General features: G+C 28.2%; 4 protein-coding genes across 7 annotated transcripts; 3 read left to right on the top strand and 1 right to left on the bottom strand.

The window, feature by feature from the left end:
* Positions 1-29500: 29500 nt before the first annotated feature.
* On the top strand, positions 29501-30727 carry LOC129975341 (zinc finger protein OZF-like). The gene has a single exon (XM_056088404.1). The coding sequence runs from the start codon at positions 29501-29503 to the stop codon at positions 30725-30727; it is 1227 nt and encodes a 408-aa protein (XP_055944379.1).
* Positions 30728-47300: 16573 nt separating this feature from the next.
* LOC129975980 (multidrug resistance-associated protein 1-like) lies at positions 47301-111180 on the top strand. Of its 3 annotated transcripts, none has more exons than XM_056089295.1 (31): positions 47301-47434; positions 55406-55585; positions 57260-57385; positions 57491-57628; positions 58681-58797; positions 61608-61669; positions 62758-62874; positions 66104-66235; positions 69031-69205; positions 74439-74693; positions 77068-77133; positions 77217-77354; positions 79384-79530; positions 79632-79716; positions 81000-81193; positions 82333-82509; positions 84695-84862; positions 87378-87568; positions 87743-87902; positions 89649-89744; positions 91209-91326; positions 93947-94091; positions 96814-96979; positions 99781-99980; positions 102152-102278; positions 103754-103855; positions 105133-105279; positions 107926-108084; positions 108328-108494; positions 109859-110053; positions 110985-111180. In XM_056089295.1, the coding sequence occupies exons 1-31, from the start codon at positions 47405-47407 to the stop codon at positions 111094-111096; spliced, it is 4392 nt and encodes a 1463-aa protein (XP_055945270.1). In that variant the 5' UTR covers positions 47301-47404; the 3' UTR covers positions 111097-111180. The 3 variants fall into 3 exon arrangements, with proteins under 3 accessions (XP_055945270.1, XP_055945271.1, XP_055945272.1); XM_056089296.1 differs by lacking the exon at positions 47301-47434 and adding an exon at positions 53869-53942; XM_056089297.1 differs by lacking the exons at positions 47301-47434; positions 55406-55585; positions 57260-57385; ... (2 more) ...; positions 61608-61669; positions 62758-62874 and having other exon boundaries at positions 66189-66235; positions 69162-69205; positions 110985-111178.
* Positions 111181-111684: 504 nt separating this feature from the next.
* Positions 111685-129516, bottom strand: LOC129975955 (ras association domain-containing protein 1-like). 2 transcript variants are annotated; one of them, XM_056089262.1, is made up of 9 exons: positions 129344-129516; positions 128250-128538; positions 126436-126646; positions 126137-126267; positions 123844-123945; positions 120212-120399; positions 116717-116829; positions 116437-116546; positions 111685-115683 (listed from the first exon to the last, which is right to left on the bottom strand). In XM_056089262.1, the coding sequence occupies exons 2-9, from the start codon at positions 128433-128435 to the stop codon at positions 115519-115521; spliced, it is 1206 nt and encodes a 401-aa protein (XP_055945237.1). In that variant the 5' UTR covers positions 128436-128538; positions 129344-129516; the 3' UTR covers positions 111685-115518. The 2 variants fall into 2 exon arrangements, with proteins under 2 accessions (XP_055945237.1, XP_055945236.1); XM_056089261.1 differs by having other exon boundaries at positions 111686-115683; positions 120212-120402.
* A 421-nt stretch (positions 129517-129937) lies between these two features.
* On the top strand, positions 129938-137228 carry LOC129976678 (mitochondrial ribonuclease P protein 1 homolog). Its single transcript, XM_056090375.1, has 3 exons — positions 129938-130984; positions 134018-134117; positions 137039-137228. The coding sequence occupies exons 1-3, from the start codon at positions 130006-130008 to the stop codon at positions 137187-137189; spliced, it is 1230 nt and encodes a 409-aa protein (XP_055946350.1). The 5' UTR covers positions 129938-130005; the 3' UTR covers positions 137190-137228.
* Positions 137229-144179: the final 6951 nt, after the last annotated feature.

Raw genomic sequence — 144179 nt, 5'->3', positions numbered from 1 at the left:
AGTTGTGTCATGTGCAATGTATATCTAAAATACATTACAACAAACACTTAAAAAAACATTCCAACGAAAGACGTTATAAATGCAGTTTTTGCACTTCGTCCCATAAATTTAAACGTAATCTTCAGACCCACATGAAGATGCATAAAGATCAGAATCCGTTCCTGTGTAAATTGTGCAAAAGGAGTTGTGCTATTAAACAAGCACTAGAACGTCACATGCCCACTCATTCGAATGAAAAATATTACAAGTGCTCTATATGTTCTATGATGTATAAAAATGAAACTAGCCTTACTGCGCATATGAACGTCCATAAAGAGCAGAATCCTTATCGATGTAATGAGTGCGACTGCAGTTCTAAACACAATCTCAAAATTCACATTGCGTCAGATTCCAGAAGCAAGGCCTTACAAGCGTCATATTTGCTCATTGATCAATAATTTTTTAATAAACAGAATTAACTCTTTCGTCACATGAAAATCAAACATCCGCAATATAATTTGAAATGAAATGAGAAACGCAGAAAATATTCCTGAGCTTACAAAAGCAGTAATCAGATTAATTATTAAGTAACAGAATACTCTGCAATAGAACTGTTGATAAAATTTCAAAGTTGTTTTTGGCAAATTATGAAATGTGCATTTTTGATAATTGTGATAATGCTTCCTCAAGTCAGTTCATTCTTCAAGACACTTCTAAAAATAAGTACTTTTTTATTTACATATACAGGATTACAATATACATACAATTATATGACTCATGTTCATCCGAATTATTTACCTTACCGGTGTCACTTTAATTCAGGCCTTACAAGTATCATATTTGCTCCTCGTCCTACAAAGCAAGATTTAAATTCACTGTTGACATAAAGAAGAAATATCAAGAGGATAATTATAATTGAAAAGAGAAAATCAGCAAAAACTTATTTTTTTTCAATGATTAGGGTTCAGTTTTAGTATCAAGTAAAAACACTCCTTGCAAGAGATTTTTAGCAGAAGAGCGAGTTTCATTTGACAAGTTGACATACGTCGTGAGTTTTTTGACGGAAGTGATGAACTTTCCTGAAATCGGCTCAATCATCAAAGAGACTTCTATAAATTTCTGTGTTCATTATATATTCGTGTATGAAGCTATAACACGTGCATATAGTTATAAAATATAATCAGCAGCATCAATGAGATAATAGATCTGGATTTGTGGAAAATATTCAGCACGAAATAAAAATGATATAAAAAAAGAAATAAAACTTTTTTTTTTTTTTTTTTTTTTGCAGATTTGGACAGATATTCTTACTCCTCTGAGAATAAAAAAAGCATAATTAACAAATTTACTTTTAATCATCATGTTACAGGTACTTTCCTACCATAATATTCTAATAATATAAAACAAATAATCAAAGAGATATCTGTATAATAAGAATTTTGAGCAAGTACAATTGTGTAATTTGTGCAGTATGACAGTCATTTATGAAATATATAATTTTCGTGGAAATTGAGGTTTGACATGTAAATATAAAATTATTTTAAATTTTTAATTTTGATATGTGGGTAATATGAAAGTTTTAAATTTATTTCCACTTCATAAAATGTTTTGCTTAGTTTTCTATTTTTTAAATTTTATAAAACCATATTTTTGTTTTTTAATTCTTTTTCCTAAAAGAAAGGTTTTGAATTACTTTCAATGAATTCTAATCAGCCAAATTTTTTAATTAATAAATCTTTGAAATGTTTCTTGAAATAAATTCCATTAATGCATACCTATTTTTGATTAATTACAAAATATCTGTTGCTGTTTTGTACAATTGAAAAAATAAAACTTTTAATTATTTTGCAAATATTAAACTTAAATCTCTTTCCCACATTCGACTCACGTTATTTTCTGTGGTCCCAAAAGGATGAATTAAAACGTTACGCTGATGTGTTTATGCAATTTAAATCGTTTATTTTATATATCGGTAAAATATAAACTTCCCTCCGTTAAAATAGTAATAAATGAAAATACAGCATATAATAAGATAAAAGCAAATACGTTATATATAATATTATCTTTATATATCATATTTATTATTTCTTTATTCTCTAAACAGAATCAGTTTAATGAAAGCAATCGTAAACTTTGTGAATGAATATAAACTTGATTGAAATCATACACATTTATATCTTTCATTCATTATTGAAACAGGAAAGATAATATAAAATGATACAACAAAATGCACAACACTTTGCCAATCTATGTTTCGGTTTTCATGTTTCTTGAATATTTTATCCAATATTTAATATTTTTTTCCATGTATTAATATACCATAAATTCTCGTAAGAATAAAATAGATAAGTTCTCGGTTGGCAAAGAAAATATTTAAAAATGAGAATTGGAAATTTTTTTTAAAGGTAACTGTTTTCTGAAGAAAGTCTTATAATTGTACCATTTCAAATTTTAATCTAAACAATGCATTTATGAAACTTTAATTCAATCGAACTGGATCTACAGCATAATTATCTTCATCGAATTTACTGGGATAACAGGACTTCATGAAATCACGAAAAATAAGTTATTTGTTAATCTACTGAGCACAACTTCAGATCCTTGTCTGTTTAAATACGTACAATTGGAAGACTGCATTCATTATTTAAAGTAAATCGCTCAAATCAAAACAGTAACAACTGGGGAAAATTTAATTAAGAAAAGTTTATGCATCGCAATAGTTCGAATGTTTAATATTGTTTATTATTCTATAACTCGTCGACATCACTCGAACCCGGTTGTGAACTAAAATAGATACAATCAAGCTATGAGCGAGATATATATATGTATATAATACTTTTTAGTGCTTAAAATATGAAAATTGAAGACACTTTTAAGACGAGAAAAAGATGCATTCAACTCTTATTCAATTATATTTTTGGTTTACATGAAGAAGCAAATATAAAAAAGAAACATCCATTCTCATAAAATTCTTTCAACACGTTCCATTTTCAATCGTTTTTCCTTATTTTGCAATTTTCGAATAAGATAAAATGAAATACATATATTAATAAATCAAGAAAATATAGAATGACAATTTGAATAAACCAAACATCTAAAAAAAAAAAATCAATCAATCAATTAATCAGTATTGAAAAGTCAAGTCTGTGTCATATATGTAGCAACCAACATTTAAATTGACTTGCTTTTTAAATGTTTTTACGGGTACACATTGAAGCACAGATAACTGAATGTTGCATTTATAATTTTTGAATCGTGTATATCTAATATACATAACTAAATTTTAAGCAATAGAAAAAAACAACAACAGGTGACCCTCAATGTTTCTGTGTTTGTTGTAGATTAAAAGAATTATAGTTTTCAAACATTATAAGTTGCAGCATTCTTTTGAGTATCATAACTTTTGTTTCATCATATAACATTTTAAAAGTTAATTGTACAAGAAGATATTCATATATTTTCTTTAAAAATGTGATGAAAAATTTTGATTGGATATAAACTTCCGACTCCTGAAGTTCGCATTATTCTATAATATTTACGATGCCACTGATATTGTTGATTCTTAAATTTGTCGCTATTTAAACATAACAGTTATGCAAAATACTGCATATGATTATTAAGTGGAATCGGTGTCATGACTGTGTAAGCTAAATTTAGTTATAAAAGACAGTATTTTTTTTTTTTCATCTAAAATATCGCAAACTGATTTTTTTTTTTTTTTTAGAGAATTAATAGACCTCTTTGTCACGTAAAAGAAGTGAAAGTTTTAAAGTTTTCTGATTTAGTACTAATCAAAATATGGTCCTAATCATTATTACTTTTAAAGTCACAGTTTTCTGAAAAAATTCATGTTTTATTGAACGAGAAAAATATTTCATTTAAAAGGGATCGGAATTTTTTCAAACATATTTCGACAAGCTACATAAATGAACAAGAAAACTGTAGAAAGGACTAAGAAGTTTAAAACCAGCGAAATAATGCGTTTGTTGAATCTTATTCATAAATAATTAAATTGTGCATGAAATCAGATCTTGTCCAGTCTTGTACAGTTTTTAACCTTCAGTTTACAATGAGGTTGCTCCATTAAGAATTAAAATGCGACATTGCAAAAATCTCGAAAAGGGTTTTAATTAGAAAATTCGTTGAGGTCTAGTTTATTTCAATTTCGATGTTAAGGGCAATCATTTCTGCAATCAATTCAAAGCAGCAATCATAAACTGCAACATGACAGGGAGTGAATATTTTGATGAATTACAAAATTGGACCAACGATTCAGTTAGATATAGGTTTTGAAAAGCTTATGTGTTTAATTTGTGCATGCGACAATTAAGAAATTTTTAAAGGAAAAGAAAAAGGGATATCCTTATTTTTTTCAATTAAAAAAAATATTGGTGTCTACGGCTATTGTGCGAGTTAGAACTTCGAATGCTTTAGTATTGTCATTTTTTTAAAATCAGAAAAGAAATGAAAGCCAACCACAACCCCTGCAAACATGTTGATTGCAGTCAATAGGCTAGCTTAATACAGCAATAACGAGTTTAAATATTGGATGTGCCCTTTCTTGTGTCAGTGAGAATAAATGCTTCTTGTAGCCCTCCTTTCAATGAAAAATAAACTGATAAACTGCGTCTGATTTAATTTCTTTTCCACAAAAATAGCATAGTAAAACTCTTGATGGACTAATGGTAATGGTTTGAAATCCTGATTTACTTACTGGAAAACATTTTGTTTCTCCTGCTACGAAAAGATTGAGAGAATTCCTAAAAAGAATTCACTGATTAAATCGTTTTAAATCATTTAATAATTTTATTGAATTTTAGATGCAGACATATGTTTGTACATGATTTCAGAATCAATGGAACTTACTCTTTCTGTATAAAATTGTCTTTATATTCATCTTTTCTACTTTTATAGGATTCTAAATACATTTAAATTTTCCGCAGGAGAAAAAAAGCAAAATCTCATTTTTCATTTATAGCAAACTGCTAACATTTTACTAGTCATCGCTATAATCTATTCTCATAAAATTAAATGTATGTGTATGTATGTATATTACATTTGCTCGCCAAGCAATATCTTTATCAAAAAAATTAAAAATAAAAAAACCGTGTAAAATATTTTTTTTTTTTTTTTTTTTTTTTTTTGCTTGTTAACGATTAATAAAATTTAATAGCTTTATTTTATTTATTTATTTTCTGGTTCTGATTTTGCTAATATTTATCAAGTTACGAGCAACTACGTAACAAGTACTGCTAATTATATTAGTGGTTTGGGAGCAAAGTAATGTTTTTTTTAAAATCTATATTAGCATTTCTGTAGCAATATATTTTACTATTGATCTTTCCTCCTATTCATGAATCTACATTGCTTATCTTTGGATCATGAGAAAATAATTGTTTCATGGAACAAGGAAATGCCTTTAATGTAATAAATTATTGGATGTATAAGAATCAATGTTAGTGAAATTAATTATATTAGATGAGAATATAATCTGTAATGCGCATAAACAATGCTGAATGAGAACGTTTTTGTATTAGTTGAAGTTTAAACACTTTCGTTTTTCAAGTTCCTATTTTAGTTGAGATTATTGAAAATTAGAAAGATGCCTTGCACAAAATGTGGAACAGTATAAGTTTTTTAAACTAGTAGTAAATGTTGCATGTCTATCAAATTTGAAGCTAAATATTCTCTTGTGAGTAAGCGATCAAGAAAAAGCTAAGTTAATTTTAGCAATCAGAAATCTGGATTATAAAAATTATCTAAAACTAAAAGCCAAAATGAATTTTTAGATTGAAACATTCCAGAATTATGAGACGAAATCCTGTCTAAGCGGATGAATGGTGATATTGGCAAAATCCAATAAATAAATAAAACAAAAGAAAAGAAAAAAATCATTCAATTAATTGTTTAAAAATTTCGAAAACCAGGAGACACTTAATTTAATATATGCATTTTAAAATTTATTATTTATTTCTTCCAATTTATTCACATTATCATATTAAGTTGGTTATATTCCTCTTTTAGAAAAGCTAATTAATAGAATTTATCCTAACATTATTTTTAAAATAACGATATTTATTTTTTCTTTTTAATATGGTACAAATGAGTCATTTAATTAAAATTTAGGATATTCTCTTTTTTGCTAAAATCAGGCAGAAATTAGGAACATCTCAGCTACGCAGAAAAACCAGGTCATATCAAATATGTCTCATGAGTTGAAAAATTCACCTTAATTTTGTTCGTTTCCTTTCTCATTTAATCTTATTTAAAAAATTTTTAAATAAATAATTTATTTATAAGAAAAAATTTTAAAGAAAATTTAGAGACATTTTATTAAAATTCCCTGTAAGTACTGAAACTATTGAGAGAAAGGATTGAACCCATTCTTTGGGGATAAGTTTGAGGTCTTACATTTTCATAGGCACATAGATTTTGCCCGATACTCCTGGATTGAAAAATTAATTAACGTAATTATTGCTAAAAATGTAGTCGGGTCAAACGAAATACTATAAATATTAAATTATTCGATTACTCCTTTTAAATTTCAGGATTCTCTAATATTAATTAACAGAATTATGAAAAGTTATTAATTGTCCCAAAATCGAAGTACTTCAATAATTAATCAGTGCTGAGTTCTGTGTTCCAAGAGTCCTTCTAACATTCTCGCTGCCCTCGGTCACAACCCCTGATAGACCCAATCTATCGGGGGTTGTGCCTCGATACGATTTTCTGTGCAAGCAGAGAAAATCTAAAACATCCAACTCAAAGAGTAACTTTTCCAAACAAGTTTGGGTGGCTTATTAACCCCACCAAACCCCTTTCGTGATATACAAAGACCGTGTCGGTTTTCGAAAAAGAGTAAGCGAAAGTTTTATTGGGGCCAGTTCGGTGGGTCGGTTGACCTTCTGAATGTCACACTCTTCACACAGCAATATCTCCTGAGGACTAGGAATTCTTTTTTTGTTGGGTGTTATTCGGCTTGTCAATCAAACCTTTTAAGCCTCTTCCGTCATTACTTTGATCACCGCCTTATCCCCCCTATCGATAGGTGGCGCTTTCGTCGACATCGGGTTTCTTTATCTGTATATGGCACTCTTAAATCAACTATTGGAATTGTAATGATAGTAGAAACTGATGCAACAAAATGCGGAATACTTCGACTATTTCTTTGATGATTTTTACTTTCGTTAATTTTATCCAACCATGCATATTATTTTCCAGATATAATAATATTCTAAAGAATTTCAAATCTTTTAAAATAATTATTCATATTCTTAAAGCAAATGGAATTATTAGATATGAGTATTTTTTTTTTTTATTTTATTTCCGTCTATTAATCCCAATAATGACCTTCGAGTGCATCTTTTAAAAGAATGATCTATACGAATTATTTTAAACTTTATAGAGTTTTATTCGACGAAATTTATGTTTGCGTTGATGATATTAGACTTTCTATCTCGAATTAAAATTTTGTCTTATAGAAAAATGGAATTATTTCATTGGAATTTGAAATACGCCTGGTTATGTCGTAGGAGAACTGATTTTCTGAAACGTGGTTCCAATCTGTCATTTCGATGACAAAATTCCATGTCAAATTCCATTCGCCCAATCTCATCTTGACCTCTCGTTTTTCGCATTCTTTAAGCGGGCAGTTTTCATACACTTCGTAAAGATACTTGACATCAAGACTTCATATTATTCCAAGCTGATACGGAGTAATTTTTTCCTTCCAAATTGGCTTCCTGCATAGCTCAGCAACTAGTGAAAAAACAAACCGAATGCATAAGTAATATGGTGATTTAATCTTGGCTATTAATTTTCCAGAAATTACAAATTATTCAATTCCTACTGCTAGTTCACACTCTCCCTATATCCCTATGTATATTTAAATAGTTCAAATATTCAATTGTTGATAAAATACTTTTTATTCATCCACTCAAGTTCAAATACATTTTTTAAAACTTGTAGTGGATGATACTTGATGTTAATATAGTTTTTTCAAATATTAATTCATTAATTAAATTTAATTAATTTTTAATTCTTTAAATAGAGTTTTAGCAGTTTGTAATGAGAATTGAATTCAACAAGTAGTAGCTCAATCGGTAAAATGCAAGGATTTCAGAATTTTTCACGTGAAGGGGAAGAATGCGAGTTCAATTCTTCCGAAAATCTATAATTTTTTGATACTTAATAATTTTTTTGACAATTATTTAATAAAAAGTTACTAAAATAAAAAAAAATTGTTGACTTAAGTAGGAATCGAATTAATTTTTTTGTATTACTTTTTCTTAAACATGATCACATAGAAAAATTAACGTGTTTGAACTTATGATAACAACCGTGACTAAGATGAAATATATCTCCATTTATGTGATACTGATTTTTTTTAAAGATATTTCCACATCTGTTGATGTCCTCTTCATCTGAACAATGTTTCGGAAGAACGTCTCCAAATGATTGTTCTTCTTCAAAAAATGACGCAAATACATTAGTACACTTCAGTATTAGTATTATTACACTTCGGTATTAGTATTATTCTTTCACACTTTTGTGGGATCAAAGACATATTGATTTAAATCGAGAGTCATGGTCATCACTTTCGAGAGATACAATGAGCGTCAAAGGAAAGTGAACACCCACGATTGATATAGAAAATGTTTTATTTCAAATATATTATTTATTTATAATATAAAGTAGATATATACAATTTTTAACTTATTCATCTAGGACATAGGTTCCCAAAGTGGTCCAGGTGGACCCCCAGGGGTCCATAGGAGACCACACGGGGGTCCATGTAGACGTGAAAAGAAAACAGGGGTTCACAAGTTGTAAGTGGGGGTCCATGAAAAATTTTCTGGTTTTCATAATAAAGAACAAAAATTTTGGCTTGGATTTACCTATCAACGCTTATCGAGATTTTACTCACTTTTCGAATCAGTGATAGAGTGTCTGGAAACTAAAGCACCAGATTTAAAAGAAAATCCGATCAAATATAAAGCGGACATTGCGTGCTTAACAGATTTGTTCATAAAATTCAATGACGTTAACTTGCAGTTAGAAGGGGACAGCCTTAATTTAATAAAAACAAAGGGTGTAATTTCGGCTTTTCTTCGTAAATTGAAATTAATGAAGCAAAATATTAGTCGGCGTGAATTCTCCCAGTTTCCGCACTTGTCACAGATAGAATGTCTTGATGAGTATATTCAGACATACGCTCGACATTTAAATGCCCTGCATGATGACTTCAAAAATAGATTTGAAGATATTCTGACGATGGAAATACCACTATGGATCATAACCCCATTTGATGAAACGGAAGACGCGAATGTGGTATTACAAGAGGAGGTACTTGAGCTCAGCACCAACGAGGAACTGAAGGTGAAATTTAAAAAAGGCTATCAAACATTTTGGCTACAGGCAGAAATCCCCGAAAAATATCCTGGGCTGTGGAAAATTGCGAGAAAATTTTTGATAGCGTTTCCCTCCTCATATCTTGTCGAAAGAAGTTTTGGTGCCGTTACCAACCTGTTAGAGAAAAAAAAAAAAAAAAAAAAAAAAAAAAAAGAGCAGATTGAACATTACAGAACGGGTAGATTTGAAATTACTTCATACAAAACTGAATCCAAATATTGGTAATTTGCTGTCAATTCATCAAGTACATCCGTCTCATTAAAAGTATGACTATTTTCTATTGTTGATTTACATTTCAGAGTTCATTGTTGATTTTCTGTCAATTGTTGATTGTTTGTAATAATAAATATTTATAATTTTGTATAACCACAAGTATTATTTTAATAAATAGGGCACGAGAAAATGTGCTACTTTTTTTTTTTCTTCTTAACACCCCCAATTTAGGGTGATGTTTTTTAGGAGTTTTTGAGAATACAGTAGAAATGTAGCAGCAAGGGGTCTACCGAAAATAGTAAAACTTTGAAAGTGGTCTACGAGAAAAAAAAAAGTTTGGGAACCTCTGATCTAGGATAAAACATCTTGTAAGTGTTTAATTAAATGAAAATACAAAAAGAAATAATTCAATTAAAACAGAAAACCATCAAATTTCATACGTCAGTAAAAAGTAAACAGAGAACATTGATACAAAAAATTGATAAAAAAAACATTGAAAGCTGATATATTAATATTTTGCCTGCATTCCTTCAGATTTTATCATTGCTAAGTATAGATTTGACCAGTTTTTTTTGTTAGTTGGAAAGGGATTTTTTGCCATTGTACTGTGACAATGGCAAAAAATTCATTCGACTCTCCGAATATTAAAAATGGTTCTTTGGAAGGCATTTTTATACCCATACAAATACATTTTCAAATGGGTTTACATCTAGTGACTGTGGAGGACGGTCCAAATTATTCGTAACACGATAGAGTAACCATTCTTTCCCAATGTTTGATGTGTGTTTGGGATCGTTATCATGTTGGACGATACAACATAGAGACAACCCCAAATTCGCTACACTAGGATCAACATTATCTTTTAAATAATTAGATTGTCCATTTTCTTTCATTACAGATATGACATATACCAAATTTCCGACTTCTGCTGCTGCCGAATAATCCCAGATCATAGCAGATCCACCGCCATGTTTAATTGTCTTAACTGAATACTTATTACTGGATTCTTCAATCTTTGGTCTCCATATTTTTGCGAACTTCTGTGCTCCAAACAATTCAATTTCTTTCTCATCACTGAATAAAATATTATTCAAAAAAAAAAAAAAACTTAAACCTTATTAAGGTATTTTTTGGCAAACAGCAGACGCTTTTTCTGGTTCGATTTCGCGAGAAATTGTTTCTTACTCGGAATCCTGCCATGTAACCCATGTCCATAATGAATCCTCCTTATAGTACTTGCACTTGTCTTCGATGATTTTTGAGAGATGCTTTGAAATAGTTTAACAGCATTTACAGCTGGGTTAGCATTGATCTCTCATATAACTGCTTTCCCTTCTATATCAGGAAGTCGTCTTCGTCTTCTTGTTCTCTAAAAATTTTTAATTTGTCAGCATTTGGAATATTTTCAAGAATTTTCTTCACTGTGCAATGGCTTCAATCAACAAGTTTTTCTATTTCATGTAATAATTTACCATTTTGCTTCAAATTTACTATAATTTTTTTTTTATTTCTAGCGCTGTTTGTTTCCCCATCTCAGATTATATAAATTCAGGCAGAATATACGACTTTAAATTATATCAAGATCCAGTAAGAAAAAAAACCTGGTGATATCTAAAAAATTAAAACATTTAAAAGAGGAACAGTATGAGTTTTTGCTTTTTTCTGACGCATAAAATTGGATGATCTTAAGTTTAAGTTGAGCTATTTCTTCATGTAATTTATTTTAATTGAACGTTTACAATTTGTAAGATTTTGTTTAAGTAAGTTAATAATTATATATTTTTACTTTATAAGTCAATAATACATTTAAAATAACACATTTCTTGATTAATCATGGGTGTTTACGTTCTTTTGACTCTCACTGTATGTTGTTTAGAAAACAGGTAGAATCAGTAGAAAGAGTTACGAACGACGAAATAATACAAAAGGAAGGATTATTTCTTCAGACTAGTACTGTATATTTAAACGAAGCTACACAAAAAACATTATCAAAATGCATGATGTTATAGAAGTGTCTTATTTTTACTACAGTTGCAAGAATAATTCTACCAATGAAAATAGATGTAAAACGTATTCTTAAGTTTCACCCCTGCAGTTTTGTTTCTTGTATGGACTCGATTCCACTCATTTCATCATGGAATTCGAGGTAACGAACAGAAATAAATCTTATTTGCGTGATGTATAAGATAAAATGTATCTTTTATATAATGCATCACTGAGGCAAAAATCGATATTCTCCATTTTTTTTTTTTTTTTTTTTTTTTTTTTTTTTTTTTTACATTACAAGAGTTAACCATTTTGAATTTTTAAAATATTTCTTTATAAATAAATGCTTTTCCTTCAAAAATAGTAATATGCCGGAAACAATCCCTTCTCGTATCGGGAATTCAGGTTTCTGTATTAAAATTATATAATAACTTTATTGATTCAAGATACAAGTTCAGCAATGCATTTTTAGTAGGCAATGTAAATATGAGAACAAGTGCAACAGCGATAAGTTTTATTTCAGTTTATAAAAGGAGTTTCACTTGAGAAGATCCGACACTCATATTTTCAATTGCCGCTTTCGATATTAAATTGAAACGGAGCATTTATTAATGGATAATGCATGCATTTTCTTTAACCCTGCAGTATTCGAGGGTCCATTTCAAATGTAGAAATGTTTTTCCCCTCCAAAAATCTCCGAAAACCGTCCATACAATTATTTCCATCTGATTTCTGTAGATGTCCGAATATTCGGAGATGAAGGAAAATTCAAAATGTGATATAATTCCGTAGAATTTCGGATTCATACATGAAAATAAAACAACGGTGGATCTTTCATTTTTTGGATAAGAAGTGCAAATACACAAAAGTATTATCGAAATATTCTATGTATTCCGAATATTTTATGCATCTAAATAGTGTGTTATCTTAAGAACGTTTAGTGTTATACAATAAGAACACGGGCGTCTTTCTTACCGGCCTACTCAATGAAACATATCCAACCAAACTGAAAGTCATACGAGCCTGAATCAATCTAATCCTTTTTGCAGTACTTGCAGTATTTTTTTCGGTTCATAAAAAGTGGTAATCAAAGACAAATGTTAATGATTATTAGAACATCTTTCAATCTCATTTAACGTCAAGTAACAGAAGATCTCTTTTATTTTTAGATAAAATATGCAAATTAACACAAACATAACAGAAAAATGTTAAATATCATGAATATTTTATGCGTCATAATAGTACGAAATCCTAACGGTGTTTGAGGTTTTGAAATAAAAACGTCTTTCTTCCCAGCTCACTCAATAAAAGATATCGAACCAAACTAAGCTATCAAACAAGCATTACGCAACCTCCATTCTGCAGTTCATTCAAGCAGAATGAAAGCTTAGAACACAATTTTTTTCATTCCATAAGACATGGAAATGAAAAAGACATTCTGAATAGAAATAGAACATGTTTCACTCTCATTCAACTTTAGTTTTAAAACAGGGTTTTTAAAGCAGCTTAAAAGTTGTGTGTCTAATCGATAATTTTAAACTCAGCATCTCGTTCTATCGAAGTTTTGTAGAACATTTTGTATGGTGCTTCCCTTGTAAATCTGATTCAGCATAGAGCAGTTTATTTTGAAAGTGGGGTAAGTTCATTTTTGAAAAAAAAAGAAAATAATGGTACAATAGATAAAACTTGTTATGATCTTATTTATGTTTAAACAATTTAACGTAAAAAAATTTTTTTTAAAAAAAATCGGATTCTAGTATTTGGGAACTGGAAGTTTTAGCTCTTAAAAGTATTGAAAATCTGTTTATTTTGAAAGTGTTCCAAGTCCATCTTAGATTGAAATTATTTTTGACCGAATATATTAAGGCAAAATTTAGCTCCGGTTGCTGCATGGTGAAGCAAATGTGGCCGTTTGATATCATGTCTGAAATCTATGGTGTTTCTATCCATCTATCTTTGATAAAGAAAATCGGTGATGTACAGTGCTTCGTAAATAATAAAATGTGTATCTTAAAGTTGTGTTTCCATAATAATACAGCATCATGTGTGCATCTCTGATCAGTTCTGCATCAAAACAGAACTGCATCCACTTAGGCCCGCATCAAAATAGATCTGCATCTAATTGTATCACAATCAGGTCTTCATCTGATTAAGCTCGTATCAGACCTGCATCTAACTAGAACTGCATGTACTATATCTATTTAGATATGCATCTAATTAGGCTTACGTCAGACCTGCATCTGACTAGAACTGCACATATCGATCTAATTATATCTGCATCTAACTAGGCCCGCATCAGATCTATCATCCAATTAGATCCGCGATTAATTTGGCCTGCAACTAATTAGGTCCCTATCAGATCTACATCAAATTAGATCCATATATAAATCTACATCAGGTTTGCTTCTAATTAGATCGGAATCAGGTCTGCATCTAATCAGGCCAGTATCAGTGATTCATCTAATTAAGCGTGCATGAGATCCGCATCTAAATAGGTCTGCATCTTATTAGGCCCGCAACACAAATGCATCTATTTAGAGATGTGAATAACTAGATATATTCGAATCTGCATCTAATAAGGCCCACATCAGATCCTCATCCAAATAGAGCTGCATCTAATTAGGCCTGCATTATATCTACATTTAATTAGATCCATTTGAACAGTTTATTTTGAAAGTGGAACAAGTCTATTTTTGAAAAAAAAAATTGATGATTATAGTTACAGATAAAATTTGTTATGGTCTTTTTATGCATAAACAATTTAAAGTAAACAATAAAAAAATGAAATTCAAGTATTTTGGAGATATCAGTTTTAGCTCTTAACAGTAATGAAAATATGTTTGTTTTGAAAGTGGTGCAAGTCCATCTTAGAGTGAAATTAATTTTGTCCAAATATGAGCTCCGGTTGCTGTATGGTGATGCAAATGTGGCCGTTTGATATCATATCTGAAATCTAGGGTGTTTCTATCTATCTATCTTAGATAATGAAAATCGGTGGTTGGACAGAGTTTCATAAATAATAAGAAGTATATTTTAATTCTGTGCTTCGATAATAATACAGCAGTATGTGTGCATTTCTAATCAGATCTGCATCTAATTAGGTCCGCATCAGATATGCATCAAGATAGAACTGCATCTAATAATATCACAACCACGTCTGCATCTAATTAAGCCCGCATCAGACCGGCATCTAAATACATCTGCATCAATTTGTACCTGCAGGTAACTAGATATATTTAAATTTGCATATAATAAGGCCGCATCAGATATGTTTCAAATTAGATCCGCTTTTAAATAAAATTGCATCTAATTTAGCCTGCTTCAGGTGTGCATCTAATCAGATCTGAGTTAGGTTTGCATCTAATCAGGCATAAAATCTGCATCTAAATAGAACTACATTGAACTGAATCAGGTCTGTATCTAATTAGGGCCGCATCAGACATGCATCTAATTAGATTTGTATCTAATTAGATCTGCTACAGGTGTGCATCTAATTAGGCCCTCATCAGCCCTGCATTTTATTAGGCCGGCATCAGATCCGCATCTAATAAGGCCCATCTCTAAACAGATCTGCTTCTAATTAAATCTGAATCAGGTCTGTATCTAATTAGAATCGCACTATACAACTGCATCTTGTTAGATCTGAATCAGATCTGCATCTGATCAGGCCCGAATCTGGACTGCATCTTATTACATCTGCATCTAATTAGAACTGCATGTAACTAGATCTATTTAGATCTGCATATAAGTAGGCCTTCCCATAAGTTGTACATCTAATTAGATTTATATCTAAAACTACATCAGATTTGGATCTAATTATATCAGAATCATGTCTGCATCTAATTAGGCCCCCATCGGATATAAAATTTACCCCAAAGTTTCATCGTTGGAGTCCTCTTTCGTATGTGTGCTCTGTTCCACGCCTTTCAGTATGGGATTCGAAGTAACAGACGAAGAGCAATTTTCCTATTCATGTAATATATGCCATAAAGATTATCATTCACCTAAGGGTTTAAAAATCCATTCATAAAAGCACTCGAAATCAAGATCATACAAGTGTACAGTGAGTGGCAAAGGTTTAGAAACGAAGTCAAGTCCTCTAACACATGAAGGAAACCATTCCAAGGAAAAGACTTACAAATGTGATATCTTTCCCTCGGAATTCGACCGGAAAAAGAGTCTTATGCTTCACATGAAAACACATGATGAGCAAAATCCTTTTTAATACTAATAATGCGTTAAAATATTTCAAAAGTCTTCTTAAAATGCATGAGGCAAGGCATTCCGACAAAAGGCTTCACAAATGTGATGAGTTCCATTCGACTTGCAAACATAAATATCACCTTAATTATGACATGCTCTTACATGATGAGCAGAATCCTTTTAAATGCAAATAGTGCAGTACAATGTTTTCTGGTAAAGGACTTTTAAAAATTAATGAGGCAATACATTCCAATAAAAGGCTTCACAAATGTGATGAGTGTCATTCGACCTACAAAGATAAATATCACTTTAAATATCACATGCGCAAATACGATGAGAAAAATCCTTTTAAGTACAAAAAAATGCAGTAAAATATTTTCTAGTGAAGGATTTCTAAAAAATTCATGGGGCAATACATTCTCTGTTTCTTTTCTTTCTTCAGCCAAAGGAAGATTGTCCTTTGACACGAGATTCAATTTGGATAAATAAGAGAAAGTGTAAATAAATTGTAATTGTACACTAAATAGTCATGCCATTAGGCAATAAAATTTTGCAAAATTAATAATTTTTTTCTTGGATTTAACTAAGAATTTGCAAAATTGAGTCTTGGAATACATATTTTTGCTAATTTTCTGACCCAAAATCCTTCTCTGGATAGATTGAAGTGTTTAATTAAAATGTGACATATTTTATGCTCTGTTATTTGGCAAACGTAAATGTAGTTTTCGATCAAAGAGAAATGATTCATCAATGCATGTTTTATAAAAGAAATATCAAATAATTTATAAATTCTCCCTAATTATATTCCTTTTAACATTTCATTCAAGTATTTTCTGCATAAATATACACTTTACAAATAAATTATATGTAAAATTTTATAATAGCTTTTTCAAATTTAATTTCCTTTGATATAATAAAACATTTTTTATTTCATTCAAAACTTTTAAAATTTTTTTTATTTTACTCAAAAAATGTTTTTTGATGAATAATGTTTGATGATTTTTCAAATTTTCTTTTCTCAGAGTTATTTTTAAGGATTTTTTTCACGATTTTTAACTATAAAATGTCTTTTTAAAATTAAGTTTTTATAGTATTGTATTAATATTCGATCTAGAATGAAGTTTTAAATGGTTTCTTGCCATGAAGAAAATAGTATAATTTATTCAATACGCATATTAATAGCCGATAATTCAGCCTTTAATTAATTTCAGCCTTAATTAGGCCCAAAAATTAATTTTGAATCATAGAAGTTACTAATAACTCCTAGTAACATTTAATAATTCCTTCGTAAAACTCCTAAGAAACTAGGAAAATTACTTACTCATAAAAAAATTACTTCATTTTCCAACTTGACCCTGTGTCAGGAAGAATGAATGAAATAAAATTACAAATTCTACAAATTATATCAAATTCCAAATATCTTGTAGAAGCGAATGTAATAACTTATATTGGCCATCACATATCATTTTTAATTTACTTCCAACTTGTGATTTTCTGACGGAGTGCATCAAGGAAAAAATTTGTTAACTACAAATCAAAAATTTTTTACCAATCAAGTGAAGAGAACTATTCTGAATATTGCCTTTATTCTGCATCTTGCAGCATTTATCAAATAGGTGTAATATTGATTTTCCTGCTTAAAGATAAAGAATGTATTACAATTGAGCTACTATGATCCTTATAAGTTACAATTTTCACTTTCATTAAGGAATACTTCACGACTTGAGTTCCCAAAGCGTCCAATTGAAGCGACTTACCAGTTAACTCTGAGGGCGAACGATTTTACGAAAAATAAAAAAAACCTAGTAGTACAAAATTATAAAAAGAAATTGAAAAACATTCAATTCAATTGTTTACCATAAAAAATTATTAGAAATAAGAAAAGCAACATTTTAATAAATTTTTTTTCCACAAGGCGAGATCTATATAATCCCACCACTTCTCAGCTTCAAAAGTAGTATAAAATATCAAATAACATGATTTTTTAAATTATAATTAAATATACTCCCATAGGCATATCGTTATGAATGACAAAAACTCACACAAAGCACCAACCTCAGTAACAGCTGCACACACAACTTAATGATGCATCCTTATCAAAGAAAGTTGCCAAAAAATATTGTGGAAGGAAAGCCTTGAGGAACCTATCAAGACTTTCGAGTGACTACATTCGCTCCTTTTTCGCAATGGGAACTTTGATGTAACTTGCGATTGATGAAGGAAAGAGATATGCTGCAGCAGTGTTAAATGTGTTAGAGAATGACTTCTATATGGATGATGTTCTTTCTGGTTCTGATTGCTTAGAATCTGCAAAAACGCTCCAACGAGAGTTGATTGAGATATTGTGTAGCGGAAGGTTTTGACAAATGGTGTAGTAACTCAGCGGAGCTTACATTAAATAAAGAATCATACCCCTTCTCTTATGCAGAAGAAACCAAAGCACTGGCTGTTATTTGGAAATCTAAAGACGACCGTTTTGCGTTCAAAGTGTGGAGTGAGGATTTCGGTGTGACAAAACGTCAAGTTTTATCACCCATAGCTCGTGTTTTTTTTATCCACTCAGTATTTTAGGTCCAGAGGTTACAAGAGCAAAAATATTTTTGCAGCGGTTATGGTTACTGGAATTAAACTGGGACAATCCTCTCCCTATAAGAAAAAGGGACGAATTGTTATGATTTTCATCAGCTCTTCAATTTATCAACGGTATTAGATTTGACAGGTGTATATTACTTTAAAACCCAGATTGGATTGAAATACACGGCTTTGCGGATGCTAGTGAAGTCGCTTATGAAGCAGCGATATACTGTAAATTGCATTCAAAGACTGTTGAAGTGTCTGTAAAATTAGTAACTAGTAAGTCCAGAGTGTCACCATTAAAACGTCTGAAAATTCTTAAATTGGATCTTTGTGCAGCATTTCTGCTCTCCAAATTAATAGTTCGAGTAATTTCCGCCTTCAAATTGGATATATGAGACCATATGAGATTCTTAATTCGAATGTTCTGTCATGTGAATTTTAAGACCAATTTTACGTGAAAAGTTTTTATTGCAGTCATTGCACTTAAAAGGATTCTACTCATCACGTGTTTTCATTTGGAGTACAAGATCTTTTTTCAATTTGCAGACTGAGGAGTAGACGCCACAATTATCAGTCCTCTCCCTGGAAGGTTTTTGCCTCATGTGTTATAAGAAGGAACTTGATTTCGAAATATTTGCCCCATAGTTTGGACTTGTAAGCCTGGAATTTTGCATGCTTGCACGAATGAAACGAATTTTTAAACAATTATATGAATGATAAAATGTATCACACACACCACACGAATAATTAATTATCTTTTTCCGTTATCCCAAAATTAATGGAACAGAGTACAGGCATGAAAAAAGACACAAGTGAAGAAATTTGAGATTAGACACTACGGGTCAATACTCATGTATATAAAACTCTTTAAACTGTTTCGTTTAACTGCATTTTCGCTATTTAACCCCCCCCCTCCCCCCCTCCCCTCACTCCTTCCCCGCGCTTTAAATGCAATATCCTCTCCACGTCCCTGGCATCAACTAAAAGAAAACTTATCAATACGAAATGGAAATAGTGACCTTATTCTAGGAAAGTGCAAGAGAAAAAGTTGTAAATAAAGAAAAAAAAATACATTCATATAATCTAATAGGCACTTATAGACACCTTTAGCGACCAGCTGACTCGCCGTGAATAAAGATTAAATTCAATTTCAACTTAATCGTTCAAATGTAATTTCAGTATTCCATTAAGCTCTCAACAAAGCTGCATTATTTCAGTTGTTCTACATATGTTATGTTCAATGAACAGATGATCATTTCTGATAATTCGTACTTATCTCATAACACCATAGCGTTATTAGCTGAACCGTGTATTTATTTTTCTATCTTCTAAATTTGGCAATATTGTCGCTTCACTTTCTTATTTGTCTTGTAAAATACTGAAACATTAACTAGTTCTTCTTTAGCTTGTAATGATGGGGGGGGGGGGATCAAGCATTTAATGAAAAATGGTTTTAATTTTAGGAAAATAATATAATCTACTGTTGGACATTAGGAAAAAAACCATTGAAAATTTCCAGAATTTTGGAAAAATTTGAATTACCATTAAATTGTTAATCATTAAAAAGGTATTTTTTTAAAAAAAAATTTTTTTTCAAATTTGTAAGATGTATTTTTGTACAATAGTATTTTCATAAATTATCGCAGGAAAACATCAAAATTCAGCCTAATTTTTTTAATAAATAAAATTCTACTTAATTTTTTTTTTAAAAAATCAAATCGAATTAAACATTATCGAGTCAAAAGATGTATATACGCATATGCTGTAAGTTAGACGTTCTGACCTATACAGTGCTCCAGACCCCGCACACACAAATAGAGCGAGAGACAGAAAAACTCAACCATTCATTCTTATCAATAGTACAAATATCAGTTTAACCCTCCAGTTGCGTATCCCGCGATTTCTGCGGGTTGGCAATCAGTCCCTTTTCTGTGGCATCCCGCGTTTTTCGCCGTTTAGAGTGCTTATTTTTACGGTTACAGATTTTTATTATGACATATTACTATCGTTGTAACATATAATATCAGTTCACTTTCTTTGAAAAATATTTGAACTTATTTGTAAGCATCGCATCTAAGTAGTGATTTTAAAGAATTACGCAGTCAGAGGCTTAATCATGAGACGGACTGAAGACTCTAAAAAATAAAATTTCGTTCTTGTCTAATTTAGCAAATTTACTACACGTTTTAAACGAAAGAATTTTAATTGTGATAAAGGTGGAATGTAATAAAATAAAAGCACTAATCACATAATAAAAGATTCCTGCTTAAAGAAAATGAGAAATGAATAAATCTTACCTAAAACTGTTTATTCTTCAGAATGAAATTTCTATGAGAGGTAAATTAAATATCCAAAAAAATGAATTATCTCTGCATTTGTAGCTTATCCAATTATATCTGACTTTAATTATTGAATTTTAGTTGGATAAATTATTAAAAAGTAGAAAAAATATCTAAATTATTCCAATCTGTGGATCAATTTATATAACTTACTTCCTATTGAAGGTCAAAATTTAGAGAGATAAACTGTGAATAAATGTGAGAATAATTCTCATATAAAAAAAATTCGCATCATTCAATTGATTCGAACATACCATAAATCGATGAAATAGATTAATTTTATATGAATTTGTTGAATAAATGTCTGTAACTTGAACACATTCTACTAAACTATGACTAGACAATAAAGTTTCTAAAAAAAGTATTGAACATTACGATCTGCATAGTCATTTTTAAATTAGTTCTGAAAATCATGCTCCTGTAAGTCATTTAAGCTATATTAAATTTCTATTCAGAGCATTCATAAATGCTGCGTTACAAAAATCATTTCACAATGATTGCTGTGAAGGAAATTAAGACTGACTTTTATCCAGAACGGATCATGCTGTTAAAAAAATGAATGTGAAGATTGGAAACAAACAGGATTCGAGGTAAAATTTATTCTCAAGGTAGAAATTTGCTTTAGCTTAGTGATATTAAAGTGCCTTTTCGGAAGGAACACGACGACTTTTTGCGACGGACATCGTAAATTTGAACCCCGTTCAGATATCGAGGCCGACACCTCAGCTGCACCCACTCTCCAAAATTCTACCCTATACTGGAGGGAAGAAATTTCACCCTCGACGTCAGATTAAATGTGTATTAAGCCCGCATACTCAATGGCATTTTGGTGGAATCTGGTCCCGAACTTGAAGCTTTCTGGTCTCGTACCGGAAACCTTACTATTAAGTCATCGATATTACTATTAAGAGAAACATATTTTGCGATTAGAATTTTTTCATCGCCTGACGAAGTTTGCTAGACTCTCTAGTCATAATTACTAATTTCCCCACTAAACCTCGAAAGAAATTCTTGAATTTCAGGAAAAGCATACCGTAAAGATATTGAAACTATGTTGATGTTGAAACAACACACTATTAAAGAGAACCCCATAACTCATTGGAAGATATTTTTTAGGGGAGTTGTATCAAAGCATAGACTCTCGCACCAGAGGTTGGCTGACTTCAGAATGATTCTTCGAACCATACCACTGAATTGAAGGGACTGGTATGACTTCTGAGGAGGACCTTTTCCTCCGCTGAACTGTCGTGGAAATCTGAAACTGCAGACGGAAGCCAGATAATCTCACGAATGTAATCCTGGTCAACTGACCTTGATTCAAAGCAATGCTGACCGGAATGTAGAAATGTGAATTCGTCTGGTTCGAATTGCTTTTCGGAATTTCTTTCAATAGTTTTGAAGACATGTTGAATACCGGCTAATGTGACGTCCTCGTCTTTTTATCAACGCTTAAATTTGAGAACATGGTTTCGTAATAGCTCTTTTGTTGCCTCAAATAAGACTATTCATCAAAGAGATGAACTAAGTCTGAAATAGTCATCGTGAGCAACAAGACTATATTAAATCGAAGTAATTTGAACAAATAGAATCCATAGTTATGATCATCTCGAATTTTTCTTGAGCTTATATTTATTTTCAGTTCATTGGTTATTCTTATTCTTCATAAGGAAACTGACATTCTAGACAGACTCCGAGTGTTATGGAAATATTTGAGCATCAAAAGTTTAATTCAACTTATATTAATTTTTTTATGTTATCGTTGTTAGTAATTTGAAAAAAAAATCATTCACTATATTGAAGTTTTTTTTATTGCATGCGAATAATTGTGCATTTCGTTTAACATTGTTTAAATATACAATACTATTGCGAACATATATTCCTTCCTTTTGCATTTTCGCGGTGTTCGTAGTACTTTTTTACTAATTCAATCTGTTTTCCTAATCACTTCACCTTCGAAATGGATTCCAATGAGTTACATGTCCCTCGATTCATATCAACATGTCTTTGATTTCCGAAAACTGTGAAAGAGACTGCTAATACATTTACTACATATTTCGAAGAAGAACAAGGATTTGGGGATGCACTTCAGAATATATAAACGTTATCAGATGAAGATGACATCAACTGATGTAGAAATATCTAAACTAAATAAGTACCACATCAGTAGGATATGTTTCACCTTAATCTCAGTTTATTATACAAGTTCATACAAGATATTTTTTTCTATGTGATTAGGTTTAAAAAATAATTCTCTTTTACTACAAATTTAATAACCAAAGCAAAGCGACCACATTACTTATCCATTCGGTTACTCTTTGAGATACAAAGGGAAAAAATTACTCGATATTAGCAGGGAATATGTAATGAAATCTTGACATGAATATTTGTGCGAAATGCATGAAAACTAGCCACTTAAGGAATGCGAAAAATGAAAGGCCAAGAAGACAGGGAACTTCTTGAAATTCGTTGTCTTCTTACTTGAAAATTGTTATCGGCTTTTGACATCTAAACAATAGATTAGAACCACGTTTTAGATAATCGGTTCTCTTCCGACAAAACGTGGCTTCAATAAAATTGCAATTAAAGGATTCCATTTTCCTAGAAATTAAAAGTTTAATTGATGCAGAAAAATCTAATATCGTCAACACAATCTTAAATTTCACCGAATAAAACTCGACAACATACTTAAATAAATAATTCTCATATATCATGATTTTTATACAGGCAAGAGAATATTAAATCGCGGTCGGAATTAATAAATGGAAATCAAAATAATTACTCATGTGTAACAATTTCATTTGCAATAAGAATATGAATATGTAATTTAAAGGATTTTAAATTCTTTTCTGTATTACTATATGAAAAATAAAATTATATGCAAGGCTAGATAAAATATTTAACGAATGTAAAAAGCCGATAAGAGATGATCAAATTTAACACATTTTGTTGCATCAGTTTCTGTTATCATTGCAATTACACTCATTGATTTATGACTTTGAATTGTAACTTTTCATTCGTAGGTTTATGCATTCATTCAAACATTTTACGATTGCTTTCGATAAACTGATTTTATTCAAAAAATAAAGCACCAAGTACAGGCAGATGATTCATGTATGATATGTAGCTTATTATGGGAATAACTCGACATCTACATATATCAGCTGAGGAAAGTAGTTGATATGCAAAAGATATGATTTAAATAACATGAAATATCCAGGGTCACATTTTCAGGTATTTTAATGGGTCCTTATAAAAATCATCTGTATGAAATGTAGAACTGCAGTTCTTATTCCACATTTTGCATCTGTAAGGATTCTGCTCTTTCTGTACGTTCATATGCATAATAAGGTTATTTTTTAGTTTTAAACTTCGAAGAGCACACCGCATACTTGTAATATCTTTCATTCGAATGAGTGGACATGTGACATTCAAGCGCTCGTTTAGAAGCACAACCCTTTTTACACAATTCACACCTGAAAGGATTCTGGTCTTCATGTACGTTCACGTAGGCAATAAGATTACGTTTAAATTTAAAAGCTACAGTGCAAAAACTCCATTTATACCGTTTTTCGATAGAATATTTGATGAAGTGTTCGTGGCAGTTTGTTTTAGACGTACATTGCATATGACACACCTTGCATCTAAAAGGATTCTTCTTAATTTGCACGTTCTTATAGCGTCGAAGGCCTGCTTTAGTTTTGTACGTTCGTAGGCAAATATCACGTTTGTAACCAAATTAAATGAAAAATAAATATTATTAAGTTAAAAGTCAAAGAACCAGAAAGAAAGATATAATGAATCCGACCTGGAGAGTTGAAAAAAATATATAGTTGGGAAAAATACATTTAATTCTTTATTTTTCAATATTGATTGACCGTCTTCTAATCGAAAATTTAGCCTTCAGGTACTTATTCATACGCATAGAAATCTCTCCGCGATCATCATTAAAAAAATTACTCCTGTCAAATCATCGATTTAAATTCTAATATTTTATTTTATTTGAACAATTACTACAGAAAAATAGCAATGTTATTTCGTGAATATTTTTCTGTTTAGAATATGAATTCAATTCGATTTCGAACTAAAAACATTCCGATATTAAAAACGCAAATAGAATAATTAGTCCTTAATTTGTGACATAAACAGCTTAAATGACTGACTTACGCATATTCAACAGCAATTGTTGAATTGACATTAAAAATAACACACGAAAGAAAGGCCTCAGATTCTTCTTCGACTTATTTTAGCATTTCAATATAGAATACATTTACTGCTTTTGCTAAATAGCCAACACATCTTATTAATTGATGGGTCATTCATTTTCAAAGACCGAAATTCATCGAACAACCCATTAAATTATATCATCATTTTCTTGACATAAATCATTACGACAATCATCATCAAAACCAATTCAGTAGGATCTCAACACAATTCTGATGTACTAAAATGAATTAATCCTAGTTAATTCAACCCATTTATCTGTTTTGCAGTTATATAGCTAAACAGATAAAACCTGAGAAATGATTAATCAACTAAGGAAATTTGTGCACAGCAAGACGAAAACAATATTCATAGTTCCAAATATGGTGAGTATTTTATTCATCTCAAAAGTATGAAACTTTCACTATCTTCAAATCCCTTCAATAGAAACATGCAACTATACTCTGTTTCACCCTAACTTGGCAGTAGTATATATTGTAGGCATGCCGAATCACTGTCGTTGTCTGGGGAACTGGGTTACTTTAAAGTACAAAGTTACTAGGAATGCAGATCGCTGGCGAAACTTTATCTCGCAAATTTTTCGCCAAATAGTAAATATTTATTTACGTTATTATATTATCACCTTATTGGAGAATTAATTGTTTCCTTATTTTCATTATTTTTTCAATATTATTGATACATTATTTTAATAAATCATTAATGTTATTTCATTTCGTTTCATCTTTTCTCAAAAGAAAGCCCTAAATCTTTCAATATTCGGTAAAGCGTAGTTCGGCTAATGTTTTTCGAAAAGATATCTGTATCATCGTTCACATCTTTAAAAACTATATCTAATGTTGGGATCTCATTTCTACGAAAATATGCATGGATTTTTCGTCAAATACAAGAAAATGTAAAATCATCATATTTTACAAGACCTGAATGTTTACCTACTGAGCCTGGTCATTTCTTTCCAGGGGTACTTAAAGGACTGGATGCCTTTATTTATTTTTTCAAAAGGAAAACTGTTCATTGCGAAACACCTGTAGGGTGCGAAACTTTATCGACGAATTGATTTATAGAATCTGAGGGTTTTCTCGGAGTCGAGAATAAAAGTTTAATATGTTTCTGCATGCTGCACTTTTTGTTGGTTTCACTCGTCTTGAAGGTGTGCACAGCGTAGTCGGTGATAACACTTTCTCTTTTTCAGACATTTTAGAAGTGAATAAAAATAACGAATCGAATAAAGATTCAACAATCAAAACTAATAACTACTAATGTGATTAATAGTATCTAAAATATTAGCTGGTAAAAAAGCGAGAATAAAAAAGTACGAAAGATTATAGTGGTTGGGAACTGAATGAAGCTGAGTTGGCGGGTACGTAAAAGAAAAGCGCGCCAAATATTTGACCTTGAAGACCGGTTCTAGCCAAAGTGGAATTCATTATGTCAATCTTTTAGTTTTATTCGTCCGCTTTATTTACAAAATACTTAACAGATAAGCACTTCTAACTTGAGAATAATTTTGAATACATACTGATAAAAAAAGGATTTCTGTAATTTATGATATTATTTGATAAATTTCTGCGCATTTTAACTATTTTAAAATCGGAATAGTTGGGGAACTCTTTCCCAACGCGGAACATCACATTTTCTACCTTTTACAATACTGCCAAGTTAGGGTGAAACAGAGTATAATAATGAATGGCTTCTCAACCAAAATACATCCAAAAAAAAAAATCTGAACCAATAATGCATTATCTTACTCCTTCGTTCTCTACAGTACTCCTGTAAGACCCGCTCCTCCGTTCCCAACGACGAAGGTTTCAAAACCAGTCAGGAGGAGAAAGATCATGTGGTATCCGAGGGGGTGAAAACCAGGAGAGACGAACAGGAAGTGTACTAGACAGATAAGGACGAGGGAAGACGAGCGAGGGTTGTGTGGTTCGCCAGGAACAAAAGAGACTTGATTCATTTTTATATTTTAATCCGTTGCGGTAAATATGTAAATAATGTGATAATCTAGGATAGGATTGTTTCCTGTATTTATTTCTGCACAATCAACATGATCGAACCGGGCGATTATTAAGATTGAACTGGATATAAAAGGATAACTCAGGCCTAGACGTAGAACGGGCGGCAACCGTTGTTGGAATATGTACGAGAAATACACGTATGATGTACAAGGGAATTTCACTACCCCCCTGTAAGATGAAACCTCAAAGCATATTTTTTGTGTGTGCATAAATTATAAGTATCAAAAAGGCATCTTAAGTGGAGAAATCATGTGAACTGCAATCTAATTCAATTCAATTTTTGAGACAAAATATCCGAAGAAGCTAAAATAATATTAAAATCATCAGAAAATAAATTTGTTATATCCATTTTAAACATTTCTTAATTCATTTCAGTTATCCCAAGAAATGAAAACGCACTCTCTTTTTTTAAAGATTCGTTTTAAGTAATATGGAAAAGATATTTAAGTGGCAATTTGAAATAAAGTGAATTGAGTGAGTATGCATCGCAAGCAGACAATAAATCAACTGATATTAAAGGCAGGAAAATTTTAATCAGATTGCAATGTAAAAGGACAAATCACCAGTATTTTATTTAATCTGACTTCATTCTTTAAACTTTTTAGTGATTTTATTCTTGTTTGACTGAAATAGTATTAATGTTATCTGAAAATGATTAAAAAATATATTCCATTATTTTAAAATCATTTACCTGTGATTACTCTTGCCTTTTATTCCAATTTTTAGATTTAAAAAGGTTGGTGAGATCTTACATTTATATATTTCTGATAGAATAATAATAAACCTCATTGTAATTTCGCAATATTTAATTATTGTTAATTTTTTAATATGTATTTTTCAAACTCTTAAATATGCGAAGGAATATTATTCAAATTTTAAATATTTTTTTTAGAAAAAGCTCTGTTCTTAGATTTTCGTAACATTCTTGAATTCATTTTGATCACCTTAATTTTTTAAATTAGTAAATATTATAAATCAAACAATATTAAAAATTTCCTTTTAATATGTTCCGTAAATAGAGTCTGTATATTGTAATCTGAATGATCAAAATAAATACCTCTGTTAAAGATAAAATATTTTTGGGGATTTTCAAGAGCAAAATTTTATTAAACCGTAGCAAGATGCTCAAATTGAGTTTGAAAATAAATTAAAAATTTGTATTCTATTTTTTTCTACTTGGGAATCTTATACATATTGATGTCTTGTATATTATGAGTTTTAAAAATTGAAAGGATCTAGAAAATTCTATTTTTATTGGATTCGAAAAGTTGTTAGCTGTATCGGGTCCAACATTTTAGCATATATGTTCCTTTCAAACTATATGAAAGCATACATATTGAGAAAGCTTTATAACTGATGTTTTCATCTTCAGAGTTAATACCCTGAGAAACTTGAGTTTTCAGATGATTCTTGAAAAATAATACTTCATAACAAAGCTTTGATTAAATTGTAAAACAGTTCTCACTTTTTTTTACAGAAATAAAAATGGAAACATACTGCTGTACATGAGTTCAAAATCGAAGAAACACAAACTTATTTGTTCTGCATGAAATATAGTGCACATCTTTATTTCGTGCATAGGGCTAAATAAAACTTATTCAAAAAGAGGAATTTTTGCAAGAAAATGTTGCTATGGTATCGCCTGAAAATTTGCTGAAATAGCCGTTGCAAGTTTCCTACTGCACCAATGCTAAATCGTCGAATACTTCATTAATTCTCTTTTACGATTATGTAACAGCTTTTCTGTGGCCTTCAATCTATAAATTTCCTGTTTCAGAATGTATTCGGTTGACAATTGAGTTCAAAAGCAGCAATGCTCAGTGCTTGGAGTTTTCCTGGACAATTTTGGCATTTTATAAACATATATTTTAAAATTAACTTCATAAAAGAATCGTTACTACACATGTTAGTTTATTTTTTCGTCCTTGGAACGTCATATTTTTCAATAAGACTCAAGAATAGAATTATTTATTTGAATATTCAGCGCCAATTCCTTTAGAGCATTGCATACTTTTAATAAGGTGTTTTGCGGAGGATTCCGTGCTCATGCTTACATGCAAGTAATGTTTTTTCAATGAAATGTTGAATAGCAATGTGATGAAATTTACTTTTTGACAATATATTGATTTCTAAGAATTAAATGTAAAAATATAATAGTAAAGATTTATCAGATTCATTTACTTCGGATTCCTTTCAGGAAATAAAATTTCTTAATAATTTAAAAAATAATCTATGTATGCTCGGATTTCCTTCGCAACTTCTCAACAGCAAATAAATTTTACTGTTTTCGTAGAACTTCTTTCTTTTTTATATGATAAATTATTCTGACTCTTAACAGATATATTTCATAGTTTTAAATTCATGTCATTAAAATACTGAATTTATTTCTATATAGTGGATAATATAGAATAATATCAATGTTTTATTTTTATTTACAGCTATAATCGAATATATGAACGCTAACTGTTTTGACATTTAAATATTTCTTCCTTCATTCACCGAAAGTGCTATATTTGTTTGAATTCAATAATTTGGAAAAATAAAAACAACCTTATAATGGAGAAAGAAGCGACATACATTTGTGACCGTTGTAAAGAAAATGCAAATGCCAGTGAAAATAAATCAAAGAATTATCGCTGGATTGTTTCAATAAAAACTTTATTTCAGTGTGCTAAATGTTCGAGGCATTTTAATATAGGATTCAGAGTTACAGATACGATATCATTGATTGATGCATCCAAAAATGCAGCATTAGTTGCCGACCGGAATGAAAATGTTTGTGGCAATGAAGGTTCCAAAACTGAACACAAAATCCAAGAAAACCAGCCAGTCGAATCAAAGGAAAAACCGCTCAAATGTGATGCTTGCCTTCGAGTCTTCAAAACCAAAACAGGTCTTCAAAGGCATAAGAATGTACACGATGAGAAGAAGCCTTTTAGATGCGAGGTGTGTCATTTACAATGTACATCTAAAGCAGATTACAACGAACACTTAAACAAACATTCCAACCGAAGACGTTATAAATGCAGTGTTTGTACTTCGGCCTTTAAATTTAAAAAAGGTCTTCAAGCCCACATGAACAAACACGATGACCAGAAACCTTTCAGGTGTGAATTGTGCAACAAGAGTTTTGTTACTAAACAAAAGCTTGAATGTCACATGTCCAGTCATTCGAATGAAAGACCTTTCAAGTGTACTGTATGTCCTTCGATGTTTAAAACTAAAAATAACCTTACTACGCATATGAACGTTCATAAAGATCAGAATCCTTTCAGGTGTGAATTATGCAACAAGAGTTGTGCTACTAAACATGCGCTTGAATGTCACATGTCCAGTCATTCGAATGAAAGACGTTATAAGTGTGGACAATGTTCTTCGAAGTTTAAAACTAAAGCTAGCCGTTCTACGCATATGAACGTACATAAAGATCTGAATCCTTTCAGGTGTGAATTGTGCAACAAGAGTTGTGCTACTAAACAAGCACTTGAATGCCACATGTCCAGTCATTCGAATGAAAGACGTTATAAGTGTGGACAATGTTCTTCGAAGTTTAAAACTAAAGGTAGTCTTATTGTGCATATGTATGTACATAAAAAGCAGAATCCTTACCGGTGTAAAGAGTGCAATAGGAACTGCTATTCTATAGCCAGTCTCAAACAGCACATGGCGTCTCATTCCGATGCAAGGCCTTACAAGTGTCATATTTGTTCTTCGTCCTACAAAGCAAAATTTAATCTCACTGTTCACATGAAGAAGAAACATCAAGAGGATAGTTTGAAATAAAAAGAGAAAAGCTGCAAAAACTTTTTTTTCCCCCCATGATTAGCGTTCAGTTTTAGTATCAAGTAAAAACACTAGCAAGATATTTTTAGCAGAAAAGCGAGTTTAATTTGACAAGTTGTTAAACATCGTGACTTTTTTGACGAAAGTGATGACCTTTCCTGAAATCGGCTCAATCATCCAAGAGACTGCTATAAATTTCAGTGCACATTTTATAGTCATGTATTAAACTGTAGCACGTGTATATAGTTATGAAACATAATCAGCAGCATCAATCACATAATGGATCTTCATTTGTGTAAAATATTCAGCACGAAATAAAAATGTTATAAGGAAAAGGAAAGAAAACTTTTTTTTGCAGATTTGAAGAGATATTCTTTCTCTTCTGAGAATAAAGATATCATAATTGACATATTTTCTTTTAATCATCATGCTACAGGGTTTTTTTTTTTTCCTAAAATAGTATTCTAATAATATAAAACTAATAATCAAAGCTATATCTGTATAATAAGAATTTTGTGCACGTACAGTTGTGTAATTTGTGCAGTATGACATTCATTTATGAAAGATATAGTTTTCGTGGAAATTGAGGTTTAACATGTGAAAATAAAATAATTTTTAACTTTGAAATGAGGGTAATATGAATGTTTTAAATTTATTTCCAATTCATAAAGAGTTTTGCTTAAATTTCTGTTTTTAAAATTTTATAAAACCATATTTTTGATTTTTAATTCCATTTCCTGAAAGAAGGGTTTTGAATATTTTTCAATGAATTCTAATCAACCAAATTTCATAATCAATAATTCTTTCGAAAGTTATAAAAATAAATTCCGTAAATGCATATCTATTTTTATTTAATTAAAAAAATTTCGTTTGCTTTTTTTATACAATTGAAAAAGACCTTTTTATTATTTTGTAAATATTAAACTTAATTCCCTTTCCCACATCTGACACACGGGTTTTTGGGGGGCCCAAAAGAATGCAGGAAAATGTGACGCTGATATATTTATACAATTTAAAATCGTTTTGTTTATATATCGGTAAAATACAAACTTCCCTCAGTTGAAATAGTAAGAAATGAAAATACAGCACATAATAAGATTAAAACAAATGCCTTATATATAATATTTATTATTTTTTTATTCTCTAAACGGAATCAGTTTAATGAAGGCAATTGTAGCATTTTTGAATAAATGTAAGCTTGAATGAAATCATGCAAATTTATATCTTGCATTCATTATTGAAACAGGAAAGATAATAGGAACTCATACAACAAAATGCACAAAACTTTGGCTATCTGTGTTTCGGTTTTTAAGTTTTTTTTTTTTTTTTGAATATTTTATCTAGCTTTTAATATTTTTTCTATATATTAATATACCATAAATTCTCTTAATTGTAAGAATACAATAAATTTAGAGCATCCAAGTTCGAAAACAGATGCTCGGTTGTCAATGAAAATATTTAAAAACGAGATTTGGAATAAATTTCAACCGATAACAGTTTCTTTTAAAAAGGCCTTAGAATTCTAACATCAATTATCCTTTCCACTTATAATCGAAAAGGATAATTCAATCGAACCGGGATGCTACAGCATAATTATCTCCATCGAATTTATTGGGATACCAGGACTTCCTGAAATCACCAAAAATAAAACTTTTATTAAGATATTGCGCAAACCTTGAAATCCCGTGTCTGTTTAAATACGTACAGTTGGAAGGCTTCATTCATTATTTAAAGTAAACCGATCAAATATCAAAACAGGAACCTACTAGGGAAAATTCCATTAAGGAAAGTTTATGCATCGCAATAGTACGAAGGTTTTATATAGTTTATTATTCTATAATACGTCGACATCACTCGAATCCGCTTCTGAAATAAAATGCATCCAACCAAGCTCGGCAGGGTATATATATATATATATATATATATATATATATATATATATATAAACTTTTTAGGACAAAAAATATGAAAATCGAAGACACTTTTTAGACGAGAATAAGACATTCAATCCTTATTCAATTATATTTTTGATTTACATGAAGAAGCCAATATAAAAAAAGAAACTCATAAAATTCTTTCAACTTTCAATTCTTTTTGAATCGTATTTTCTTATTTTGGAAATTTCGATTAAAATAAACCGAAATTCATCTTTTAATAAATCAATAAAATACAGAAGGACATTTTCATATAAACCAAATATCTCAAAAAAAAAAAAAAAAAAAAAATCAATCAATCAATCGGTGTTGAAGAGTCAAGTCTGTGTTACAAAAGTAGCAACCAATATTTTTCTTGACTTGCTTTTTAAAAGATTTTAAGGGTACACATTGAAGTACAGATAATTGAACGTTGTATCTATAATTCTTAAATCAATAGTGTATATCTGATAATCATAACTAAATTTTAAGCAATAGAGAAAAAAACAGGTGAGCTTCAATATTTCCGTATTTTTTGTAGATTAAGAAAATTATAGTTTTCAACCGTTATAAGTTGCAGCATTCTTTTAAGTATCATAACTTTTTTTTCATCATATAACATTTTTAAAGTTAAATGTACAAGAAGGTATTAATATTTTTTTCTTGAAGAATGTCAGAAACATTTTGATTGGATATAAACTTTCCACTCTAGAATTTCGCATTATTCTTTAAGATGCCACTGAAAATGTTAATTATTAAATGTATCGCTATTTAAAAACATCAGTTATACAAAAAATTGCATGTGGTTATTTAGTGGAATTCGCACCATGTGTACGTAGAGTAAATTTCGCCATGAAAAACATGATTTTTTTTTTTTTTTTCTGAAATATCACAGAGTGTAATTTCACTTTTGAAAGGACAATAAAAACCTCATTGTGACAGAAAATAAACGAAAGTTTTATAAAGTTTTTCTATAAAGTAAAGTTCGATCTTCATCATCATCACTTTAAAAAACAAAGTTTTATTTTAAAAGAAATCAAGTTTAATCCAATAAGAAATATTTCATACAAACGGCTCGGAATTTTTTCAAACTTTTTCGTCCAACTGCACGAATGAGTAAAAATAAATATAGAAATTTCTAAGTTAAATACCACAGAAATAAAGCGTTTGTTGAATGTTATCCGTGCCCAATTCAATTAAAATCCGTCCCATTTGAATTAAATGCAATAGAAATTAAAATGCAGCATTTCGAAAATGGGCTGATTTACTTAGAAAATTCCCTGAGGACTAGCTTATTTCAATTTCGATATTAAGGGCAATCATTTCTGCGATCCATTCAAAGTATCAATTATAAACTGTTAAATGATAAGGACTAAATATTTTGATAAATTACAAAAGTGGACCTGCGATTGAGTAAAATATATGTTTTGAAATTTTATGATTTTAATTTGTGCATGCGACAATTAAAAAAATTTTAAAGCAAAGAAAGGTAAAGGAGAATGGGCATCCTTACTTTTTTTTCAATTAAAAAATAATGGTGTCTACAGCTAGAGTGGGATTTAGAATTCCGAATGCTTTAATATTGTCCTCTTTTTATTCATCAGAATGAAAATAAAGACTAAGCAAAACCCTGCTAAGGTGTTGATTACAGTCAATCGGCTTCTTAAATTTGTTGCAGCACTATTTTTAATCTCATTTCTACTAAAATAAATAAAAAAAAAATTTTCAACAAAGACCCAAATTACATATTTGCAATTTCTAATCTACACACTTTATGCATTTTTGGCTTTCTATTAATATCCTAATCAGGATTAGTTTTTTTTTTCAGGCTTTTCAATGGCTTTTACATATTTTACTCACAGCATATCAATGTCCCCAGGGTTGGCACGTTTATATGATTCATCATGTCCACATTCGACATAATAAATAAAAATTCGACATTTACTCCCCGTTTGCAGTCTTCAAGATATCCATATCATGATAAAATTTAATCATTAAAATAATTTACAAAAAATGAGGCATGGATTCGCATTTAATCAATATCCATTCAATCATGCAAAAGCACATGCCTAAATATTATCGTCTGCGTTATGCCTTCATATTGTAATGCAACACAGCCAGAACAAACCAAATCCAAAGAACTGGTTACAATGGAAGTACGCTGTATAAAATTTAGATGGCGCCACCAATCAAGTAATCTGTTTTCTCATAGAGAGAAATATGATCGTGACTGCCGAGCAAGTCAAATTTCTGGAAAACATATAACAAATTCTGCTTTCAGTCTGATCTTCTGATTTCCTTTTTTTAAAAATTAATTTAAGTGACCCTTTATTTCGGATTATTTGGTGCACTTCCACTTTTCGACGTCCTTCATTAAAAATTTTAAATTTTTTATATTCTTTATTTTAAATACCTTTTCTTAAATATGACTTTCTTTTTATTAAAAAAAAGCTGTAAAATTATTATAAGTAATTTTTTTTTGTAAATAATTTATATTTGAGACGTTTTACAATAGATAATAAGAGAAAAGAACATTTCAGTTGAGTGACAGAGCAATTTTTATATGGAAACTTCGTTCAAGTGACTTTTGATTTGAAAAAAATTGCCGGTCTGCAATGTTTCTATCTTACACTTGGATTCAAAAATGGCCTTACTGATACTGCAACCTTCTGATTGCTACATTTACTTAATATTAAAATTTAAAAAGCTTACAATGCATTATTTTCAGATTTTTTTTCCATATTTATAATATTTCTACTTTTTTAACTTGGCTAGCTACAAAAAAAAAAAAAAAAAAATCATCCAATTGCACATTTTTTTAATTGTGCTTGATTTGTCAGAGAGCTTGCTAATTAGTTAATTTCCCTGCTAATGAGCCAATTAATAATTGTGAGTACTTTGGTAGTGCCTTTATGGACCGAACATGGTATTCTTTTTGATTTTTAGATATTCTTGCATTTCTTCAACGAGAAAATAAATTATAGACTAAATTTTCCTAAAAGGCGAATAAAAGAATAAATTGCGTATTTCTTCAGCTTTGTTTAAATTATTTTATTATTTCTGAAATGCAAATTTATTTTTATTAACCTTCTACTTATTTTTGCGGCATCTTTTTTTAATTTTTTTTTTATCCATTTTTATTATAGAAAGATGAAAAAGTCATTCTGGAATCTACTAAAAAGTCTCTAGTAAATATCAAAAATATTGGTTCCCTCTCATGAATAAAATTTTAAGGAAAGGACACAAGTTTCAAATAATGTCATGCAATTACTTTTATTAAAAATGTTTATAAGAACACACAATAGAAATATAATTTCCTTTTCAAGAGCAAAGTCTAATTTTTAGTACGCCGCTCAGCATTCAATCCATGGGGCTGGAAAGTTCTCAGATTCAAAGATTCTTCCAAAATCGCACCGAAAGTACGAAAGAAAATTATGAAGTTTCGATCAAACTAAATTTTCCATTTAAAAAAATGAAGCAATTTTTATTTTAATCTATTGAATTGAACTTTCCGTAGATTAACAATACTTTACAGGTAAATTCAAAAAATCTAAAATATCGAAATCGAGCAATAAAATTACAACCTCATCTTTTAATAATTAAAATGGGAACATATTTTTAGATGAATTTTTTTCAGAACCTTTTAACCTTTCTTTTAGCTTTTTCTTAATTTAACCTGCAGTTAGAGCAATCAGAAATTTGAGATTTTATTGTAGAATTCTAATGAATAACTTATTTCTAAATTAGTTCAATTAATCATACAATTCAGTGAAAATTGAATCACATATTTATAGAATAAATCATAAACGATATTTTCAATTACCTATTTTCTCCTGTCTATGTATTCAAAAGACAGCATTTGAACAGGTATTGAGCAGATAATTGACCGAAATATTATTAACTTAAATAAATAGAAATAAATTTTTCGATTCGCTCAGACGATGTATGATTGATTAGCATACGATCAGATTTTTGAACCAAACCTGCACGAATCACATAGTTCGTAAACTTTTCATCTAGACATAACTGAACGAAGCATGCTTAAAAATTACAAATAGTTACTTTTTCGTAAATAATTCATATAATTAAGCCTACGAAATTTTACTTATATGATGCTATTAACTTTGCAACTTTAATTTGATTCCGAATGTTGCATTAAACAATCAGACGATTTTTTTTTCCAGGTATGTCTTTAAAAGAATGAGTTTGCTCGAATTTTTAAAAGCGTAAGGGAAATATAAATCAGATTTTGTTCAGTACTGAATATTACTTTTTGCATTCTGAGATGATAACTATGTAATTTCAATTTAATTATTCAGGCAAATCGCTAAAACATTTTTTTCCATTCGAATAAAACTAGGTTATTATTATTAAAATTTTACATTATAAATGTTGTTGGAAGATAATGAAAGTGATTTCTTTCCAATGCACACATATGTACATACGTAGAATCGTCAAAATAAACGTTTGCAGAAACAAAGGCTTTTTTAATCATTAAGACACAATAATTTACGAAACGAACTCATTCATTTAGAATATTCCATTAATTCTTTTGAGGAAAAATATTTTTGATAGACCTGATGGTAATAGAACTATAATTATAGACAAAAAGCTCTATTTCCTACCCCGAAATCAGAAATATGTATTTGAATTAATGAGACTTATGCATAGGACATTTAAAATTTATAAGATTTAATCATTTTATCACGAAAGAGAATTCGTACCCATTAAATATTTACATCTCAATTGTGGTTTAGTAACAATGTTTTGTAATTCAAACCAGTAAATGTAAAGCCGATTGCTATCTGCCAGATCTCAGTGATTATGGGTATAATAACATTTATTTCGTAGTTTACAAGAGAATATCAGTATTTCTCAATAATGCTTTTTAAAAAATGAAATTCTACCAAGATTTCAGTTTTAAGAAGAAATATTAAACTGTTCTTTACCGATACCATAGTAAAGGATAATTCGTGTGAATATCAGATTTAAAAGAATTGTGGATTTTTTAATTGGTTCAAGTTAAAATTTCAAAGAATTGAAAAAAAGATAGGAAGATGTCTGGAGTGCGAAATCTAAATTCATCTGTAAAAAGTACAACAGAGGAACCCTCCTTTTTCTTGATAAATTCGAAACATAGCGTATCCTCTGCATCAAAGGACAATTCTTCAGAAATTTGTCTTGTGAAAGAGTTTCTGTTAATTTTCATTTCATTTCGTATACTTGGGATACAACTGTTGGATAACCCTGAAAGAAAATCACATATTAACAAAACAAAAAACACACGTTATCATTTTTTAGACAAGGTCAAAAATTGTTCAAAATATATTGTATTAGCATTTTTCACCTCGTGTCTTTTTATTCATGTACTCCGGATGATATCCATAATTGAGAAAAGAAAAGAACTCACTCACTTTACTTTATTGCTCTTACACCTTCTGCTGTATCTGTCCATTCATAATAAGCGACATGCTATGTTTAGGATAATAAAACATCTAAACCAAATATTTGAAATGCTGCCAGATTACAAACCAGGAAAGAAGAAATATAGTTTGGTTGTGCATGTTATTATTGTACAAATGCTTTCATCTAGTTTTGCGGTGTACAATATTTTGAAGGGCTATACTTTGTCAAAAGCGCAGATAAAGATGTGCGAAATAAACGAAGTGGTAAAATTCTTTTTACTCCCTCCGTCTTACTGCCTCATGGCGTATAGAATTTCTGGAATTTTATTTTATACAGTATTTAGTTTTATTCTATCTTTGTTTGTCTTGTATTACAGCATAATCTGCTCATATTTAGGATATGTTTTTGGATTTATTGATAGTAAATTAAATACTGAGTACACTAGCGAAGAATTAAAGAATTTGTTGAGCATATGGAAGAAAGCTTTCAAGAACCTGAAATTCACGGATGATGTTCTTTCGTTTTCAGCTTTCGTTGCAGTCCTTATTAATATGACTGAATTATTTTTGGTAGGTTATCGAACTGCATTCCACGTCCGTGTTTCACAGAATTATTTCTTACCTCCATTTTGTTTTGGAACTTACAATTTATCACTTCAACTACTGATAATGGTTCCTGCCTTGAGTGTAAATGAATCATCTAAGAATGTTAAGAACAGTTTGGAACGTTTAAAGCTGCAATTCCACAAAGATAAAAGAGAAAATATATTCGATTTTGGTGAGCATTTCGTCGAAGAAAGCAACCTAACTTTGTGGAAAATATACATTATGGATAGGCCACTCATCATCACGAGTCTTGGTACTTTAATAACTTACGGGATCATGCTGGGAACTCTCGGCAAACAACCATAATACTTTGGAAAGGCATTAAGTTTTTGTTTCCGGTACAAATATTCTGCAGAATCCTTCTAGTTGAATCGTATGAAGAAGTAAAAAATAAATAAACGAAAATATTTTTGAATAGTAATTATGCACAACCAAGTTTTCACTATTTGTAAGTATATAATGCTTCATATACAGTTCAGATGTGTATATAATTCCACTTTGTCATTTTTAACTTTTTATTCTCATTATAACAAAGTTACATAAAACAATATAGTATAAGTTTTACAAATGCTATAACTGAATTTTTAAAAAAGAATTGTGTTGCTATTAATTAGAATGTAATTGCTATAGTTAAATAAAAATTGCAATGATGTTGTCTATCAATAGTACGCATCTGATACAGAAATTTTATTCTCTCTGACGGTGATATTATCCTAGCCCGTAGAGTTCTGTGATGCTGACAGTTCATGATAAGGCACTGTCTTTGAAGTCTGAAAATGGAAGGAGGAGGGGGGAGGGAAGATAGCTGTCGTGGTTTGCAATTTCCTTCCTGCTTGGGAACGAGGAACTTAGAAACTTTTGAACTTATTTTAGTAGAATGTAAACAGTACATTGATTGGCGAAAAAGAACGCTTCGTAATCTCCTCATTAAAAGCGGCAGACTTCGTTATCAAATGAGTCTATTGTTGCAAAGAATCGTAAGGCTAAATATCCAATGAATTCTAATAAGGAGAGCTGTTTTATGGTTATTCTGAGAACAGAAAATGAATGAATTGCAAATTTAAATAGAGAAAAAGAGGATTAAAATTAAACCTTTTACGTCTTACTCAAATTAACATTTCTTATTGACTTACTGTTTTAGTTCACGGAAACAGGTTTAGTACAGGTTGAAGTTCAGGGGAACCTGAATTATTCGAACCTCTTTCGGCAAAATCAATTTGAGATAATCGTGATTTGTTTTTCATCTATTAAAAGGAAATGATGTCTCTCTCTGTGTGTGTGTGTGAGAGAGAGAGAGAGAGCGAGTGCATGTGTGTGTGTGTGAAAGAGAGAGAGAGCGGGTGCATGTGTGTGTGTGTGAAAGAGAGAGAGAGAAAAGAGCGAGTGCATGTGTGTGTGTGTGAAAGAGAGAGAGAGTGTGTCGGAGCTCTAAGAATAGAACATTCGACTATGAAATTCGATTAGTTGCCAACTGCAATGATGGAAAAGAAATTCGTAATTAACATTTCGTACTATGCTTATTTATCAATGCATTGCATTTTCAAATAATAAGAATATTAACTTTTTACATTTCAATCCTACTCTCAGGCACCATTTTTGACTACGCTCCATTTTTTCATGACTTCAATATTCAGGAAAATGGGGAAAAAATCTACAGAGTTGGCTGACTTTGCAGGTAGAATTTTCGGGAAAAAGAATCAATTAATAGAATTCATATATTAATTTTATTTCTTGAAGTAATAAAATGAGCGCATACATTCAGGAGATATAAAAAGTTGGAATACGACATCTAGGTTATAACTTTAAAAAATCTTTAATATTTGTTGAATTTAGACAGAAATGGCTACTATCATACATAAATACAGAATTATTCAATTTTATGAGAACATAAAAATCGCTTTCTTTGGCTAACGAATTTTGAAATTATCTCCAAAAAACACCCCATCATAATCAAGAAACCCAGCCAAAAAAATAATACTTGAAAACAGTGGCAAATACTGTCAGCAAAGAAGATACTTTTTCGAGGCCATTCGGAAATATTAGGTTGCAAAACGCGTAGACACAATAATTTTCCACCACACGTTGTGATATCATGATTAATGTATGACAAAGTCAAGGACAAAACCTTTTCATTAAAAAAAGAAAGAAACTCAATCAAAATATGCAATGCTGCATCTTTCGCGCTGTTTTGCAAACCAGGAAAAAAAAGAAAGAAAACTCATAAGTGGCATAATAAACCGAGATATTTGCTCCTTGTTTTAATTCTGTCGCGAAAGATTTTTTTTTCTTAACTCAAAGGCGATTAAGATTTATTTTTCTGAATATCGTTTTCTCTTCCCGCTCTTTCTAATAATGACGTGACATTCATTCGATTCTTGCGATTATTTTGTGTGATGCAAGAACTTTTTAAAAATGTAACGTAAAAAAAGGACGATTAGAAACAAAATTTCGAAAATAGTTTTTTTTTTCATCATCGTATCAAAATATTAGTTTTTGATCTATGCACCTAAATGTTCTACTTAAATTGGTTTTAAACCAATGTAACGAGAATTTTAAAATTTGATTGTTTGGCAACACTATCGACTGTTCTTTTGTACTTATAAAAATTGTTTTGAATCCTTGTTTTTTCAATTCCGAATTCTAATTCAAGTAATGATATATGATTGATATTTTTGTATAACTAAATATGAAATAAACTTACAATGACGCAGTTACATTATTTAAAACATGCGTGATTAAATTTTTAAATTAACTGTGACATTTAGTTTTGTTTTGATCAATCTAAACTTTTTAATCAGATTCTTGGAATTTATTGGGCGAATAAAAATTATAATAATCTGTTCCGACTTAATTTATTGATGATTAATAATAAATCATGATTAATGTACAGCCTTCGGTAATTTCATATTTATTTAAATATCAAAGACAAATAATGAATATGAAAACAGTAATATTTATTTTAGTGCAAGAAATTGATTTTATTCTAAACAAAAGACCATAAAAAGTTGGAGATAGTAAAATGAAATACATCTGATGCAATTCCTAAGTTAAAAAATCATTTCTTCCTAAAGGTGAATGTCAAATTTAAAAGTAAATGCTTTTTAATACAAATGTTTTTAATTTACCCTGAATCGAATAACCAATTTTATAAGTTACCATAAATATTTCAAAGTCATAACTATAAATTAAAATAAAAACAAAGTTTCTATTTTATTTTATTATTTTTAAATTTAAAGAAAAAGTATTGTAATAGTTAAAAAATTCGAATTCGATATTTTGCCAAATTTCCACATTTTCATATCCAAAAAATACCTTTTCAGAATTATGGTTGTCTGTCTCTCTGTGACATTTTGTGCTAGACAATTGAAATTTGAAATGTAGTCTTTGCAGGAAATTTATAGATTTGTGTCAAATTTCGAACAAAATGTATTCTCAGAAAGTCTGTCTGTCTATCTGTCTTCTTGTTGGAGTACAAGCTAATACGAGAAGTAGAAAGTTTATAGAATTATGTGGTTAGAATTTAGTACACAGATTCAGTATTTGAAATGTAGATCCTTTTCAAATTTTGAATTAAATCCATCTGGATCTTGACATTCTATCCATCTGTATTTTCGTAGCCATGTAAACGCAATATCTCGAAAACGCATTAAATAAATGAAATTCGACATGCGATTTTGTTACTAAAATTGCATTTTTCAGTTTCTGTTTCAGTTTGCCGAGAAGTGGCATCGAAATGTGCGTTCGAATTTCTTTATAATTCTAAATAGCACAAAACTCTCATGTGTGTTTTTCGAAAAATAAATGTTTACGCATTCGTTTAAGCCCTTTGCCAAGATCCACAATTTCCTATGGAGAGGGAGGAAACACTACATTTATTTGAAAGTTTGCGAAAAAGGTTCGAAGGGACCATTCCCACTAGTTTATGTTTAATATAATCTACAAACACATAAAAATAAATTTATTGAAGTCGAGATTTTGGCGAGATTTGGCGGCCACGTATTAGATAGACCTCTCTGAGTTCAGAAAAACACATTTTTGGAAAATGTCCGTATGTCTGTCTGTGACAATGATAACTCAAAAACGATTTGAACCAGAGGGTTGAAATTTGGTATACGGTCTTTATACCAAATTTTCATATCTCTATCACATTTTGAGTAAAATCTGTTCAGAGGATAGATGTACAGATTTTCTGTACAGCCAGACAGAAGTTACAGTTCTGACTGTCCGAATAAAAGTTAACATGATAATTACAATACGAAGAAAGTTTTATGGATAAAATTCGGTACATAGATTTAATATTTCTATTTTAGACACCTATCAAAGTTTGAGCCAAAAACAATAAGGGGTTGACTGTCTGTCAGTCTGTACTTTCAGAAATATGTATACGCGATAATTCAATGACTTTAAAATATATCAAATTTGGTAAGGGATTTTTTTTTGACCACAAATGTAGATTTGTGTTAAATTTTGGTTTCGATCGGTTGGGAAAAATGAGTCTAAACCGGAAATTTGATTTTTGTATGTTATTAATCGCATCCCAGGCATTAGTCGCCAAAGAACTCTCCAAAGATGACACGATAGATTCAGTGTAAATGCCAAATCCACGCCAAAGGTTGATATTTCATATAACTATTGTACGCCAAGATTTCTGGTATGACAAATTTATTAGAGAGTATGCGAGAAAGTGTTTTGGGATTCCCGCTGTTTTACTTTCTCATTTACAAACTGATTTTTATTTTCTCTTGTATAAAGAAAATATTGTAATAGTAAAAAAATTTGAAGATATTTTTTTTCCACCGCATTTTAGACCTTACCGAGTTCGGAAAACATTTTTGGAAAATGTCGCACCATCTCTGACAAAGATAACTGAAAGACTCTTTGATCTAGACTACGGTCTTGACACCTAGATTTGTAGATTTCTTTCTATCAAATTTTGAGAAAATTATGTTCTAGAGGAAGTCTGCCTGTCTATCTGTTCGAATATAAGTCAATACGATAACTACAAAACGAAGAGGGTTAGATGGCTAAAATTTGATACTCATATTTAATATTTATATTGTAAACATTTGACGAATTTTGAGTTAAGTTCAACAAAGGATTGAACGTCTGTCGATCTATAATTTCAGAAGCACAATATTACATGATGATATAAAAACAATTTTTATGCTATAATATTTTTATAGTTATTGTAGTAAGCGTCAATACTATGTTTAAATTTTAATTAATTAAAATTTCAAAAAACAAATCACTCCGAATTGTACATTTACACCCTCTAATCATATAAATTTTATGTTTTTTTTTTTAAATCTGTGTCAAACTATCTGCTCTGTAGAGCGCCAACACAGAAGCATTCATCTTTCTAATTAATAAAAATAGAAATTGAAATTGTATTCATTCCGAAGATGAGTTGTTACTATCTTAAATCTCTATGTTGCATGACCTTAATTATCTTCTTGAATATTATCTTAATGCTTAGATTAACTTTCTTTGAGTATTATTTCTTTCTTCTGTCACTTCGCATTGTTTCGAAAAACGAACAAAGATCAGATTGCAGTTCATTCAGTCAATGTCAACTGAAGAAAAGGAAATGTTATCTTTGAAACTCTTTCGGCAAAAAGTTTCTGTACATAATCAATGTTAGATAAGAAAAAATAAAAAAAATATGATGATATTTATTTTCAGCCGAACATCTGCGCCTAAAAATTAACGCGATTTCATCTGCCATACACTTCACGCAATATGTTAAAAAAAACGCCTCATAGTTCTAAACATGAATGAAATGGTATATAATTTGTCTTTGACCAAAATGACACTTAAATATACATTTGCAATGCTTTAAGAAGTCTGAAGTGTTACCCCTTTTTCTCCTCTTCTGTTAGGATGTCACAACGTTGGTCAAAATGATTTTGCCTGGATGTTATGCAACCAATTGTCCTCGTTGCCACCACGAAAACTTCAAAGTGACCTTGACAAATCACGATTTGCCTCTCTTGTTTACTTATTTCATTATTTGTGCGCTTTCAGGGGTAACTTCAGAATATTATTCACTGAAAACGAATTTAATTCATTTGTGCACCCAAGTAAATATATATTTATCAATGGCAATATCTTGTCAAAAAAATATAATGATCAAAAATTTAAGTTATTTTTTTATTTAATATAAATAGATCTTTCATGTTTCAAAAATACTTGAAAATATTATTAACTTTTTGAGTAATACTTTTAATTTTGAAGAAAAACTGAATATGTAGAATATAGAATGGAAAATAAAATACTACTTACTATCAAAAAAATTTTATTTAAAATTTGGCATCATATAACACCAAAATCTACTTTTCATCTTTTCTTGCATTTGATTCAAAATTAATTCACTCTTATAATTATACAATTTCTCTATATTGCTTATATGTATTCTAAAATAAAATACAAATTAAATGTCGTTTTGTGTTCTATTAAAATCCCTTTTAAAGCTAAACTAAAGATATTACGGTCATAATAAGTTTAGCTGGCATTAATATAATGTTAAATATAATAAGATGGAAGAATATCAAAGTCAGCATTCCTATCTCTAAACTTTCTCACCACACCAGCATCTATATACTTTAAAATCCCATATGCACATTGGCTCGTCAATGAATGTCGTCGTATCTGTATGACTATGCTTATTGTCTCTGCGATGCAGTTATGCTGTTAATAATTGCAAAAGAAGAAAGTAATGCAATTAAAATTTTGAATGCTATAGAGAACAAAGGAAAAATTGACAGTAACTAAATAACACATAAACAACCATTTTTTAAATACTTATTCAATAAAACAAAATTTAAAAATCTTTTGAACAGACTAAAACGTTTCCACAATATATTTACAGAATGGAACATGCAAGATGAATAATAAGAAGAATAAAGCAACTCAAAAATAAAAAGTTAAAACACGGAAACATAATAATTCGTATCTTAGGGAAACTGTACGACAATTAAATTGACATCGCTATTTTTTCTTTTTCTTTCTTTCTTCCTTTTTTCTTTTCATTTCTTTTCCTTTCTTTTTTTTTTTTTTTTTTTTTTTTTTGAAGTTTGAAAAAAAAATATTTTAACCAAAACTCGAATATTTAAACTATGAATTACATTTTAATTAATTTAAAAGTCAATTCATACTTTGACTTCGAAAAGTTGATAACTTATTGATAATATTGTTTGATAACTTATTATTAGAGCACCAAGTTTCATCAAAATTGGTGAAAAATGCGCAAATTTATACAAAGTACATGCAAGCATCTCTCTATGTGTGCGTGTGTGTGCAAAACATTTTTTGAAATAACAGGCATGGAATTCTTTAACGATTTATTTTTTTTATGTCTTTAAGGTTGTAGTCAAAATTTTATCTGCATCAAGATATTTGAACTTTTTTGAAAGCGTTCAGGATATTTGGACGATTTTCTTTAAAATGCAATATTTGGTATGATATTTTTAAATAGAATATTAGGTTTTTCTGCTTCAATTAATCCAAGATTTGAATTTGATTTTTCAAAATCAGTTGAAATAAATTTACACAAAAAAATTATAGGGATTTGCAGAAAAACATATAAAAAATTATATTTATTTAAAACAATAATTTTCTTTAAAAAAAAAGCAATATTTTGAAATTTATGTTTTGTTATATTGCTTGATTCTTTTCATTAAAAACTTAGAAATAAATCAAGCATTTCGTGACGGAATTAGGAAAGAACTAATACTGCACTAAAATCTTAACAAATCAGATGTTTTGAATTAATAATGTATCCTTTTTTAATAAATTCCGGCAAGTCCAGAAAAAAAATCCCGATTTTTTTTTAAAATTTTTTTTATGGGATTTCCTGAGAGAAAGAGTGAAAATAAAATCAACATATTTTTTCTTTGTTATATATGAATTTTTAAAAATTTTATTCAATTAAATTATTTTTTAAAATTCTTTTACTTGACTTTAAAAAATGTTTAACTGTTTATTCAAAAAGGCAATGCGAGATAAGCAGACGACAATATGTCCAAATACTTTTGCAAATTATTAAATTCAAAATTCAAAAATTCCAAATATTAAAATCTTGCATTTCATGTCTGAATCGAATTTTAATATTGCAGCAAAGAATAAAATCTCGTTTAAGCATATCATTCTTTTTAAGGAAGAATAATGACTCAGAATATTCTAATCAAGATGATGCCAAAAAATTATAAAATATTACATTCATTCATTCAGATGTATAGGAAATAATAGTGAGAAAAGGAACAAATTAAGAGCTATTAACTTTTTTTTTTTTCTCCCTGTATTTGTAAATCCAATTCCACGGAACAAGTTTTAGCAGGTTCAACGAACAAGTACTTGCATAACGTTACGACTAACTCTCACCTCTTTTTTTCTTCCGTTATTTACCGACGTTATCTGCATTATGTTTATTCTTGTCTCAAATATTTTCCTTCTTGAATGAAGCGTGCAAACTGATATTTTCAAGTGTCATAATGCTTATCACATCCATTGTTTCCAAAATATTGCCCAAATTGTGTAAAAGCTGATGATAGAACTCAATGGAATAATCATTGATTCTTTTATCGGACGCATGCGCGTTGTGCGGCGAAGGAGTAACTTTTTTTTCTTTATCCATGCCGATGTTGTGTTTTTGCTGTCAGTCTGGATGAACAGGCACGGCGTCCGCATCGTGTGAATCGTTTGAGCCAGATAATTCATCAATTTTTTCTTAAAATAATTTCTTGGGGAGGATATTAATGGAAGTTTTTTGCAATGATAAGTTTTGGGTAAGTTTTTCATCTTTTTTTAATATTTTCATATTTTTTAAATGTCGTTTTGTGTTCTTAAAATCCCTTTTAAAGCTAAAGATATGATTACCATTTACATATTTTGCTTAACGGTTTTGTATATAAATATGCTTACAAAAAGAACGATCAACTAGTATAAATGCCATAAAAAAAAAAAGAAATCTTCTTGTTCTCTTATTTATTAGTAAGAAATATATTTATCTCAAGAAATATAGGTTGTCTTTAATTTTAGTTAAATCTCTTATGCATAATTTGATGGCAATAGTTTTTGGTGAACATCAAAGAACAAGCTTGCCTCATACAGTATAATTTCGTAACATCCTAGTGCCAGGAACACAAGAGATTTCTTATTATATTAAGTTAGTTTCGCAAGTTTTAATAGATTTGGCTAGAATTTTTTTCGCCTTGGCGATAAACCTGATATCCGGTTCTCCAGTTTTTAACTAATTTTATTATATAACAACTGCACGTTTTCTTTTACTATAATAATAAAGAAATTTAGCTTTATGAGTCCTCAATGTAAACTATGCAAATGATTAGACGAAACTTTCTCTCTTAGCTTTCAATAGTAAGAAAAAACGAACTCAACTCAAACGAACATTTTCTTCTATAGGTTTAGATACGCTTTTCTTTAAATTTTGTCAAGTTGAAAGTTGAAATTTTGCAATTTATTTCACTAACTTTTTGATGCATTAGAATTTTGGGAGTTTGTGTATTCTTGATGATAATATACTATATTAATATTTTCAAAAGTTATATCAGTTACTCGAATTCATTTACTTAAATTTCGAATCCAAGATAGTTGAGCCACCTAATATTGAATTTAAAAAATGTTTTTAAGATGCTCTGATATTTATAACAATATATAAAGTGAAAATGCATTTTTTTTTTTTTTTTGTATTCTAATAAAAATGTGTTTTTAAAAACTGTTCTTATTAAAATTTATTTATTCATTTTTTCTTTTAAAAATACGTAAATATATCCCAATATATTGTGTCTTGAGGCATCCCTAATCCTGGCGCTCGGGTATAGTTGTTTTCTTTTTGCCATTTTTCTATGCCCCTTAAACAGGTCGTAAATTCAGCGTGATGAGGTTTCAGCTTCATGGTAGAAATGTTCAGGATCTAATACAGAATTCTATCAAAAATTCATTTTTTTTTTTTTTTAGTATAATTCGTATTAAAGGTTCGTTTGGTTCAAATTTTCTTCTACAAGTGTGGTGTGAAATTCTGAGGCAGTTGCAATGGCTCAGGTGTAGACTTTGTCATCTGACCACTTTTAAATTTACTTGATCTATATGTAAGTAAACTTCGTGTTGTTCCAAATCAGAAGTTAATTGAATTTTACTAAGCTAAGACACATAGAAAGGTGCTTAGTATTTTAAATTGCAACTTTGACAGGACAAAATTAAACAGTCAGAATCAAAAGAGCAAATTTTTGGATATTCCCTCATTTAAAGAAGAAAATAAATAAGTAAACACCAGTTGATTGTATTGAATCGAAATTAAATTAAATAAGTGTAATTTTAAATTAATCCCTTCCAAAATTTCATTGTAATTACTAAAATACTGTTCAGCTTATCTTAACACAATTTTTTTCACTTAACATTACACTCTTGATGCGAAATAGCTCTAGAGTTTTAGCAAACTACTTTAGCATCGAAACCAAGGGCTGGTCATTTGCATATATTAGTTTCTAGAAACATTTTTGAGATGCAATTTTTTGTTGGAAATAGTACTTGTATGTGTGGGAGAGGATCTAGAAAGAAAACGGTTTCCTATGAAGTATTTCTTTGAGTAGGCACAGGAACACAAAAAAGGGGAGAATGGAATTTCGTAAAAAAAAAGAGGTTTTGATAATAAAAACAATACTAGGAAGAAAATTCTGTTTGCAACCGTAATAATGATGAGAAGAGACAAATGGAATTGCAGGGATTGCGAAACTTGCTCTAATACTTGTAAGTGGGGAGAAAAAGAAGAGGATGCTATTAGCACTAGATATTATGCAACGTATCCACGATATTGATCGGTATTCTGAATGTCGTATAATATCGAGAAGGCATTCTTTACTGTTAGGAAGAGGCTTAGCTATAGACCGACGTGATAACGAAATAATGTTTTATGAAATTTAAAAATTTTTATATATTTTTTTTTTATTTTTAGCAACTTCAGATATATTAGTTTAAATATAGTTTTCTTGATTATTCAAGGATGATTTTGACAATGACTTACTTTTATAAAATAACGAACACTTAATGAGACTGTGTAACAGTAGATTATAATATGTAATTTTATTTAAATTAGATCAATGCTCTATTTTGATGGTGCACTCTTTGGATTGGATATCGCAATTTTGAATTGATGTCATATAAATCGGGAGGACATCTCTTCCTGTTCTCCCTTATGTACAACATCATCAAAAATTCATATTTCTGTAAAAAAAAATTGAAGTTTTAATCGCATTTATAATATATATTTAATCAATATTTAGGAATTTTTCATCTTATGATAATCATTTAGGATATTATATGTGATTGATAATCATTAGGATATATTTTCTTTTATTATGCCTTTATTCTTTTATCAGCGTCTAACATTTAACTATTTCATTTTAACCTCCACATTTTTAAAAAATATTTTTTATTCCCTTTATTAATTTTTACTTTCTCGTGTGTGTAGTATAGAGAAAGTATAATAATCGTCAAAAAACTCGAACTCGGGATTTTGACTCGGGAATCTTCAAGTTTTAGATTTCCCTGACTTCGAAAAATACATTTTTACAAAATGTCCGTCTGTCTTTCTGTCTGACAAAGATAACTCAAAAACGCCTTGAGTCAGACGATTGAAATTTCGTTTACGGACTTAACCAAACTTGCAGATTTCTATTAAATTTTCAGTAAAATTTGTTCAGAGGAAGTCTGTCTGTCTAGCTATTCGAATATAAGTTCATACGATAATTACAAAATGAAGAGAGCTAGATAGATAAAATTCAGCGCATAGATTTAATATTTTATAGTGTGGACACCTATCAAATGTTGAGTGAAATCCAACCAGGGATTGACTGTCTGTTCGTTCTCTACTTTCAGAAACACAGTTGGGTTACTGCCCCCCCCCCTCAGTTTAACCATTTGGGGGTAGGTCAAAGATCCCTGTGCTTATACCTTGCCTTATATTGAAAATAAAAATTTGCTCAATTTTGTGCCTCCAAATCTGGCTCCCGGGGTACAAACTTCGTTTCCCCCCACCCCCTTGTTACGTTGCTGGTTCTCTGGCATGATAAGTTTATTAAATTGTATGCGAGAAAGTGTTGGAGAGACCACTTTCCTTGATTTTAGCTGTTTTTTTACTGAATTAGAATGTATTATACCACAAAATGAGCATTAATCAGAGAAAAATAAGGGTTGTTGTGGCCTCATGGTGCAAATAGTGATTGAGGTTCGTGAGTCCAGTTCAGCAGAATAGTCCAATTCACTGTATATAATGGAATAATGTTCGCTAAATGTGTTGAGTGGTAAATGTCCTTCTACTAGTGTGGAGCGTAAGATTGGAGAGGGAGGGGTTGACACAAATGTCATTCTCTCTATTTGACCATGCGGATCACAGTTATGAGTTTCCTTTCTGAATAATCCTAATATAGCTTATAATTTCGACATTAATACAACTAATACCAAAAATAAGCAAGCAACAATATTTTATTTATAGTAAGAAATAAATGTTACAAATATATATTATATTATTTCTATTTTCATATTTTATTGTTTTCTGCTTTTTAGCCTATAATCTGTTTCACAATTTCACATATCATCACGTTATAGAATCTCGCATCCAGTTTTCCATTCCCCCCCCCCTTTGGTTCACATTCAAATTCCACATCTCATAAAGAATAAAAATGTAACTAAAAGTAATGGATTTAACTAATAGCTGAAAATCTCATTACCCGATCCGATTTATATAAGGAAGAGAAATAAGACTATATTTCAAAATTCCATTTTTATAAACATAAAGAAAATCAAGTGAAAGAAAAGCACGTTAAAAAGATTGCATTCCCATGAGTTTAAAATGCCCATTAGTATGGTTACGCAATTTTCATAATATTCGATGTTAAATATAATAATTCTGAGTAACGGTGAATATCACGAAAATATCATAACAATGTTTTGGGACATCTCTGCATCTTAATTTAAATTTTCTTCTAATTTTAAATTAAACTAATACTTTAATAATATAAGTAATACTTTAAATTATATTTAACTTTATTCTAAAATGTTCTTTTATTTCCTAATCCAATTCTCACTTTCTTATTTAATTACTTTTAACACGCACTCTAGAAAATGGATGAATTCAGCAGGCTCTCACGCTCCGAGCGAAGGGATGAAAATCTCTAATGCTTGCAACATTCTTTTAAAGATACCCAAGATTCCCTTTCTTTAGTCTTCACATATCAAAGAAATCCCTACCAAAATCTGAAAGTAAAATCACTGAAGAGAAAACATTCTGTCTCTTTTGCACTTGTGTCGCGTTGCAAACTGACATCGCTTATCACTTCTTACCTGTACAAATTATGCCTCCCGGATGAAATAAATCGATGTTAAATTTCAGAAGTTCCTTTTCGTCCGCGCAACTGCTAAAATATTACACCTCTCACACACATATATGTATGTATATGCAAAACATGTGTTGAAAAAATTCATGAAGTTTTTGAAAGATTTTTATTCTTTATAAGATTTATTCTCCAAAGAAATAAATTTTTTATTTTACTAAGATTTCTTTGTTCAAGCTATGATAAGAGAATTGCAGCGTATCGACTAGGAAGGCAGAAAGCAGGAAAAAGAAACTGTGAGAGAGTATTTGGAGATAGAGTTTTAGAAAAAAAGTGGTAACTCAGCGTTTTGATTTCATGGGGAAAAGAATAACCCGCATAACTCAGAAGTTAAAGTTACTGTGAAGCCGAAGTTCGAGTGATTAGGAAATTATTTTTAAAGCATAGATTAATTTTAATTCATTATATATATATATATATATATATGGTTATTTATAGCATTTTTTCGACTTTCATGACTTGTAATTACATTGGAAATTGTTAATTTGATGGATCTGCTTTTACAACTTCGGCCGTTTGTTGAAAATATCAGTACTTTTACGGAGTGGGTAAATTGCTGTATTATTGCTTCTTTTCTTTAAAAAAAAAAAAAAAAAAAAAAAAAAAAAAGCCGACTCAAAAAGTATAAGATTTTTATTTATAGTTAAATTCTGAATTGGATCCTTTTAAAAAAGTTATGCCTCTCTCAGTATAATTTTTTTCGTTGAGGTGTTAGGCACCCAGAGCAGAGCATCAAAATAACATCTTAAATGCTTCTATTTGTAAGTAGGGAATTGCTGTTTTAGTTATGATTAATTTTTATTTTCTCGTATGCATAGTAAACAGATAATATAGTAATCGTCAAAGAATTCAAACTCGAGATTTTGACGAGTGTCGAAGTTTTAAACCTCCCCGAAATGGAAAAACACATTTTTAGAAAAAGTCTTCTTTCTATGACAAAGATAACTAAAAGAAACTTTGATCTGGACGGATGAAATCTGTTGTATACGCTTAAAACCAAATTTCTAGATATCTATCAAATTTTGAGCAAAATCCATTCAGAGGAAGTCTGTCTGTCCGGCTGTTCGAATATAATCTAACTAACGAAGAGAACTAGATAAATAAAATTCTATAGATTTAATACCTTTAGTCTAGGCATCTACCAAGTTTTGAGTGAAATCTAAAAACAGATTAACCGTCTGTCGGTCTGTACTTTCAGAAATGTGTAAACGCGATAACTCAAAAAGGAGATGAGTTAAATATATCAAATTTGATATGTGATTTTGCGACTTTCAGAGTAGTTATATGTCAAACTTTTGTTTTAGTTGGCTTGGAAGAACGCATTTAAAACCCAAATCCGATTTTCGGATACTATTAACCGCATGTCAGGGATTAATCATAAAATAGGATCGCCAAGGATGGCACAAAAATCTCAATAAAAATGCAAAATTCACGCCAAAAATTAATATTTCGTAATTATTGTATGTTTAAATCATGCAAGGCATTCTCTGGGGTAACATTTTTTATTAAGGAGAATGCGAGAAAGTTTTGGAGAGACTACTCTCCCTGGCTTATTACGTCATTAGCCGAAATATAGTTTTTGAAAGGTATGAAATAAGTGCAGTAAGCTATTAATTTTTTTTAAAGCAGTGTTTCATTTGTAAGAACATTAATTATTGTAGAGTTATTAAATTTATAGAATTATTATATTTTCTAATCTATCTGTCTACCTGATTGTTATTACAGAAAAAATCGTGATTAAGCCGATTTGGAACGAGAACACCAAACCGAAATCGAAACTTTTTCATACCGCGCATTTTGTTTACGTTGTATGTATGATACTGAGGTGCAATTTGAGTACGTTAAAACGTTAAACTAGAAAAAGCTTAGTGAAAAGTGGAAATAACAGGTTGTAATGTACCGATTCCATATTTATTTTTAAAATTGTAATTTATTGCAAGGTTGGAATATAAAAACCACATTTTAAAAGACCTTATGGAAATTTAATGCTACTATGTTGCGTTTTTGTTTAAGGCTGAATGTACTAAAAACTAGCAGATTTTAGTACTACTTAGTGCTAAGCAGATTTTGATCGAAGGGAAGAAAACAAAGTGCGACTCAGTTTAAATTTTTGCCTTTGAAGATAATTTCAGCTCAATTACAGCATGGCATTTACGAATAAAAGCAGAAATATTTCTGGTATATCATTCGAACTTTGAATGAGATTCGAATGAAATTTATTTTGTTTTTGTGACAAATAAAATTAATACTCCTTTTAAATTTATAAATTTTAATTTGGAGCAATATTATAATGAATATAACTTATAATATATTAAAGTCTTTTTCTTTTTTCCCAACTGCATAAAATATCCGGAAATATATTGTGGAAATTTTTAAGGTTTGAATTTAGATGTATTTGTAAACTTATATTATTTAAAACAAAATGGTTTGAAGTTACAGAGTTTCTAATTTTAATTATAAAAAAAAGAGACTTAATTTTCACTGTTATCATAATTACAGTGACTTTTAGTGGAGAAATCTTACTTAAATGTTCTGTATATTCTTTTTTTTTTTTTTTTTTATGAAAAAAGTTTTTTTTATTTAATATATTGTGAAACACATATTTCAATGGTTGAAAAACCAGAATCATATTCAATTTGCTAAGTGCTATCTCTAAACTAAGTTTAGTGAATATAATTTTTTGTTGGGAGGGGATGAGGTATTTATTTTAAGTTTGTACTCCATGTTTGTAAAATAAATTTTAATTATGATGTAACTAATAATTAAAAATTGTGAATTTTTTTGCAAACTTAATAAAAAACTTGCTTTATCTATTAACAAATTCCTAGCTATTTACTAGGAATGACACATATTAAGTATGCTTATTTTTTAATCAAAATCACTGAATCATCAATATTTATTGTTTTTAGCTCAAAAGTGTAATTGGTATTCCAATATCATAACCAAAACTTAAAACATAAAATTAAAGACATTAGGAATTATGTTTTATTTGTTACCTTGGTAAGGCTCATTGAATTTATACTGTTAAAAGCTTCTTAGCTTTAATATCTATATAAGTTGCTATACTTGGTTAAAACAAAAAGTAGGAAAGAAGAATTTCTCAAATTTAGATAAATAAAATAATTTGCCAGTTTTATTCATCTTGATATAGAAAAATTATCATTGGTGATAACTTTTTTTTTGTTTGAATGTCAAATCTTTTAATGAAGAATTTGGCATTTATCAGAAGAGTTAACTTAATTTTTTATGAAAAAGTTTTTTATTTTACATACAGAATCTCGCATGATTTTATTTTATTTTACTGAAATTCATATACTCTGTTTTGTAAAAAAAATTTCATCTTTTTTGCAGGATTTGAATCAAACATGGTATAATCAGATTCCAGAATTCTCAACATGCTTTGAAGACATCATACTTGTTGCATTGCCTTGTTTGTCATATTTTATAATTCTCTTAATTAATTTATTACTACAGCCAAGGCCTATTAATCCAAATTCTCTGCCATGGACTTGGTTGAATATAACAAAAATAGTAAGTCATTATATTCTTTTATGTTTCTCATTATTTCTTTTATGCACTATTTTCATTTATGTTAAAGTATATTTAATGGTGTATTTTTTATAAGTCTGAAATAAATTGAATTGTTAATCTTTGAAAAAATATTTGATAATTTAATTACTTTGATTTTTTTTTTAAATCTTGAAAAAATTGAAGCATTTCAAAATAGTTTATGAACAGTTGAATCTTTGAGCCTAATTTAAAATAACTTAAATGATGAATGTCCTGTTACTTACCTAATTACTATTAATTTTCCATTAAAGAAATTATCTGATATTTCAAAGAAATAATGCAATCTCTTATAAATGTTGAAAAAAAAAAAGGATTTTTTTTTAAAAAAATTCTTATTAATATAGTGTTTTGATAAAACAAAGCAAAAGACTACTATTTAAAGCCTTTAACATATTTTTAAATGCCATTCATGCTTGTAATTATATGGTCTTTTCAAACCAATATTAATTCTTATTGAAGAAAAATTAATATGGTTGCTGTAAAGCGATTGAGACCGTAAATCTTATCTTCCAATTATTTGAAAAGATAAAAGAATAATATAAAAAGTTTGAAGTTTTAGGGTTCATTCTGAAACCTATATTGCATATACCACTTGTAGTATATTGCATTGTGATTATTTTTTAATTTTGTACAAAAAAATTAAATATTTCCACTCTTATTATTTTATATTAATTTATTTTTTTTTTGTTTACCGATACACACATACTTCTTATTTTTGGTAACCCTGCCCCCCTCCCAAATTTTACATATGACAGCAGCCATATTGGATGCATGTTGTATGGTTTTGAGGCTGATATTGATAATTGTTATTACTTGAAAAGCAAGAAAGTTGCTTCATTACCAATATTGGAAAAAAAAAAATATCTTGGAAGATAAGTGATAGTGTACTTATGTATTGTTGCAGCCTTCATATTCAGTTTCCAAGCAAATGAGATATATCATTAAGATTATTATATTATGTCTACTGGAGCTTGAAGATCTTGGTATTATTTTTTAAAAATACATGATTGTCTTTGTTAGATTGGATTTTCATACCTGATATTAATTAAAAATAAATATAGGATATGCTGTAATTTAAATCTGATTTATTCTTGAAATTAATAAAATTAAAATCTGATATATCAAAATTGGTTATATTAAAGCAGGTTACATGAATCCTGTCCAGCAATATTTGTCATTATATAATGCTACCACAGTTCCCTATCATATATATGCAATAATTTTGTATTTCATTATAATGTAAATTTTTAATTTATGAATGTAACTGAAAAACTAAACACTCCATTTGGATTGTAGCGATTCTTAGATAAAAAATGTTTTTGTGATGGTATATGCATTTTGTATTCTTATTTATGTGTCTCTGAATTTAAAAAGATGGTACATTCTTGCCTTAGTTCATAATTAAAAGGTTAAAAAGTGTAAAAGAAGCTTTCTTAGTAGAATTATCTGGTACTTTTAGATAATAAAATTAAACAGAGCATAGGTGTAATTTTTTTTAAAGGCCTATGCTCCATTTTTTTTCTTAACATTTATTTGCTCTTTTTGTGTTATATGTGTTTACTAGAGTATGTTTAGTATAAACTTTTTACTGAGCTCTCCTAAGTGACATCTGAATGTTCTTTTTTTCCCCTTCAGGTTCTTTCACTTTGTTTATTCGTCATGAGCTGTATTTGGTGTGGTATTATCATTCATGACATTTATTCTGATCACGATGTGCCTTACTCTTCATTGTTATCATCATCCTCCAAAGTTGCCATATTTGTGAGTATTTTTTTATTAAAATTTTTTGTTGTATTGCACATCATATATACATGCATATTTTAGAATAAAAATTATTCTACTAAGATTTTCTTCTTTTTTTTTCAGTTCATGGTGACATTAATTATGCTACAGCATCGGTCTTGTGGAGTTACAACATCAGTAGCATTATCCACATTTTGGTTACTTTTTTCATTATGCAGCATAATTTTGTACAGATCAGCATTTTTAAAATATTTCATTACAGTAAGTAGCATGTTTTTAATAAAATGTTACATTTTAGAAACTGTTATATTAGTTCCTTTTTTTTTTTTTTTTTTTTTTTGGTTTACTCCAAAGATAAATTTTTAAAACATATTTAATAAACTAACTGATATTAAACAAACTTGCTTTACTTTTCGATGATAGACTGGTTTACATAGATAGGGATGAGTATTTATGCAAAGATTTAAATTATAAATATCATTGATAATAATGTAGTTTATAAGTTAGTTACCAGTAGCAAGATTTCTTAGAGAAATAGTTTGAAACCAAATTAATTGAAGATAGCGATATGCATTGATGAAATACAATTAATTTATTAAATTAATTGAGAAAATTTAAAAGAAAATGAATTTTTTATTAATAAGATTTCTAAGAAAAGCAGATTGAATTTATTTTAAATTGAGAGATGAATATTTATGATTCTATGTTTTAAATTGTTTTAAAAAAATTTTAATTGAAAAAAATAATTTTTTTGTTCTAGAATTTTTTAGTGAATTGGACATACTAATTTACTGGATGTTGACAGCTAAAATGTTAAAGCCATGTTGCTAATATGTCTATAATGTTATAGCTGTGTAAAATAATTTAACAAATTTGATTTTAAATTTCAAATATTTCTAATAAGTGCCATTATTTATTTAGATTTATTTCCTTGAGAATGTAATTTTATAATATTCCTAATTGTGGTGGGAGCATTTTTTTTTTATATACATGTATGCCTATCTTTGAGGAAAGTGTTTTAATTTTGTTGAATGAAAAATAAAAATTTTCAAACTTCTGAAACTTAGCTTTTAACTATCTTTTTGAATGTTGATGTTAAATAAACATTTTTGCATATATCTGAATACAGCTAAATTGATTAGATTTTTAAATATCTTATTTCATTGATAATTGTTTCCCTTTTTCTAGAAGAAAAAGAAATTTATTAAATTGTATTGAGAAATGTACAGATAAAGTTTAAATTAAAAAGAAGTTTTTATTTACTTTAGAATAATATTTAGTCTTATATAATTTTTTCTGTTTTTCTTTTGTAGAAATTAGATGATGCTTCAGGAGTTATCTTTGTTTTAGACATGGTATTTTATCCCGTAATTTTTATTCAACTGATTCTGTCAGTGTTTGCTGACAAGAAAAGGTTCTCTTCACTTCATGTAAGTTACATATAATCCATTTATTTTACAAAACTAATCAACTGGTTTACTTAGATTTTTAGTTACAAAAAATTTCAGTCAAATAAATACTTATTTATTTTTACAGTTGCTGGGTTTAGTGGCTATTTTTGAATTATGCTAAGGTCATGAGATTTTATTATACGTAAGATGCCAATATTTCCTCAGGATGGTAATATTCCCTGATTTACTGGGTGAATTTTAGATTGTGAAATGATAATAGGTTTACTATTTGGCAATTTTTAATTTACATCAATTTCGACCGGTTCTATTATATCTAGAATGCCAATGATTTGCATTTTTTGGCAGTTTATCATAGGGCCCTTGAAAAATAAACAAGTCAATCAAATATTTTATACATAATTTGGTTCTAGTAGCTCCTTGTACAAAGTATTTTTAAATGTTAAATATTGTTAAATATTTGACTCATAATTTTTTTTCAAAATTTTTCATTCTTATAATGAGATGAATTTCTCTAAACTTCTGTTACTGCCCCTAAAATTTTAATTTTAATTTGAAACAAGAAGAATCCAAAAATTTGCTTGTTGATTTGAATCTGTTTGTAAGTTTGTTTGTTTGATGAGCAAAACCATGCAGCATTAAAGTTTTCTGTATATTAATTTCCTAGCTTGGATTGTTTGAAATACCATTTGATCTTTTTTGTGTCAAAACTTCTGTTTTTAGAACTGCTGATGTATTGCAAATAATGGAACTTTTAAATAATATTATCACCAACAATAAATTTCTAATTTTAAAAAATGAAAGTATGAAGCATTATTTAAATCGCTAAAAAATAAAGAAAGAAGAAATATTATAATTGTCAAAAAATAAATAATTCTCCTCAAGTTTTTGATGAATCTTGTTTGAGAACTTTTTGAGTAAAAAAAAGAAAAAAAAAAAAAAAAAAAAAGAGAGAAAATATTATCTATCAACTTGTGAATGTGATAACTCAAAGTTACAGTGAGTTAGACAAATAAACTTGGTATATGACTTTTGCATGAAAAGTGTATATTTATCATGTGACCACCCCATGAAATTTGGGTAAAATCCATAAATAGACATTCTTATATCTGTGCTCAGTTGTATACAATAACTCAAAAATGCAATGAATTAAGTAGATGAAATTTAATCTGTGTTCTATGCACCATATTAGCACTCACTTTAGAATTTTAATTCCAGTTGGGCTATGGATAAGAGGTACTGTTCCAAAATGCTCAATTGACCTCTCCACCATATCACAAAGTCAAATATAAAATCTGCCATTTATTGAAATATACAAAGAGAGAGAGAGAGAGAGAGAGAGAGTAGAAAATATTCTTACTGTTGTAGTGATTTTTGTCAGGAAATTTAAGTTTATTATACACAAAATGAATTTTCATTTTTTTTTAACATTTTTAACAATTGTACTGAAAGACAAGTTTTAAATATATAAATACATACAACTGTTAAACCTAAGATAAATATTTAAAAACTAATAAATGGGGAAAATACATGCAATTTCCATTAATGGGTTCAAGATGTTTAGAGATTAATTCTGAGAGAAATCTTACAGCTAAGTATTAGCAAACTTTGCCTGATCACATCCAGTTTGGATTTCAAGTTAAATTTTCTCTGCCTGAGTAACTGAGAGTCCTTTTATTTTTATGATTATTTTTTGCCTACTTGTGCACTTTGATTACTTTTCAATTGCCCCTGTACCATATCTGCAGTACTTATTACTTTATCTGGCACTAGTCATTACAATTCTGCCTGACAATTACCACCCTAATAAAGCATGAACAATTCATAACCCAGAAACAATAGGTACTCCCTTTTCAAGAATATTTATTACTCTTGTGTGCATTTGTTCTTCATAAAGAATACACATCTATTCTCTTAATGGCCAACAGAATGTGAAAGACACAATTCCAAATTAATGTTACATCTGCTGCTTATTTTAAAGAATGAATCATATATTGCCCATATATGATTTATCTTATCAATTGCTAAGGTGTTCTAATATCTGTATGGCATAGAAGATACTAAGTTAAATATATGCAATTCTTTTATAGACTTGAAAATGTGCCCTTTAGATGGACCGTTGCCAGTTAGCAATATTTATCAGATATTTAAATCTGAAAAATATCATTTGGCTTTGTCCTTCTTTCCATTTTACAATTCTTTCTCTTGCCAATCTTTGCTTCATTATTATGGGATCATCTCTCTCTCTCTCTCTCTCTCTCTCTCTCTCTCTCTCTCTATATATATATATATATATATATATATATATATATATATATATATATATATATACATTGTTCCTGAACATTCAAATCAAAACTGATCACTAGAATTGAGTTAAAATAAATGTTGATCTACTTAGCAGTAACTTCTAACTGACCTCGAAGTTATAATATAATGAATCAGCATACAATTGCAGATCTTAATTCATTGACCTTTGCTAATATCTAGCTTGAAAAAATTTTAATAGATTGAGAAGTTTATGATCTAATCACAACTAATTTTAATTCATGCTTAATTTTACACTTATAGATGAATAAATCAATTGATGTATTAAGAAATACCTGAATAATTGTCTTTGATGTTATAACAGAAATTGGGATTCAGTAATGCTGATCAAATGGGTGAATAGATAGTTATATATTCTTATTATGATCAGTTTATAATATTTATTATTTTTTTCTCTATTAGTGTTCTCTAATTTGTATGTATTTATGTTAAAAGTATTTTTATTTTCATTAAATTTTAATTCTTTAAATCTATTATATTAAAAATATTTTTTTTTTCTATAGGAGACTAATATTATGGATGAAGTATCATTTCTGTCAAACATTACATTTTTGTGGTTCATGAAGTAAGTATATTTAATTATATGGTTTGCTTGTAAATTTCTTTAACATTTTAATTGTACTCATTTTTTATGGTTCTAAGCAAGATTATGTAGAATTAGCCAGAAAATATTATATAAAATATTTATTCATATTTGATTGTATGAATGTGGTTGAAACAATTAATCTTTTATTAATTTTTTATTCTAATTATATATACAGGGTGTTTCTAAAATTAAGAGACTTACTCTAAGGGCTAGTCAGTCATACAGAAATAATTATTTTTATAATGGAATGTGATTTTATAAAGCAGAAGGTGGTCATGCAAAGAATTTTATAATAATAGATTACAGTGTGATTATGAAAGCACTGTACTATTATATGAGATATACCTTCCTAGATAATCTCTGAAGAAACATTGAAAACTTGTAAAATGTATTAAAATCTTTTGTATTTCTATTGTTTTTTTGTCCTTAGTGGCTGTTTCTACTTTTTTCATATCTTCTGTCTATTTGCAGCATTTCTAATGCTGCAAATGTCGTTCTAATATTATTTATGTTTCACTAAATCAAACCAAACTTATTTCCATTTTATATTTTTAAGTGGGAAATTTTTGAAATTTTACCTCTATAGACATAGCTATGAGCATTGAGCTGTTGTTTTTCATATCATTCTTGAGTAGACTCTTTAAAATATTCTCTTGCAAAATTTACTTCTGTTTTCCTTAATTGAAATAATCTCTGTCGACTGATTTATCAGATAGTTTCTTTAAAAATATGTGATTATTTATCTATACAACCCAATATTCTGTTGTAAAAATTACTTTTTTATTCTATATGCCTAACCTTCCTTTAAAGTTTTTTCAATGATTTTAGAAACACTCTGTATTTTTCAATTATATATATATATATATATTTAAATTCTAGAATAGTTTGAATAATGTAAAATAATTGTAACAGTTAGACATATTTGTGTTTTTTAATATATTATGATGATTGCTTTAAAAATATATCGTTATTTTTTTGCATGAATACTTTATAAATTTTGTGAACTATAAAAATAAAAAGATTTTTTTAAATCTAAATATTGATATTTATTATTCCTATTCTTTTAGATATATTTATTTAGCCAGGAAAAGGCTCCTGATAGTGGAAGATTTCTTTTTTTCAACTACTTATTTGACAGCTAAAACTCTTTATGCAACTTTTGAAAAGCAGTTCAAATATTATTTGTAAGTATACTTTACTCCCTCCTCAAAAACACTAGATTTTTAAAAATCATTTATTTTTTAATCAATGGTGGATTTATGTATTTGAGGCAATGCACATTATAAAGCCATTCTTTTAATAAACTAATCAATTTAGTATCAAATTCAATTTGTTAATATTTTATTTAGGTTAATAATTTTAAATTTTTATTTTGTAAACCTGCAATTGTTTTTTATTCATTTATTATAATTCCAAACTGCCTGGCACCCATGTTTACTCAATATTATTGATATTATTTTATGAATTGGGGAATGGAAGCTGTTGGCTGTTTGCTTGAAAGATTGCGAAAAAAAAATTTTTTTTTCTGCGAAGATTTTTTTGATGCAATTTTAAGGAGTACTATATTTAGAATTCAAATAGGAAGACCAAAAGCAATACTTTGAATAGTATTAGAAATATATGGATTAAATTCTTTTTTTTTTTTTTTTTTTTTTTTGTGCAGCTCTTAAACAGACTACAATTTTGAGAAGAGTTATAGAACTCAATCAGCCTTTATTGTTTAGAGGCAAGAATTTTGAGACCATTTATTTATTATTTTTTTAGGGCTCTGCTTCTAAGAAGAAAGAATTTTTTAGAAAGGAATTCCAATGAATTTAATTGTTTAACTCCATTGTGAATGGTACCCTCACTAGTAATATATGCCAGAGAAATTTTTATTTTTTTAGCGTGTGTGTGTCGGGGGGAGGTTAACTCCAATATTGAGCTTTTTTCAGCATTGGTTTTGAGATTCTAATAATTGATACATTGTAAAAATTCTCCTAAAGTGTTTTAATTTTTGTTTCATGATATAGGTGACAAAATGATGAACATAAAAAAACAATTATATCATCTGCAAAAATAACCAACTCCTTCGCTCATGGTCTCATAAAAGGCATGCATAAAAATGATGAAAATGATTTATGAAAGAATGCTACCTTTGGGTAAACTATTAAGTAAGGTTTTGTGTTAGAGATGAAAGTCCTCCAACATACCTGTACAGTATTAATGATTAAATTGTTATTGATTGATTGAAAGCTACATTCTTTCCACAAATTCTAGTAGATATTGGAAGCTAAATCACTTCCCACATTGTTTAGGATGATCAATAAAGAGATGAACATTTTGATCAAATCTGGTGGTGGTGGTGGTGGTGGGGAACTGTTATTAGTTACATGTACCAGCAATTCTTCCTGATTGCTCTATTGTTTAATAAAACATCTCATTTGGAAAATTTCTCTGTCATTGTTCGGCTATAGGTTCTTCTATAGGCTCTGGCAAAGAAACTGATGCAAGAATCTAAAAATCTAAATAGCTGATGGTCTAAGAGAAAATCATGATGAAATATTTTCCTGTATATAGTATCTGTATATATTGAGGTTTCATTTATTTATTTCTTCTAAAGGACGGATCTGTGTTCCATAAACATGGTCTAAGATCACTAATATTATCTTCCCATGTCTGGTGAATCATATATTTTTGAAATATTTGCATATTTATTAACATTTTGTTTGATATAGCTTTGCAGAAGCATTCTATGTGAATGGTGTATTTTTTAAATTTGAGTCTTTATGACTAACCACAATATTAATTTCTTCACACTGCCTTTGACCCAGGGGCAAGACAGGCTTATTAATTCAGTAAAAGTTTTCTATTATTTTGAAAAGAATGTTCAAAAGTGAACTAGTGTGGTATTTATACTAAAGCCACTTCCCAGTGTTTTAACTGTTAGCTTAGATTGACTTCATTTAAACCTAAAGAAATACTGTTCTAAAGAAAAAAGGGAAAATACAAATAGTCTCAACTGTTTTCTTTAAGAATGGCTTGAAATTGAGTAATTAAGAAAAAAAAATACTATAAGGCCACTATTCATGATAAAGTACAAAGTTATTACCAAATATCTCATTTTTAATTGTATTATTTTAGGAAAGGTCAAGTAGTGCTGTTATTTTTAGATGATGAGGTCATCAAAACTAGCTCTCATCTAATTTAAAATTGCAGTCCCAATTTGAGGACATCTGATTCAAAACATTATTAATGGTCATCATGCTAATATGCAAGTTTTTAAGTGGGATTGGGTTCTTAATTTGCAGCCTTTTGATCCTGAAACCAATATTCTTATTTTAAAGTCTTGAAGGGGGAGGGGTGCATGAAAATTATTAATTTCTGAGGAATTCAATGAAATTAGTCTATAATAGGAAGAGAAAAATGTTTTTGTATTTTCTGAGAGTTGTATAAATTCACATTTTGGATTATGAGAAATATATTTTGTGTTTGGTAATAATAGCTGTGCTAATAAAATTGAATCTGAATAACTAAATATTATTCTTATAAGGGAAAGTAAAATTATTATGTAGCAAAAAACTATTATTTGATACATGTTAAATATATGAAAATTTCTTTGCACTCAAATAGAATAAATTCTCATTTTTGGAAGAAATATTCGAATTATTTTTCTCTTATACTTTCTATAGTTTTTCTAGATCATGCAGAAAAAACAATATATATATATATATATATATATATATATATATATATACCTTTATTACTTTAGTTAATGAACATTATATATATATATATATATATATATATATATATACATACCTTTATTACTTTAGTTAATGAACATTTTCTTTATATTCTTAATCTCCTTCTGAAGTTTTTCATTTCCTTCTTTGACTTTGAAGAATATGTCATCTTTGGTTTAAAGCAAATTCTCAGATACGTTACAATTAAAGGAAAGCATAATTAATTTGTTATTATTTGTATTCAAAAAATGACATATTTCTTAGATTATGCTGATTTTTTTTTAAAAATAATTGAGAAAGTAAAAGCAGAAGCATCTTTATACATTTTTTTAGGATAATGAATCTTTTGGAGTGTTTTTTTGTAGATTCCATATTTATAAAATTTATATGAAAAACATTTACAAAATATTGTCCTTAAAGCTTGAAATTTAAATGATTGAAATATACTTTAATTACAGAAACACTAGTAAAATTAAAACATGTCAAACTTCAAATGTGTTAATATATTATCTTATTTAGTCATGAAAGGAACATATTTCAGGATTTAAAAAAAAAAAAAAAACTTTTTTGAAACTTTTCTGAATGTGAATACATAATTAATTTTCAATTAAAGTTTAAAAATGTATATTGAGGTAATATTTTTCCATATTTCTATTAAATTTAATTTTTTTGTTACTTCATTTTCCAGATTACCAGGAAAACATGAAAATATAAATCTTCTTTGGGCATTATTAAAAGCATTTTGGCCATGGATTGTGGGAGCAGTACTTATAGAAATTTTGTTTGTCATTATGCTACTAATACCACCACTTCTCTTAGAGTAAATATTTATATTTATATTTATTGTAATTCATTAAAACTGTTTTTTTACTTGTAATTTTTTTTGTGGATATTTTTTTTGTATAAATGTTATATATTTTTATTTTTAGATGGGTAATAGCAAAAAATAAAAATGTATCAAATAGAAAAAAGTTTAAATATTTTTATACATTTGTTAGAAAAAATAATACATATATGTAGATTAATATATAATCAAACATTAAGATTTCTGTTTTAAATTCCTTAATTCACCATTGTTTTCTTTTAGTTATAAAATCATGAGAGACAATAATAAAAAAAATCAGATATTATGTTCACTTTTCCATTTGTTTTAAACATATATTTCATTATGTAAGTTCTTCTTCACGCCACCCCCCAAAGAAAACTAACCATGACATATTTCTGCAGAAATGTAGTTAATACTTTCATAACTAAATTTTTTTTTATAAAACTTGAAATCATTTAATTTTCAAGAGATATTTCTGTAATATTTTTGACATCTCAATCAATTTTGGTATAAATGTTTTATTTGATTTATATTTTGCCTATGGAACAATGTGTTTCCTAAATTGTTTATATTTTTAGGTAAAACAGTACAGTTGTTTATTTTTATGATTTTGTTTTATACTTACATAGGGAAGGCAGGGGGTTGAAAATTGAGTTTGGGTTAAGATTTAGTATAATGGTAGTATACACTTAGAATGTTCATTCTTGAAAATATTAAAGCACAATAGGCAGCTAATTTCAAGAAAATGGCCCTCAAACTTTCAACATAGTTTATATATTAATGAAGTGTCGCCATTGCCGAAACCTGAATATTTTAGTGGATAAAGCACTGGCATAGCATTCCGAAACACAAATTCAGTCCTGTGCTAGTATTTTTTTGCTTTTTTTTTCCATTTGTTTTTTTAAATTACTTCAAATTAAGTTTACAGTTACAAACTGTTTTAATTAATGTTTTCATGCAAAAATAAATATTTATTTCTCCTCTTCTTGGATTATAATTTAATTTTTAGAAGAAAAATAATTATAACTATGAATGTGTTTTTTAAATATTCAGAATTACTTAAATTAAATTAGCAATTTAAAGATGGTTACAATTCATGTGTTACTCATTCTTGTTTGGAAAAATAAATAAACTTTTTTACTACCTGAATTATATATTTAATTTAAAAAATTAAAGATATGAACACATTTTTCTTTTTAAAAATTATTTAAATAAAGTTATGGTTAGTTTTAATTAATATGTAACTCCTTTATCAGAAAAAAATAAATCTCTCTCAAAATAAATGTTCATTCACCTAATATTTGAATCATAGTTTTAATTTTAAGCAGGAAAAATATTTACAAACAAAAACTTAAAAGATGATTTACCTTCAAAATTAATTCAATTATACAAATTTCCTTTACCTTAAAAAAATATTTGTTTTCTTCAGAAAATAGGGTAATGTACAAAGCATATCATATAATGTTTCTAAAAATTGTGATCACCTGCTTTCACATTTCATAATTGAACACCTGCTTTCTATTAATATTGAGAATGTTTGATTATATAATTTTATTAATTTCAGCTGTTTTTTTTAATTACTGATATAAATACAGCTTTGAGTTATAACAAATAATTTATCATTATTAAAATCCAAAAATGTAAGACTTTTAGTGATTTTAAGATAAAAATAGTTATTTAAAATATTTTTTAAAGTTAAAATTATATTTATAATTTTTTAACACTTAAAAAGTTTAATTATAATTATTATTTAAGAACTGCATGAATGAACAGAATTATTTTTCTTTTAAAATTTAAGTTATAATTTATGTATTAAGGAAAATACATTTATTTTTCTATACAAAAATGAATATATTAATTTAAACCATCTTTAAATTTTAATTTAATTTAAGTTTTTTCTAAATATTTAAAAATAATGCAGTCATATTTATAATTTTCTTCTAAAAATTAAATTATAATCCAAGAAGTAAGAGAATAAATATTTAATTTTGCGTGAAAAATAAAAAAAAATGTATTAAAACTTTTGGTAAATTATTAAATTAATTTGAAATGATTTAAAAAGAAAAAAGACTTTTCCAGTACTGAACTCAGATCTTGTGAATGCTATGCCAGTGTTTTACCCACTTTACTATTCAGGTTTCGGCAACAGTGACACTTTATTAGTATATAAGCTATGTTAAAAGTTTGAGGGCTATTTTCTCAAAAGTGGCTGGCTATTGCGCTTTAATATTTTCAAGAATGAACATTCTAAATGTATACTATCATTATACTAAATCTCATCCCGAACACAATTTTTTACATCGTGTTCTCCCCTGGTTAAATTATGATAAGAAAAAAACTCATCCGTAACTGCTTAAAAACATAGCTGAAGTTAATTAATTTGACATAATATATGTACTTATGGCATAAAAAATCATTTCTTCTTTAAATGGTTAATTTGAGTCTATCGCATATTTCTCAAAATATTAAATATTTTCTTCCCATTTAAATTGATAATTCTACCAAAGTATCTACTGCTTCTATCAAAGAAATATACTGATTTTTTTTAAATGCTAAATAATTAATATCTTTTTATAAATTTGTTAGTCAACTGTTTCTAATAATATGATTCAAATTTTTCCACAAATTTTCTGAGACTAGTTTAATGCTATTAGAATTCAAATGAACCATCATTTTTAGATGGCAATAAATGCACTTAAAGTAACATGTTTGCATAAACATTCAAAGAAAATTTGGATGTACAAAATTGTCTAGAATGCTTAAAAACTCTATTGTTTTATTCTTTTTAGCCGGATTATTGATTTTACAACTGGAGACCAATATACTTGGAGAGGATATCTTTATGCAGTTTTGATTTTTTTTACTGATTTTATTGGAAAATTATTATTAAACAATGCAGTCCATTTAATGATTATTTCAGGTATTCAGTTCCAATCTTCTCTAATGGGAGCACTTTTTAGAAAAGTAAGTAATTTTTTATGTATTATAGTAACATTTTATGGTTGAATAATATCATATCAATCTGCTATTTCATATCAGGTATTTAAAATTAATATAGACTATAAGATAATCATGTATTCAATATCAGTTTTTGGCTTTGGTTAATGCCTTGGTGTTTATGTGATTTTATTATAATATTTTGCTTTTATTTAATTTGTATTTTTTATTCTTTGTATATTTATTCATACAGTAAGGATTAATACTGAACTTAGATGGTGCAGTATGCACTAAATCATATGTGTGTTTGGAATGTGGGGGAGGCGCACTTAAGCTTTTTTGTAAACACTTGTCCCTGAGAGTTGGTGTGAAACTGGTGCAAGCAGGCACTGCTCGCTCTTTTGTTAGCGGCAAAAAGAGTCATTCGTTCTCTCTTTGTTAGCGGCAATATCTATTTTAAATGTAAATATTATGTGTTTCCTTGTATATGTGTGATCATCGTCCATGTGTGTTGTTATATGTGTGTGTGTGTAAAAATAAATAAGAAAAAGACAAGAAAGAATCTTTCCTTGGCTTAAACACACACACCCAGCTACACTTGGCTTTGATTAATGTTGATTGACTATTATGGTAACCATGAATTAATTCACATTCAATCAGGTGAATATATATCAAACTGATGCAAAATATTAGGTTATTATAGCCTAGTTTGTTGTCTCCACTTGATGATGTTACAAGCGTGCATTATTTTTTTTATAACTATGTATATATTTCCTGGCTATTATTGCTATTTATACCATAAATTGGTGTACATGCCATTGGAGAATCTTTACCTTCTCTTATGCTAATTTTATCAGCAAAGGACATCAATTCCTCCATTTATCCACCCATCAGTTAAAACCAAAGCCACTGATGCCTACTCATCCATAAGTCTTCTGAAAAAACAAAATCCTAATTTGGAATAATATTCCTATTAGAATTAGATGTGAGAGAATCAATATTTACAGAATAGCCAGTTTCATTCTGACAGAAAAGAATCAGCTAATGGCTGTATTATAAGCCTGAAGTATTGGGTACAATCATTGGTGGCTTTGGATATGTTGTGGCTCTAAGCAATGTGCATTACGAGACTCCTTTTTAAATGAAATGGTCTGTTTAATTTCACATTTTTTAATATTATATTGATGCTTTATTTTAGGTTATATTAAGATTGTAAATATGTTTTTAAAAATTTATTACATCTCCATACTATCCAGCATTTATGTATGCACACAATGTTATTGAAGCAGATGCCTAGTTTTTTTACAATTCTAATAACCAAATAAATATATTAAAATATATAGAAATTTGACTAAATATACTCGCAGAGTCAGCCTTCTCTGGTGCCTGGCACCTTCTCTAAAGGTGCCTGGGTGCAAAAAAACCATTTGGGGCCCTAAATGCTTTGTAAAGTAAAAAAAAAAAAATTACAAACATGAACGTATATTACGAATGCGTGTTCATATTTTTATTTAATGTGTGATTTTGTTTATGCTATTAATTACATCAGAAAAATTACAATATTTTTCCATTTCTTTTTCTATGCTTAATATAGCAAGTAGATATAAGCATTCTGCATATATGCTTGACCAAAAACAATTCTTTATTAATTTTTAATTTGCTGAGAGAGTGCTCGGCACTCTCTTCTCTGTAGTAATTGGTAATGTAGAGAAGAGTTTTAACACAGTTAATAGACTTAGAAATAATTCATCATAATTATTATTTAGTATGTATTGGAGTATGTAATGTGCATTATTTACATCTTTTTTTTCTTTTTTCTTACCAAAATCGAATCCTGTGGCAAACCAATTTCCTAGTTTAGATCTTCATCTACATCTTTGGTATAAAATTTTACAAAGTTATTGGGACATTTTTCTAATTGATTTTTTTCTAAATTATTGGTTGAAACAATTAATTTAGAAACACATTAATTAATTTGAAATACTTTTAACTCCTACCTTCTATCTGTATAATAACAGTATTAATTACAGTTTTAAGAAATAATCTCTAAATTCCACTACTGGGTTTTTATAACTTCTGCTTTTTTGGAATTAATATTTTCTTTTTCAAATTCTTCCTCAGGAAAATGCTTGAAATATTCAAACTATTTGCTATTACTTTTGCTTTGTCTAAAAATGTGTTAAATTTTATTCTTATATTTTGGATTTTAGTTTTAATATTATTAACTAAATTAAATCAATCAAGAACAATTGCTTCTATTTGAAATAGTCTATTGATAGTGTTAAATTCAAACAGTATTATAAACCATACTATTAGACATAAAATAAGTGGCATTTTTGGTTTTCAGCAGTATCCAGCCTACTCTTAGCTTTGAATACCACTGTATTATCAATAAATTCTTCTAGGCATTACAATGCTGTTCAAACTGTGTATATGCTGTTTTAATCGAATCTGTTTGGTTTCCCAACGAGTATCGCATAATAGTTTATGAGTAATGTTTTTGAAGAATTTCCTATCTTTTTATAAATACCAAAAAATGAGCAATATAAAAGTTGCAATATCCAAAAAAAATTTATGATATAGCAGCATCACAAATTAATGGAAGCAGCAAATTAATGGAATAAATTATGGAAGCAGCAAATTAATGGAATAAATTATGGAAGCAGCATCACAAATTAATAAATTAAAAGAATGTGATAGAAAAGGCACATAAATTGTGGGAGGTTTTAGAGCAATTATTTTACATTGTACACCTTTATATTTTCCATTCATGCTGCTGCCGTTTTCATATGCATGTCCTCTACAATTCATAATATCTAAATCAAGCTCACTTAATCTTTTACTGGTTCTTCTCCAGTCACATCAGCTACTTCAGTAAGCCTCCTTATAAGTGACTCATTTATAATTAATCTTTTTCTTCAAAATTTGCATATTTAATAATGACTAAAGTTTGTTCCTTATGGAAAATATCAGGAGTATAATCCATTTGGATGCTGTATTACATGGCTGCTTTTATATTGTCTTTGATTTTGTTAAATACTTCATTTCCTAACACAGAAATAATTTGTTCCCGTGATCTTTGCGCACAGTTCTATTTTTCTAATTTTTATTCTGTTTATGTATTCAATTAACACAGTCATATTTACATAATAAATTGATTATATTAAAAAAATTATATAATTAGGGGCTTCTATTATTTCAAGGTTTCCACGAAGTGGAAGTTTATTACATGCTAAAAATAAATCATTTACAATTCTTTGAAATAATAATTTAAGTTGTTTCGTTTCTTTATTTATAGAAATTTATTTTATCAATAATAGAACTTAAATTTAGTCCATTTTGTAATTCTTTACAAGCTATAAACAAATTAAAATGAGAAATAGAACATTCATCATCCTAAATTACATTTGACATCGATCTCCAGTTATTATAGCATCCTATAAATCTTGTAGATTGTTCATTTCCTCTTCTTTTGGAAAGTAGTATACAATTAAAAGAAAATACCAAATTTTGTGTTTTTGAATACATTAATCAGCTACGAAGCTGGTTATCACCATTTGACCTTTTTCTTAAAATAGTACACTGTGGAAAATTTCTACCTACAGCATTCTTCCAAAACTTTTTTTGTGTTGTAGAGATCCGATTTATACAACATTCTAAACTTTTCAGGTATAATACTTGGCTATAAACCTGGATCACTTATATTCACCTGTTCATATATGTTATTATCATTTTCATCCTTATTTTCTGATTCAGTCATATTTGTATAAATAAGAATTCTTAAACGAATTTCACATTGTCTACATTTTTATTTCAAGATTGTGTAGTTTGTGCTGAAATTTCTTCTCCAATTGAAGCTTGAATTGTAACTTCTGAAGTCAAAGCAATTTCCTTGCCAGAATTACTTTGTAGACAAGAAAATATATCTACTGGTGACTTCTTGAAATTTAACTTTTCTTCTATTTTTTTTTTCTTTTCGGTTAATTTTCTTTTTTGACACACAGAGAGATATTTCCTTGCCATGGACACAATCAATCTAATAATGTTAAACATTTTATAGTATGAATTTTCAAAATTCTATATGCAATCTTGCATAATAGGTGAGGTTAATGACCGTAAATCTATTTAGGTTTATAATGTGTTGCATACTTGCAATAGACTGTAATATATTTGTTAGCATCGTATACTTCCACCCATTTCCAACCACATCAGTGCATAGCATCCTCCGCACCCCCCCCCCCCCCCCCAAGATGGCTAGACCTGTATGCTTGATAAAAATTTAATAATTTCCTAATATTTTATCATTTATAAAATGCTTAGTTTTTACATATTTATTTGCTAACTAGTAAAGCACAGTTTTTAAATTTATATTGCAACTCCCTCCTAGCCCAGCTACTGTAGACAACTATTTAGTTTGCCTAGTTGGAAATCTGCTCCTTGGAATAGAAAATTATCAGAATTAATTTGTACTTGATTCAGCAAAACTGAGTATCAACCTAATCCTATGAATTAATATGGATTGTTGATGCTTAAAAAAAAGAATGAGACTGATTTTATGTAAAAAAGAGAATGCATTACGTCTGTTAATGCTTATTTTTTCACTAAAATATGTGTATAATGAAACTTCAATTAAAAAAAAAGTATACAAGAAGTAATTACTATACCTGGTTTGATTTCTCAATCTGCATTTGCCTTTGAGAGAAAATGAACTTGAATATAAAAATGAACCTTTTCTATATTATTGCATTATTTAGAACTTTCAGAAAAATTGTTCTCTATAAATAATTTTATAATTTTTCATTCTAATATCAATAATATAATATTTTACATTCTTTCATACAACATTAACAATAATATAAAAAACAAAAACAAGTTTTATTTTATTAAAAGAGAGTGCATTATAAAAAGGTAATGCAGTGATCCTATATAATCTTTTTAAAAAATCTTTATTAGTTTTAATTCAACATTTGTTATATTTATGATTTTTAGATTAACATTTTATATAATATTTTTTAACTATTTATTTTTGCTAATTTAAGTCTTTAAATTCATAACTTTTATATTTAAATATGAATTTTTTTTCTGATTTTCTTTAATTATTTATTAAAAAAATATGCTAGTTTAGATTTTTTTTAGAATTGAGAAATCTGAAATCATTTTGAAAAGTTTACATTTTTTTAAAAAGGACTTCATTTAAAAAATGAATCAAATAAAAATAAACTATTCTTCAGTTTTGTAAATTTTTAAAATTTTCTTTCAGAATTTATCTATGGCAAATTCTGCTCGGAAAGATTATGATAGCGGTGCATTGATGAGCTTATTAACTGTAGATGTAAAGAGGATTCAATGGTTTACCGAACAATTCAGTGCCTTGTTTACAGTGCCATTTAAAATAACTCTTATTATTTATATAATGTGGCAGTACATTGGGGTATCTACTTTAGCTGGTGTTGCAGTTATTTGTATTCTGTTTCCATTCAGCTATTACGTATCAAGAGTTGGTTGGAAATTTAATGTAAGTAATATTTTGTTCCTATATGATTGTATTGCAGTGTTTTCTTGAATAAATGATGAATTTTGTCATCTTAATATAGCCTCATGTTATTTAAATTCTTGCCTTAATATGAATGTGAAAAACTTATTTTCAAACTATTTGCACATATTTTTTAGTATTCTTCATTGTGAATTATTATTCGTTATTATAATTTTTAAACATCTGTTTAAGAAAGTGCAAATAGAACTATTTAAACTTCAATTTCTGATTATTTTTGTCTGTTTTTCTTGGAATAGTTGCAAAATTTTAGTACTGATGTGTTTGATAACTTGCATATCTGAATCAATAATAAATTTTGTCCTGAAAAAAGTAAAATAGCATTTCTTAGTATTTATCTTATAACCATTAAGAATTAGTGTTTCTTAATATATCATTACTTAGTGCACACTTATGTAAAGGATTTCAAACTACCTTTTTGTACTATCAGGAGTTAAAATAAATTTTCTTTAGGCCATTAACTTCTTCACTACGATATATTTTTGAATTATTATTAAAACTTGTCATTTTTATATTTTCAACAGCCAAATGATATATCATGATAGTTCAAATATCTGTTACAAATATAGACTGAAACATTTGATCATCACGAGAATTTCAGTTTAAATTTGAAAATGGAGTATAATTTCTAAGTATGGTCAATGCTGCAATAGAATAAAAAGGAAAAGAAGAAACCCGTGCTATAGAGTTTTCACATTCGAAATTTTTTTTTTTATTGCATGTGCACATGAAAAAATGCATATATAAAGTGTAAACGTCACCTTTTTTTCACATTTTTTGTTGATACGAAAAAAAAAAAAAAATCGACACTCGTGTATTGACTGTCTCTTATATTTTTTTTATTTTTGAATCTGTTTTTTTTTTTTCATAAATGGGTTAATATTAATTTACTTTCTACTTTATTTCTTTTCCTGTAAATATTTAAATGAAGTAAATAAATCTCAGAGAAAATTAAAGTATCCTTGAATACATTTAAAAATTTTTCCTCCAATATTTGCTATGGAGGGCATAGAATAAACTTTCTGAACAAGCATTTTTCTAAGGATAATTTTCTTTCATTTTAATTAGATATCAATTGTTACTGAATTAATATAATTCAAAATGCAAAAAGTCATCTATCTGGTATTCATTGTAATTGTTTAATTGCATAGGAAATATATATTTTCAATGAATTCAAGTGAGTAATTAAGAGATATTTTGCAGTACTATTATTTTATGTGACGTCAAATTGCCAATACTTTTGTTAATGAATTTCTTGGGCTTACATTTTGCATTTTGATGAGCTTTTAATCTTTTAAGAGACTTTATTTTATTCATTTTCATGATTAAAAGAGGACTAAATAAATTATATTTGAATTGCTTTTAGATATTTATTTCCTCTTTTATATTATTTAATTATTTTTTTTACCAATTTTTCTTTTTTAACTGAGTATAAGAAACAAGATTTGATGAAAAATTGTTGTTTTCCATCTATTCATATTTTTCAAAAAAATATTGATATACGCTAGTATTTAGCAAAGCAGGTATAATATTAATTATAATATGCCATATTAATATGAAGAATTTTACCTCATTGATGTTCATTTATGTTCTCTATGAATTAAAATAGTGTCAATTTTCAAACCAATTTGTTGTAATTTGCTAGGAAATTGAAACAGTACAACATCTTCCTATACTTTCATGAATATTTTGATATTTAATGGCGTTTCTCATTGTGCTGCAGTATTCAGTAATTAATTTAGAAATTAGTTATCCAAATATTCTTTGGAAATACTAGATCTGGCTGGGATTAAGAGTTGTTAGTTCAAACTTTACAACATCTGAAAGCATTTTGTAAATAAGCAATGTTTTGCTTATTTAGAATGTTCTATTGAAATATTAATATACAGTCTGGAAACTTAAAGAGTTGAGTTATTATTGGAGTAGTATGAAAAGACTGAGATTACTCTTATTTTTTTATAAGTTCATTACCAAAGAATCAATAACAAAAAATTGATTCTTAATTAATGATGGAAAATAATAGGGGGAAAAAAAACTTTATGAAACCTCAGGGTAGATTTTTTTTAGATCCAAGTTTTCCATATGTTTTATTACAAATGTATTATAGTGCTTAATTGTCTTCTTAAAAAGATTATTAATAAATAAAAATTCAGCATCTAATGTTTTCCAGAAAGGTTTCCTGTGATAATCATATTCAGTTAATTTTAAGGATATTGTAATGCTATGCTTATTTTTAGTTTTTAGTCATTTTGTATTGCATGTAAATTTTAGAAGTTTGCTTGTATTATCTCTTGTATGCAGTTGAGTTATGAGTGAAATAAATTATTTTCATTTATAGGACAAACAGATGAACGTGAAGGATTATCGGTTAAAATTAATGAATGAAATTTTAAATGGCATAAAAGTAAGTATTTTTGAATTTGTTCCATATAATGCATATTTCTAATCAGCAAACACTAATTATTTTAATTATTAATATTTCCACAGATCTTGAAACTGTATGCTTGGGAAATACCATTTGCTGGAAGGGTATCTGATACAAGAAATGAGGAAATAAAATGGATTCGTTACTCTTTCTTCTCATATATATTTACCAATTTCATATTCTTCTGTGCTCCTTTCATGGTAAGATTTTTTCATGTATATATGCTGAAAACTAAAAGCACCTAAAAGTTATTAAAGTATAGAAACTAAAAATATTCACTTATGTTTTTTTTTATAAAATTTTAAAGCATTTTCTTTACAACTAAGCTGATTTTTCTCTGCTTTTATTATTAATAAACTATTGGTACAGAAGATTTTGATTAACTGTCCAAATTTTGAAATTGTGCAGATTTAGATTCAATAAAATTTACATCATTTCCTATAATGAAGCCATATTGAAACAAGAATTATTCCATCCATATTCTGATGTCATTCATTGAAATATTAATTTTTTGTTTTGTTTCTTTATTTTGTCGAAAGATAAAAACCCCTCTTAAATGCATACCTTTATTAAAATATTAAATGGCTTTTTCAGAGTAGAAATATACATCCTATGTATCTGAATAAATTTTTTTTTCCAAATTTCTTTTTTACTGTCTGATTTATTTTTTGAATGCCAAAATTTGGCAGCAAAATTTTAAAAAAAATCTCTGGTGGGGATTAAGTTACTGTTAAACAGAAAATCCAGAATAATTTAATCTTTTGCTGGAATTATTAATGACAAAAATATTAATGAATTTAAAATGAAAATATTGTTTTCATACAGAATACTATGGTAGAACCCCAATCATCTGTAGCCTATTGTATGAATCTCCAACTATCCCGATCGACTTCAGGAGAAAAATAGAAGGGGAAAAAAAAGAAGAAAAGAAAGAAGGGGGGGGGAGAGAGAAAGAACTGAAAATGTCAAAATTCAGAAAATAATAGTGGATCTGTGTATTCCCCCTTCTGCTAATGAAATTATTTTGTTACATCTAAAATAGAGTACTTATATAGTATGCAGTTAATAAGTAATTTTAAGTAATATATATACAATAAGTAATATATATATATATATAATGAAACTTAAGATAGAAGTTATGATTTTTACTTATATGTAAACAATTTCTTTTGCTTTCAGTTTGTTAAATTGAATTTTTTGAATTAAAGTTTCATTTTTTTTGTTTGACTTTTTTTTATGTGATTTCTTAATTTTGTCTGAATTCTATATATCTGTATTAGCATGATCTCTATTTATTCCAGATAATTGAATTCTAGTGTAATTAAAAACCTTTTTTAAGTTTGATTATTGAAACATTTTCACACCACATGGATTTCTATTATTCATTGAAAATTGTTGATAATTATATTAAATTAAGCAAAAAATATTAAGAATTTAAAAAATTTAAGAATAGTAAACAAAGCATCATTTATAAAACATTTTAAAGTTATCTTTGTAACATTTCACACACTATGTTTCAAATGTTCTGAACTGTTAGCTATGTCTTTGAAATAATTATTTAATAAATTGAAATTTAATCCCATTTTTTTTTATTTTAAAACCAAGAGACTTTTTAAAAAATGTATGCTCTGTTTTAAAAAAAATCCTTATTACAACCATAAATATAATGAACATGTCTGCCCGTTTAGTGTGATATCATTTAATGTATCAATAATAATTATTTGAGACATTTCATCGATTATTTTATTGTTTCATGTAGTGAAAAGAATGAATTTTATAATTTTGATAGATTATTTGAGGTAATCTATTGAATATATTAAAGTCTCATAACATTTAATTGATAAATTGTGGTGTTTCTATTCAATTGAATCTCTTAATGCGTGAGTTAAATTGTTTTTTTAGATATCTTTTTTGAAAGCACTGTAGTTAAGGTGCTATTAGTGATTTTACTTCTGGTTCATGCATTTGATATTTTTAATAGTAAGTAATATAAGCAGGTAGTCATTTTTTAATTTCGAATATATAGAATATGAAACTATAAAGAACTGGAAATTTTAATGAGAATTAAGAGATAAATAAGAAAATTGAACTTATCAATTCTTTTTGAATATGAGATTAATTTTTCTGAACATGATTTTATAAATTTTAAAATATTATCAACATTTATCCAACATGTGTAATATTTTAAGTATGTTCTTGGCATGATTTTTCTTTTATCAATTTTTTTAGATATCCATTGCAGCTTTTGCAACATTTTTGTTGAAGGATCGTGATAATGTTCTGAGTCCTACTAGAGCTTTTGTAACTTTAACATTAATGGAGCAGTTGAGATATGCTCTCTTTGAATTGCCTGATGCTGTAGCTGATCTTATACAGGTAATTAAGCTCATAATATCTTAAATTTGTTGTTTATCATTTCGTTACTTTTTTTGATAAGCTTTATTATTAATGTTGACTATTTCTATTATCCTTTTCAGTTCAGTATATCCTTAAAGCGACTAAGAAAATATTTTGACTGTGAGAATAAAGATGAAAAAGTTATTGGAAATGATCCTGATAGAGGTAACTATTTTTACAAATTTTATTAAAAAATGCAGGTTTTACTATTTATTAACGATTTATTGATTGTTAGTCATATTTATATATAAAGTGATCTAGTTTGTTTGATACTATATTCATTGTTAATGCAGTAGTTTTGCAAATACTTCATGCAGTAGTCCTCTGAGAAGTACAGCTTTTCTCCTGATTTTGGGAAAATTACATGAAAAAAGAAGAGTTTATTATGTATTTTAATCATAGTTTTCCTTCATTGCATAAATGAACTTTAATGAGCATTCTAAATTTCTCAATACATATAATAAATTCTTTTTTAACTGTGCCTTTCAAACTATTGTAACAAATTTACATTGATTAATACTTAAGAGGCTCCAATCAGTTTCATGATTAACTTCAATCTGTTAAATTAGTTTACTATTTTATTCCAAATTAAGAATATTTTCTATTTTGAAATTTTAAAACTTTCTGTTATTAATTTGAAATTCTTAATTACCAATTTAACATTGAAAGTTGATATGGTTGGATACGTGTCCAACATTCTAAACTTGCCACGATCTGGAGTCGCCCAAATTTTATCTAAAAAACTAAGTTTACACTTTTGCTCTACCAAAAGTGATAAGTGATAAGTGTTTTAAAGATGATCTGAAATTTACAAAGAATGGTAAAATTAATATAAGTTATATTGATTAGCTCAAAGTTGATTTTGGATATTATGCATGTTTTTCATGCAGTATTTCATAAAAAGCCTCATATTTACTTAAAATTATTTAATGGTATATACATCTTTTCTAAAGATATTTTTTTAGTTAACAATAAAAGAAATGATAAAAACAACTTTTTACAACATTTTTTTGTTAGGTAAATAAAAAGTAGAATTTTTAAAGTAGTTTTTAAATTTAAATTTTAAACTTTAGAGTCTTTAATGTATAATTTAGCTTTTTAAATATTATGGAATATTGAAATACACTTTTTCTTAAATTTTGTCCTATTTGGGGCCATTCTTATGAAATAAAATTTAATTTAATTTATCAATCTATTGAAAATTAAATTCTAATAATAATAAAATTTTTCATCATCAAAAATAAATAAGGATAAAAAAATTTCAAAATTCTGGCCACTCAGAAAACAAGTGAGCCATTGATTATAAAATTTCAATTTTGCAAACATGAAACCAACCAAATTAAATAAAAATATATAAAAAAATCCAGTTTATTGATATTTTATTTTATTTTTTCTCTTATCTCACTTGTGGATTTATGCAATGATTTTTTATGTGTGATTTTTTTCAGAGGAAGCTGTTACTGTGAAAGGAGCTTCATTCTCCTGGGGCTCTGATTCCGATTGTGTGCTAAAGGATATTGATTTGCATGTTCCTGCAGGCAAATTGATTGCTGTTATTGGACCTGTTGGTGCTGGAAAATCGTCTTTGCTGTCTGCCTTATTAGGAGAATTATATAAAAGGAGTGGCTCAGTAGATTTAAAGGTAGAATGCCTTTTGCTATTATCAGGTTTATTTTTCCGGCTGTTTATATGTAAAATAGAAATCCATCAAGTCATTTCATTTTTTAAAACACTAAGATATTTAAATTTTTGCTTCATAATGGAAGAAACAAAATATATTGTGCAAATTAGATAATGAAATTTTTTATATGCCGATAAAACTTGTGTAATATGTGTGAGAAAGAATGTTTGAATCAATAAGATTTATTGTCATGAGCTAATTTCTAAAAATTCAAACTAACAAAGAATACTAATTTTAACATAATTTGAGCATGGGCTAGATTTTTTTAACCAAAGATTTTATGCTTCTTAGCTTAAAAATTACTAAATAATTAATGAATTCAATATGAAATTTCTAGTGTTTGAATTTAATGATCATTGAATAGTTTCTATATAATTTTGTATATTACTTAATTTTTGATTGATTTGCAGCTCTGTGACTCTATTGTTAACTTCAAGACTTATTTTCAAAAATTGAATTTACCTTTTAAATTTTTTTATTGAATTATTTTTTATTACTCATTTGAAATGAGTAAATAATAATCTGTTGAGATTTTTATTAATTGACCCCAATCAATGCTTACTTTTAGAATAAAATAACAGTGTTAGTATATTAGATAATAAGTATATTAATAATTGTATTAATATACTTATAATATACTTACATTGTAATAATAAAGTATTTTTTTATCAGAATACTCACATTATCTCTATGCAAGCTCTGAATTTAATATTTTATTAATTACTTTTTGCCAATCCTTAATACAAATAACAGTATAATATTCTAAACATTGATAGAGCTTGCCAGATATTCATCCATTGTTGACTCAGAATACTAAGTGAATAAAACTATAAACAATTTCAAATTATTTCCATTGGACGAGAAGCTGGTATTGGAATTAATCTTTTTCTTTTCAATTAAATAAAACCTTTTCAATTCTTTTTGAATGTAAGATGATTTTTCATGAAAAGGATTTTATATTTTGTGAAAAATTTGTAAAGCAAATTGATTTTTTTAGGATATGTAGTGAAATTTTGGTTGATATTGACTAATAAATGCTTAGCATTGGCCCTTTGTTCTCCCTGTATATTAATTTAATGCATTTTTACTTTCATTTCCAGGGTAGTATAGCCTATGTGCCTCAGGTTACATGGGTGTTAAACAGATCTCTGAGAAACAATATCTTATTAGTAAAGCATATGGCAGAAGAAAAATATAACAAAATTTTAGATTTGTGCTGTTTGAGAGCTGATTTGGAAATTCTACCTGCTGGGGATGAAACAGAAATAGGAGAAAAGGTAATTTTATGTTTTGATAAGTTTTGTAGACTTAGACTACTCTAAATACATTGATGTACAATACTCTAAATACATTGATGTACAATAAACTGTAGAGAACAATAATCTCCACTCAGAATACATAAAATTTCTGCTTTTGATTTTTGAAAAATTTCCAAGAAAAATTTTGACAATACATGAATACAATATATCACAATATTCATTTGAATCACTTGAATTGGATTTAGTTCTTTTTATATGCAACCAATCCTCAGATATGACTCTTGTGAATTCTTCTTTGGAAACTTTTGAAAGAATCAGTACACAAATTAAAGACCTAGCTATTCAACTTGTATTCTCACTTTTTGAGGCACTTAATAATGGATTGAGGTTCAGCTATTGGATTATGTGCATTTACTATATACTACTGCATATTTGTATACTTCATATTCTTAGTTGCTATTTTGAGTGTTCTACATACATACTGGGTAGTGGTGGCTAACGGATATGGTCCTGGCTTCAGGAGTGTGGGTTTCTATAGCAGATTTCTAACTAGGCAGTTAGCCTAGGGTTAATGGCTGAATGAGGTCATCAGCGGATGGATTATTTAAAAAAATGATTTTCCTAGTTGGCAAATAAATGTGTCTAAAAAGTGCAAATACAAAATTTTAGGATAATATAAACAATTTTTTTCAGTATAATTGAGTAATAATTGCTATAAAAATGAATATCTGCTTCAGTAATATACAGGTGTTGCACTGCACATAGATGTTGGATAATATGGAGTCATAATAGAAGAATAATCACAAAATTAATAAAATAAAAAAATATACCTTAAAATAAATTGTTAATGTGTAAAAGATGTGTTGAAATGTAAAACCAGATTGATCATCTTTTTAAAAGAGGGCGTTCCTGATATACACTGATTAGAGTTGCAAAATTCCAACCTGTCATTTGTAGGATCCCAGGTTTGAAACTCCACTCCAGTGAAGAAATGCCATGTAAGCAAATTTGGTGCAAATTAAATCTGTGAGGGCCTAATGCCATTCTAATGGTGTGTTATGAAAATTTTGATAGGGGGTACTGGCTGAGGTGTCATCTTTGTCATCTGATCACAGTTCAAAATAATGAGATGAGTCCTAAAATAACCCTTATATTTCTTTAAAATGGGACTTCAATGCAACTGATTTAAATCTGTATATGTACATACTATGTTATCTAAAAAAGAAGTTATATATTTCTAATAAAGCTAAAATTGTAGCCATTGGATATATTAACTTACTTTTTTCTCATTATTGTTAAAGATAATAAAGATCCATCATACACATATCAATCGTAAATCAATTTTTATGGACTCCTAGCAAAAATTCATGCAGTTTTAATGAATAACCTTTTAGATAAGTGTGTTGTTAATTTAATGGAAAATATTTATTTTAGCATAAAAATAATTCCTACACTTCATATCATACCTTAAGTATATTAATAGCATATATATTTTTAAAAAAATCAAGATTAATTGTGAGACTACATACATTGTGAAATGTTACATTTTATAGCTAAAATTAATTATTTTTATTTACAGATTCATTTTTTGTAGTGATTTAAAATGTTACATTTGTTATGTTTTTAGTTGTTCTGAATACCAAATATTTTATATTATCTCACTCCACCTTTTGCATTTCTTTATTTTAAAACATTATCTGTATTTTATTGTTGCATATACATTGCTAAATGGCATTTAAATCTTGTTTTGAAATTTTATTTTGACCAATTTTATTTTTATTTGATATTTTTATTGTTTTATTTTTATTTTTTGACAAATTTTATTTTGTCTAATAGTATTCTATACATCTATTTTAGTGATGAGGAAAATTCTTAAATTTAGAAGAATTTTTTAAAAATATCTTAATTTTAAGTAACATAACATAATCAGGTAGATTGCATATGATTTTTGTTGAATATTTTGTTTATCTTACTTCACTGTTCTCTCACTAAAAAATATGCTTTAGCAATAGTTTTTCTTAAGCATCTGAACTTATTTTTAGAATGAAATGTAATTTTAATGCTTTTTTGTCTGAATGATTCTTGAAATATTAAAATTAACTAGTACATTTAAAAATAAAAGAATTTCCTTAATTTTTATGAATTATGTGTTTTAATTAGCTTGGTTTCATAGTGAATTTCAAAAATGCTTGTCTATTTACAGGGAGTTAATTTAAGCGGTGGACAAAAACTGCGCGTCAACCTGGCACAAGCAGTGTATCAGGATAAAGACATCTATCTTCTTGATGATCCCTTGAGTGCTGTTGATGTCCATGTTAGGAAATCTTTATTTAATGACGTTATTGGTAATAATGGTTTATTAAAGAACAAGGTATGTTGAAGAAAAAATTTTATTTTATAGAAAAAGAATTTCAACTTTTTCTTTGTTTCATCTTCTAATTATGGTTACTAAAAAAACAAGATGTATAATTTTATTTAATCTATATAGAATTTAATTTGAGATAAAAAGAATGAATACCAGATATTATTTATGAGAAGTGATTATTTTAAAATTTGAGATTAATTGTATTTTAATACTCTTGAAATTCATTATAAAATCATTCACAAATTTATACAACAAAGTATTTAATTTCATTGAAATCGCTAAATTACTAAGAATTAGATATCTATTGTGTTTTCTCCTGTATTCTCAAATATAAGCTATATATATTTGTTAGATTTAAGCAAGATTTTTTGCTTTGATTTTAGAACTTAACTGCACGCTATAAATATTTTGTACATTTATTTGAAAAATATATACTTTGAAAAAAAATATGTTCAAGTTTAAAATACAGATATCAGAGATATGTAATCTGCTGCCCTTTTGTAATGCAGCATGCATCAAGGTTTTAATGCACTTCTTCCTAGGCCTTCTGTAATATGCTGGTAATAGCAGTTGTGATAAGGACTCTAAAATCAGTTAATAAGTAAAATAAAATTTTTGAGAGAAACTTTTATGTACTTTATACATGAAGGAATTTCTTATGCATATATTTTTTATAAGCTTCAGATAAAACATTTAAAAATTGCTTGAGTTATAAACATGCAATTTTAATTATAGAAGAATCTCAGTTATGTAGCATAAATGGATAACACCATTGTCAAAGAACAAAGGGAAAAAATTTTTATGTAAAAGAAAATCATCTAGACTTATCAAAAACACTATAGTTATCAAACTTGCTAAAAATATGTAATAGCACCTAAATATATTAAAAATAATTAGGTTTTTAAAGAAATTTGTTGACTATGATTTGTTCTATTGACTATTATGTTGTTGTTGACTATGATTTACTTCAAACCCATGCTTCACATTTTCATGCCATCTCATTTGTAATAGCATTGCATTAATACTTATGATTTCTTTTGCTATTCAGTGTATTTCAAAACTTTTTCAATAATTAAAGCTGCATCAACTTTATACACTGTTATGAATAATTTGAACAATACTGATCTCTCTTAGTTTCAAGACTTTTCCTGCCACTGTTAAACAATCCAGGTCTATTTCATTATCGATGACCTCACAATATTGAATAATTTCCTCTCATCCATTTATGAACAATCATTTATGAAATATCAATAATATTCACTATTCTAAAATTTAATTTAGCTGATGAGTAATGCTACTTATATTTTAACTTGTGCATTTGATCTTGCTGGCGTATAAATAATGAAATAAAAGAAAGGAAAAACAACACATTTTTAAATTTCTGACTTTTTTTTTATTAATTAGAGCCAGTGATGATTAAAATTGAATGCTGGATAATTGAGATTGAGGTTGTTATAAAGTATTCAATGAAAACTAAAAATAATACATTGGAAAGGTATTAAATTGCAACAATAGAACTAAAATACATAATTTCAATCATATTTTAAATTTCTAAGGCTGCAATGAGAACCTTTCTTTGTGAAGTTTCAAAGAAAAAATTAATTTGAAATTGTTTTCCAAAAGTATTATAATGTTCTTAGAGTATAAATTATGATAAGTAAAATTATAATAAACAGTTTTTCGCTATAATAAATGTATTTATTTATTATAGTATACAGTTAATGCTATAATAAATAGTTATATTGAATACTTATTTTATTATAATAAAAAATTATCACTGGGCATTATAAAATACAATTCAGTTAACTCTGCAAAAAAGAAAACTGTAGAAACTGTAATTATTCTTTATATTACCATTTAAATTTCAAGTAGTTTTCAATTTATAACTGATATTTGGTTTTGAAGGAAATATCTTGATGCAGTGCTTTTAGTTATACATTAATAAATTCTAAAACATTAATTTTGCAACATTTCATACTTTTTAGTTGAATTTTGAAAATCTGTTAAGAAGTGAAGTTGCATTACAAATGTTGAGACAAACTTAACAGTTCAAAATCTAATTTACAAATAGGCAATTAATTGGATTGATACAATCACAAAAACAATGAAAAATATTGTTGTAAAATATACTTAAAATATGATAAATTTATCTAAATTAAAGAAAAAAAATTGTATGGAAATGTCTCTAAAAAGCTAATTATTTGAATTTTATAGTAATAGTAAACATGATTTTTGTGCTACAAATATGTTCCAGTACGGATGTAAAACCTTAACATTTTATTTAATTTTAATTGAAAATTTTTGGAATCCTTTTTTCTTATTGATACTTTTTATTCTTTCTTACTATACAAGAAGTAAATTCATACCAAATTTGGTAGCTTTGAATTCAGTCGTCAGTTTTGTAAAACTTTTTAGATTATTTCTGGTCATGCAATTTAAAGGTAGTATATTAACCTCATTTTATTTTGAATGAAATTTCAATTTATTTATGATAATTCAAAATTATTTTCTTTTATTATAGACTAGAATTCTCGTCACTCATGATACATCTGTGCTATCAGATGTAGACTTCATTGTGAGCATGAAGGATGGAAAAATTGATGAAATTGGTTCTTATGATGAACTGTTGGATAAGAAAGGATCGTTTGCTAGCTTCATGGAGGAACACTCTATCCAAAAAGCAGATGAAGAAAATGAATTAGAAAATGAAATGTAATTTTCTGCATTATTTTAAATGTCAGAAAGGCTTAAAATTCAATCATTTCAAACTTTTTATTCTATTTTGTTTTGCTTTTATTTAATTTTTTCCCAGCAACTTTTAAAAACAACTTTATTTGGCTTTTATTTAATTGATTTGTGTTTAACTATTTCTATCTTTGTTTTCAGATTAAGTATATCTCGACTGAACTCAAGAGATTCAGCAAAATCGGCTGAACTTAGTGAACTTGGTGGTACAGATAGGCTACTTTTAAATGCAGAGAAGTTAGCAGATGAATTAAAAGAAAAGCATAGACTTACTGATGATGAAAAGATGGAAGTAGGAGGAGTATGTCTAAGTTGTTACTATCTTTTTCACAAATATTTACATATTTTTATTATGGATGTTTGCTGTTCATCACATTGTTGTTTTTTTGTAATTTTTTAATTTGAAAGCTGACGTAAAGGACATTCCACTTACAATCTAACAAAAAGAAACCATTGGTATATTATGCAAAAATCTATAGAAATTAAGAAAAAATACTATTTCACAGTAACTTTTTTTAAATTAGATTTCTTTGTAGAAACCTATTTGACATGCAATGAACGGAAAGGGTGTTTTTTAAACACCCAAAAAATCCATACTTAGGAAAAGATGTCATATTTTTTAAATGTTCCAATTCTGCAGCAAATCAATATATGAAAATGTTTTTCCTTATGTATTGTCCCTATATATTGCTTAGTTAAAAGAAAACATTTTTACCATTTCCATTACAAGCTAAGGTTTTTATTTTTCAAAACATTGTGTTGAATAGCAATCATTCTTGCATATAAATTAAAATATTATTTGATTAGAAGTACTCCCACAACATTACTTAAGACATTATTTTTCAGACATTCTCATTTGGCTCCTTACCATATGAAGATTGGAAAGACATATGGCATGCTAAGTTAGAAAAAAATATCTCCCTACATTTTCTTCTTACATCTGAATTCTTTTGATCATCTGGAAATCAACTTATCTGGAAAATCAATACAAAAAAGTGTCTTGACCATTTTTATTTTAAATTATAGAAAAATGCTCTAATTATTAATTAAAAAAAATTTGGAAAAGATAATGTTATTGGTTTGCTGAATACTGAAATTTTAGTTTTAATAACAGAACTCATATTGGCATTGTTAGTGAAATCAAAATTGCAATGACATAAAATAAAGCTTTGAAAAAGAAATAAAGAATAATGATGATTTTACATATTTATTTGTCTTTGTGTTAGTATTATTGCTTGGTAAACTAAAACTGATAAAAACTGAAATGAATAATTGATAACAAAAATGATAATATTCTCTGTCTCTAAAAACAAGAGAGAGAGAGACATTGAAATTATAAAGTAAGCTTTAAACAAGCAATTAGGGTTTAAATTATATAAAGAAATAATTATTTTGATTTTTAATTTGCCAATTTGTTTCCTTAGTAAATCAACAAAGAAGTAAAACTTCCCCCATTGTTCTGCCTTTTTGCTACATATCTTTAAAAAAATTTTTTAATCCATCAAGGAACAATTAATTAAAAAAATCTGTGCTATAAAGTATTGTGATTGTTCTCAATTTAAATAAAACAGAAATTTTAGAATAATGGGTTAGAAAAAATTGATAAAGATAATGAAGTCAGAATATTGGATGCAAAAAGTTTTATTTCAGCTTGTAAAATTTTTTTATTAAAAGTGTTTAATTTTTTAAAATTTAGTAAATTATATCATAGGTAAAAAAAAAACTTTTTTTTTAGAATCATGATCCTTATTCTCTTGAACAGTGCATAGACTTTTTTCTGCAATCTTTAAAAATGATGCTACATGCAAATATATATATTTGAAAAAATACATAACATTATATAAAAAAATTTCCTACATCAAATTTTAAAATGCAAGCTTTGAGAAGCATCAAACCAATGCTACAATTTTTCAATGCTGTGTGTCAAATTTCATGGCTCTTAAGCATAACAGATTGTCTTAGTACCATAAACATATGAACATTCATATACACAGATACATATACTCCCTTTTATAAATATAGATTAATTTTTTTTTGTCTATTTCAGGTACATAGATTTATTTATGTGAATTATGTGAAACAAATGGGTTTACCATTATTCCTAGGTTCTGTACTTGGTTTCTTTTCCCTTGTATCATTTGAAGTAAGTTTAATATATTTCATTTGTTCTCTAGTATTTTTCTATATATATTCTATCTAATATTTTTCTCTATATTCTCTAATATTTGGCATATCTTCGCATTCTTTATATAATTCTTTTTATAAATTTCTTTTCATATTTTTACCTGTTTGTTTTTATTGTTAGTTGAATTGTTGTTCTAAGTATTATAGATAAAATTTTGAAAACATAACCTGAATTTTTCATCAACTGTTGAATTTTGCTTTAGTTAGAAGTAGTTAATTTCTTTATATTAAATCTGCTAACTAAGTAGCATTGAAACCATGCCAATAAAAAAATGACTGCATTTAGTATTTACAATTTTATTTTCACAAACGAAACTTCTATTTCATGGACAAATTAATTAAATTAAATGAATAAAATTGCTCATGTTGGACTTTTTCAAACTATTTTTTTATTGATATGATTATATATTTGCAAAGCTAAAATATTAATTCTGAAACATTAAGAAAGTTTTTCAAGAATTTTATTATATAAAACAATGGAAAGTAAAATTCAAGATAGAAAGTATATGTATACAATTATTTGCATCATTTTAATGAGTATTTTTATTTTTTTATATTTACTCAATATGTATAAAAGGATAAGGTTAAATCAGTCACATTTTCACAAAATACATTATATGAAGTTTATTTAAACTCATGCACATATGCATCTAATATTTTTTTCTTTTGCCATTATGACCTTTATTCAGCTTAATGAAAACTTACAGAAATTAATACAATATTAGTGAATAGGATTTTTTTGTACACATTTTTTATATAATTCAAACTTATTTTTTTTAATTAAAAAAAATTAGTAGACTTTACAACCTTATGTTTTTGTATTTTTGCTATTTTGTGTTTGCACTAGCGAGTATTCAATGTTGACAACCCAATTAAAGACTGGATATTTCTTATTTATTAATCACCATCATATTGTTTTGATCTTATGTATTAATATGCCTGAGGTTAATAACTAAACAATTCGTCTCATCATTGATATGTGGTTGAGATTGAAGTTCGACAATGGCATATGGTTATTCCTTTTCAGTCCACTCTCCAATACCACTGGAGGAATTTCATTGATGTACTTATAAGGGTTCTTTCTAAATTTCCATTAAATTCCACTTCTTATTTAATTATTATTGTATTTATAATCTTGGATGAATTTTCAAACTCATTTACGAGGACTTTAATAAAATCGATGAACTGCAAAGGATTCATACAAAAGTATGCATTGTTCTTTCATACAAATAGCTATTGCTTATTTTAATACTCTCAAATATAGAAACAAAATTTATTTTATATTTTAATATAATGAAAAATAATAATGATTTATTTATAAATGCAGAAAATTACTTGAGATACTTTGATTGCCTTTTTAATGACTAAATATAATATAAATCACATGATGAAAAGAAATGATAATGTGATTCTTATCTTGTAGGCTGGTGGAAATATTTGGTTAAGTGATTGGAGCTCTGATGCAACTAAAAATGGGACTCACAGCAAATCTCAAACTGTTTGGCGGTTATCCATGTATGGGGCTTTTGGCATAGCTCAAGGTATGATCATATGGTCTTTGTCTTATTAAATTTCAAATAATAATTAATTTTAACCCTTCATATGGCTAATTATTTTAATCTCATAACTTTCAGCAATAAGCTCTGAAGCAGATTGTAGATAAACTGTGTTTAATCAACTTTAAAACCTTTTAAAAAAATTTATTGTAAATTTTAATTGGTTATTTTGGAGCTGCACATGAAGACATGAAATGGTTAATTTAGTCACTCCGAAGAATAAATGTCTAAACAATATGCATAATTAAAGATTCAAATAAATACAATCGAATGATTTGTTTAGTGTAGTTTTTAATAAAGCGCAGACTAATGAAAACATTTGAATTAAAATTGAGCATGGAAATAATTTTGCATTTTGATCAATTTATAGTTTAAAAAAAGAAAAAATAGAAAAAAAAGACACTTTTTTGAATAATTAATTCTAAATTGAATAATTAATTGTGCTATTTGCACTATTCTAATATTTATAAGATTTTTTTTATATGCACTCTCAGGCTTTTAACGAGATATCCACTTCTGTACTCTTATTTTACTATTGATAACAAATTTGAAACATGCATGCTGTTTAAAATTTTGTCACCATTATACTTATTGTCTCTTCTCAAAAATTATAATTATTAATTTTGAGAAAAGCATATATTCTGGATTTTAAATATAGCTGTTGTTCAGAATTTAAAATTTGTAAAAAATATTTATTAATTAATAGCGAAAATCATATAAATATTATAAAGAATTTCTTATTTATATACTAGACATCTAGTTGGAAACTGGAAAATTAAACACCATGTTAATAGGAAAATGTGTAGAGGCTGGCATATTATATGCTGATCATGTGGTGTGATATGCATGATAAAAAATGTCATTCAATACATTTTACAGACTAGGCCATTAAACCTAGAAACTACCAAATTTGGCCTATTCTTACTTCTTGAGAAGTCAATCCTTAATATAAATAGTTTTTCAAAATTTAAATTATATTTCTAATGAAGAATGGATCAAATTTTAATATTTTTACCCAACAACTTCAAATCAAATTTTTATTTTCAACAGTCATTGTTATACTTTTTTAAAATTAACAAAAAATAAGTATTTCAGTGATACCAATTTTTCTTTGCATTTTCAAAAATTTTAATTAGTTTTAAAAATAGTTATATTTTATAATAATTCATTTCATTATTTTAATTTCTGGGTATATATTTATGCATTTTGGGTTGATAATAAAATCCATTTTTATATGCTTGTTAATTCTAGCAAATTAAAAAAAATAAGATAAACACATCAAGCCAAAATAATTTTTAGAAATTGGTAGTACCTTTAATTTTTTAAAAGGAATCTTGATGAGTTTGTATTGAGAGAATTATTTGGGGCTGAATATTGTTAACAAGAAATCAGTGCATTTAGTGTACTTTGAAAAGCTCTGAATGACCATTGTTTTATTCCACAAAAAAGCACAAAGGCAATTTTTGCAGGAATCATTAATGCATGAAAAGCAAATCACTATTAAATAACATAACTGCATGAAGTGATCAGAGACAACTCTCTGGGATCAACATTCCAAAAAGAGAATTTATTCAAAAGCCATCTCTGATGAGTATACCTCCATTTAGACATTTAGAAAGAACTTGGATCTTGAATTTTAATAGAAATATTGCTGCATTGAAAAAAATCAGTCGACTCTCCATAGCCGAATGGTCATAGAACTGATCTCATAATCAAGTGATTGTGAGTTCGAATCCCGCGATTCACAGTTTGTGTAAATATTTAATTAATTGATTTTATGTTTCTCTTTATTTCATGCTCCAGAAGATTCTGGACATTTCTTTAATTTACCAGACAAGTGTTCTGGACTTTTCTTACTGTCTCTAGAAAAGTATTCTGGAACTTTCCCTTCTAGTATAAAAGCAGAAGATTTGTCAGTCACTGTGTTCTGAGTTCACAGTTGAGTTAATAAATTGGTTTAGCTCTACTTCTTGTGTGTGTCATTGAGTTCCACACTCAAGTACCTACATGACATTCTTTGGTGGAGGTGCCGGGTATCTGTCTTCCTCTGTGGTTGCTGTGTTATAAGTGTAGGTCGTCTGACAATAGCAGCATAGGAAGGTTGGCGTCTTGATTTTACCTTTGTCCACTCTGGTGTTGTTTGTGACAAAGGAGCCAAAGCATTTTCTACTTCCTCTCGAACAATGGCTTCAATGCATTTGTCTTTGAGTTTGGGATCGACTACTGGAGATATGAAACGCTGGATTTCCTCTCGCACTACTTGACGTATTAGTGATACCAGATCCAGTTTTTCGTCAATTGCAGCCATTGATCCTCTTTTGCTGCATCCTATTTCCCACTGCTATTACTTCGATAGCTTGATGGTTCTCAAGTACCTACGTGACAATATTGTCAAAATTCTTGCACTTTTGAGAACTTCTCTTTGCAAAATGGTCCCCACAGTCGGGCATCATTGACTTAACATCCATTAGAAGTATCTGTAAAACTGTCTTCCTTACTATGTGACTAACTACATAGTGATGCAATAATACAAATATTTTATTTTTCAATTAAATTACATATTTTTAAAATTTATTTTATTAATTCTGATAAATTTTTTGTATAGTTCTGTCTTCTGTTTTGGGAGGATTCTTGCTTATATTGGGGGCAACAAGAGCCTCTGAAAGGTATCATAGGTTCATGCTCGATAGTGTTCTGAAATCTCCAATGTCTTTTTTTGATACTACTCCTGTAGGAAGAATCATTAACAGGTAAGTGATTGTTGAAATCATTATTGAAGTATTAATTTGCGTATAATGACTAATTTTTGTTTGTCATGTTTAACTTTTTGAAGCATTAAGATAAACTTTTTTGAAGTGAAAATATTCATAATGAGGTATATTTTTAACTACCATTTGTAAACTTACTTTGTAAAAAAAAAAAATTACATATTGTTGTTATTTATGCTTTTATATTATGCTATTTTTTTATTATTAAAAACAAATCAATTTTGTTCAATTTAAAAATATAGATAAAATCTCTCTACAACAGATCGTTTTATTTTGTAATTTATTTTAGTTTTCAAAGGGTTAATACATATTTTATCATTTAAAACTAGATCATTACATTCGAATAATCATATAATTCTGGTGAAGATGTATTACAAAGGCTTTTTTTCACATTTTAGCCTGTTCATCACATGGTAAATATGAATAGTTGGGCCATCTTAGGTGATAATTTAGGTACCTTGCAAAATAGATTTTATTATGGGTATTTTATACATAGAACTTTCCCAAAGAAGCATATCCCATCATTGATGATGTGGCTGTTAACCAGAAATACAATCATTTGTGTGATATCAAAGGGTGCTGAGAATCTGCTTACTTCTCTTCTGAGGCACTTCTCTTTTCTGTGTTCAAGATATAATTTCACCTAATTTATTTTGAAATCTTTGTATCCATAATCTGTTAATGCCACAACTAGAAATGCACAGATATTAATGAATTGCGAGTTTTATAAAAACTGTCAAGGAATAAACTATAAAAAATAGTATTTAATTTTCATGATAAAAATATTAATTTCTTATACTGCAGCATTAATCTACAATCTTAAAATGATTTTCTGTTAAACGAAATTTTTAACTTAAAAAAAGTAATGCTTAATGAATTGGAAAAAAAAAAATGTTTTGAGAGTATCTCTTATCGAGCAACTATTAAAATTCTTTACTTACATGCATATCAGCAACTTAGCACATATTTTGTGATTCCATCTATAGATATTACAGCATTCAAAGTCATCTTCCCATTTTTTCATTGTATTAACAACAATTAAATAAATATCAAAAATTTTATAGATTATTTAAAATTAAAACATATATGCATAATTTTATATTTCTGAAAAATACAAATAATGAACAATTTAAAATTACCATCATATTATCACATGGTAATTATGAATTCATTTATATGATAGTACATTTTTACTTTCTCATATATATGTAGTATGGAGTAAGTATAGTAATTGTCAAAAAAATTCGAACCCAAGATTTCGATGAATCTTCAAGTTTTAAACCTCTTCGAGAGTTCGGAAAACACATTGGTCAGATGGTTGAAATTTGGCATACAGTCTTTACACCAAATTTGCAAATTTCTGACAAATTTTGTGTAAAATCTGCTTATAAAAAGTCTGAATGTTTGAATATAAGCTAACACAATAACTACAAAATGATGAGAGCTAGATAGATAAGATTCAATACACAAATTTAGAATCTATAGTGTTGAACCTTTCGAAGTTTGAGACAATACCAAACAACGGGTGTACTATCTGTCAGTCTGTACTTACAGAAATGTGTTATCTTGATAATTCAGAAAGGCAATGACTTATATATATAAAATTAGGTATTTCATTTTGTGACTACAAGTGCTGTTTTGTGTCAGATCTTTGCTTCGGTCAATTGGAAAAAACGAGGTCTAAAGCACAATTTTGAGTTTTGGATATTATTAACATCATGGCAGGAATTAACTCGCCAAGGATAACACAATAGATGCAGTAAAAAAGCTAATGCCAAAAATTGATATTCATGCCAAATATTGAATTCATGTCAAAAATTGATATTTTGTAACTATGGCTCACCAAGTCATGCAGGCAGCCCCTGGCATGACAGATTGATTAGAGAGTATGCAAGAAAGTTTTGCAGAGACCACTCCTGTTGGTTAAATATTTATCTCTATGGAAGCTAGTCAACAAGTTTTTAAAAATAGGTCATGTATGAAACTTTACAACATCATGTGTTGATATAGATGAATGTTGCATGACATATCTTATAAATTCTGCAATCCATCATCAGTTCCCTGCCACATAATGTTTCCAGTTTGCATGTTGAATACTCATTAATTTATAGTATAAATAGAAAATCATTGAAATCATGAGAAACTGAGTTGAAAAAATGTTACAAATAACAGTAAATTTTATTACTATCTACTTAATTAGCTAGCTAATCTTGTTAGAATTAGGTTTATTCAGATTAAACTATGCATAAATATGAAATTAGAAAGTTATTAAAGGTAATTACAATAAGAAAGTTATTTCTTTCATTTTAAATTTTGATTAGTAATATATTAGGTGAATAATCTTGCTAAATATTAAAATATCATGTAACTCGTAATAAGAAGTATGTATTCATTTGTATGATACCCTGGAAGTTATTTGATGAAATATCAAGTTTAATCACTTGTAATTTTTTTTAATAGTTTCCTAAATATATAAAAGGCAATTTATTTTATACTCACTGACATTTGATTTGTATGTAATTATTCAACTTAAAAAAAAAAAAAGGTACCTGATTTGTTTTGAATTTCAAGTTCATTAAACATATATTTCTAAAATTAAATATATTTCTTAAAAGCACATTAAAAAGGTTTGGTTATTGATTTCTTCTATCATAATTATAATTGAAATTCCATGTTTTGTATAATTTCTATTCTTTTACTACAGATTTACGACAGATATGGAAATACTGGACAATCAGCTGTTTTACCAAATTGAAGGATGGTTCAATTGCAGCTTTTTTGTCCTTGCTTCTTTTGTTGTTATTGGAATAAACATACCAATCTTTTTAGCTTGTCTTATTCCTTTAGGTGTGCTATATTATCTTATATTGGTAAGTTTTTCAATTCTTATGGATGTTATATTTTTAGATTTTTTAACAGATAGAAAGAGCTCAATTTTATTTAGATTTTTATAATCCACCGTATTATTATTCCATTCTCCTTGTTATGATGCTGCTGCTTTTCATTGATGTTGTCTTCCCCTATACAGAGCTTATTATTTTATATTATTACATATAAATGAAATTATTTTTATAAATGATCAAGGTATATAAATGACCCTAAAAATACCCTATTGACCCTAAATATAAAGATAAATGACCCTAAATATCTGTAAATATTTTATATTTATAACAAAAATATTTCTTCTTTAGTTTTAATAATGAAATTTATTATATCTTTAAGTTTTAAGAGTATAGTTTAACTGCCAAATATGCCACAATGTCGCCTTTAGCATTTTAAAATCATTGTTAAATATGAATGTCCATGCTCTTGAATGTGTGTGTTTAACTTATGGGGATAATGTAATGTCATCTCTGATAAAAACAGCTTTATTAGTTCTTGAAAAAAGTAGTTTTTTTTCAGTTTCAATAAGAAGATAAACAGGATTTGTTTGATAATTATGCTAACTTAGGCTGACTATTAATTTTTCAGATAGTTCTTTTTTATTCTTTTATCTTTAGCTTTTTAAATATTCATGGTGAAATAGTTTATGTTTATATATATATATATATATATATATATATATATATATATATATATATATATATATATATATATATATATATATATATATAATATATTCTTTATACATGACGTAAATGTCTGAATCACAAATGCCAAATTCACAAATCTGAATTTGGTTTTTTTACTTTAAACATTTAACTATTGTATTTGAATTTCACTGGTTAGAATTGTTATTTATCAGCTTTAAGATAGCCATAAATGGATTTACAGTATTTCATTTTAAATTACTATTTTATACTTCTTTTTCGTTTATAAAACACGGTTGTTACGGCCCTGGAAGAACACAGGAAACTTAAAAATCAACTAAAAAAAGCTGGGAAAATGCAAAAAAATTTGAAAATGTCCATAAATACCGAAAAAATGCAAGGAATTTTTTTAGTTAATTTTTTTCCCAGCTAAAAAGTGCTGCTGTCTAAAGATTATAATCATCGCTTCCAAAAATGAAACAATACCATTCGCAATTGTGTAATACGAAAACTCGCAAGCTTTCTACTGTCTTCTTTTTCTGTATAGATTAGTCCAGTTTCGATTTGCCAGAAATTTTTTTTTTCCAATAAGGTTCTCGATTTGCAGCTAATGAGCATGAGCGAGGCTTCAATAATAATGTGAAAGATTAGAATACATTTCTCTGGAGGGAATAGCAACATTCAATCTGCGGAAGCAGCGCATTCGTCTTTAGTCACTCACACATGAATTTATTGAATGGTTTGTTTATCATTTGAGAAATTGTGAGCTTATTCAGAATAGATTAGAGAATTTTTTTAAAGACAATAAGCTGCTCAAAATCATATTTCATAAGAATTGAACGGATAAAAAAAATCAATTCTGATTCTGCTGAATGGGTTTGAGAAGTCCCGCAAAATCCATTTGTTGTGTACTGCTCGCTTTAGAAAAAAATAATAAGCTGAAGTAATATGGAAAATAGGCACATATTAGTCATTCCAAAAAAAAGGAAACAAAATTACGTGCCAGTTCAAAAAAGTAACATTTAATATTAAACTTGAAATTTGTGCATTACATTCGTTCTTTAGTGATATATTGGAAATATTTTCACATATATTCATTGAAAGTGAAATAGTTAAAGAAATGTACATTAGACGTTAAGTATGAATGTTATACCATATTTGTTGAGGATTAGCTCCATAAAACTGATATTAAAAAATCCACAGAAATTGATGCCCAAATACATAAAATAAATAAACTAAATGTAATTAAATTGAATAAACTAAAAAAAGTAATTTTACTTTGTAATTTTTTGTTTTGTTTAGTAATCATTAAATGATTTGCATCATGATAATAAAAATGATTTGTGTTTTATTTCACCCCAGTTCTTAATTTTGTGGGACTTAAAATTTTACCAAGCATTACTCTCATCATAGATTTAATCAAAAGTTATAATAAAATAAGCTGTTTTTAAAGTTTTTGACTAAAAAACAAAATTTAGGGATCATTCTAGAAATTGAAATAAGTTCTAACTTTAGAATCTGTAATGTCAATAATGCTCATTTTATATATACATTAATATTGCATGAAAAATTTTTAATATTGGTATATAAATAATATTAAATCAAATATTTGATTTTGATTTATATGGAAAGAATTTCATCATCTAATGGTCCCCATTGAATTAGATAAGCTCTATCTTACTTCTAAAAAACATCTTATATAAAGAAATATTATTTAAGAAGGACCTAAAAAGTCATAGTAAATTTTGTCATTGACTTTCTGCTATTGATTTCCTTTTGTAGCATAATAAAGATTTGTCTATTGAATACTGTAAGTTTTGTTGCGAATCAAGCAGTGCTTCCTTATAATATTCAATTTTAGGTTCATTTTGTTAGCAACAAAGATGAGAGAATCTTAAAGAATACTTTGGAGATGTCAGCTGATTTAATATCAGTAATTAATAGTTCACATCTGGAACTTTGACATGTTAATGCTCATTATTGCTATTTTTTCTTGATGACATGTCCAGTTTTTAAAAATTATTTATTTCATTTATTATCTGTTCATATATATATTTTTATAATTTAGTATTTTCTGATGTAAAATATAGAAGTATTTTAATTGAAAAGTAGAATTTAAAAGTATATTTTTTTTCCTTCAGAAACTGCATTTAAATACATTTAGGCAAATAAGAAGGTTAGAATCTACTGGACGTTCTCCCATTTATAGTCTTTTCATGGAGGCTATTCAAGGTGTCTCATCTATATCTGCATATGGTGCTAAAAAGGATTTTATTGAAACATTTGAAGAAAAATTAGACAGATGCTTTGTATGCACATTTAATACTGCTGTTTGCAACAGGTAAGTTTTTAAAAACATTTCTATTATTGTTTTAGATTTAAATAAAAACAAAATTAAAGAAAGATTTTTTTCAACAAAAACCTTTTCATTCTGCTCAAGATTAATTAATTTTTAAAATTCTTCTCAAACAGGTATAATGTACTAATTGTTGTATCTCTCTCCCTATATATATATATATATATATATATATATTGTTACAAATCTGTAATGTGGCTTCCCAGCATGGTTAGTTCAATCACTGGAAAGACCGTTTTACGATCAGCTTTGTTAGATGCTTAATGGATGTCGAATCAGTGGTCTCTTGGGCTTGGCGACAAAATATATAATACTGGAGTCTTCAAGAATTTTAGTTATAGAAACAGTATGAACCAAGATTATGCTTGACTGCTCGAGAACCTTCTCTGGGAACTATAAAAGGTCGGTAGTCGTGTAGAGTCTTTGAGAGGTTTAGGGTCGCATAGCAAGTCAACAGTGAATTAATTGATCAGTCCAGCAAAGCACAAGCATGGAGTGGAGCTCAAGTGATTGCTGCATTCAGCTGTGTGCCGAATCCTGGAGTTTACTATACATGCAGCTTTGAGTCGTGTGAGGAGTAGCCAGTCGTATAGTTGTGAATTGGCAGTTGGATACAGCTAAGGTGAGGAGACAGTGGAGAATAGCGGGCATTTGGAGAGACCATAGAGAGTAGCTACGTAGATTCTCTCCTCCTGCTGAATTCTGTCTGGCTGTTTTGTGTGCTGTGATTGTTGTTAGCTACCGATTACTACTTGTTCGCTGCTGTTTGTACTAAGTGTGCTGCTGTGTTTTTGTTGCCTGTGTGTTTGTATTAATAAAAGTCATCATTTGTTACTAAGGCCTATTGACTGTGTTACACCATACATCCACTACAAGCAAACCCATTGACTTTACACACTTTGTCGAGGAAGTTCTGTAACAATAAATATATATATATATATAAAATTGAACTTTTAATTTTAATGTTATATAAAATTCATTCATTGATTATATAAAGTTGCAGTTAAAAAGTGTTGTTAAGATTTATTAACTAAATGCTGAATTTTTAATTTAAATTAATTTAGTTTATTTGTTAAACTAAAATTTGATTTTATTTTTTCCAAGTTATTTTATTGCTAAATTATTTAAGTAATTAGATTAAATTGCTCACTTGATGAATGTTAATTCTGTGCAGCTAAATTGTAAAGTGAATTAAAATATGTTAAAGGTAAATTCTTTAGTATATTTTAATTATAATTAGTATATAGCTTCATAAATAGTTATGTTTTTAAAAAGAAAGCACTCCATTAATTTAATATTGCTAAATTTATTATTTTTGATTTGCTTTAAAATAATTTTGTTTGTGTGTGATTTTTATTTTATTTAAAAAAAATAATGCTTGCTCAATTTTGCTTAGATGGAAATTTATCATTTTGTGGAAACCCATTCCTAAATCTAATATTATGAAATTGAAGATGTTTAAGTTCGTTTAAAAAATAAAAATGGCTCGTTTTTAATTTTAATAGCTTATAATACATTAACTTGTTGATCACTTTCAAGATAATTCATTTTAGTATTTTGCATATAAAAAATTTAAATTTAAAAATAATTTAAAACAGGATAGGGAAATAATGACCGAATATTTTAATACAATTTAAATGTATTTAATTATATAATTGGTATTAAAAAAATACTGTTTTTTTTAAATTATAAAGTAGCATTATATAAAGCTTAAAAATTCCTAATTAAAATTTTTTTTCTTTAAATAGGAATATTATTAGAATTATGTCCCGAAATTTAAACAATATTTTCATTTGCATAAGTTTGAGCATATACTTATTAGCATAAAATATCCTTGTATTATGATATTTTCACAATATTGTCCAGTAGTCAGAAAAGTGAACAAAATCGTTGAGATATTGTACAATTTTTTGTGCTATAGCGATGACCTCTATAAATTTTGAAAGTACAAAATTAAATTATTCTATAAATGTTGCAAAAAAGTTTCATAGCCCTTAGCCCTCTGTTGAAATTATTTATTTGTCTATTTAATAATTCAGCTTGCTAATATATATATATATATATATATATATATATATATATATATATATATATATATATATATATATATATATATTGTTATTTTACATATCTTAATTCATTGAAATTTATTTCAGATGGCTTGCTTTTTGTTTAAATACTCTTGGGAGCACCATCATCTTTGTTACAACTATATTAGCTATTCAAAATCGAGATACTATGAGCCCTTCTGTTGTTGGTCTCATCATAACATATTCACTTACAGTAAGGATGATTTTATAATTTTAAAAGTTTTCGTTTAAGATTGCATGTAGAATTCATGATCATATGAAAAAAAAATATATTTATATATTATAGAATTTTGACTATTTATTTACTTTTAGTAGCACAATTGCATTTGATTATCCAAAATTTAAAAATAAATAGGAAAAATTAATTATAAATAAAAATTAATTCTGAATGATTGACATAACTGAATTTAAAGCAGTTTTTACCCTGTGTGTATTAATTGCATGCCAGAGTTAAGTTTTTAAGAAATCCACTAAAGATATCATGTTTATTGCAAACGGCAATTAATTGGGAAAAAATCATGTTAATCTATTGACTATATTAATCTAAGGTTACATATGGTTAAGCCAAAAGTTGGCCAATAACAAGCAGTTTATATACAAGTACTGATATTTTTTTATCTAAATCATTTTTAATACTCTTTATATATAATTTTTTTTAATATATTTATTAAATATTATAAATTTATATATATATATATTTATTTAAAGAAAATGTATAGAAAACTATGCAAAAATCTTTGTAAATCTAATAATAACCTGGCTTATACCTGGGCTTACAACAACATTTTGGCAGCTTAAAGGATATTTTTGTAGAATATCAATAAGTGGTTTTGCATTTCGGGGTGTGTAATATTTATAGGTACACATAATACTAGAATAATTTAAAAAACTATATAATCTTGGCAATTTCAAACACTAATTTCAGCATTAGAAGGAATAAATATTTCCTGAGCCAATTTAAAATTAGTACTTGTTCTATCCATTTGCAATGACTTTAATGGTTAAAATATTTTCTGTTAGTGATTCTAACATTAAAATGAAAGTTATTAAATATTTTTAATTCTACAAAAATAATGTATTTTTTATATGATGTGTAATAATACTTTTAAATGGCATCCTATTATATTTATTTTTACTATACTCAATTCATATATATAAATGTGAAAATTTTCATGTGTATATTTATTTGCTCAACAATTTGTTTTGTTTTCAATTGCAGTTGTGTAAATATATTTAAATGTGAGTAAAGAATAGGAGAAAAAATAACTGAAAATAATTATTGCGAATTTAACATTTTAGATGAAATTGATGAGTGAAAACTGTCTTAAATACTAATTAAATTGAAATAAACAAGTTATTTTACTAGCAAAGTCTGAAACTGTCCAATATTAATCGTAGAAAAGCAACAATGTGCAAGGAAAAGCAAAATTACTAATTATTAAAAGCTAAAATAGACTCCACAATCACAATGCACTAGCCATTATTGGTGGCAATTTCTAAAAGAAAATGACCATATGTTTTAGCCATTGCACTGTCGTCATACTGGGTTTTTTTAGCATTGTAGTAATAATGATTTTCTAATGCTATGTTCAGCTGAAAGATTCTGATGCAAATGTCTTTTATCTGTTTTACTGTCTCTGTTCTTAATTATTTTGTGTTTATTTCAAGGTAACTGATGCTTTGAAATGGTTCGTAAGAACAAACTCTGAACTGGAAAACAAGTCTATTTCAATAGAACGAATTGATGAGTATTGTCACTTGGAGCCAGAGGTTTGTATTTCTCTGCTATATATTTTTGCAGGAAATAAATTTGTCATTTATTTTTTTACATATGTATTTTTAATATTTATAATAATAATTATTATTTAAATAAAATATACATGCTTTCACTTTCAGTTGGATTTCAATATTATTGTATCATCATCCTTAATGCATCTGTGAATTTCTAATAATCACCTTTTTATTTCTATTCTAACTAAAGACACTGATATAATTGTTTTAATTTTAAGCAATATTCACAAAAATGAAAAAAGCTTTATAATAATTTTATTATGGGCATGAATATAATGAGCCGTAAGATTCTCATTATATTGATGCTATTCATAATATTAATAATTAATTATATTAAAATCGTACTTACATTTTGAGAGTGCAATTGAGACAAAATCATGCAATAATAAATTATAATATATATATATATATATATATATATGTGTGTAATATTATTTGTTGCAAAGCATGATGCAGTTTGAAGACAATGAAGATACTTTTAATTTCGTGACGTCGTTTTATTTCATTTTGAAGAAGCAAGCATATGTACAAGCGGCGAGCACACAGAACGACACAGAGAGGAATGAGGGAAGAGCTCTTGGACATTTTATCCCTGGTCTTATATAACCTATGACTTTTATAGGGAAAATATTTCTTTACAGTGCTAATGTATTATGAGATTTCGATAGGGATTTTCATTACAGGCGCGGAGAAGGTAGGGGAAACACAGGGAGATTTAAAAAAAGAATTTGCTTGATCAGTGGTATGTTATCTCTTCACGCGTAGTGTGGGAAAGTTAGATTTTAGCTGATTCAACAATTTAACAAAGCTTCTCTTGAATTAATTAAGTAGAGACAGTGGAATTGGATCACGAAATAAGAGAATATTTTAGAATGAAGTTACTATGGGCTAAATTAAGATGAAGTTACTATGAAAATTAATTAAATTGAAATTAGAGTTAAAATATCATTACATATATATATATATATATAATAAGAATTTAATTATCTTTTATTTTATACCTAGAAATCTTTTACTTTTCTTGTTAGGATTTTTGAATACATTCTCAACTAAGAGTAGCTACATTTAGACCCATTTTGATCTTGGCTGCAACTAACATAATGTTACTGTACAGCAATTTTCTTTTTTCTTTCTTTCTTTTTTGCTACTACATAATATTTGCAGTATTCTAAAAGTATTGTATTTGAATAATTTGTACTACTTGAAAAAGGCATTTTAAATCCATCCAATACTAAGCCTTAGTATACCTTTAACAGGCACCTTGGGATTTGTCTAATCAGAACTTAAACAAAGACTGGCCCCAGAATGGTACCATTTTCTTCGAAAATTACAGTACTAAATACAGAGAAAATCTTGACCTTGTATTAAAAGATATAAATCTTTCTATTGAAGGATCTGAAAAGGTAAGTTCACTTTTCAATAGAGTTTTTATGTTTATTTGGTATTGTTTCAGTTATTGCTATTATTTGCCACAAAACTTCTGGAATATTTCTGAAAATGGCAAAACTTAAATCCATGGCATCTAATTACTAGTTTAAATTTGTTCCAGGATTAAACAAATGTGCATTCTTGCATCTGCATATATGATATGGTGTGCACGATATTGCATATCATCTCTTAAACTTCATTTTATAATGAGGAAAAACAATTGTGCATTTTAAATAAGTTCTTTTTGACAAAATTTGATTTAAATTTACAATTCAGGGAATAAAGGCATATATTGATTATTATTATCACCCAAAAATCTGACCTTGAAATTTTTATAGTTTCTATGTTTTTATTGTTCCTGGGCAAGAAAATACATTTTTATGATTATATTAGCTTGTCTCTGTCATGTATTGAAATAGGTGAGTGAAATTTGTTATGTGTACACCAATTTTGTAGATTATTATCAAATTTTATTTTTGGTTTAGAAACTAGAATCTATCCACAGGAAGTTGGTCCATGTAAAGTTATATGAATATATTTAAAGGATAAAGAGTTGGATTAAATTTAATAAATAATTTCATTACCAGAACTGAAGATCTATTTCAATTTTTGAACCAAATCCAAATAAAGATTGACCATCCATTATTCTGCATAACAATGGACTTACAAGCATGTTATCAAAAAATAAATAAATAAATAAAAATAACACACAGTGACTTAAAATCACAAAGAAAATTTCCTTTATTTATCTTATTCAATTCCATGAAATAATTTTTTAGATGTGTAGCAAAAGCCCTAAACTTTCAGAACAGAATGATTTTTGTTTTCTTTGAGAATAAAAATATTCTCTTACAGAAATGAAAAACCATAAAAATGGGATGGAAAAGAAAGCATTAATTTTTTTTTCTCTTTAAATAAATGTTAAGGTAAAAAGTGATATACATGAATTTTTGTTTCAGACAAATGGAAACCAACTACAGCTGTAGGAAGGATTTTTAAAATCATAAATTAATGAAAAAAAAACACAAAAACTAAATTATGTATTTAATAGTGTCAAAATGAATGAATAAAATATAAAACAGTTTTTTGTGCATGAATAATGAAATGCCATGAGATTAAACATTATATCTGTTTTGAAAAATGGGACGAAAGTTTTAAAATTTTTTAGTAACTTAAATGCACTTATTAAATACATTTTCTGGGAAAAAATTAATATAAAAATAATTCTTAAAAATTATGTCAATTATTATTTGGTGGAAGCTTGATGTTATTTATATTTCATATGTAATGTTTGTTTCAGTTATTATGTTCTTTATATTTTGTTTATAAAAAATTTTTAAGAAATAAATATTACGCTGTGTTTTTGAGCTCTCCTCCCCCCCCCATTTTCATTTTGTTTTTATCAATATTAATTGCTAAACTTATCCAAAAATCTTGATTATGTTAAGTAATGTCCCACAAAAATGTTATTTGCATAATATTTTTTTATTTATATAACTATATACAAATTAAAACATTCATTTTTAATTCTTATTTAATCTTGTTTCATTGCTTTTCACAATTAACTTTAAAAAAATTAATGAAGTTTTCATATTAATGATGAAATTAAAACTTGGACGTAGAAAAGTATTAATAAAGTACTTACTATGTTTACATATATTGAAAAGCCCTTAAATCTTTATTCATATATATATCTAATTCTTTTTAAATCATTTTGTCTAAAGCTTTATATGCGAGGATTTCTTATTATTTAGAATCATTTAAAAATAAAAAATATGGTGTTGTGTAATTGAAAAAAAAAAAACACATGGAAATTATGCAAATATAAATATAATATGTAGATGACGTATTATATGAAGTTTTATATTTTTAAAAACATTCTTCCAAACTTAATGACACATTTTCTTTGAATTTCATTTAAATAGATCACAAACAATAAAAATGACTAGATACTGTTTTGATGAACAAAAAGCATCACGTCCTCACTTCATGCCACTTTTTGCTGTTCATTATCTTTCAAAATTGTTTAAACTCTATTAAATCTTTCTTTTATAAGTCATTGTGACATCATCGACTTCCCCTTGCTGTTTTTCAAAATTCAGATGCCAATAAATTGGATTATTTTCTCTTTAACTGCATAATAAGACAATCATGTAATTCATAAGTAGAATTCAGAATAATTGAGGCATAAAACATGCTCAAAATATTAATTCAACATTCACTACCATAACAGTCTATTCATCATAGAATCACCATCTACATTACTGATACAACTGCCAGATATTGTGTCTGTCTGGCATATAAAAGCGAATTAAATGGCCTTTACCTTATAATAATGTGCATTTTGAATTTTACATTTTAAATTAATTTGTGAATAAATGCCAAAATGCCATGTTATTTAATTTGATGTCAGGGTATTTGTATGCTACAAAAATATGCTATAAAAATTTTGTTTCCGCTGTGATAGAGAGTAGTAATTTTTCTGAAGTGAGTTATTAAAATTGTCATGCAATTTTTTACCCCCACACCCTCTCCCAAAAAACTGGGGGGGGGGCATCTTTTTTAAAATGTCCTAGTTTATCTGTATCTGCGTTTTTATCATGTAATGTTATATTTTTCAGGTTGGCATAATTGGACGTACAGGAGCAGGAAAATCATCAATTACCTTAGCTTTATTCAGAATTGTTGAACCAGTTTCTGGGACAATATTTATTGATGATATTGATATTACTAAAATCGGTTTACATAATTTAAGATCAAAATTGACTATAATTCCTCAGGTATGTATATTTTATCTAGTACCTTCATATATATATAACAGATGAAATAAAAGAATTTTTTGATAAATTATCTTGCTTTTATATGCCTAAGCAGTTAAATATGCTCCAAATGAAAAAAAAAATAGTACAGTTATGTTTACTGTTGGAAAGGCATATAGGCTTAATTTTCTATTGTATATTTTATTTTTCAATAAAATTATTACTTAAATTCCTGAACTTTTTTTTCTATCTTCAAATTTATAGGATCCTGTTTTATTTACTGGTAATCTGAGAATAAATCTGGACCCAAATAATGAACACAGTGATGACGAAATTTGGGAAAGTTTGGAAAAGTCATATTTAAAGAATTTTGTTTCAAATTTAAATGAAGGTTTAGAATATAACATTGAAGAGGGTGGTGCTAATCTTAGGTAAGTTATATATTATTTTTTGTTCTGAAATGCATATTAATTGTATTGATGTGATTTATATTTTACATTTAATATGATGACACTTTGTAGAAACCACCAACTATATACTTTGTAGAATCGAATTCTTATATTGGCTTTTAGATTTAAATTCTTATAAACTTTATCAATAAATATATTTAAGAATTTAATGATAAATGATTGAAAATACCTTTTACTTAGAAAGAAGGCAGTTACCCAATTAAATATTTATTATGGTTAATACTTATATCATTAATTTTACTATTTACTCTTAAGAATTAAATATGTATTTAAATTGTATAAGTGTTCGCGGGACCCCAAAAAATCCCCGGAAACTTTTACGGACTTACTACCGACATTTTGCAGTTTCGAGAAAGGGGGGGGAGAGAAATGAAAAATTACGATTATTAAGTATTGAATGACCTAATTATAAAAGTTCAATGAATTACTTTTTTTGCAAAATTAATAACCATTAATTTTGCAAAATTAAGACCTTTGAACCCAGGTCACGTGATCGCACATCTGGTCGAACGAAGTCTCTCCCTTTTTTTTCTGCCGCGCCTACTTGCCGAAAAGAATCCAGAAGAGAATGTCCGAGAACCGGGGGAATGAGTCATAACTCGCAATAAGGAAAGAACAAAAAAGAAGTTTTTTCCCCTCTTTTCACGCATTATCACTGCCTTTGGAGAAAGAAAGGAAAAATTTTCACCACACACACTGACCTTGCGCTTTCTGCTTTCAAAGCAAACAAAATTACCCAGATCAAAATAAATAATTCATTATTATTCCTACTTCCTTTTGAACGACGATCCCCGGAATTTCCGGGTATCGAAGTTCAAAATCCCCGGAATTCCGGGGTTTCCCCGGAGCACAAACACCCCTGCATATAACATAGAATGCAGTACTTTTAGGGGAAAAAAAAACTAATAAATTATTATAAAAAAATTTACAGCTAATTTTTACAAAACATCTAAAGCATAAAAAGGAAATTTTTTATTCTGATTTATCGCAAATCAAAGTTATAGTCAGGGTGAGTTGAAAATTTAACTGGTTAAATGTATGAAAATCCTAAAAATACTGCTGTGCTTTTTCCATCAATGCTTCATAAATGCTATGTACTATGCAAGAAAATACAAACCTAATTTCTTATTGGGTAGAAGTGGATCTTGATTCAAAAATAATTTCATGCCCAAATTATGAATGGTTTCATGAAATACAAGGATTTTCATTAATTGTTTCATCTATTTCCAAAATCATTGATGATATAGAATGTTTTAAATATATAAATTGGAGAGAGGTATGAGTTTTGGGGATGTCTAATTTTAATATTCTTCTATTTTTTTAAGTGCTGGTCAGAGGCAGCTGGTTTGCTTAGCTAGAGCCTTGCTAAAGAATTCGAAAATTCTAGTTTTGGATGAAGCAACTGCTTCTGTTGACATGGAAACTGACAGTCTGATTCAGAATACAATCCGAACAGCTTTTACTGATCGTACTGTAATCACGATAGCTCACAGGATAAATACAGTATTGGATTATGATAAGTAAGTAAACACCAATTTATGTCTTTTTGTGGTCACTCAAAAATAATTAAAATAAATCAAGATGATGCAGGAATCCTGTCCTGGACTTAAGCATTTATTTAGAACTGGAAAATATTTGATATTCTCAGCTTTAATACTTTTTTGTTTGTGAGGTCTAATTGTTTTGAATGATGAGATTTGTTATACAGAAATAGAATATTGGGTTTCAAATAAAAAAAAAAGACTTTGATAGTTCAAAAGAGTAAAAATGTAATATATTTTTTAAAAATGTCTCTTGTGCTAAAATAATAACAAATGACTGAAAAAAAATTAACCACACACTGATTTTTTTAAAAAGAGATTAAGAACAACCATAATATTGTGAATTTGTAATATTGCTTCCTGGTGCTATAAGTCTCTTAAGGAAGATAATTTTATTGATATAGTAATAGCTGTTGAATGAATGTTGAACAAATGTCATCCACCCATAGCGAAGAAAATGGAGAAACCAGAATATTCAAGAATCTTGTCAGTATATCTTTTAGAATTTAAGTTCTGGCATTTGTAGAAGCTTCTTTGACTTGTTAATTATAAAAGTCTGGGAGACAGCTGAAGAGTAGTTAATCGTGTGTGGAGAGAGAATTGATTCTATTGAACACATATTCTCAAAAATCTATTGCTTCAATAATAATTATTTCAACTAACTATAAAAAGTTTCAATATTTGAACATATGTCATTTCCTTTGAAACAGTATATAAAAAAAAGTGTTATATTGATCTTTAAATATTATGTGTGATTTTAATATATTATGAAATAAAAGTAATTTGTCTTTAATCCTGTAATGTTTTAATAAATTTCTCTACTTCATTCTACAAATGGAATAGTGCATTTAAATTCTTTCTGATTATTTTCATACAATGAAGTTTAATAAATGTTTTTTTTTCCCTTTAGAATTGTGGTCCTGGAAAATGGCAACATTATTGAAGTTGGTAACCCTACAAATTTACTTGAAGATCAAAATTCCAGGTTTTATTTAATGAACAAGGAGGCAGGGCTGATATAAATATGTATTTATTCTTGTAGTAGTTATTATAATATGTTAATAATTTATTTTTTTAAATATACATGTAAAATAAATATATTTTTTGTCATGTTATTGGGATAGTAAATAATCTTTGTAAATTAATTTATTATACATGACCCCCCCCCTCAAAATCTCCAAAGATCATACTAAATTCACATCAATATTTCAAAACTATTCCTCATCAATATCATGTAAGGCATTTATGATCTTACCTAGGGTCCATAATTTTATTGGAGAGTATGCAAAAAAAGTTGGAAGACTTCTGCAAGTGAAAAGCCTTATAAAATATTTCAAGAAAATTAAAACAAATGAGCATTTAACAGAATTTTTAAAACATTAATTAAAGTAATGAGAAGTTGCTAAATGAGTAAATAGATCTTTACTTTCTTGTGGGATATATAAATAAAATGGTAGTTTGAAAAGAGGGGAATATGCATGGGCTGCATCTCTATAGTTGCTATTTGTGCCTACAGTCATTCACACTCTATTTATTAAAAGTTGGTGATTTTGTTGTCATAATTAAAAGAAAAACATTCATCTGTACGAACAAAATATTCTATTTATTACTATATTCTACAGAAAACCATATTCAGTTCTGTACAATGATTACATTAAAAAGAAAAAAAAGCTGTCCTTTTTCTCGAATATTGCAAATCATATCACACAAATATATTAAATGCAGTGGTACCTTGTTATTGTAAAATAAAAATGCATGTGAGCCTCATTTTTAATTTAAAAAAAATGTAACATTCAAAAACACAAAAGTAAATGCATAAGAAATTAATCTTACAAAGAAGTACACAGTATATAGTTTGTTTTTTAAAATAATTTTTAAGTAAACATTTTAAACTTACAACATGCATTTCAAACAATATATTTCAGACCAAAAAGTATTGCATCTAATTAGCGGCAACTTAAAAAAAAATCATCCAATTCCTTTTATATATAAAAAGGTATCAAATTTTCATCACTATATCGCCTTTTCTCAAAAAGTTAAATTTTAAAATATTAAATGGGATTATTTAATAGAAAGTAGATATGAATTAAACTTTATAGTACTATATCATGAAATCCTGCTTTACATAGTTAAGAAAATACAAATATTTTGGGTAAACATTTCCCCACCAATGCACAAACCTTAATAATAACTTTATTTTAATTTTGATGAAATCATAGATATATTTCAATGAGGGTACAAGAATTTCAATAAACCGGTTAGATAAGAAAGAGCTACCTGTGGAATGTTATTTTGTTAATTCATGAAACTATGATAATATAAATCACTGAGCTACAAACTACTCATATTTTCAAGCTTTGCTAAACAGAATTGCATTAAATGTAGTTTAAAAATTAATTCTGGACAGGTGAGCATTTTACTTAACAATCATTTATATTTTTGACACCAATATTACTTATTGTTACAATTAATTTAAGCTGTGAAAAATTAGAAAAGAGCGTGTTTCAAACAAGCTGACCAGGATTAGCCATAATATTAATTACGCTTACACTACAACATTGAATTACAGAAGTTTACATTGCTGTTGCTTTATATCACACTAGATACTGCATACTTCTTTTTTATAAAAATCCCTACTATTTGTACAAAACAAATCCATTACAAAAACTCTTTCATTATAAATTTTAAAAAGTATAAAAGCCATACTTTTCTGAAGAAAATGCTTACACTTTTCAACATTGATTCTTTTGCTTATATTTCTAAATGAAAATAACTATGCAAACTGATTCAAGAAATATAGTTTAAATGAAATGAATATTAGATAGTTCAGTTTATTAAAAATTTCGAAATTTTGTAGATTTATAATTAAAGAATCTTATACAATCTTGAATCTCTCTCCTTTTTTTTTTAATCATTTTCTTTCTTTTTTGAAGGATTTATTTTATCTTTTAACAAGCTGATACATGCTTTTGAAAGTTAAAAAAAAATCTTGATAAATGGTTAAATTATCAATGATTTTCTCTTTTTATAGAATACCACTATCTTATATAAAGTCAACCAATCGATTGTTTTAACTATGACATTTTGATTGAATAAACAACAAAAGACATAAAATAACAAAAAGTATAAAGTATAAATCACCGGATAAAAAACAGTAAACCTTAAATAAGAGGTTTCTGAAACATAAAACATGAAAAAAAAATAAAGGAAAATATGAAATAAATAAATTAGATATATAGTTGCACATATGCAAAACACAACATTCATGGTTCTAGTACAGTAGTTCATCATATTGTAAAAAATTTCAAGAGTAAATTATTTTTACCTACTTATGTATCACAGTAATATATTTCTTTCTTCATTAATAGAAAAATAATTTTAGTAAGGACAGCAAATAAGAAATATTTAACATGATTATCTAAGCAATTAAGGTATTCATAAAAAGGCATTGTAGTACAATATTAATTGGAATGTAAACAATGTTACAAAAATGATGTATAATAGATAAAAAAAGTTTTTTTTTTCCCCCACCTGACGAACAAATTCTAAATTGGGAAATAAGAGCATCAATATATTTTTAAAAATAGAGAGCTGCCAAACAACTTTCAATACCAATAAAACTTGTAAATATACAGTACACTCCTGAGTATTTGGCTTCTATACTATCTGGTCTAGTTTGCTTTTATTGTAATTAAATGAGAAAAGCAAGGCATTGCAAGTGGGCTTCTATAATCCTCCTAGATGCTGTGTTCAAACTACAATTTGTGGCAGGAAAGAGGAACATTCTGCTCATTATTCATTGTTTCATCAATGTGCAACAGATCACAATTGTTGTCTCTGTTCTTGATTTAACTGCACAGTACATAAGATATTTGTATATTGTTCTTATATTTTTTAAAGTGAGATTTCAAAATAAGTGATAAACGAAAAAAAGTTGTAGCGAATATGGAGGATAAATTACATGCTTATGCAGTGACTAGACTTTGGGAAACGGCAAAAAACAGAGTCAAGAAGTTAGTTCTAATTAGCATTCACATTCTATGTGGCTTGAGATAAATGCAGGCCTTAGTACTCAAAAAGAAGTGAAAAAAATACGTATTATAGGCGTGAGTTTGGTATAAAAACTTTGTTTTCTAGTATTGGTGGGCAAAGAAATGAATTCACAGAACTCCGACCTATCAGATTTTTTTGATATCCAGTTTGCCTTATTAGGCCGGATAATTGGGAGTGTACTGTATTTAAGAAAATGAACACTGCATAAATTTAGGGTGGTCGGACTCCTTCATAAAAAGATCCAATTACAGTTCTAGTATATTGTATTTAATAAACATTTGTTTTCACAAACTAAAAAAATATCCTTCACATTATTTCTAGTCTAGAAAAACAACAATATCCTAGAAATAACGATATGCAATTTAGAAATGTATAACTTTATAACGTAAGAATCAAAACAAGAAAATGTGCACCACTTTGCATCAACTAGAGTTCTGTAGCAAGTGCAACACTTATCTGTGCATAACATAAAATATCAATTATACATCTGAGAGCACTTTCCTTTAGACTCTAAATTATAATGATAACAATTTTCTCAATTTAATTAAAACTATTTTAATAGTATATTCTTTTGCCAATAATTACACTGAGAAAAAATAAAATTTTCAATAAATTTCCTGAAAATTTTTGACCACCTTGTATATTAAATTTGGAATGATTACAGATATAGATTTAATTCAAATCAGCTACATTGCATTTCTCAAGTTACCTAACACCAATTTCATAGAACCAAATGAAATATTAAAAAAAAATTTTTAGCATATTTAATGCTAAATTAAAATATGCTAACTAATCAAAGCATACTTAAATATGCTTTGACTAGTTAATTACAGAAACAATAAACTGTTAATAAAAGAAGTTTTTTTATACCCAATAATTAATTCAAATTAAAAACCACAATAATTTGAAAGATAATAATTTGTTGCTATATTCTTAAAATAAGGAGGAAAAAATTCTATAGATTAAAATAAACATTTCATGAGACTAGAAGTAAAGTGTACTAAATTCAGAAAATAGAAATAATATGCAATAAATTATGTGCAAGTATAAACTTTAAGAGTATATAGAAATGCATGTCATAAATTAATTACAAATAAAATAGACCAGGTTATGAAAAATAAGTAGAAGGAACATTCATATAAGATAAATTCCAAAATAGTTTATAAAAACATCCTTATTCTAATACATTGGTTTTTTATTTCTATAAATATTTGGTTTTTTAGCATTTTCTAATTAGGAATAGTGACTAAATAGTCCTGAATTTCAAAATTCTCTGAAATAAGCTAGAGTAAAACTATTTCATTTTTTAAAAGAGTAATGATCACAGATTAAATATGGTAAAATCTGATCCCTTAATAAATACAAGTTCACATTACTTAAATCAGTTCTTTCTAACTAGCAAGGGACTTACTAGAAGGCTTAAGTTTATTCATCGCTTCCTGAATTTTTTCTTGCAGAATTCTGTACTTGAGTTTCACTTGATTAAGGTATTCTTCTTCTTCTAAATCAAGAATTTTCAGAAAATTATTGAGCTCTGGAATGGCGAAGTGTTCCCACTGAAATAAGTAAAAGTAGATTAACAAATCTATCTATCCATATAAAACATTAAAGTATGTGGCATAGTAATCACCTTTATTACTCATTTTTGAGTGGCAACACTCAAATGTAAACAAAATATCGTACAAATTTTAAGACTGCTTCATTGAATGTATTTACAGCTGCATTAAATTGAGCACTTCATTTAATTAATTAATGGAGCTGCAAAATATTATTAAATGTTTTGGAAATTATTTGCCATGTCAACAAAATATTCAATTTAGTTAAAGGAAAGAAGTTAAGAAATAAGTTTCAAACAGAAAATTTAATCAAGTGCAAAAACAGGCTTAGCCATCACCAGATGGGTAATCGCTGAGTTACCCATTTCTGTTGTTACATGTTATAAATTCTTCGATTTTTAACTCGTTCTGTGCGGTAGGCGAACTCCACACAGAACGTGTTTTTATTGTATGTATCGGCAATCAAATTTTGTTTGACACAAATGATAACAGTCCGTAGAAACGGAAACAAAAGTAAAATAAAATTAAAATAAAAATAAAATAAAATCTCATTTTATTGTTTAGAAAATATAAAACATGCAAAATTGCAAGCGTATAATTAACAACTTCTGTTTAAGTAACATTAAATAAAAAAACTATAAGTACTATAAATTTTGGCGTCCCCCTGTCCCAGGCGCCCTTGTGCGGTGAACAATTTTGCCACCCCCACACGGCGGTCCTGGGTGGGAAGATAAATTACATTACAGAACTTACAATGATATCTTCAGTCTCATTTTCTTGCAAAACAAAATGTTTATCTTCATCACAGTCAAGCAATGCCAACATCAAAGGAATTTCATCATCCTGAATTCGTCGAAGTTTAGCTAAAATAAACACTTATTAAAAAATTGTTGTAATAAATTTTTGCAAATATCCAAAAATTATATCATTATATCAAAAATTATATTATAAAAATAAAAGAAAAGGGGTTATCATTGGGAAATTATCATTATTGAAAGAAAATATTAAATAAACTTTCAAAAATTAGTCCTACCTTGGTTTGAACCTTTTTGGTAAGTTCGTTCATATAAGGCAAACTTGTGAGAATTGTCAGCAACTTTAAACTTTTTCAGCAAGGCATTTATTACTTCTCGAGCTGAAAACTCACTAAAACAAATAATTTTTATATAAGTTAATGTTTTAATTTAAAGAAATTAATAATTAAAATAAAATAGTGCAAGAATCTATCTTTTAAAAACATGTCTTAACAATATTTTGAAAGAATTATATATTAAAAATTTCAAGACACTTTTTTAAAGATTTTTTTTCAAGTTCCATTTCATAGCAAATTTCAGTACATATAATTGTCCACTGCTGTCTGTAATGCTAGGCGGAGTTCAAAATACCTCCATTTTGGTTTATATCAATATTGGAAGCGAAATCCCAACTTTTGATTTGTTGTCTAGTAATAGACAATGCTTAAGTTGATTAATTTATTGGTGTACAAATAAACCAAACTGTGAATGAAGAGCAAAGGTCAAGGAGCTGACGTCAACAATTACCAATATTTACTGATTCATTATATTCTCCCTTCAAAGATCAATAGTGAGTGTTAAAACTAATACTTATTTACAGCATTTCATAATATTTTTTTTATATTCAAAATTGCATATTTTGCTGTCAGTAGCTCATTGTCTGCTTCAATCCAAATATAATGATTAGTTTTGATTTAAGTGCTCATGAACATCATGGAAATTCTAATATTTACATCTAAAATGTATTGTAAAAATTATTATTATTTTTTATTTCTTAAGCACTTTACTAATGTGCATGATATTTTCAATTACGAAATTCATTAGTTAATAAGTGACAATCAAATATGAGATGTTTACAGGACAACAGAGCACTTTGCAAATTTTTTAATACATATACAGTATGTATACATATTAGTTTAATTAAAGTTAAAAAAAAAAAACTAAATATATCTTCTAAAACCTTTATTTATCTAAATGAATGATCAATAAGTATTTTGGAAGATGATAAATAAATTCATTCAAGATGAAAATTCATCAATTTCAAAGAAAAAAATAGTTCTAAATGAAATAAACAGCAAATTGCATAACAATTTATATACAGAGTTGCCACTCAAACCAGGAAAAAAAAATCCCTTTTTTTTTCTCTGTGTATGAGAAGAAACACACGGATAGAAATCATGTGCTAGTTAGAACAGAAAGAAAGAAAAAAAAAACCTTTGTTTTTATTTGTGGAAAAAGACAAAGAAAAACGTGCAAAAATTCAATATTACCTAAAATAATGTATATTAAATAAATATAGAAAAACACATACCTCGATTTCTTTTTATTATTACCTAGAATTTTGCAAGAGAAATTCACATAGTAAGGGGAGGGGGGAGGAGATATTGATCATTCACCTCATGCTCTCTAATTTAGTCACACAAAATTAAGGGCTTGGGTGAAATAAAACACAAAATAGCAATTTTGCAATCATGATACAAACATTTTAATGATAACTTACCAAGAAGTATGACAAGGATTTTTTTTTTCTTGCTAATTTATATATTTGATTGTTAATTTCTACAATACCTGCAGATTTTTTTAAATCACTAGTTGTTGTTTTTTCTTTGCAACAATTTAATTTGCAAAGCTCTTCAGCATTTGCGGGATTTTTTCTTCCTGAGCTTTTTTCTGCTTTTCTAAAGCTTAATACATAATAAGCTCTAATTTTGCTAATCTCTTAAGCTCTGAACATTTAAGACACCTCCATAAAAATTTATGGCATTCACAGTTCTTAGACGAATTAAACAATTTTCTACCAGAGTTTCAACAACCATATCTTGTCGACACACATTTTTTTGTTACTTTATTTATTTAATTTTTTAATTGTTTTGTTTAAAATTACTTAAAATGGCGAGCCCTTTTATTCACAATATATTGAAACTAATTTCTAGAAAGTAATCTGCATATAAGTATAGTGTTGTTTCAGTTTGTCAAAATTTTCTGCTTAAAACTACTGATATAAACTCTAAATTGAAATCAATAAAAAATATTTGATTTTGAAAATTAAGAAAAGGAAAGTGGCTAATCAGTTTAGCTTAATTTGATCTAATGTTGATGACAAGAAAACATAAAAAAATTTTCTTCGTCCAGGTCAATTATTACCACCACATACTCATAAATATATAGATTGACAAACAGTCATCTTTTTGAGAGATTGAATTACATCAAGATCTCTAAATTTAATGATTAATATATATTCTCTATTTCCTTCATTCAGTTAATAGTATTATTGAGATCATTTCATAAGGATATGGATGGATGATCAGACTAGCTTCCTAAGGGCAGATTTCAATTATTATATGCAAATTTGGTGGAAATATCTCATTCAAAATTTTATGCCTACAGATTATTGCATTTTTCAGTTAATAAGTTAACAAAAATAATTCCAAATATATATGCCAGAAATTTGGAGAATTTTGTTTATTGGGATGAATTTTTTGAAGTTAACAAAACTTTTCAGATATGTGGTAGAAGAGAAAATAAAAAGCAGTTTTGAGAAAGTCACAAAAGGGGAGAAAAAAAAAGAGAGAGAGAGAGAGAGAGAGAAGTGCTAACTATTCTAGTGGTATAACTAATTTAAAATGGGCATTTTAATTTTAATTAGTCAGAGAAAATGTAATAGGCAGAGAAGTATTAATGAAACAAATGGTCTGAAGATCAAGAAAAGGTAGGGTCAAAACAGACTAAGCATTTACAGAATTATGCAAATTGTTGTCTGGTCTTGGTCAAGAGATGAATGCCTTACAAATTTGTCATGTATTAGAAAAACGTAGTACAGATGGTCAGCAGGAAAAAATGTTATAGATCAACCATTTAATGGAGATTTCATGAATCAAATTTCAAACATCTAGTTCAAAAAAGCAATTAATACCAAAAAAAAAAATTTTTTTTTTCTTTTTCTTTCATCTATTTATTTATTCTTTTCCCATAAAGATGACAATAGTTTCAACTAATAACAAACAAAACTCACCATGTTCTATATTGTATTGCAAAATTTATTTATGGCATAAATATAAATAATTACTATATTTAGAATTGGTTGAGCTAACAGGAAAGTTATATTTCACAGTAGAACTTACTTTTGGCAATACATGTTGTTGTTTCTTATGGCACTTGCCACGGCCAAGCCCGCTGTTCGAAGACAGCCGATTTAAGCCTAAGGTAGAGCACCTCTTGTTTTTATCATAGATCCATCTTGGGCCTAGAGTACGACTTGACTACTCACACATCACTCATTCGATTGCACAACCCCTTTTTACAGGAGGGCACATTCACACAATTCACAGATAGAACAGGAAGAACAACCATGCCCAAATAGGGACTTGAACCCGGGACGCCCAGATCACGGGGAAGACGCGCTACCCCTATGCCAGGACGCCGGCGGCAATACATGTTGTTGGAGTAAAATATTTAAGAATCATGAAAAAGAAATTTGCTCAACAGAAAAAAAAAGAGATAACGAGAATAATTACCTAGTAATATGCAATGCTTTCACAGTGTCACGAGGTAAATAAAAGGAAGTAAGAGTTTTGCGACCACCATCATCTTCTTCTTTCAAAATATCATAAATGGAAGGTGGACGGGTTCCAGCAATAACATTGATGGGTCGAGTAAGATTCATGTGCACACGGATAAAACCATGGAGCGTTTCACCATCAGCCTGCTGATAAAGAAATCATTCAAAGTTACAAATGTTAACAAGCATGCAAAATAAGAAAATTAAATAAACCTTTATTTTTCAAGCATGTGTCTCAACTGTGCATCAAATTAAATATATTTCTAAACTTTTAAGCTAAAATCTTATAACTTTAAAACGAGCAATTTTTGTAAATATATAAATTTATTTAATTTGTGTATCTCGGAAATGGCTATAATGATTTGGATCAAATTTTATATTTAAATAAGGTTTTGCTTTTTAAGTTTATCTACATAGTTGTCTTTCCTGAAAAAAAACACACAACTTTATAAAAAAACTATAATTATTAGAGCTTTTTTCAATCTACTCTCATACTGCTAATGTCATATAATGCCATTTCGGACCTGATTTCACCATGAAAAAACTGAGAGTAAGTTCAAAAATGTAAGTAAGGATAGATAAACTGTAACATGAATAGAGTAATACAGCAGATTATTTCAAAAAACATGTTAAACTAAGTGCATTCAAGTTTTTTATTTTATATTTTAATGACCAATTCATATGCAGGTAAGATTGAAAAATATTCATATGTAATCTGTATGTGATTTGTAGCTAAATATTTTTTCAAAAAAAAAAAAAAAAAAAAAAAACAATTTTACAAAATTGTTGAACAAACATGTTCTTCCAGATGTTAATTACAGACTTCTAAAGAGTTCTATAGACTAAGAGGTTTCAATATAAAATATATTCAAATGAGAAAGAAACTTTTAATTAAATTAAGGAAAAAATAAAACAAATAAGGTTTCAAAAATAAATAATTACAACACAAATCAAAAGATATTCTAATTACCATAAACTATAAAACTATCATTGCAATAACTTTTGCAAATCTATTTTTTTATATATATTCGGTCTCTGAAATGTAGAGGGAAAAAAAGCCTTCCAGAACAAAGAATATTTCATGTAATTGTAGAAATGATCCAGTTAGATTTTATTAATATATTTCCTTGAATTAATATAAGATACATGAGGCAATAATTCAAAAATGATATAAAAATTCAAAATCCAATAAATATTCTATCTTATATCAGAAAATTGTCTAATTTTAAATTAAAAAAATATACTTAATTACATCTAGATGGTCTGTTATTCTGTTATAAATCAAATTCAATTGACACAGATTAACTAACAAAAGTTGTGACAAAAAATCTAACACACATTGGCAGAATGTTTAAGAAACAAATTTTAAACAAAGATATTTGCAATACACTCTAGATGTAAATATATTATACCATCAGAAATTTAGCTCCCTAGTAATGTAATTCCTCTATCCATATATTTAGGATACTTCAATAAAAATTAATAACTACCATTGGATGGAAATGATGAAAAAAAAGTATTTCCAAATGCAAAATAAAAAAAAAATGTACAAAGAAAATATTAGCAATAACCATCAATTTGGTATGTGAAAGAAGAATGTAATAAACCGGCAAAAATATTATTTATTCCTGCTTAGATTTATTCACATACTAATAAGTCAGTTACTAAAACATTAAAAAAAAATCCTGTTGTAAGTTAGGAATTTTGCATTCCTTTGAAACTGGAATTTGTAGAAGAGCCAATCAAAGAACAAGTGATAGAATATTTGATTCATGCCAGATTTGTACAGCATCTAAGTAAATTATAAGATTTCAACTGAGCTGAATGCTAAAAGATATTTCTATTCAATTTTAAACAGAGTCAAACAAAAAAAGTATTCTACTGTAGTATTTATTTTGTTTCATTTAAAATTAATTAATTTTAGTGTTATTTATTCCAAAATGCAATAGAAGTGCCATATGTTCCATGTATAAGGGAATGAATAAAGGCCTTTGCATTTTTATAGGTCTACTATTAATATTAATTTCATAATTTTTTCTTTGTTTTATACCTTCTGCCTTTTCTTACTAATTTTAATCTTGTATTTGTGAAATAGAAATTTTTTCCTACCTGTTGTGTTATTTGCCAATACTAATCTTCTAAATAGCTAAACGGGCTTTTTTAATAATTCCTATTCAGCACAAAAGCAAATAATTCTTGGAATTCTAAACACATGAAAACATACAGATGTGTATGATTTATTACTTTAAAATTTATTTTGTTGTCAAATGATGAATTCTAATCATAAAACAGATTAAAGGTATTCCAAAAATTCCTCCAAAAAGACATCTTTTAAATATCCCCTTCTCCCCCCCCCCACTAACAGAAAGCATTTCATTGTTATTGAATTTTCATTTATTAGCATTCAAAAAACAATGCAGAAAATTTCTTAAAGGAGACTTTCAGAAAAAAGTGTTCTGTAATATTCCATTTACACTTTGTTATTGTGACAACTAAATATTAGACATTTATGAGTTTAAATATAAGAGAAGAAAAACTTTATACCACAAAATAGAAACTTATTATTACTGTCAAATTGAATGTCAAGTACAGGGTAAAAAACAACAATTTAGATAAATGAAAAATTTGTTTAGAAATGATATGCAATTAAATGGGAGACAAAATTTAAGGTGCCATTCCAATATTGGGGTTCTAGATAAAAGGCTATCTAATTTTAGTGATAAATATTGGTGCAAATAGCACACTGTGACAGCATTCAGTAGCAATTTCAAAACAATTCATCTGCAGTAATAACAGAAGAGGGAAAGAATTTTAAAAATTTCAAATAGAAAACTATAATTAGAAAATTTAACCCTTTCTCTACTGTTTTCTTTTTAAATTTTTTAATTAAATTTCTGACTAAAAAAAAAAGCATTTTTTTATTGCTGAAAATAAATGTATGTTCTATCCTAAATTCAAAAATGCAAAATATCTTTGTCAGCAGAGTTTTTTTGTTTGACCTATTGATGGTGAAATATGCGATGTCCCATCCACTGATTTCCCGTTTTCCCTGCAATGCACCCAAGTTTTAAATTTTAATAAATCACTATGATAACATATTTATATGATATGTTGAGATAATTTACTAATTTACCAAGGTTTACTGTAAAATTGGAAGACACACTGTTTTTTCTTCAACCAACATACTTAATGAGCTCATATCACCATCTTCTGATTTACTAGATTCTGAATAAATATTATCCCTTGATAAATCAGAACTATCATTTTCCAACTGAGAAATGATAAATTTACTGTCCTCAAACTCTCTCTCAGAATCCATCATAAAAACTATTTTCACATGCAATGATAACACTAATGAAAGCAAAATTACAGAAAGTACAAAATTATTTTGATTTCAATTTTAGGCAGGAAATCTCACTGTGGAAATTACATGTAAGCAGCGACAAGTTCAATTTCAATTATGTAATTTTTCTCTTCGTCGCATAGCATTCGATGCTGGCCATATAGGCACAAAAACACTGAACGTATGTGATGTGATGTGATATCAACAGAGAAGCTGTTAAAATCAGATACAGATAAAGAACTTACCAAAACCATTTCAGAATCTTGGTGTACTTCATTATAGCGATCAATTCTATAATGGAGTTCATCTCTGTCAAGATGTTCAAAGAACAAGGGAGAGAGTCGTTCCTAAAAGTCATGAAAATAATTCTTCAATAAACAAACAAAACAAAATTTCTAGAAAAATAAGATTGTTATAATTTGATTATTCTTATAGTTATTATCAAATACAGGAAGTTAAATGGAATGCGATTGAAGTAAAATATATAAATAATTTGCAAGCAATAAAAATCCACACTACGGAATTAATTTTTTCTCCAAATTTTGCTGCAAACACTATGAAACATTAGGAAGACTTTAATAAAAATTACAAACATTAGTTTATTTAAAACTTACATAGGATATAATTATTTGCTTTGTCACAATGTTGCATAAGTGGTTCAAAGATTCATGAATTTCAGATTGCCTTTTCAATTATTTATTCTTAAAAGATATTTGAAACTGTATACACTATGTACAGTAATACTGCTTTGGGAGTAAATTATCAGGCCACTTTAAAGCCTCCCATCCATACATTCCATTGTCTACCAAACAAGTCAGGCAAGGCTTATATCAATTATAAGAGGATGCTCAAAAGCGCCATCTGCAGGATGATAAATCTGTACACACATGGTAGTACAGATTCTTCTTTCTCACTAAAGAAGACATACTAAAGCACCAAACTGCAGACATTAGAGGATTTTATTTATCTAATTTTCAACATTAAAAAAAATAATTAAATTTGTTAAAAAAGAAATTTTTTATCTGTGCACATTGGCATTTTTTTCAAGAGTTATTGCTAACTATATTTTTACTATATATCCATCAAAAGTCAATTTGATATATGAGAACTGTAGTCTTTGTTACATTACAATGCCCAATGGGAGGGCCAATGGATGGATACTTTATTTCATAAGAAAAATACAAAATGCAGACAAAGCATACACAATGACAGCTCTTGTAGAAATTAGTAACACACATGAAAGTAGCAAATAATATTAAAACAATAACAATATAGATACAGAGATTGCTCCACAATCAACACAACAAAATGAGAATCAAAATCAACATTTCAAAGTGTGTGCACCTCCACTCTACGACAGGTAATAAAATTATCTAGAAGGCTAGATATTACTGACCTGGCAGCCATTTAGCATTCATTAAAAACATTTCTTAGTCCCTCTTCCTTACCATGAGACTAAATATAAATGAAAGTAATCTGAGAGACCTGCACTAATACATGTTTCAGGTTTTGCTGATAAATAATTAACATAAAGAAGTTTTCAGCAAATGTTCAATGACAATATATAAAATTGGAAGAAAAAAAAATTATCATCGAAAGATTTCAAATTGTGAGAAAAGAATTTTCTTAGGATAAATTTGGTAAGATTCAGATTTTACAATAAATAAAATGAATTAGAATTATAAAATTTCAAAGAATGTAATGCCCAATATATACATTTGAAGACATTCAGTTTATCAATCTAAAAAAAGTTAGACATTTTCTTTTCTCTATTATTAAAATCCTCTTTCAACAGTAGTAAAACCTTTTAATTCTTTAAAGGCAATTTTTTTAAAGTACAAAGTATTTCTGAATGAAAGAGCCTTAGATTATCAACTGACTAAATATTATAACTCTCAAAACAAGCATTTAAGAAAATATAGCTTATGCTTTAATACTTTAGCTTAATACTTATAGCTTATCTTTAATACTACTTGCAACTTCATCATATTAAGATGGCTTTGATATTCGCATTTAAGAATGATCCTGAAAAAAAAACTCAAATGCTTTTTAATTCAAGAAAATAAATTCTCAATCAGCATTTATGAAAATACAGGAAATGTTTTAAGAACTAAAATCTGTTTTCATTCTTAAAACAGATCCTTTTCAACTTCTATACCATGAGATCAGAAAATCTTTTTATCTCAGTATCTGCAACTTTGTATTTGCAGAAAAATTCAAAACTTATGTCCCTGCTTATTTCTAGGAATAATGTATTGTAATCCATACTTCATAGATCCAAAATCATAATTTGTTAGACAAATGATTTACTATATGGTTCACTATAAATATTATCATCTTCTTAATAGAAATAATAAAATAACATGTAACCACCTGAAAATGATGCATGCAAAAATATTTACAAACTGATTTAGAATTATTTTATTTAAATGCTCAGTCTAAAATGCTTAAAAAATACAATTTTTGACAAATCTCCAAATTTATAAATAAAAGCAAGCACAACTTAAAACAATTAATAAAAAGTAACAAAATTATTACCTTTTCTGGGGACTGATTTTTCAAAGTGCGGTCATTTATTTCACTGAGGTCAGTAGTTTGCATATCTCCTGAACCTTTGCAATCAAGTGTTACAAGGTGTTGGCAGCGTTGATGACATGTATAGTGACAATCTATAAAAGGAAACATTTCAAATAAAACTTATTTTCAAAAGAAATAATCAAAGTTACTACAAATTCTAATTCATGAAGATTTAAAAGCAGAGAGAATTAAAGAAATATGCTTTAATAAACAGCACTTATAAACAGATATATAAAAATGCCGAAAATATGCAAACTTACTAAGGCATCTTAAGCAGTCTGTAGAATTATACAGCCCCCAAATGAAATCACCACAACAATCACACCACGTTGGATTCTTCAGACTAGAAATCTGAAACTGATGACCAACTCCTCTCTCAGCAGGTTCCAACTCTACAACTCCAAAACTGGCAAGTTCAATAAGTTCTCTTGGCCTCATTGTGCCAGCTACATCACCATCCGAATATCTATCCTATAGTTTAAAAAATATTAACAAATTAATTTTATTTATATTTATTATATAGAAAATTCAACCTACTTTTAAACCAATCATCCTGCAGATAAGAAATATCTCAATAAAAGATATAGATAGGAAACCTATTTGGCGAATTGAGATGTGCAAGAGTTTTTAACAGTTTTTCAGCACTCATGCACAGACTATAATGATGTGACTGTAATTAAAATTATAAATTTTCAACTAGTTTAATTATTTAAGTAAACATAAGGTTAAAAAAATTATATTATAATTTTTAAAGTTTTTAAGCATGCTTTTCATTTTTTTGAAGTTTGCACTTCCATCTGACATTTTCTCGCAATTTATAATTTTTTCCTTCTTTGCTCCCATTGATTAAAATTTTTTCATAATATAAATTTTATTTCCTCTAAGTTCATTTAAAACTAATGGCTTGTTAGATATTCTTTTATTTTAAATGAGTATAGGATCTTTCTATACTCATCTCTTCCTGCATACTATACTATACAGGAATGGGAGAGGTCAGAGTGGTATTTGAATTTGTAATCATAATCCTTAGCGGTTCATTTTATTTTAATTAATTGGACATTTCTGTAGCTAAATTAAAGGATAAACATTGATTTTCTATGCACAGAACCTCATAATTTTGAACTATGAGCAGATGAATAGAACATTGTAGTCAATATTGATATTCTCTACATCATGCAAGAATGAGAATCTTCGGCTGCTTTATTGGAGATTTAAATCAGTATTGCTAGCTAATCTAACCTTCCTAAAGGGGAGAAAAATTAGAAAACAAAACTAAATCTACTAGATCAACAGAATTTTTTGGAAGTTGCAAAAATCATGAACTTTCATGGAAAATAATATTTAGATATTTTTAAAGATGATGACTACATTTTAGAAAATAATTTTAAAATACAGAAAAAGTTCAAAAGTTGTTAATAATGTTATTGAGTTTAAATACATGATTAAGAAAATGATAAAAAATTGTTTAAGGCTTAAAGTTTAATTAGGTTTTCCAGAAGATTAAAGAAGAGCTTTTTTTTCTTCTTTATATTCAGCTCAAAAATCAGATAATTTACATTTATCTGCATTTTTTTTCATAAAAAGAATAATAAAATTACTCATATACCAAATATTCAATTCAACCACTGATTAATTTCGTCTTATTTATTCATTTTAAAAGTACATTTCTCACATTTAAGAGTCATTAAGCTAAAATATTTAGTCTCCCCTCTAATAAAAGATAAAACAATTTTCATAAAATATCAGATATAATTCATAATAAAACTAATCCAATTTAGTTTTTGTAAAACTAAGAAATTTACAAAATTGCATTAAATATATGTATTTCCTTAAATTAAATGACTTAACACAGTATATTTAATTGATTGCATTGTCTTATATTTGTTATTATATTATGCAAAATAATACTAATTTAACAAATAAACATTATAAAATTTCAAAAATTACATTTTTGTATTTTTTGAAAGATTGCATGTTTGTATTAGTTGCTCAATGCAAGATATCATATGAAAATAAAAAAATTCAAGAACAATACAACTTTTATATAAAAACTATGAGAGAAGAAAAGATGTACCTTCGACTTATTTCTTCTACGAAAAGGCCTAGGAAGAGCAAAATTTTGAAGTATCCCTGATGGAGTGAAATTCAACTTTACACGAACATCACCATCACTGCCTGATATAGGTCTAGGTTTTCTTCCTCTAATAGGTGTGACAGGAGGAGTGTAAGCTCTGCGAATGCTCTTGTAATCAGAAAACATGGCCTTTTGATGGTGATGGATCAAAATGATATGTCAAACAAAATTTTCAGCTCATCTTTTAGGTCAATTCCATAGTTTTGGAAAATTTTTGCTTCTTCTAATTCTAGAAAAAGGGATAAAAGTTGATTGAGCATGAAAATGTCAAAATACAGCTTGTCAAAATACAGCAGCACACAAGCTGTATTTTTATAATCTTTAAATGAATTTATTTATTATAAATTCAGAAAAGAAAATATTAATTTTATATCACTAACAATGAGTATATAAAATATGCAAGTCTTTATTAAAAAAAAAAAAACAATCTCAGCAATGTCATGTTCTGAAGTTTGACAGACATCTTTAGAACATAACAATTATACAGATTAATAAAATGACTATCTAATGAATAATATCAGAGTTTTTCATAGTTAGATCCTATATAGAGAGTGCCGTTAAAGCTAAAATGGTTAAAAAACAAACAAAAGGAGAAATTCAAAGAAAAAAAAGTTGAACCACTTGTATAACTAAATGTTTATGAAGCCCATTCCAAGCTTTTTCAGAGAAAATTATGACCTATATAAAATTAGGAGATCAGGCAGGAAAATAAAATATATAAAAAAAGATATAATTTTTCAGTAAGAAATCGCAAAGAATACTCTTTTAATTGCTTAATTCGGAGAGTTTTTATAAGTTTCGAGAGAACCTAGTACTTGATTCTCTTGTTTTAACCTTTATAAATCACAATGTTTCCTCAAAGCTACAGATTTTGAAATGTATTTTAAACTTCAAGCTAAACATGTCATTAATTATGTAACTGTCAAAAAAAACTTCGGTGATTATATAAAGTACATGAATAAATAGTTATATTCTATAGCTAGCTATATTCTCATTTACATTTCAATCTGATGGTAAAGGAAAACGAAACTTACACTTATTATTAATGTTCACAGTAATAAAGAAATTTTCATTATGTGAGTCACACATTTTTTTAAGTTAAGTATATTTTGCAATTAATTATAGTGAACTTAATCAGTAATTATGAAATTAGCGGACACCACTGGAAATTATAAACAAGAACTATAACAAAACCAATACAGAAAGATGGTTGTAGTATGAGTGATGTTGAGTTGTATATAAACTATAAACCGTATTTCGATGGGATCCTTAAATCAAACGCAGAAGCATTCTTTTTATTATATTCGTTAAAAAATAATCCAAAAGTTAAAGCAATTATGTAATCTTTCCGTAAAAAGAAATTCATGTGTTCGGTAAATATCCAAAGATGCAGAAATAATAACAGTAAATTGGATATAATCAAGAAAACCAAGCTTAACAGTATAACTTTTACAAGAACCCAGGCAAAAGAAAACTTTACATTTTAAGGATAAAACGATTTCACCAGAAGTAAAATTGATTTAGTTATAGCATAAACTATTATTACTATTATTTCGGTCACATTGACAAAGACACTCACGAGCACAAGTACACAGCAAAAGCTTTTTGAAGTGAAATGAATTGAAGTTTCCATCCTAAAGTCTAAGTTTCGTAAATAAATTGCGTATTTTCTTAGTATTATTTTAATTATTTAAAAATGAATAACTTCTGTCGAAAATTATTCATTCTAAAATTATTTAGGAATAATGGGGAAATATTTTGTAGGCAGTTCTCTAACTCCCACATAACTTCGAAATCGAAAAGCAATTGCGGCATTTTCCATCATCTTCGTTCAACAGAGATCCGATTTTTACACACCGGGCTATGTTTACGATCTATGAATGCAGGCCAAGAACTGTTAGAAAACAAAGAGGAAACCTCTGTTAATCAACAGAACGATGAATTAGATTCTAAAGTTGCAAAATATGCAGACTTAGCGACGGATTTAGAAAAGAAGAAAAAAATCCTGATGATCTTAATGGAACATGAAGTAGCAAAGTTGGAAGGTAGGAAAGTACCATCAAAAATTACTATCGAAGACATGAAAGAATTATTAAGTACGTATTCTTTCTCTTCAAGAGTCAAATATATGAGGTTTTTAGCCGAAAAAGAATGTAAGAAAATTGCGGAACGGAGGAGAAAAGAGACAAAAACAATGGAAAGAGAAAAATGGTTGATTGAAAAAGAGAACTTGGAACCTGCTGAGCACATTCAATACGGCATTGGACATAACACAATGGTTTTGAGAGTGCGTCGAAGTAGTATCCTTCGCTATGCCTATCAAAGATTAGCGAATTCTGTATTGTATGGGCAGAAGTTAGTGGTTGACATGGATTTTGATTGTTTTATGCGTAAACAAGATTGTAACAATTGTGGAGAGCAACTATTAGAGTTGTACAGTGCTAACAGAAAAAATATTTATCCTTTTGATTTAACTTTTTGCAATGCTGATCTTAACAGCCCAACAATGTCTGCTTTCAGACGATATATGCCCAATTTATTTGCTCCGGATAACTTCATTACTGTTACTGATATGAGTTATTTGGATATTTACCCCAAAGAGAAGCTAGTGTATATAACTCCATATGCAAAGGAACCACTGAAAGTGTACGATCACAATGCTGTATACATTATTGGTAAGTATGTTGAATGCAATATAAATTTCAGCTGCTTATTCATTGCTTAGTAATTAAAGAAGTCTTTTTTTAAAAAATCACATCTGTTTTTTGTTTTATTTTTTCTTACACATGTAATAATTCTAAATTATTATATATATATATATCTACTTAAACAAAAATTTATGTAATTAAATTTTATGTAGATGGATTGTTAAGAATGGCATCCATACTTTATAGTCACTGTAATTAATTACTCTTGCTAATTGTTAGATATGATTAGACCGTGGTGCAAAAGAGGTATACTTGTCTTGGAGGCCAATTGATGACAAAATTGAACTCTATGAAGACAAAATATTAGTGTATATATGTCATTTTTTTAAAGAGATGTTTAAAGGTAGGAAAATAATATATCTTTGATGCAATTTATTTTTTGCGAAATCACTAATGGTGACTTCAGATAAAAAAAATCATTTTCTAGATGTCATTTATCTTTCTATACCACTGCTAACTGATTAAATACCACAATAAATTGCAATTATTCATTATATTTATGGATTATTATGTGTTATAATAATTACCTGTTATATATAGGTTAAATAATTAAATAATTTTATTGTAAAATTTAAACATAAATTAAAATTTCTTGTAATGGTTACTCTCTTAACAGTGAATATCAAAATGATAACTCTTTGAAAATATTAGTTATCTCTAAAATTGAGGCTTGTGAACTAATGAAAGTTAAAGTCATAATATTTAAATTAAATTTTCTTTTTTCTCCACAAATAATGAATTGCAAATGGTATATGTATTTTCTTAGATTCAAATGTAATATAAAGATTGAATTGGATTAGTATATTACGTTAAAATCTTAAACTTTTCAATCAGCATGTGCTACACAGTACATCATGCCACTGTAATTTTAACTTGTCCATATATATAATGGGTTTTACCTTCTCCTAAGTCTTTAGGAATATATATGATTATGTTCCATTTGCATATTTTCTGTTTCTCAATGGCAGAGTAAAATGAATATAGCTAATATGTGGTCTTTTTTATCAAAATTGAAGAGTTGTATTAAGAAACTTTAAGCCAAAGTATGTAATTTATCTAAATGCCTATTCAGTTTTCTTTATTTGAATTCATAGTAAAATTTTTAGTTTCTGAACAAAAGGGGTGGCGAGGAGAAGCATGACTGAAGATTAATAATGCAATAACTGCTGCTTGTAGTGATTATAGATATAATAAAAAGTCATATACACTGATCATAGCATGGAACAGATCTCTCATTTCTAAATATATATAAAATCCATCAATTTTAATGATCAATTCCAATGGTTGGACAAGAAAGTCTACTAGCAGCTGTACACTGATAGATGAAAACAACACTTCTCCCCACTTGGATTTATTTTAGATTGTTACTTCCACTGTACCAATCCTCTGTGGTGTTCTACCTCTTTCCATTCGGTGAGCAGAGAATATTATGAGTTTCACTATGAGTCAATATCGCGTATTAATATGAACAAAAAGTGCAATCTTCTGAAAGAGTTTGATCAACTTCCCAGATTAAGTCAGCAGAATGCCACAGGTATTATATTAAAAATCTTCTGCTTCTTAATTTTTGAAATGGATTGATACTGGATTAGCAGTCCATAAGGATGACAATTTGATACATAAACAAACAAAAGCAAGTGAGAAAGATGGAGACATGGAATACATATTAAAGAAGTGATTTTTCAAAAGGAGAAAAGTAGATGGTCTGTGAGTGGATCATTGTTTTGTCAGAAAACTAGAAACTTAAGGTCATGCCAGTAGCATGTTGGATTTCTATTCATATGATTTTTTTTATATCAATAGAATCTTATAACCAACTGCTTGATAACTGAAAAAAATATGTTAATATTGATAACACTTTTAAAGAGGGCTTACAAATTTAAACATGTGTTAATCTTTTTTTTTTTAAAATTCTGTATACTGTATTGATTTTTTTAAATAAAAATAAATATATAATGTGTATGTCATTTTAAGTATTCTTGTATTGTTGCAAAATTGGGATTTTTTTTATAGCATTTCTGTTGTACCTAAGTATCTTCTACTGTATAATCAAAATAAACCTGACTCTATGATAAAACTTGGAGGTGATTATGAAATGAAATTATCACCACTCAAAACTTAATATTTTGTATATTTTATGATAATCTTTTCAGAATATTAAAATTATGAAATGAGACACAATAATATGACTAATTATCATTAATAAGGTTCCTTTTAGATTTTAGTTTTCTTTCTGTTTTTGAGATATTGAGAGCTTTTGACTCTGTAAGTCATGGCCTCATTCGTAATTTCATTTTGTTACATACTTAGAAGTTAAGTGGAGAACAATCATCTTCAAACTGGCTTGTGTTCAGAGATGAAATTCCCAAATATTTGAGAATAGCCTATCTTGCCCCTATATTTCATTTATAGGATAGTTACATTTTATTTCCATGGTTATATGGAGAGATACATTGAGTGTATGTTTTGCTTTGTTTCAGAAATTAATATACTTTTTTTTTACTAAATTCTAAGCACCTTTAAATAACTTATACCACCCACTAAATTGAGTTTTGAAATTCTATCTTTTAGTATTATGAAGTTCAGAAAATTAATGGTAATTGTTTATGACTGAGTGAAGAGGGGATTTGCATTTATAGAAAAAGTTGGAACTATTCTTAAATTTAATATTTTATTTTATTAAGTATATAAATGTTAAGCAAATTATCAATCTTTAAATAAGATATTGAGAACAACTGAATATATTACTCTGATTAAAATTACATGATATTCATATTACCATATAATTTTTAAGGATAAATTATATTTATATGAGTTTGATTATTAATTTATATATATATATATATATTTTAATTTTTTTAATAATTTTTATTTGATTTTTGTTTTTCCTATTAACTTGATTCTAATACTTTTGTATATATATATATATATATATTAGTATGTTATAATGTATATTAGTATGTTATAATGATTGCAATTATTTGGGATATTTTATTTTAGGTGGCTTAGTTGATAAATGCATTAGGGAACCTGTTGTCCTTGCAAAAGCTAAGAGGGAACAAATTCGTGCAGTTCATCTTCCATATGATGAGTATTTGATGTAAGTTGGTAATTTTCTTCTTTTTAAACAATGACTGAAATAAATTTTATAGATTCAATACATTAGCTTTTTGATTAATTTATTTCAAAATTCAATTCAAATCTAAATAAAGATATATCAAAATTATGCTATTTTCTGATTTATTCAGCAATTTTTTCTATCAATCAGTGTGCTGATATTTGTCTTATCTTAATATAAATAAAAGTCATTGTATATTGTTCATTGAATTCACTGTATGTTTCTCGTCATTCTTAAATTTCCATATATCTTTCCTCTCTCCCTTTCCACAATTACTTTAGCAGAAGTTATGTCAGAAGAAATATTTTTAAACCATCTTAAAGCTCAAAATTATACCAATTCATTGAAATCAGTTAAATTTTTTCAGTTATTTTTAATTTTCTAAAATTTTACATATTAAAATGAATGTTAATTTAAAATTATTCTACCAGTATTTTTTTTTTATTTCTGCTTTGTTTTTCTACATATCCTTTTTATCAGGTTTTCAGTCATTTCAAAGCAGTAAATTACTAAACTTACTTAAGATACCTGGTCTCAGGTATCAGAATCTGAAATCAGGCATAAGTTCAGATGGAGGTCAAAAAGCTCTTGCAGTCAACAGCTGAAGCAGTTCAATAACAGCAGTGATTTTATATTATGAGAAACTGACCAATATTTTCCCTTTTTTTGCTCAGAAGCTTTGAAGGAAATTGTTTTAAATTATCTTAAAACATTTACTTTTTCAACAATGCAAATTTAATTTTTTTCCCATTTTTTTTTTCTCTCTATTTGGTATTAATTCTTTAGTATATTTAAAGCTGGTTATTTGAAATCTTTTGCTGGGCAATGTTAAGATTTTCAACAGCATTACAATAAAAACCTCTTTTTATTTTAATGCACATGTCTTAAAAGGGATTTTATATCTCTATGATATTTTATACAAAAGCAGTCTCTAGGCTAAAAATATTATACATGAAAGGATTTTATACATCAACTAGTTATTGATAATGCCAAGTATATCAATTATTGATAAGAGTGTAACTTTTCAAATGCAAAAGTTATTTCATTGCAGTGTCATTTTCTATTGTTAAAATGTTCTTTATTATAATTAAACATAAAATTTAATTAAAAGTAATTTTTACATAGCAGATTAGACAAAATTTGAAATTTATTTAAAAATAAATTTCAATATTATGTGTGTTACAAACCTGTAACTTTGCTTCCCAGCACGAATAGTATCATCGTAAGAAAGACCGTTTTACAATCAGCGGGTGGATGTCGCGTCAGTGATCTCAGAGCTTCGCGACGAATTTGGCGACAAAATAGAAATTACTGGAAACTTCGAGAATTTTATCGATCCATCCAATAGGAATTCAGATACATCTGATTGGTCCGAAAACCTTCTCGTCCCCCCCCCCGGCACTATAAAAGGTCGGCAGTCTCAAGCTCAACCAGAATCGGAGTTGAAGATAAGTAACGAGTCGTCGGAAAGATAACGAAGTAACGGCGAAATAGTCCAGCGTTGTGTGTTCTGAACTGAGCAGTGTGCCATATCCTGGTATTTATTGTAAAATCAGCATCGTGTCGTGTGTGGAGTAGCCTATCATGTAGTAGTGAGTCGGCAGTTGGTTACAACTAAAGTGAGGAGACAGTGGAGAATTTCAGCCGTCTGGAGAGGCTGTAGGGTAAAGCTCCGAGGATCCCCTCTCTTGCTGGATTCTGTCTGGCCGCTTCGTGTGCTGTGGACGATTACTACTTGTGGGCTGCTGTGTGCTGTCCTGTGTTCGTCTAGGCTTTATATATTTGTCGTCTGTGTATTCGTCTCTTCGTGTGTAGTAAAAGTCGTCATCTTTTGTTAGTAAAGGACTGTTTATTTCTGCATCGACCAGCAAATCTGAAAAGAACCCCGACGGACGAGGAAGAAGATAAATCCGTAACAATATATATTAGAAACATTTTTTCTAATATAAAACAAGATTGTCTGAAATGCTTTTTTTTTATTGATTTTTATTTAATTGTTCATGATGAATGCTTTCAATTGCTTATTGAGTTTCTTTGCAGGTCATGGTAATGACAGAAATTATTCCTAATAGATCTCATGTCTTTTCATTCTTAACTTCTCAATAAAAGAAATGAAAATGAATTAATTCCCAAGAGTCAAGAGAATTATTTTTGTAGGATTTAAATTCTAATAACATTTTTTTTTTCCCCGTCTTCATTTTTTTTTTCTCTTTCTAAACATGTCTTTATTTCAATTCTTTTTCTAATTTCATTATCATAAATTCTGCATTTTTTTAATCATTGCCACATAAAAATAAGTAAATAAAATGGCTGCTTTTTCAATTTTGCTTTTATTATCATTATTTTATGTTATTGCGATTGTGTTGATATTCATCATATCACTGGCAAGTCTACTTAAACTACTATTTTCCAGGAGAATTGATCTTTCCATATGAGATGATACAGTTAGGGAAGAGAAATCACAAAGTCCTGCTGGGGGACTTTAATAAAATGGTGTCACAAACAATAAGATGGGATCTTTGAGAATTGCCCCCATCAAAACTGGCTGAAATACGAACTCCTTGCAAAGGTGCATTCCTGCATTAATGATGTTTGTGCATTTTGATTGTATTCTAAAAGGAGGCAAGAATACAAGAATAGACATGCTAAATCACGCTGCTTCTTATCCCCAAATTTTAGTTAATTCACTTCAGAGAGATAATTTAGAAAGAATAAAATGGTCTGCCAGGTGATTTGTAGAGAGACAGACGAGTTTTGTGGGGGGTGAGGGTTCTGAATTGTTGAATGATGAATGATTCAACTGCAAGCAGTGAAAAATAATTTGTCAGTGTATCATCTGTATTGCTTATAAAGAAAATGTTAAGTATTATTGAATACAACTAATCTAATGTATTTCTTTCCAGGTGGGGCCGAGGTAATAAAAGTTTGCCTCTGAATCAACTCCTTCAAATTCTTCTGGAAATGAAGAATACCAATGATTGGAAGAAAGCATTCAGTTATGTGCCCCAAAGAAAGCTTGTCAGAAGTTTAGATTTGTACACCGAATATTCATAAATTCAGAATTTCAATAAAGCATATTCATCCATTTAGAAATGCGTGATTTCATTTCTTTAATGTGTGATTTAACTCTTTGCTAGAGGAACTCTTTAAAAAATCAATTTCATTTATAGATTGCATAAAAGTAAATATGTTCTTTATAGTTGTAAATTTGGAAAAAATGCAACTTTTTTTTTTTTTTAATACTGTAAAATTTTGTTAAATCATCACTCAAGGGACTTAATATTTCTGATAACATAGCGGAATGACAACTTAGGCAAAGGAGGAATTTAAAAAAAAAAAAAAAAAAACGGTGAAATATTTTCATAAATTGCTTCAATACATGCAAGTGAATGTGTGAAGCAAAAAACACTTTATAGTTACCACATTTTATTTTCTTGTAATTCTTTGGTGTTGTGGCGGATTGATATGAGTGAGGATAGAACCTGGGACCTTATGGTTCGCAGCCGAGTAACATGACCACGATACAAAAGCAATTGCCCGTGTAGCGTAGCTGTTAACTGACTTATAAGCTTTTACCACAGTACATTAAAATATTCCAACGTTGTTGATTGATGAAAGTGATGATTACTAGAAATAACTTTCTTTTCTAATATACTTATAAAGCTTAAATTTTTCGTTTGTTGTACCTTGAATGGATGTTAAGTACTATCGAAATTCTCCAGGCTTCAATTGTTTCTATCTTGTTGGATAGGACTTGATTCATATTTCCGACATCGCTATTCTTGAACTATTTTTTTTCCCAAAAAATTCAGATGTCAAAATATTTAACATCACTTATGAGTAGATTGCGATGTCGTTATCAATGTTGGCAGTATTTTATCATTGACGCTGCGCCCTTTTCATTTGCGATTTACAACTAAGTCTAATGGTTCCGGTTCGATGGATTTCTTTTGACTCTGTGTTTGTTGTAAACCCTGCATGTTAGAAATAATTCGAAACAGTTTGTGATGATACAGAACTCCAACTTGTGTGCAGGTCAACCGAATCTAAAATCGAAACTTTTAACTTTTCTTTCCTGTGCAGTACTTTTATTAGATCCTTTGCAAGCCTCAGTTTGTAGTTTCGTTTAACCCATATTGGACTGCTGCCCTTTTTATCAGACCGTTGAATTAATTGCGAATAACAGGGGTGTTTGTGCTCCGGGGAAACCCCGGAATTCCGGGGATTTTGAACTTCCGGGGATCGTCGTTCAAAAGGAAGTAGGAATAATAATGAATTATTTATTTTGATCTGGGTAATTTTGTTTGCCTTGAAAGCAGAAAACGCAAGGTCAGTGTGTGTGGTGAAAACTTTTCCTTTCTTTCTCCAAAGGCAGTGATAATGCGTGAAAAGGGGGAAAAAACTTCTTTTTTGTTTTTTCCTTATTGCGAGTTATGACTCATTCCCCCGGTTCTCGGACATTCTCTTCTGGATTCTTTTCGGCAAGTAGGCGCGGCAGAAAAAAAAAGGGAGAGACTTCGTTCGACCAGATGTGCGATCACGTGACCTGGGTTCAAAGGTCTTAATTTTGCAAAAAAAGTAATTCATTGAACTTTTATAATTAGGTCATTCAATACTTCATAATCGTAATTTTTCATTTCTCCCCCCCCCCTTCTCGAAACTCCAAAATGTCGGTAGTAAGTCCGTAAAAGTTTCAGGGGATTTTTTGGGGTCCCACAAACACCCCTGGAATAAAATAAAAGAAACAATTGAAATATACATAAAACTTTTGGTAAATTATTATAAACAGATTAAATTTAACAAATCAGTGGGAAAAAATGAAATTTAAAAGATAATTAATTAAAAGAAATTGCTTTAAATTCTCCCCTAAAAGAATGTCATAGTTTTACCTCATTAAATAATAAAATATTTTTCTTATATATATTAGTTTTTTTAGTATATCATCAGAGTTGTTCAAAACATTTAAAATATCCATGAAAAAATAAATATTGCAGGCCTTGGGCATGTGTTTTCCAGCTGCCCTATAAGGACAACGGTCCGATACCCAACTCTTTTTCAAATCGCCCATACTTCTAGATCGTATTCCTTGAATTCAGAGAACAATGTATCTTTTCATGCTAGGGGACAGGGGTTGGGATGTTCTAGAATCCCTCGGTATCAATGCCCTTTGTCAAACAAGTTCTTTTGTAAACAAGTCTTCGCTTATGCCAATACAGTGAAATAAGCGTTTATTTTCCTTACTATTGCATCCAGGGATATACTTCCAATGGTAAAAGTTCCATTAAATAAAATAGACAAATGTTTGAAAATATTTTAGTTTCTGCGAAGGTAAAAACTAAAAAAGTTTTTTTAAAATCAAATCTGTGTACGACCCCATAGTACAAAAATGCCAATTAACAAAGCGTTTCTTACATTTATCTCTGCATGCACAAAGTGTTATGCTTGAAATCAACAAAATTTGCTGAGATATGTTTATTTTAAAATTTAGAGGGCTTCTCAGAAATTTAAATAAAAGCATTTATTACATCCATATTTCGATATAAGTATTCAATATATCGATATTTGAAAAAAAGAACGTTTAAGATATCTCAGGAGTAGTGAAATACTAAAATAAAAAAAAAAAAAAATGTTTTGCAATTGTGTGCGTGATATTAAGCTTTCGAATAGAATGATATACTGTTCGTCAACGTATTCTGAGACGACCACATTTCGACGACTCCATCGCATTAAGGGGTGAGACGCGGAAAGATGAGTGCACTTCCGGTATTCCCTTTGACCTTAGATTCTCCTATTAGATATTAGTAAATGTAAACATCTCTTCCTTTCACCTCTATTTTAACGAATTAAACCCATCTTAACGCATGCGCAAAAGCGCGGAAGGTTTTACAATCTGTTGCTGAACAATATAGTACACTCTCGAGTATCCGGCCTAATGTGGCGAACAGGCTGACCGGCAGAGTCTGACTATCGCAGAGGCAGTTGCCCCGGGCCCCCACATCAGAGAGCCCCCCCCCCAATCGAATAGAAAGTTTATTTTACGTTTCCTTCTTTAATGAACTTTTTTTAAAACAAAACATCAGTACAGTGTAAAATCCGTCAGTTTTATGTTAGCTTCTTCATTAATCTATCGTATGAACGCAAAAAAATCTATATTTCGTAAATATTTAATTGAATATAAATATATATCCACCTTGGATGTAAAATTTATCTTTAATGGATGTACATTAAAATTATCTTTTTACTGGAATTTGAATAATGAAACTGTCTGGATATTTTTCATTCTGTTAGAATAAATATTCGACCTTTAATGTCCCAATATTTATCAGAATAAAATGAGACTGATAAAATAATTACTTTTCTTAAATAATGAAGTTTGTTTTCTTTGTATTCAATAAATGCAAGAAATAATTAAATACTCCTACGTGTGAAAATAACTGATGGGAAATTGGCATATTTTTCATTTAAAAATGCACTAATATTTAGTTTGTGAGATTTAGGAGTTTCTCTTATAGACAGATGCTTAAGATAGCTGTAGAAAGCATTCTAATATAAATCTTGCCTTAGCACTTTGTCAGATTGCATTTTAAATTCAATCATTAAAAGTGGTACTTCGAGTTAAAACTTAGAGTGTTTTTATTTTTGAGTTTAAATAGCATTTTGAATTAATTAACAAAAAATACCATAGACAAGTTCTATGCACGGTTCTTCATTACTGAAGTAGTGAAGCAGAAGGGAGCCCCCAAAGAAATCTTTTCCCTGAGCCCCAATTAGGCTAAGTCGGGCCCTGCTGACCGGATAACAAAAAAGCCGGATAGGCCAGAGTTCTATGAACTCATTTCTTTGCCCGCCAATATCAGAAGGCATTTTATACCAAAACTCACTGTTATAGAACATATTTCCTCATTTCTCATTGAGTACTATGTCCTTCATTTATCTCAAGCCACGCAGAATGTGAACACAGACAAACAATTGCCGGTAACATGTCGAATTAAAATAGAAGGCTCTGTTCTGACTATTAATATATGTTTAAATACTGCAATGCACATTTCAAGAATTTATTCGAGAAAAAGTAAGTTAAAGGATATAAATTATTCACATTTTAACAGAAATTCTGTAATGCCTCACTGAAATACAGGAAACATAAACAAAACAGTAACGTAAATCGAAGGCCTGATTCTTAAGAGAATAGACTCAAACTGATTTTATTTTTCCCTGATAATTGTTAACACAGATATGAAAAGGTAACCCTAAGAGTCAAAACTCATAGTTCTTAGTCTTTGCAAAAGTCCTTAATAAATATCTGCTTATGAATTTTAGCCTGCTTCCAATGCCTTCGCATTGTTGCCAATGCTTCCAATGCCTTGCCTTCCTCGTTTAATTAAGATAAAATAAAACTAGACAGGATAGTCACGAACTGGATCCTCGGGAGTGTACTGTATGTCAATAACGAAAAAAAGTTCTGAAATGTTGATGATTTATATTCTTGCTATCACGATTTCCTAATACGAGTTTTCCTACTAATGAAAAACTTCATAAATTTCGATTGATTAAGGTTCTAAATCCTGTTGTTGTAGACGAGCCCTCTGACAAAGTCAGCGATTTTAAGCCGAGAATTGCAGCGTCTCTTGTTTCAATAGCGCCATTTAGGGCCAAGAGTACAACTTAGCTATTCATGCGTCACAACCCTTTTTACAAGGCGGACTTCATTCATACATTTCATTCACTCAACTACCGATCGTCATTTGTGATCACGACAGATTTATACGTGCACCAGCCACCTTATACACGGAGAGTATTCGGCCGAACTCACTACCCACGGGTTGCGAGTCCAATACCCTACCAACCAGGTTATCCCGGCTTAAATTCTTCCATACATAATGAAGCTTAAAATGCAGAGCGTATTCCTTTTTGTTTCCTGGTATAGGAAAGAGAAAACATTGATATCGTTAAAAAATTCGAAACTTGATATTTGGAGGAACTCCGCTCTCCATATCTCCCTGACTCCGAAAAAACACGTTTTTGGAATTATATCTGTCCGTCTGTCTGTGATGATGACAATTCAAAAATGTTTTAAACAGGCGGTGAAATATACTGAATGAAATTTGGTGCCTTTCTCGAAGTTGTAGATTTCTGTCAAATTTTGGGCGAAATCCATTCAGGGGAAGTGTGTCTGTATGGCTGTCCAATTACAAGTGAAGACGATATCTATGAAACTTAAAGATTTTGGTGAGTCAAAACTCGATATTCAAATGTAGCATGAAAAATGCAGATTCCTCTCACATTTGGAACCGAACTGTCAAAGGGAAGAGCTTCTTTCTGTCTGTGCTTTCCCATGCATGTAAATACCATTACTAAAAAAAGAAATGAGTCAGATATATGAAATATGGTGTGTGGCTTCAATTGTAGTTCTAAATCAAACACTTGGCTTCAATCGATTGGAGAAAAGGCTCCCAAAATATTTATCGAATTGTCTGATAATTGTGTATTAAACGTATGTCAGCGAGACTCTACATTTAGTAAAAATGCTACATTCACTCCCAAATTGATATTTCTCTATTATCGTTTTCCAAAAACATGGAATTTATATAAAAGTTTTTCATTATTACACTATGAAGCACAAAATACTCATGTGGGATCCACGATCTTGCCCAAGTTCTACACTTTTGTGAGGAGGAAAGGGAACAGCAACTTTATTATAGAGTATGCAAGAAAGCGTCAGGCAGGCCACGCCTGTTTGTAGCTGCAAAAAGGCTGCATGCTCTCTGGAATGACTTTAAAAAATGTTTTGTAGTAATGTCACTTTCTTTTATTAGATTGTTTAATCGTGCGAAAGTTACAGGAAGAGAGAAAAAAAATCGTGAATTCGTACAACAAATCTTGGATTCATGAATTGGTTTGTTCAACTGTGACTCTTAGCGTTAATTTTTTTTTTCTCAGTCCTTTGTTGCAAATTTTATGATTTTCAGCCCCAATGTCTGAATTATGAAAGAAAAAGACGAAGAAAAACTTGAAACCAGTTGGAGTGGTCTCCCTTCAACATTCTCGCTTATTCTCTAATAAACTTCTCATGCCAGAAAAAGCGTTACATTTTATTGGCTACAGGGGTTACGGAATATTAACATTTAGCATTTTTATTGAATCTAACGTGTTATTCTTAACGAGTTACTTGGCGATTAATCGCTGGCATGCATTAATAGTATCCAAACCTACAAACAAGACGGATATTTTTACAGATGGGTCAAAAATCGAGGGAAAAACCGGCTGCGTATTCCAAAACGAACAAATTACTCATCAGTGGCTCGGCAAACTAAACGAAAATAATTCTGTCTTTCAGGCAGAGCTGCTGGCCATGAAGGAAGCATGTAAATGGGCTAGCAAATACGATCATAACGATAAAATATGGATTGATAGCGAGTCCAGCTTAAAAGCGATCAGTTCATTCTCCACTTCAAGCCCAATTGTTCAGGAAATTCAAGCCATTCTGCTCCCCCAACCTTCTATTAAGTTAGGATGGGTTAAAGCACATGTAGGCCACAACGGAAACGAGGTTGCAGATTCCCTAGCCAAATAGGCCATTTCTGCAGGTACGCCCGTTCAATACCCAGCTCCTAGAAGCCATCTGAAAAGTATTGTAAATAAATTGAGCCTACAGCGATGGCAAGAAGAATGGGACAATGGCTCAACTGGCAGAAACATCCATCAAATCATCTCGAAAGTGTCCTTTAATCCATCCTCTTGGAATAGGCTTGACATTATCTTTGCAACTGGCCATGGCCCTTTCCCTTCATATTTCAAGAGATTCCATATTAAAGGATCTGATCAATGTGGCTGCGGCAAAGTAGGCGATCCCCTTCATTATGCCACTAGCTGCCCTGTCACCACATCTTTTCATCTCAAAAAACCCACCCATGACTTAGAAAATATCTGGTGGACCAACGTTATGAGAAACAAGATGTCCAAGGTTAAAATTAGAAATCTTGTGCGGTTCCTACAAGAGAACGAGGAATTGATTTCTCCAGACCCAAGCCCAGTATAAATTTTCGT

The sequence above is a fragment of the Argiope bruennichi genome, chromosome 7 (genome assembly GCF_947563725.1).
Source record: "Argiope bruennichi chromosome 7, qqArgBrue1.1, whole genome shotgun sequence".
NCBI lineage: Eukaryota > Metazoa > Arthropoda > Arachnida > Araneae > Araneidae > Argiope > Argiope bruennichi.
This window is presented reverse-complemented; position numbering and strand designations above follow the sequence as displayed.

Excerpts from the sequence above, each read along its gene's own strand:
- LOC129975341 (XM_056088404.1), top strand. The coding sequence starts at position 29,501 with ATGGAGAAAGAAGCGACATACATTTGTGACCGTTGTAAAGAAAATGCA.
- LOC129975980 (XM_056089295.1), top strand. The coding sequence starts at position 47,405 with ATGGAAGTTTTTTGCAATGATAAGTTTTGG. Across the intron at positions 79,531-79,631 it reads CTGTAGCTGATCTTATACAG|TTCAGTATATCCTTAAAGCG; the intron begins GTAATTAAGCTC and ends TATCCTTTTCAG. Across the intron at positions 81,194-82,332 it reads GTGGCTCAGTAGATTTAAAG|GGTAGTATAGCCTATGTGCC; the intron begins GTAGAATGCCTT and ends TTTCATTTCCAG.
- LOC129975955 (XM_056089261.1), bottom strand. The coding sequence starts at position 128,435 with ATGTTTTCTGATTACAAGAGCATTCGCAGAGCTTACACTCCTCCTGTC. Across the intron at positions 123,946-126,136 it reads AAAATCAGTCCCCAGAAAAG|GAACGACTCTCTCCCTTGTT; the intron begins GTAATAATTTTG and ends CATGACTTTTAG. Across the intron at positions 115,684-116,436 it reads ATGAGACTGAAGATATCATT|TGGGAACACTTCGCCATTCC; the intron begins GTAAGTTCTGTA and ends TACTTATTTCAG.
- LOC129976678 (XM_056090375.1), top strand. The coding sequence starts at position 130,006 with ATGAATAACTTCTGTCGAAAATTATTCATTCTAAAATTATTTAGGAAT. Across the intron at positions 130,985-134,017 it reads CAATGCTGTATACATTATTG|GTGGCTTAGTTGATAAATGC; the intron begins GTAAGTATGTTG and ends ATTTTATTTTAG. Across the intron at positions 134,118-137,038 it reads CCATATGATGAGTATTTGAT|GTGGGGCCGAGGTAATAAAA; the intron begins GTAAGTTGGTAA and ends ATTTCTTTCCAG.